The sequence below is a fragment of the Alosa sapidissima genome, chromosome 12 (assembly GCF_018492685.1).
Source record: "Alosa sapidissima isolate fAloSap1 chromosome 12, fAloSap1.pri, whole genome shotgun sequence".
NCBI lineage: Eukaryota > Metazoa > Chordata > Actinopteri > Clupeiformes > Clupeidae > Alosa > Alosa sapidissima.
In genome coordinates, this window is record NC_055968.1 from 16452954 (window position 1) to 16596294 (window position 143341).

General features: G+C 42.4%; 9 protein-coding genes and 1 long non-coding RNA gene across 23 annotated transcripts in view; 2 read left to right on the forward strand and 8 right to left on the reverse strand.

Annotated features, from left to right (window-relative positions):
• Positions 1-11745: 11745 nt before the first annotated feature.
• Positions 11746-14922, reverse strand: LOC121677729 (transmembrane protein 275). The gene is given in 3 exon segments (XM_042056648.1): positions 11746-13077; positions 13079-13517; positions 14429-14922. Coding segments are annotated over 2 exon segments (630 nt in total). The 5' UTR covers positions 13384-13517; positions 14429-14922; the 3' UTR covers positions 11746-12752.
• Positions 14923-15856: 934 nt separating this feature from the next.
• On the reverse strand, positions 15857-24411 carry mknk1 (MAPK interacting serine/threonine kinase 1). The gene is made up of 14 exons (XM_042056649.1): positions 24323-24411; positions 23456-23518; positions 22444-22537; positions 22223-22324; positions 21935-22032; positions 21716-21795; positions 21545-21618; positions 21333-21437; positions 21181-21236; positions 20383-20478; positions 19299-19493; positions 18583-18747; positions 18280-18323; positions 15857-17954 (listed from the first exon to the last, which is right to left on the reverse strand). The coding sequence occupies exons 1-14, from the start codon at positions 24368-24370 to the stop codon at positions 17732-17734; spliced, it is 1443 nt and encodes a 480-aa protein (XP_041912583.1). The 5' UTR covers positions 24371-24411; the 3' UTR covers positions 15857-17731.
• Positions 24412-24806: 395 nt separating this feature from the next.
• Positions 24807-34461, reverse strand: mob3c (MOB kinase activator 3C). 4 transcript variants are annotated; one of them, XM_042056653.1, is made up of 5 exons: positions 34384-34461; positions 32938-33206; positions 26549-27065; positions 25751-25953; positions 24807-25543 (listed from the first exon to the last, which is right to left on the reverse strand). In XM_042056653.1, exons 3-5 carry the CDS (start codon positions 26964-26966, stop codon positions 25508-25510), a joined length of 657 nt encoding a protein of 218 aa, XP_041912587.1. In that variant the 5' UTR covers positions 26967-27065; positions 32938-33206; positions 34384-34461; the 3' UTR covers positions 24807-25507. The 4 variants fall into 4 exon arrangements, with proteins under 4 accessions (XP_041912587.1, XP_041912585.1, XP_041912586.1 ...); XM_042056651.1 differs by lacking the exons at positions 32938-33206; positions 34384-34461 and adding an exon at positions 29199-29593; XM_042056652.1 differs by lacking the exons at positions 32938-33206; positions 34384-34461 and adding an exon at positions 28631-29192.
• Positions 34462-34605: 144 nt separating this feature from the next.
• LOC121677526 lies at positions 34606-35544 on the reverse strand. Its single transcript, XR_006021020.1, has 3 exons — positions 35468-35544; positions 34868-34956; positions 34606-34719 (listed from the first exon to the last, which is right to left on the reverse strand). It is a non-coding gene; the product is annotated as an uncharacterized LOC121677526 (long non-coding RNA).
• elovl1b (ELOVL fatty acid elongase 1b) lies at positions 35054-67705 on the forward strand. 4 transcript variants are annotated; one of them, XM_042056279.1, is made up of 9 exons: positions 35054-35072; positions 55963-56063; positions 61005-61102; positions 61337-61527; positions 62301-62381; positions 62499-62555; positions 62669-62774; positions 63188-63324; positions 66809-67705. In XM_042056279.1, exons 3-9 carry the CDS (start codon positions 61042-61044, stop codon positions 67151-67153), a joined length of 978 nt encoding a protein of 325 aa, XP_041912213.1. In that variant the 5' UTR covers positions 35054-35072; positions 55963-56063; positions 61005-61041; the 3' UTR covers positions 67154-67705. The 4 variants fall into 4 exon arrangements, with proteins under 4 accessions (XP_041912213.1, XP_041912212.1, XP_041912215.1 ...); XM_042056278.1 differs by lacking the exon at positions 35054-35072 and adding an exon at positions 35544-35641; XM_042056281.1 differs by lacking the exons at positions 35054-35072; positions 55963-56063 and adding an exon at positions 59433-59618.
• Positions 67706-68462: 757 nt separating this feature from the next.
• On the reverse strand, positions 68463-79138 carry zfyve9b (zinc finger, FYVE domain containing 9b). Its single transcript, XM_042056277.1, has 16 exons — positions 78800-79138; positions 76717-77557; positions 76156-76255; positions 75809-75963; positions 75489-75612; positions 75126-75248; positions 74684-74839; positions 74129-74353; positions 73230-73312; positions 73005-73109; positions 72456-72606; positions 72050-72130; positions 71632-71794; positions 71367-71472; positions 70663-70839; positions 68463-69359 (listed from the first exon to the last, which is right to left on the reverse strand). The coding sequence occupies exons 2-16, from the start codon at positions 77284-77286 to the stop codon at positions 69198-69200; spliced, it is 2481 nt and encodes an 826-aa protein (XP_041912211.1). The 5' UTR covers positions 77287-77557; positions 78800-79138; the 3' UTR covers positions 68463-69197.
• Positions 79139-79241: 103 nt separating this feature from the next.
• Positions 79242-82279, reverse strand: btf3l4 (basic transcription factor 3-like 4). 2 transcript variants are annotated; one of them, XM_042056283.1, is made up of 6 exons: positions 82148-82279; positions 81496-81557; positions 80961-81074; positions 80343-80544; positions 80054-80113; positions 79242-79814 (listed from the first exon to the last, which is right to left on the reverse strand). In XM_042056283.1, the coding sequence occupies exons 2-6, from the start codon at positions 81547-81549 to the stop codon at positions 79768-79770; spliced, it is 477 nt and encodes a 158-aa protein (XP_041912217.1). In that variant the 5' UTR covers positions 81550-81557; positions 82148-82279; the 3' UTR covers positions 79242-79767. The 2 variants fall into 2 exon arrangements, with proteins under 2 accessions (XP_041912217.1, XP_041912218.1); XM_042056284.1 differs by lacking the exon at positions 82148-82279 and adding an exon at positions 81987-82102.
• A 1135-nt stretch (positions 82280-83414) lies between these two features.
• On the reverse strand, positions 83415-88205 carry ptgfr (prostaglandin F receptor (FP)). Its single transcript, XM_042057245.1, has 2 exons — positions 87393-88205; positions 83415-83927 (listed from the first exon to the last, which is right to left on the reverse strand). Exons 1-2 carry the CDS (start codon positions 88203-88205, stop codon positions 83595-83597), a joined length of 1146 nt encoding a protein of 381 aa, XP_041913179.1. The 3' UTR covers positions 83415-83594.
• Positions 88206-104494: 16289 nt separating this feature from the next.
• st6galnac5b (ST6 (alpha-N-acetyl-neuraminyl-2,3-beta-galactosyl-1,3)-N-acetylgalactosaminide alpha-2,6-sialyltransferase 5b) lies at positions 104495-113128 on the reverse strand. 3 transcript variants are annotated; one of them, XM_042056827.1, is made up of 5 exons: positions 112867-113127; positions 110920-111066; positions 107852-108255; positions 106394-106501; positions 104495-105398 (listed from the first exon to the last, which is right to left on the reverse strand). In XM_042056827.1, exons 1-5 carry the CDS (start codon positions 112873-112875, stop codon positions 105164-105166), a joined length of 903 nt encoding a protein of 300 aa, XP_041912761.1. In that variant the 5' UTR covers positions 112876-113127; the 3' UTR covers positions 104495-105163. The 3 variants fall into 3 exon arrangements, with proteins under 3 accessions (XP_041912761.1, XP_041912762.1, XP_041912763.1); XM_042056828.1 differs by lacking the exon at positions 110920-111066 and having other exon boundaries at positions 112867-113128; XM_042056829.1 differs by lacking the exons at positions 110920-111066; positions 112867-113127 and adding an exon at positions 108928-109029.
• Positions 113129-121671: 8543 nt separating this feature from the next.
• The window catches only part of slc44a5b (solute carrier family 44 member 5b), a 43934-nt gene continuing 22264 nt past the window's right edge, over positions 121672-143341 (forward strand). For 4 of the 5 annotated variants that reach the window (XM_042056824.1, XM_042056822.1, XM_042056826.1 and 1 more), the window contains exons 1-2: positions 121673-121864; positions 139166-139214. In XM_042056824.1, coding sequence (XP_041912758.1) covers positions 121831-121864; positions 139166-139214 — 83 coding nt within the window. In that variant the 5' untranslated portion in view covers positions 121673-121830. Of the gene's footprint in view, positions 121865-139165; positions 139215-143341 lie in introns of all 5 variants that reach the window. The other variant, XM_042056823.1, reaches the window with a different exon arrangement.

A 143341-nucleotide genomic window follows, 5' to 3' on the forward strand; every position in this document is an offset into this window, starting at 1 on the left:
AACACCGCGAGTAAGACAAAGTGCCCCCGAACGCGCTGACAGCGGCCAGGTTGATGGGAGAGGGAGGTGAGCTGGAGCTGCAGGATTGCCGTGCCCGAACCCACGGGACTGCCACCCCTCCTCTCTCACACACACACACACACACTCTCTCTCACACACACACACACACCTCCACCACCACTTCCACCGCCTGTTGAGTTATATTCCTGTGTGTGTGTGTGTGTGTGTGTGTGTGTATGTGTGCCCACCACCAAAGCTGAAAACAAAAAAACAAAACATAGGGTGGTGGTTGTGGTTGGCGTCAGCGGCAAACAGACCTGGGCACCGTCCGTCCTGCCCAGCCTAGCCCGGTGCGGGGGGCATGAATCACGGCGGCTGCGTCTGGCCGACTTGTCACCGTCACTGCAGATCAATGGTAATTACCGCCCTGACACGAGTTCCGTTATTACTTTACAGGATCAGGGGCCAGGGGAGAGAGTGCTGGGGGGCATGGGCTCCAGCAGCAGCAGCAGCAGCAGCAGCACCGGTCGCTCCAGCCGCAGCAGCCGGGGCCAATCGATAGCGCCTGAATTATGGCTCGCCCGCTTCCCAAATTGGCCTCTGCCACTAAACAAGCCATTTACAGCCGGCTGCATGACAGCTTAGCTGAGGATATGCGCTCTAACTCTTCTGGTCCGAGGGCCTGGACTTGGAGGAGAGAAGCAGGAGAGGTGGAGGTAGAGGTGGAGGAAAATAGAGAAGCTTTCCCCCTCTTCGTCAAGGCGAGGTAGTGGCTTTGCTGTTTTTCTGCACTCGGTCTTAGCAGTGCTGTCAATGGGGAGAGGTGACAGGCACCCCTAGGCTCTGAGACAATGGCATGGTGAGAGAGAGATGCATGGATGACTGACTGACTCTAACTCATGCAGAGACTGTCATCTCACACACACGTATGCACACACACGCAAACAGGTAGACATTGATACGTTCTCACATGTGTGTGCAAACACACACTCACACACATCTCCACCACCACTTGTGTGTTTTCTCTCTGATCCATGTATGGCAGGCCTTCGTCTCCCCCAGCCGTGAATCCTTTACATCTCTTAACCTGGATCCATGTTTTTTTTTTTTCTTTTTTAATCCAGACGTACCTGTAATCGCAGCCAGCGACAGCAAACTTCAGAGAATCAATTAGGCCGTGCCTCATCCCACGAGCGAAGACGATTCCCCTCGACTTGAGCCGCAAACACCTTCTATCACGAGTCATTCTGCCTCCCTAACACCCGACTTCCCTCTCCTGAGCCCGGATAGGTTTGACTCTAAGCCTCTAAAACGTTGACAGCCAAAAGCGCCTTTCTCGCAGGGTGCTCCCGTCGCCTGCCTGCCTGCCTGCCTGCTCGCTCGCTCGCCCGCCCGCCTCCCGCACCCGGGGCCCAGCTCCTCTTTCATGCCGCCGCGGAAGAAAGCTGGATTTGTTTCCCAGCCGTCGCCGATAATAGGGCCGCGTTATGGCACTTCATCCGCAATTAAATAAACAGTCCTTTAGAAGCCCTGACACCCCCACCACACACACACACACACACACACACACACACACACACCTCCTTATGCCACCCCCCCCCCCTTCTGTCACCCTCTTCTTCTACTGCCTGCCACCTCCCCTGCAGCTTTCTCAAGACCCCTGTAAATTGGAGGGCTGGTGGGTGGGTGTACGATGGTGTGTGTGTGTGTGTGTGGGGAGGGGGGTTGTTGAGGGATGGAGCCAACGGCTCAAGGTTTTCTTTTGTCCTTTCCAGGAAAATTAGCGAGTGAAGAGGCCTCATTGTGAGCCGTTGTTTTTAAACGGCGCGGCACGGCACAATGGGGAAACGTAAACCTGCGCTCCCTCATCCTGGGCTAAAGCGGGCCCTGGGCTGCAACAAACACCTCATTCAGGGGTCAAATTTAATCTCCTCCGCCCCTACCTTTTGTATTCAGATTAGAGGCTGAGGAGGATTTGCAGGAGCCTGAAGCCTCTTGTTAAGAGCCTGTGTTCTCCACTTAACTTGCAATTTACCTGTCACTTAAGCCCTCTGCAGCAATCAGGCACACCTTCACTGTAGGAGAGAGTGTGTGAGTTTCTCTCTCTCTCTCTCTCTCTCTCTTTCCCTCTCTCTCTCTCTCTCTGTCTATCTCTCTCTTCCTCTATGCTGGGCTTCTCAATGAGGGCTTTGTGTGCACTGTACAAGAGGAGAGGGAAATGGATTAACAAACAAATCCGATCTGCCTCTGAATGCAATCAAAAAAGCATCGTCGCAGAAGCACCCCTAAGACAAATGAAGGAATGCACAGAGAGGGTATTTTACATAAATCTCCTCTCAATGCAAACCGCCGCGACTAACATTTGCAAAATGAAATGCTTATAATTGTTCCATAGTTCTGTGCATTGTCCCCGTTCATATGTGTAACTGTCTCTTGTGTTCAGCATCCTTTCACCAGCATAAGCCCTCACAAATGTGGCCCGCCAGACCACAGTTCTCTTTGTTGCTCCATTTTGCAAGGTATGTTATTTCGTCAGGATCGGCGGCGTTTAGGACGGTGTGCAGTTCTTGGTTCTGCTGTCAGCACATTCTGAAACACCAGAGAGAGAGAGAGAGAGGAACAGGACCAAAAAGTCTAAGCACAAAAATAAACATTCTACTCAATGCATTCATTATACTCAATCGACATGAAATAATATTTGATGACTTTATAACTTGTTAATAATCCACATGGCAGTAGTTTAATAAATGTTTAGCATGTGTTCTGCATTATGTACATAGCATTTAAAAAGCCTTAATAAACACCTTTACAATCAATTACTTAGCATGAGCAATGAATATCATTTGTCTTTTTGACACTCTTGGCAATGAACTTACTGGATATGGTATGGATATGACACAGATATCATTGAGTGTTATGTGTTTACAAGCTTACAAGTGATGCCAAATAATAGGCAATATGGCTGGGATTTGAAGCCAATTATCAACAGTGCAGGGAAAGTTTAGTGATCAATTGAATTAGCCTCATATGAATCATTACATGTAATCATTTACTTTTACCCACTCTTCTGTCAACTACATATATTTGACCATCACTAGTCAATGGGATGACAGTGTGCAATCATTTTTGTGCCAATTTAATAGGTGTCCTTTGTTACACATGTTTGCCCGGAGGTATGGATGTTGCCTTGGCTGTCGACGTTTTATAGGATGATTTGTGTCACTGGCCACCGAATGATCTCACTGGAGCAGAGGAGCTGTAAAGCAGACATGCATGGCCACCGTAAGCGGCTCTGAAAACAGGCCCTATATCATGCGGCCGAGGCCGAAATGGGCTGTTTTCTTCCTCCGGACCACCGTCTTGGCTGCCAGACTACCTTTTCATGTGGGTTTCAGGAGGGCTGTACAGGGAGCCATTGGTTTTAATGGGGAATCAGACGGGTGTTGAGGTGAACTATATCTGTCTCAGAGAAACCGGCAGCAGGATAAGGATGCTGGATGACTGCCAGGCCTGATAAAAGGCAAACGCATAACAATGCCCTGGCTTAAACACTATACTGATCCTCATCGAGCAGACGCCTCGATATTCTGGCTGAACTTGGACTCAAGCTTTTGTTTTATGTCTTTCATTCACTCGTTTTTTTTTAATACTTTTGAAAATTCGCTCACAAACTCTCCAAGTGTGTTTTTATTACCATGCCTTACTACTTAAGATTTTGTAATCTGATTGCCTCTTTTAAAATCCAGTTTTTTGAAAGTTAAAATCATACAATAGGGTGCATCTTGACTTGGGGAACGTGGCGAACAGCTATACCATAATGTAGGGTAAGAGTGGGATTCTCCGTACTGTCAGGTCACTTCAGTTCCTCCTCAAGCCCAATCCTCTTAGCATCTTCCACTTTTTTCCCCCCACAATCATCCACTCGGTTTTTAATGACACAACTGTGCACAGTCTTAAACGTTCAATTTTTTGGCTCTTTGCATTTGGATATTTTGCCAGTTTCAGTAAACAGTCTCATCGCATAGAGACACGTCACATGGTGATGAATTCATTCAGCATAGCATAACAGGCTCTCAAGAAAACGGCTCGACCCAGTCCCAGACAGCACACACAGGGGCAGTGATGTGAAAGGTCAGATAATGAGGTCATTCGTCCATCGGAGAACTTTCCAGGGCCTTAGCTGCTCAGTGTATGTGAGGGGGGGTTATCCGCCGCTGTTTTCTTGGCTTTTTATTTTTAGAGCTATGTCCTCTCCTCTTCTCTTCTCTCACTTTCACCTCCTCTCGCCATCTCCTTGCGGCGCTCTCGTCTGGCGAGCCCAGGAGAGTTGACACCTTTTATTCAGCGTAGCGAGGAGACCTGTCTGCCCACGCATCAAGGCCCGTCCCCGGTGGGCTCCCATGTTAAATTCCAGCATTAAAACCCATTACAGAGCCATCAAAACCCCCTGTAATTCTGTCTAATGACCTCATTTCCTTAAGTGTCAGCCGCGTCAGTCAGTGAAGGGGCCGTGCCCCCACCCCCCCTCACCCTACCTCACACACTGACACACACGCGCGCACACACACACACACACAGCACACACACACACACACACACATGTGAGGTGCTTGTCAGCGAAGCTGGGCTGGCCACTTCAGCGTAGCCACTTGCCCTGTGATATGAGAAAAAAAAAAAGTTGAGAGAAAAAAAAGAGGGAGAGAGAACAGCCCAATAACGGAGAAAATGACAAGGCAAGGTAACTGGGGACCCTGGGAAAAGAGGCTAAAAAAGGCTATTCGATATTCCATTTGCCAGCTACTCCATTAGGCAGGGCGCAGTCAATCAGGGCCCCATTTTGATTTGATGGAAAGCAGAGGAGAGAATTGGGACATGGCAAAATGGCTGCCAGTCACGGAGAGGCTATTCCAGCTCAGCCGAATCAGTCAGACGGGTAGGTGTGTATAAAAATGGATTATTACTGAGAAGTTCAAAACGTTCCTCCTGCCCTGGTTAGCTGTGGAGACAGGAGAAGGCCAGGGTGTGTGTGTGTGTGTGTGTGTGTGTGTGTGTGTGTGTGTGTGTGTGTGTGTGTGTGTGTGTGTGCGGCTGTGCACACACCTCTCCTCCCCCATAGTCCCTGAGTTCCTATGCACGCCTCTCCATGAAATGATTTTGTAAATTCAGGAAGGGCCCCCTAGGCCACCCAAGCCCAGACCTCCTTTTTAGGAGTGGATAATTGACTCCTTTTCCTTGATAATTCATTGCTTGCATATGCCAACTAATACATCAGCGAGAGAACCTATCCAACCCCCAACACATACACACACACACACCCCTCCACACACACACACAACTCACCTACCCCCCCCCCCCCCCCCCCCATCCAGCCCCTCTACACACACCCACACAGCACCACCATTTCCCATCCCACTCCTGAATTCCCACCTCCCGTCTCTGCACAACCCCCCCCCCCCCCTTACCCGGAGGAGTCGGAGACTGTGAAAGGAGAGGACAGGAAAATGGGGGTGACAAATGGGCGCATTTCTGGCTTTATGAATGAATTATGTCTCTGGAATACCTTGAGCAGAGGCAACTGTCACTCTGTATCTATACTAATCGGGGACAACATATTACTAGTTTCACATTAAGAGGAGGCAGGGGACAGGCCGAGGCAAGAAATTAATAGAGCAATCAGCTATTGGAACATAATGTCGGATTCAGGTTTTGGTGACCGCTGGTACATTTATCAAGAGCTGGCAGAATCCACCCCCCGCACAATTTAATATCCCTTCTTTTCGAGAGATAGATTAGGATTATTGTGACAAGACAAAGGTGTCATTTGTTTTTACAACCAGCGTGTCAGTGCTCACTGTACCAAATACCTTCACACACACACACACACACAAAAACATGAAAGTTCAGCTTTGCCTTGCAAAGTCATCCTCATCCTTAAATTAGTCTCAATCACAATTACAATAAAATTACAATGGAGTCACAGTTACAATTAAAAACAATTACACAGTTGCTTGATCCTGACTAAATTAAAGGTGATTTGCCTAAATGTGCTGTAAAATGTCTCTGTTATGTATTAATTATACACTTCATGTGTAAGTACCCCTTTGTATGGGTTCACAATAGTAAGAATCATGCAAAACAAAACATATGAGGAAAGTCTGAAAAGGAAAATGGTCATGCAATTGCTCATTGCAATAATTGAGAATGAACAAAACTGGAATGATTACAGCCAAACTATTTTAGCTACGAATAAATTCAATTCACAGAACAGAATAAAGAAGAATTCCCAAAGCAAATTAATGATTAAATAATAATGTATTCTGTGTCGGAGGTGAAGCGGTATATAATTCATACTTACTAAATTTAGTGAATGAATTTAAACCTTCTCATTGTAAATACATTCCACAAAAGACAAGGCCTGTCTGGAGATCTAGGGATTGTATTTTTACATATGTATATCATGTATACTCTTACTTTAAATTAGAGTATTGCAATATCATCTCTTTACACAGTGCATACACCAGAAATGAACTGGGTTTGCTGTTTAAAATGTTCCTGTGCTTAATTTACTAAGGAATTAATTGGAAGGAAAATGTTCCCCTAATTTTATAACGGATCCCCCTGGCACCACTCTGGAGGCCCCCGAGAGATTGGCCCTTCTAAAGCCTATTAGAGGTAAATAGAAATGCCAGTTCCTCTATGGGTTAAAAGTGAGCCGCACTGAGCTTTCTGTGCCACTGAAACCTGGGCATTTAGGTTATACTTTCAACCATAAAACACATTAAGGGAACTTAATGGACACTGTTTTAGCTCATCTGCGCTACTGATTGTGTCCACGGCGCTTCAGCGATGACACTCCTCACCTTGCCATCGTTCCATTCCAGTGCGTCAGTCCTGAATTTCCCATGGGAAGAGCGTTGCGTGGCGGACGGGAAAAGAAAGATAGACAGAGAGAGCTGGAAGTTTGTAGAACCATCTAGATGTCTGAGAAAATAAAGACCGTGTGTGTGTGTATATATGCGTGGGTTAAATGCCTTTGTCACTCAACCAATTCTTATGAGCAAGAAGCCCTTCAAATGTATAAGTCAAAACAAGGAGGATATATGCCAGGGCTGAATGACAATAGGGACTGAAACAGAACTTGTGTGAATTTGGGTCCCAGAGCTATGCCAGTGTGTTCTGAGTGAAGATAATACAATATGAAAATGTGTGTGCGTGTGTGTGTGTGTGTGTGTGTGTGTGTGTGTGTGTGTGTATGTGCACATGACCCAGAGGGGGTCAGAGACAGGAGCTGAGCCATTCGTATCAATAGGAAGGCCAGAAGGAGGAGGACGTGTCCCAGACATTGAAACAGAGCTGGCCCTCATCAGGCACTGGTTTTACCCAGAGTCCTTATGGTGCACACTGTCCAAACACTGAGTGAGTGAGTGAGGATTGTGCAATAATAAAAATGACCCTCTGTCATTTTTACAAACAGTGACAGTGGATGGATGTCAGTCAGTTATGTTCTGATATTTGTGGACAAAAAGAAGAGTGTCGTTAATTACTTATGAGCACCACTTTTCCTCCCATTCTGTGCATTTAGTTTTGCCATGAATATATGTAATGGCAGACTCCGCTATTTCTAGAAGTTGGGTAATAGACAGAAAGACTGGACTTATGTTTATGCTTGTCTTGAATATTTGGATGGGGATTTTGTCAAGAGATCTATCTCACTGATGGACATCTGATGGAGTTTCTGAGGAATCACAAGGAACATGGAAGTCCTCTGGCATGCATCAGAAAAGATATACTGCTCCCTAGTGGAAGGTTTTAAGTACTACAAGTTGTGCGTAAAGTATTTCAGGCTACATGGTGTCACATGCTGGATTATGATTATTATTATTCAACAGGTGGCATTTACTTACATTTCACTTACATTTGCATTGATTCATTTAGCAGATGCTTTAATCCAAAGCGGCTTCCAGTACAGATATGCATTGTCATCAGAAGACTGTGTATTTCCTTGTAATAATTTGCTTACTTTGCTTACAGAATTTACAACATTAGTTGTACATCCCATTTGTTTTTTGCTATCTGCTCATTACGTTTCTGCTTAGTCTTTGCTATACATATTGAAGAAAGCACACACACACACACACACACACACACACACACACACACACACACACACGTCTATATACTCTGTGTGTGTGTGTGTGTGTGTGTGTGTGTGTGTGTGTGTATGTGTGTGTGTGTGTGTGTGTGTGTGTGTGTGTGTGTGTGTGTATGTGTGTCTATGGCTTAAAACACTCCTGTCATTCAAAATGACTGTTGATTGGACTTCACAGCTGGATCCAGACTCAGACCAAACGGCTGACACAAAGCAAGCTATTACTACCGCTTTATGAGGGCACATTCTCCAGCCGTGCCCAGGCCCTTCCGTGAGACTTCCCAGTGTTATTAAAAACACAAATCACTGCTTTGTAATAAAGCAAATAACATCAGGCGGCAGGGGTCACTGTACAGCCTCATGAATTTATTACAGGCAATCAAGGCCGTCTGGGAGGGTCACATTTCATTGCTGCTGGATATGCAAATACTGGTTCCTTTCCGAGGTAAACACATTTATTTGCCGTCATTACGGAGCGCACAACAGATTCATTACTCCCATCATTTTCTTTTCAGTTCACATCAAAACACGGCTGGCTTTATCAAAACACGGCTGGCTTTATTCACGGGGGCTTCATGCGACTCTGTAGTTTCCGGAGTGTTCCTGCCAGCCAGCAGACTAAAAGCCAAGCGCAGAAAGAGGGCGAGAGGCTGTGTGTGTGTGTGTGTGTGTGTGCGTGTGTGTGTGTGTGTGTGTGTGTGCGTGTGTGTGTGTGTGTTTTTGGAGGTATAGGGGTAGTGCAGGTGTCTCAGTGATCAGGGAGAGAAAGGGCTACCTGCTCCCCAGGGAAATCTGATTCTTCGGTGATCCTATCATTCACCCATGGTTAGGAGGGGAGCATATGAATAATAATAACGCCAAGCTCTTTGTTTTCCCAGAATAGTCCAGCTCCTGCCTCACTTCTGTACAACCACAGTGGAACACTACAGTGTGGCACTTAGGAACAATGTCTCTCATGATTATGTTTTGGAAACATGTGACACAGAGAGTGTGTCTAAAGTTTAGGTTGATATGTTATATGGTATCCTCCATCTTTCGCAGTTTCCTGTCATGCTGTTGCAATTGTATAAGTTTACTATTTGTGTGTTTAGAGTGAGAACATTTGACTCAGGGTAAGATTTACCACCTGCCATCAACGTTATGGCTTTGATTCAACAGCTGAAACTGAGATAGTTTTACCTTTACCTGAAACTGAGATAGTTTTACCTTTACCTGAAACTGAGATAGTTTTACCTTAAAGGAGAATTCCGGTGTGATATTGACCTAAAGTGTGTTGAAACATGATACCGAGTGTGAACGTATGTCTCATAGCCCATCTCGGCTTGTCCCCTGCACTCCAAAATCTGGCGCTAGTTAGCCGATGCTACCAACAGCTTTTTCAATGGTGGTGCTTCGGCATCGGGCTAGCCATGCAAATAAATCACTGTTTTACACCATTTACGAGGCTCAATGTATCTCCACACTTCATTGGTAGACTTCCGAGGGCCCTGACATTTAAAACGAGACATTGAGAACTTTGAAAAAGCACTGGTAGTTTACTTACAAGACGATTTATACAGACAGTATCTTCACAAAGTTTAGCGTTTGCAGCCATCTTGAATTTAGTCACGATAAGTCGAGTGACGAGTAAGAATGAACAGGTATGATAAGGGATCAGATTCCAAAAATAATTCAGTGGAAATGCATGGATTCCAGTTGCTGCTACTGGAAGAAACTGGAATCCATGCATTTCCACTGAATTATTTTTCGAATGGGCTATGAGTAATACGTTCACACTCGGTATCATGTTTCAATACACTTTAGGTCAATATCACACCGGAATTCTCCTTTAACTAACTACTGGTGTTACTATTACAGTTTTTTTCAGTCGCTAACAAGCGTTTGTCTAACCAGTTGTCACCTTTCCAAAACTCTAAACACAATTAGCACATCATCGGTCTTTTGTGGCCATACCATTCACACATTTCATGTCGTTTTCAAACAATATGCAGTCAGTGAACACATTTCCACAATGCTAACATTTTCTTAACAGACAAGCTATACCTCCCAAAAAAACTATGGATTGTTTTTGTAGTATTTACGAATGTTACGTAACACATAACATCCCACAATAGCAAACACAATATTCCAAACCTTAGATAACCACTGCTTCTGCTACCAAATGATTTTATCCCAGGTGCATCGCCTTGGATAATATCAGATGCGATGTTGATGAAAACATGTGGCCTAACTCTAAAGATCGCAGAGATTACAGTATTTTTGTGCTTTTTTTAGTCCCCCCCCCTTTTTATCTGGGCTTTTTGCTGTTGCTTTTTGTTCAGAATGCTATTGTGTGTTTCATGGATATTTTGTTCACTTTAAGCAATACTGAAAAACTTATTTCTACTGTACCTCCTGTAGTAAACAGTAAAGGGAAAAAAATATTTGCTTTTTACTGGAATGCTTTTGAATGTGAACATTACATGTGGACATACAGTTCCCAACCAAGAAATTTAGTGTAAAAACAGTGGATAGCATATTTTGCATGCAGTACATGTAAAGCTGAAACATAAAAGTCTATGCCGTTTTTGTAATGTCAACAATAGCCAGTATTTTGAAACCTGGTGTACTTTGATTGACTACATGCACCTTGTGAAGTGAAAACAAGTGTTATTCTTTGACAGAATAATTTAATTTTGAGTCAGATTTCCAGTGTTTTGGTAAAGTTAGTGTGTGCAGTTTCTGTTTTGAAATGAAGAGTTAGTATATATTTAACAAAATGTGTTTATGAAAAGAAAATGATCAATTTGGCCAATTGTGTTTTGTAGGTGTGAGTCTGTGTTAAGAGTTTAGAAAAAGTATCTGAAGTATGGGTAAGCGCTTGTTAGCGATTGAAAAAAACTGTAACTACTATTATTAACTATTTCTTATATGTGTGTTAATTGATCATCTTTGATAACACATGTGGGGATGTTTTCAAGGTGCAGCTGGCAAGTTTGCGAAGACACAATACTAGTCGAACATTTTTGATGACTAGCAGGCGCTGGTGGATCAGAGGCTCGGTCTGGTCGAGCGCGTGGTTATTTAACAGTGTTTGCAGATGGGGGCTTTGCTGGCGTAATTGAGGGTAAACACAGCGCTGTGTTTGCCGTCCCCGCAGAGGTTTCTCCGTGATAAGATGAGACTAGCATGAAAACGAGCCTCTGCCCATCCCGCACAGACGTAGACAGCTCTCGCTCTAAGGATGCTCTCTATACAACTGTGCCTTTTCATTTGTGACAAATTTGATAAAGCTGCAATCTGACCTTGTGGAAAATCCATTGTGTGGGTGGGTAATGTCACAGCTTTCATTACTCAGCTTCACTCACACTATCATTTATGCCATCATTCAATTAAATGATTGTCCCTAACACAATTTCTGCCTATTAGGTCTTGTCAATATAACTAGAGATGATTTCATCATTATGTCTCTCTCTCTCTCTGTCTCAGCAGACAAGACTTATATCACCAGAGCTCAGTGTGTCAAGAGTGTCTGTCTTAATAATAATTTGAAAGTGTTTTTATTAGCTTTTTTGAAACAAAGAACTTAACATATACATAGACATTGCATGCTTTAAGCAATTATGCTTTGTAGGACATTTTTAGATTAATCAACGCATAATCAATAATAGAACTAGAAGTGCATATGACCATCACACACCATCACATATTTGCCAGCACACTTTCTATAGTAAGTAAACAATATTTATAAATAAATAAATGAAACAAGGCAAACAAATGAAAAGGAGGAAAATGCTTTCACAACAGCAAGGCAGTACTTCACCACAAATGAAAACAGGACACACTTATCTTTTTTTTAAGGTGAATACCTTGAGATTACAGTCACCTCCATTTCAAAATAGAGTTAAATTACAATCTTTGCTTCAATGGGCATCACATATTGTGTTAACACAGAATAGTCTTTTGCCTGCTTCTTCCACAGAAGTGCATTCTCTGTTTCTGCTGCAAGTGACACAGACAGATAATGTCATATCTGCTTAGCAGTGTCACCAATTTCACCACAATGCTTGGCATCCAATGAGGAGGCACAGAGGAACTCTTTTTGTCCCCTTCACATAATGTAGAATGTCCCCTATTTCCAAAGGGCTTGTATCAGATTCAGTTCCTGTGTCCATGAATGATCACTGTTGAAGGACTATTTTCTCCTGAGCCATGCTCTTCCCCTCACCACTGTGGGGTCAGGGTGACATGGTGAGCCAATGACTCCCAAACAAGAAAATATCACTGGTCTCCAGTCACTTGTTTCTCAGCAGCACAACAGAAGAAAGAGGCTTAGTAAGGCAAGTTTGAAAATGTCTGAGGATAATTCAGGCAGCATATCTCTCTGTATCCCTGTAAACAAGAGACTTGAAATCTGCCTAAAACGAGTGTTATAAGTAATTTTATTTTTACAGCAACTATGTGTACTTTTCCCAGGCAAACTACAACTGCTCCTAACCTTTGTGATGTTTAAAGAACCATCACAGTTCTTTTTTCTTTTGCCAAAGACTTTAAGTCAAGCCAGATTGCTTGAGAACAGTGTGATTTTTCCTGGATGTCAGACACCCATGCAACTGTAACCACTTTATGTGTCAGAAGCATCATGTGTGGGGCCAAGTTCAACGGCTATGTGTTCCTGACAGAGAGGCACTGAGGCTGAGACACAGTTGGCTCCGCCAATCAGACCATCGGTGGGCGTCGGTGAGTCGTTGAGCTCTGTGGCGACCAGCTGGTGGGGTGGGTCGCCAGCAGGTGTGTCGTGGCCGGGGCTGGACTTGTTGGAGGAGCTGAGGGAGTTGGTGGGACTGAGCTGCACGGCGGTGGTGTCCTGCAGCGTGTGCTCGCTCGTCTCCATCTCGAAGGCCGCGCCACCCATGCGCATCAGGCCCCAGCTGTCGGCGCCACCGCCCCCCGCCGCCCGCGTTGCCACGGGACGCGTGCGCCGGGGGTCGGCGGCTGCACACACAGCACGCGGCGAAGAATGACAGCGCCACCAGCAGCAGCAGCGGCCCAATGATGATGGGCGGATTCTTGGTGGGCACGAACTTGCCAAACGCGAAGGCCCCCACCAGGGTGATGTTGATGCCCGCCAGCATAATGCAGAGCCCGCAGGCGCAGCACAGGGCCGGGGAGGGCAGGCCCTGGGGACGCAGCTTCCGCTTCCTGGAGCCCTTCTTGGGCACTGAGGTCCGGGCGGTCTTGTCAGGATGGACCATGGTGGTAGCAGTATGTGGCTATCTTCTCAATGGCCTGCAATAGCTGAGCTGGGCATGTGATGCTGGACTAGCTGAGCTGGGCATGTGATGCTGGACTAGCTGAGCTGGGCATGTGATGCAGGCAGTGGGAGTCCCTGACAGAGGCAGAGCACAGCGTGAAGTAACAATGTAGCCAGATCAGCCAACAAATGACTCTCTACCAAATTATCCTTGAGAGACCTTTTAGAGTAGCTGGCATATTTTATGATGCAGCGATATTGAAAGCTGGAAGAAAAAGGAAAGGCATATAACAGTGCAGTTTACTACAAGATAACTGGATAAGGGAACAACCGGAGAGTCAATTAGGTACCATAAAAGTCTTATTTAGTGTGGGACTGGATGGTAATGTCACTTTGGTAACTAGCCTACTTCATATGCAAACAATACAAGAATTGACAGCCTCCTGAGGTCAAAGTCCTAGATTACAAGTGTTCGTGTAGATAGCATCTTACTGATTGCTGTATCCTCACTTTCAGAAATCAATGACACTCAATGAGGGCACAACAGAATAATCATTTTGCATACACAGAGAAAATAGGTTAGTTAAACACTTAAAAAGAGACTTCAGAATAAATGACGAATTTCATTCAAATTAAATGTCAGAAAATAGCTTGTTCAACTGACATCAGATTTATCACGCTCTTCAAAGTTGGAAAATTCGTTCATCGTCAGACTATAGGCTAGTTACCTGACACCTCGTGGACAACAGCCCATCAGTGTTATCACACTTGTAAAATCAATACATTTCCTGAACCTCTTGTCGGGGACGTCTGTCAGTCCATAAGTTAATTGGTAAAATTCGTAACTGACAGTTTTACGCAAAATCGTCACCATTCAATATGCAAATCAAATCATGTTGAAAACACGCTCTAGTTCAAAATAATCATCAAAATCATCCTAACTTCACATCCTATCAATTCACATCAACGTTCAATGAAGCAACAATTATTGATGTAGGCTCTTTTCACACCAGTAGCTCGAGAATCACGGTCAGTTATTGACTTACCGTGGAACAGCAAAAATGATGCCACCAAACCATTAAGCAGCTATAGCCTACTTGCTTCTTGATCGAAAACGAGTGAAGCTACAGCTCAAGGTGTCTCCAGCGATAGCATGTGCATTTCTGAGGATGAAGATGCTGGTCACGGCTCACGGTCTATTCATCTGATCCACTGAAATACTCTCGCCTCTGTCTCACCGCGCGCCGAGTTCCTTATTAATGAAACGTACACCTACCGCTTGAGGCGCCGTCTTACAGCGTTGACAGAGAAGCTTTGGGCAACCGATCAGAATTTTCTGACGTCAGTCTGAACACATTTGTAGAAATATTTTTGACATTTCTGAGATCTGATCATATTATGTCAATATCAAGAGGTCCGTGTCGCATCCATAGTGACCAGTCCAGAAGCACCCATTTTAGACCAGCTTATAGGGTGAGGACTGATGTCGGGTTGTAAGCTGCAAGGCCGCCCTGTCATGGGAACATGCACTGTGAAATGAACAAAGCATCTCCGGTTATATCACCAGCTAGTGTTCTATGTATACCCCTCTCAAGGACAGCGTCAATGTGTCTGTATTTTCACTCTGTTTCTTTCTTAGGAAGATTGCACAGTCCCGCTGCCTCATCCGTGTGTGGGCAGGTGAGTCATTTCGTGTTCTTGGTCCATTCACAACACTCACACCATTCATTCATCGAGTGTGCCTACAAAACCACAGCCGAATGAAAGATTATTTCAAAAATAAACACGTTCAATAAGTTTTTTTTTCTTTAGCAAAACTATTTACTCCCCACCACTGCTGCAGTAGGCCTATTTTATCCCAGGTAGCCTACTCAGACTCGGTCTATGCCCTTTTCAGATAGCTTATGCCTTAGCCAACACTTTGGCACCAAATTCACCTGTAAGCCCTATATTAGTGAGCTTTCTAAAATAATCCGTGGCTGATTTGGTGGTATAGGCATATATGAGAAATGGATAATCTTCATAGTTGGAACTTGAGGCAGGATCACTACATTGCCAGCATGCAGTCTTCTGCATGTGACGCACTGTTTGGGTTCAGAGTGCGCCTTCCAAAACAGCCATGCTTGGTCTCATTCAACGTTGTGTTTAGTGAAAAGCCACATGCACCATAGTGATAACCTACCTGATAATGTAGGGCTGAGACAGCCTTCTCTTGCTGGGTTGAGGCTGGCCATGAATGCTGCTTAGTTGCAATAGGGATTCTGTATCCATGGCAACTGGGAGACATCCGCGTACACAGAGTTCACATTAGTGGGTTATACATAAAATTAATTGGGTGTAGGAAATGAGATTTCCTATCAGTGCCCTCAACAATCGAATGACTTTTCCCCTCAAATACGGATTTGCTCAAACTGTTGCAGTTCAGCCCATTCTCAATTCAATTTGACAATGGGAAAAAACACACATACAGCATCTGTCAAAAAGATGTAATGATTTATTCATAATTCCATGTCAAAAGTGCAATACCAGTTGTCATGCCTCACCTTTCAATGAAAAAACGTCTGGAAGTGTCATGGTTCATCAGACTCCTCTTATGGGCATTTCTCAGGATTTCTACACTCTAAACTCTCCCTTCCTCTCCAGTCTGCAGGGGGCTTTGAAAAAATAAAAATAGGCCTACATACAAATAATAATGTTTAAATATCACTTGTTCTGGCATGACCACTTAACTTCAGGAGAGTGTAAGCCTAATCCCTGTAACCTTGTTTGAGGAACGTCGGAAGAGGACCCAGAGCAGGGGCCACTGTGTTCTTTGTTTGAGCACATTTAGAGCAGGATGAGAACTCGTATGACATTTAAAACATCTGCCTTTGCGTAGGGGTTCCTGTTAGTATCACCAATCTGCCAAAAAAAAACGGAACATATGCACAAGGCAACATATGCACATCAGCTGGTGCATTCATGTTCACCAGCTGATGCCCATGGTTCTTTATTAGTGTAGAGGTAAAACATGGGCCAATAGCATGGTTCATCCCTTCGTTCAATGTAGGTGACAACAGCATTTCACTGGAGCTAGAAGTGGAGTTCATCATTCATAACTCGGATAAAAGAAAGAAAAAAAATATTGAAGCCATGTAGATGAATTATCCTACTTTGGCAAATTTTTGTTGTGTGCAAATAGCACTAAAATTAAAAGACAACATTAATGTGTCACTAATACACATATATACAAAACATAGGAAAGACAAACAGGTTTGTGGTTCAAGAGGAGAAGGGGTGGGGGGTGGGGGGGGGGGTAAGTGCCTTTCTGAGGCTTTCCATGACTGCCATTACCAAAAAATAAAGTAAAAACACATACTATGATCTAATACAACCCAATATTCTGATAAAACTAGTGGTGAGCATAGGTGTGCAAATACAGTTAAGACTATGTGGCACCGTCCTTCCTTAAATATGCAACCCACTTGGAAAATAGTAAGCCGACATTTGTACATTAATTTGAATATCAAAAGTATGTGCAAAAAATTGTGTGCAATTTGATTCTGAGGTAATGATTTTGAAGAGTTGTAGAGTAGGTTGACAATAATGACACCTGTCCCAACTGATGTCATCAACTGTGACTACGGTGGCCTGTTTGCCACCCTCTAGAGGCTCAGCAATAGGAGTATGATATGGACTGGAAACATGGGGTGCTACAGACAGTTTTGAGTAACAGAAACAAACACAATTTAACACAACTATATAAAAATAAACACATTTCCTCGTTTCAACCGTAACATTGCAAGCACCTTTCTTACCTCTTATATAAAATCAATAAATATGAAACAAAAGCAGTCGGATTTTCTGAATTAATAGTCCGACAAATACTGGCCATATCATTAAAACCAAGCTGTTATTGACAATTGCAGCAATGCTTAATAAATATCATTGCTTAACAGATAGCTTAATTTAAAAAAAATCATTCAGTAACTGTAATCAAAATGCTTGTCAAATAACTGTCGACAGGTGTCTCTTAAGTCCTTTTACATGACAGCTGAGAAGAATATTCTAGAACCTGAGGTGAGTAAAGATGGTGTAAAGCAACTGAGCTGCTCAAATAGGGCACCTGTTGTTCTGTTTTGTTTTTGTTTGTTTGTTTTTCATTTTTGTCTCCTGATAAGACTTTTGGGCCCACAAACACAAACCTGAGCTCAGCATCATCCAAATTCAGTTCTGAACAGGGCAAGGTGGGAATGGAAGAGGGGCAGAGGACACCTGGGTGGGGTTCTTTAGTGACTTGGTGAGGCTGAAGTGTGTGTGTGTGTGTGTGTGTGTGTGTGTGTTTGGGGGGGGTTGGGGGGGGTCGCCTCTCACGCTGTGGGCTCTTCGGCCGTGGGCAGGAAGTCTCGGGAGCGGAGGGCGTTGGACTGTGCCCTGCGGCGGGCCAGCCTGGAGTTGGAGGGGGGCGACAGCTTCATGGAGCAGACCACCAAGGCGCTGGCGTCCTCGCACTCCTCCTCGTGCTGGGACAGCTGCCGGTTGAAGGCGATTGCATCCGCAGCGAACTGCGTCAGGTCTTTGGTGCTGCTGTTCCTGTGGGCATTTGACACAAACAGGGACCAAAAGGTCAAGAAACTGCTGCCGTTTTTGTTTTTAACATCTAAGGTTTTGTTCGCAGTCACGATTAGCAACTATCGCAACTCCGTTAGATCCAAATTGCAATACAACTGTTTCAGATCATATTACACATTTGTTTGCTATTGTAGACCCACAAACACCACATTTTGGAACCAATTTTTACACCACAAAAAAAAAAAAAAAAAAACTTAGTTGTAAGATAGCATGAAGAGTCGATTGAAAATGAGCATGCTTTCTGCATGAACTCCAAAATCAAAGAATGTTAAAGTATCAAAATTACCTTTGAAGGATGTGTGGAGTTGGAAGGCCTCTCTCTGGAGCAGTCTAGAACACAATGGGACAGAAACAGTGACAGTTCAAGGATTATGGAATGATTCAATGGAAGGTACATAGATAACATAACAAATTAATATTGTAAGATGCTTTGGGAACAAATTGGACCTGGCATCTGCCAATTATGACTCATTATCATCATAATCATCAACCATTGTTTATTCAGGGAAAATTGACTAAGCATTAAGCTCTTTTACAGCAATGCCCGGTGTTTATGTAAACACAAGCACAAGCCAGGCTCTGTACTCACTCCCTGCACCCAAGGGTGCTGTAGGACCTGGGAAGCGCTGAGGCGCAGTGTTGCATCTCGCACCAGCAGCCTGGAGATGAGGTCTTTGGCCCCATCAGAGATGTGGGCCCAGTCCCTATCTGGAAACTCATACTGCCCCTCCTGGATGCTCTCAAACAGATTGTTCTGGAAAAAGAAACGATAGTCCACATAAAAGGTGCGGTCCGTGATTATAATCATGTACAATTTTTGGCAAATTCAGAAAACTGGCAAATGGCTATTGTCTTTAAAAACAAACAAACAAACACCACGCCTGTTCATACACAGTCATGATTTTGTAAGTGTTCTGGGAAACACAATGTTCCGGGAACAACATAGGGGCTGAAATCGAGCCATTGAGGATTCCAGCCAAACATGACTATTGAGCAAAATGATCAACCTTTCACCAAATTCACGCAGTCTGCCTATACCCCACAGATGTTGCTATGTAGCAAATCCTCACTACCTTGGAAGATAAAGAGTCACCACACAGAGCCAGATGGGACATTTTTAGCCAGAGATTTCCCATCCCTTTTCCGGCTCGGCTTTTTGGCAGGCGTTTATGATTGATGAAGGAATTTTAAATCCCATTAATCTGCACCTAAATCCACATTTATACGTACACTTAAACCCACAATTAAATCCACATTTTCTCCCTCATGATTAAACAACGCAAGGTCAAAAGTAGGACATCATACCTGGCAGGCGCGACAGGCCTCTCCGCGGTCCCATCCGCAGTCCGTCCCACAGTGACCGGTGAAGGGGGGGCTCCCGCTCAGTAAGATGTAGAGGATGACCCCTAGGCTCCAAAGGTCACAGCGTTTATCGTAAAACGAGGCCTCGTCTGTGAACACCTCCACTACCTCAGGGGCCATGTACTCTGCAGACCCACACTGTTGGCAGAAGGAAGTACGAATGGTTGAGGGAGCAAAGGGGCAAGTGTTTATTTCCGGTCATTCATATGAACAGATGATATATTACAAATATCAAATATTTCTGTTGCATGTATCCAGGAGCATGTACATTTTTTGTTGGTTAACTAGCTTCACTGTCCTCACAAAATGACTAAGACTTTAAAATACTGACCAAAAACCTTTGCTTCTCAAACTCGTACAGCAAGTCAAATTCAAGTCCTGCAAGAGGAAACTACTTAACGGAAACATCTGCTAAATTTAAGCATACAGCAGATATGTAGGTCACATACCATATTTTATGTCATTTCCCATAATTAGGCTACAGTAATTTCCTGTGTATCAGCCGCATTGTGTATAAGCCGCAGGACAGTGTTTTATGCAAGTTAAAAGAAACAAAACCATATCAATACCATATTAACCCATTTACTCCTGAAATGCCTGCTAAAAACGCCTATAGAATCCTATGGCATTCTAGACTAAATAACCTTATTTCCTGAGGGTTTTCTGAAAAAATACTAAGAATTGTCAACGTCTACCAAAACCTTACTATCTAAGCCTCTGCACACCTAGAAACATGAAATAAAAAGCATGCTGCGCTACGCAGCAACCAGCGGGAGCATCAGCACGAATGGGTTAACTGCCCCCCGTGTATTATTAACGTCATAGCTGAAGACATTTTGCAAAATCAATGTATAAGCCGCAGCTAATAGTTGAGAAACGACAGTATAACCTCTGCCTTTTCATCGTCACTGCTAGTTTACACAGAATGACTATAATTTTCTGCTACTACTTCACCTGTGCGGCCTTTACTTTAAATTCGACCCATAGCTCCTTTAAACCTCGTTACAGTCAGAAAGCAGGGACTTACAGGTGTGGTGAGCTCAGGGGTGGTGATGGGGGTACAGGCACTGCTCAACTTCACACCGCTCCCCAAGTCAAAGTCACAGATCTTCACTGGAGACACCTGCGCGAGAAGGGAACATCACATGGAGTTACACACTAATATATACATGCTCAACAATTAGAGTGTAGAAAATTAACTATTAAATTAATTGCTGACTATTCTGGTAATGGATTAATCAGACAATGATCTCAGCTTCTTAAATTTGTTAAAATGAATAGTTTCTGATTTCTTTACTCCTCTGTGACAGTAAACTGAATATCTCTGGTTTGTTGGCAAATTAAAACCTTTGGGGCCAATTCTTTGGTTTTTGTAAACACTGATCACTCAAATCATTGAACTTTTGCACCATTTTCTGACAGTTTACAGACCACACAATGAATTGAGTCATCGAGGAAATTGAGAAAAGAAACAGATTAAATCAAGAATGAAAATACTGTCAATTGCCACCCTACTCAACATGCTCAAATTGTGTAAGACAGATTACAGTTGCAAAAGATGAAGCAGCAGTTGTCTCTGATGTGGCGAGTGTGGTTGGAAAGAGTGTAACTGAAACTGAGAATGATGGTAACTGCCAAGCCTTTCAACTAGCCCAAAATTCCTCAGAAGTGCTGTGACCGACTTCGTAGCAAAATGTTGTCGTGTCACATCTTGTCCATAGTATCAATTGAATTTTATTTCACCTGAACTCTGCAACATTTACTACTAGAGAGGACAGTTGGATAGTTTATAGGAGTTAGCAATCTGCAGTTGAAAGCCTTTTACCTGGTCAGGGTATTCACACAGGATGTTTTCAGGCTTGAGGTCACGATGAGCAATACCTGTGTACATGACACACACATATTACAAAACTGAAGATTGCAAATATATGTTGCATATTATGTTCAGCTCACACAGGAAACTTGCACAATTTCTACCTTTGGTGTGAAGGAAGTCGAGCGCTTTAGCTATATCCCTAACCACTCGACTGGCCTCCCGTTCATCAAAGTGCTTACGGTTCTGGATGTGGGTCAGAATAGATCCTTCACATAGAAAAAAATAAGTTAAATGTTATATAAACAGTACAGTACTACAATGTGATATGTAATAAAGTAGTGTCTCTGGTAGCCTGAATAAACGTAGAACATACCTCCTTTTAACTTCTCAAACACCAAGTAGAAGCAATTATCATCTTCAAAAAATTGAATTAGTTCCAGAATGTTCCTAGGACCACAAAAACTCAGCATGAATAAACACATCCCCATGAATGTGACAGCTTTAAGAGTTAGCTTATCTTGGTAAACAGTTAAAGAGCTCTTACTTGTTGCCTTGGCACTGGTAGAGTGTTTCCACCTCCCTGAAAACCCGGCTGCGACTGTGTCCAGCCTTCTTCTCAATGATCTACAACAGGCAATGACACACCACTGGTTAGCACGAGGATCAAGGGTTACAAATAATCATATTTTCCACTCGCCGAAAGAAAGATAGGTGCCATGTTTTATGTAAGGGAACCTACGGCCTTGATCAAACAGACGCTCACCTTCACAGCATACTCATTCCCATTCTGCAGGCTTATGCAACCTTGCACCTTGGCGTAGGCTCCCTGTCCGAGCATCTCTTCAGTCAGCTTGTACAGATCTACAGGAGGGGAGAGAGGAGGAGGCAAAAAAAACATGACCTTTAACCTTTCAAAAGAACTTCAGGATAAGATAACATAATTCCAATGTTAACATTTCTTAAGCACCCAACTGTGAACATGGTGCAAATTGACCAAAAACAAAATTTCCAGTCCAATCTCTGAGATGATAGCCTTTCCTAAAATCCGTACCAGTAAATGCTCCACTGAAGCTGTCTGTGGCTCTGGTCCTCCTCTTCTTCTTCTTCCGCATAGGATGCTCCGCAATGTCCACAGGCTTGCTGGCCTCCATGGCTAGAAACAACAAGACGACGAAGAAAGAAAAGAAAAGAAAACATTCAGAGTCTGCCCTGAGATGTGTCTGGGCAAAGGTAAAAGCTCATTTTCAGAAGCTGGCTGGTGTGAGGGGATACCTGTGGAGGCCTGGGGGAAGCAAGCTGGCTCCTGAGCAGAGGGACCACCGGCCTGTAGGCAATCCCCCACTGAGCCTGACGCCGCAGAGTTGCTCTGAGGAGGCAAGAGGGATGCAGGAGAGAAAGTAAACGCAAGTTACACACATATGTGGGAGCCCTAATATAACAAGTCAAGAAAAGAGAGAGGGAGAGAGTGATGGTGTTAAAAAGTGAGAGGGGGAAAACAAAAAGTGAAAATAAAGAGCAAGAATAACAGCCAGCATTGTGTGAGGTTTCATAGTACGAACAATAAACGACAAAGTTCCAGCTCTGTATTGCAGCAAACTCATAAACTGCGGGGAGCTATATTCTGGATACAAACAGCCAGTGAGCTGTGTAATTACAAAGAGCAGCACAGCCCAGTCTGTGACGTTAAAAGAAGACCATCTATTTACATGGCAGACATCCAAAGGCAGTAAAGTGATGGGAGATGAGGTGAGGAGGAGATTATGAGTCAGTCCTAAATTGACCCGGGGAGATTCCTGGTAATATTTGCACTTTCAGGGCATCAAAGAGAGTGTGTTAACACTTCCGCTCAGATATGCTGATGACCTCTGCTGATGCAATACTTTCCTCAAACTCAGTATGTTAGGCCTGCCACAGTGTTGCGTGAGTTTACAGGAAGTTAGACAGGGCCGCCAGATAAAGTGAACTTACAGAGGCTCTCTGGCCAAGTCAGTTATTTATTTATGATATAACCTTTCCATGGGAAAAATTAGGTGATACCTTCAAAGATTGATTTATACAATCAATATTTGTTTAAAAGGCAACCAAGGCCATAAAAACATTAGATTACAGGTTTGTGTAGTGGATTGAATGGATTGTCAGTGTAAAATACTGTTAGGCAGCCACAATTCAGTTAGCAGTTAGAGTTAGTAGAACTAGCCTACATTACACATTGACCAACAAATACACTTTTGACATGGGCATGGTAAAAACTGGAATGTCACACAGTAGATTTACTGAATGTTACCTGAAGGGAATACTGGAAAGCCTGCAGCTCGGCAATCTGGCTGTGCCTCACCATCCCTGCTAACTGCAACACAAAGAACAGTCCCGAATCAGCCACAGGCAACGGGAGATTTGAAGATAAATTACTACCGTGATGCAGGCACTGGCTTGCAACCTTTGCGATGCAAAGTATTTCACAGATAACTGACTTTTAACCCTTTAACACTTTCCCGCGAGATATGCTAAACTTTTGAATTAAACTCTATAAACCTTCCTACCAAACTAAGAATTGGCAGGGGTCTGAGAATAAACATGTAAATTAGCTCAGTGTAGCAAGTAACGTTAGCTGGCAATGTATTAATAGTAATCCCGTAGCTAGCAAACTTGGTAGGTTACGTTAACCTCTCAAACCACTTGTCGCACTGGCGATCGTTAGGTAGGCAAGTTAACTTAATGTTTGCTGGCTAGCTACATTTTTTCCCCCGTGTGAGGTTTGGACTACCTAAGAATATATGGTTTAGGAGATAACGGACTCTTTAATCTCAGAATGAATAGCCCAGTAAATGGATTTGCTAGAGCGGGGCGCTTCTACTAAAGCCACTTCTACTGACCACTACATGAACTGTTAATAAACTACGCGTATGAAAATCACTACATAGTATATATAGTGTAAATCTGAACCAAAATAAAATAACCAATGAACAAATGATGACCGACTAATTTGAAGTCTGTCCGTCCGTCCTCATAACGGCCGTTAGCATAACATAGCATAATCTCAACGATTTATCAGTCACAACGACAGTTAGATATCGTATTTACAACAATTGCATTTATAATATAAGTCTGCTTTATTATAATATACTTATTTAGTTTAAGTTATAAATCAAACCTGAGATATGGAATGTCCAAATGAATCGATAGTGAGCCCCTCTGCCATTCCCTGTGCATTGCGTCTCTGTTCGTGATTCCTGGCGCGCGCTGCAGATGAACGGCAAAAGCAAAAACATCATTCAGTCCCACCCCTGTGGAGAATTCCTGATTCCTATTGGTCCAACACAGAGAATGATTCTGCGTCATATTTGGGGAAAGTACACGTCGATGTCGCTAGAAGGTTGCAAGTCAGACCTCTACATTACATCATCACAGACAGGTTTCTACAGGTGTTGTTGAGATGGGATTGGAGAATGTTAAGGTGTCACTAGAATACAAAAGGTTCACACGTAGGCCAAACTGATTCAGTGCTAAATAAAGGCAGTGAAACCGCCCTATAACGTAAAATGTTTATCAACATGTCACCACCCCCATTCTTCTTCCTCATAAGAATTCAGTCGTGTGTGTGTGCGTAGACATATTCAGACAATACAATTAACAGGCTAGGCTACTGCATTTATTATTAAAAACAACAATAACAACAACAACATGACAAATTATACATTAGGCCTACACACTGCTTTTTAAGCATGGTACCAAAATCAACAATTGAAGGTTAGCTGAGATTTAATCTGAACAATAAATAAAACCAGCCTACTGGATATCTGGCACTTCTAGAACAAGTACATATTGATGAACACTTAAGTGGAAACAACTGTCTTGGTAGCCTGTTGTCACTGTTCGCTGTGCCTATCCCAAATGGTGTCATACAACACTGGAATGTTAATGATTCAAGTGTAGGCTCTGTAGTTTAAGAATTTCGGCTCATCATTTCTGCTATAAAAGTCATGCAGAAAAAAAAAACATTTTATATGAAAAAAACTAAATCACATTTGCTGTCCAAAAATGTACTGAAACTTAACATGCATAAATAAGCTGGAAAAAAGACACCAAAGTTTAAGAAACAGCAGAGGATACCACAGTTTCAGAAACAGCATCAATAAAGTATTATCACTGTAATAAGAAAGTCAAGAAAAAGGCAAGCCATCATCAGAATGAATTAGCCTAGGTCTCCTGAAGTATAGGCCTATGCTAGACCTACTGTCCGCTTGCTTGGATCTTCGTTTTTTGGTGTGATGCTGGTGGTCCATTGGTCCTTTAAGGTTCCATGAGTTACTTGCTCATTAGTTACAGATTTTTTCTGTCATTTCTTTCTGTTGTTGGAAGATATAGGATAAATCTAGATTAGAAACAACATCAAAATAATCTGAACAGCTACTCACTTCAGAGTAAGGCAAATGTTCAAAAATCATCTTTTATACAATAAACATAGACAATTATCAATAAACATAATTACTTTTGTAATATGTCTGGTCTGCACCTAAACCCAAATGTCTGCCCATGGTACAATAATCTCTAAATATCCCATTGTTCATATCCCACTCACCAGAGGCTCAAGCTCTGAGTGTTCGATGAGGCTGAACTCAGAGATGAAGAAGTAGTAGTGTTTATAGCAGGTGTTTATGTGAGCCTCTGCCCCCATACTGCAAATAACATCAAAGTGGTGGATGTACACATGGACGAAGACTCGGAACAGTCGGCTCAAGATCTTCTTGCACACCTGCTGGAAGTTCTTTGGGAAAGGAACACCTAAACAAAGAGAATCCCATGTTACATTGGGAGGAATGCAATGAAAAACAAACAAGCAAACAAACAAACACATAAAAATAGGCTCTATGTCACATCTGTAACTGACTCCTAGATGACAATTTGTTTCAAATGTCATTTGACCACTGTGTAATTAACCTCTTTGTGACTCCACTTTGACATACATAGTCATTCACACACACACACACACACACACACACACACACACACACACACACACACACACAAACACACACACACACACACACACACACACACACACACACAAACACACACACACACACACACACACACACACACACAGAACATGACTGTCAGTCTCGATTCATTCAGTGCCAAAGCATCACAGCCCACTCATGGAATAATTTACATAACCAATCTGATGTGCTGTTGGCCTTTTGCTGGACTGACGTCAAGTGCCTCAGAGCTAACAGCAGCCTCTTGGGGCTTGACCATCAGTGATTTGCTGTGTCCACTTGTCAACTGCCATGACAAGCCTCCAACCTCCGAGGTTAATTGGAAATTCAAAAACAAAATTGTAAACGTCACACACACACACACACACACACACACACACCTATTCTTGTGGGGAAGATGTCCTCGTTATTGATGAGTGTTTCGATCCAGTCCATGAGCAGGTTCATGTACATCAGCGCGGGTAGCTTGGTGGGCCTTTTGTAGTGGTCACCATCCTGCCAGCGGTACTCGTAGCGCGGGCCGCCGGACATTATAGGGCAGGTGCGCTCGGAGCAGAACTCACTGACCGTGCCATAGATGAGGTTGATGCGATTGAAGAAGTCCACCACATGCACGGCAATCCAGTCGTTGAGGCTCTCGCCCTCAGGCAGCTGAACCACTTTGCGCAGATCCAGGCCCGACTTGAGTGAGGCCTGGGCTTTCTTGTACAGCTCAAACCTCTGCGTGCCAGGCTCGAAGCGCTTCCGCGGCCTGAATGTCTTATCTTTGCTGAACACTTGCCCAAGGCAGAGGTTCATCTTGTTTTTTTTGCCAAAGTAGAACAACAGGAATGTTGTGAAGAGCGCTTTCAGAAATGTTATCTCATGCTGTGGACAATGGAAGCAACAGGACCCTCCCTAAGTGGAAATAAGACACATGTTGATACATTGAAAGAAACACAGTATCACATAAACTTCAAACAATTTTGAAGTTCTATAATTTCCTTCAATGATTAATTTGCAAGTCAAGAATCAAGACAAAAGTCAAAATATGTTTGAATCACTACTGATGCCATCCATTGTTTTTTTTCAACCTAAAAGTACCAAATAAATATAGTTGATATATTTATACCAACAAAATAAAGTTTATGATATAGCTTAATATAAGGTTGTGTCTTGAGAATCAGATGGTATTCACATGTTTTAAAGGATTATAGTAGATTACCCTAAACATCTTTTCTGCGATTGTCACAAGATCTGAAATGAAATTAGGATATAACTCCAAGCACAAAAATAGAGCTGTCCAATCTACACAGGGCTTCATACGTAATTTAGTAAATTAGAGGCATGCTTTTCAGAGCTATGTGTCCATGAATACCCATGGAGTAAGCTGTTTTTATCTGTAAGCACAATATATCTTATTCCCTTCTGTCTTCTCTCTTAACCTCCTTTGTATTAGCTCACACAGAAAGCAGTGATGTGTTTATGTGTACAGAGCACATGTCAGAAACCTTAAACACATTACATTACATTACAGACCTCAGCAGAAAACAGCAAAGCAAAGAAGGCAAGGCTGAATGACAAAACAGCCGTGATGCTCTTGATATGGGCCCTTTCTGAACAGCAATTAGCTTGGAGTCTATCAGGAAGATAATGGCTACACATTAGCCTTCCCAAGGGATCAACAGCAATCAAATCGCCTCAAATGGATCTGACAATTCTGCATGGCACAGCAAATGTTAAAGAGGGAAATCATTAGATTACAATCAGGGAAAGGGATGAGAAATGTCTAATTCTTTTGAGATAGCAAATAAGCTTTAATCTGGAGGGGTGTACGTACCAGTTACCCATTTGGTACCCTTTGGACCTGTAAGATGGATAGGGTGGTATGTATAGAGCAAAGCCCCCAGTATGTGAACAAGTACTGCCTTCTAGGGCCATCAGATGGATATTAAGGAGAAAACAATCCAGATAAGATAAACAATAAACAAACTACTGTGCTGTGTGATAAGGATAAATGGCAGAGACAAAAAGATGCTATCATACAGCATCCTGGAGGAGAACTGTGACCTGACAAATTCCCCAGTTTACAGTTACTAGAGCTACATTCCCATGTGAGACCCATGTCCTGTTTTACATCGCGGCTTTCTGACACTTCCTGTGTTTGTTCTCCCATCGCCCGAGTGTCCGAAAAGCCTTAGCAAGCCTTGTTTCTCTGGGGTCTTTCAAACTCATTCAGATATTGAGAGCTCATGCATTAGGAAGTCATCAGCTGCAGACCTGCCTCAGACCAGTCATCCACAACAGCGCAAGACATGCTTGTGCAACCAAAACAAAAACTATCTGACGCATACCATATGGCAGTTCTGTCACTCATTACTGGTCAAAGGACAATGCTTTATTGCGCAGAATAATGTCTTCTCCACAAATGTATGCTATTTAAGGAATTCTCATCAGTTTCATCTACAGTCTGTCTTCCATACATTTTTGTGATGCCCTCTGTTGCACTCCACTGAAGCCTTATGGAGGAGTGACACTGTGACAGCCTCGTGAAGAGTCTTCGCCGATTCTGCAAACTCCAGATCTTGAAACTGGTCTGGAGCCGGAGGCCTGAGAATGTAGAACCTTTCTAAACAGACAGCTGATCAAACTTACTCTTTCCCCCACAATACAAATGGTTATACTCCTCTGACATACACGTTTACTGACGCTATGAGTGGGGTCAATGTTGCCGTCCTGCACCTTATAAAAACAGAGTCTGTTGGAGCTTAGTTTGACCAACTTCTTCCTCAGTAGCATTTGTTTTAGCCATTATGCCCCTCTTGAGGTGACATCAACTTATCTGGTCACGTTCAAAAGTTGAGCTATATAGATTCTTGAAAGGTCTCATAAATCTCATTGGTTAATGAATGCTTTCATACTATTGCCTTAAAAGTGAGTCTGCAACAGATAAGCTAGTTGAGACAAAGACATCAAAGAAAGCAAGATGGAGAGAGAGAGACAGAGAGAGAGAGAGAGAGAGACAGAATAAAAGAGATTTTCCTACAGTACCTGGCCTGAGTCCCACTTGAATGGTTTGGAATGTTATGGCGAGTCGTGGGAAGGCTCGGGAGAATTCCTGTGTCAGTGGCTCAAATAGAACTCCCCACGAACGGGAGACTGATTTGATTTGTCCCCTCTTGTGCCTCCGGACACTCCCTCCCTTTCAGACAGCACCAGACTAAACCAGACCAGGAGGCTCCGAACTTACTCAGTGGCACACAACACAACACACCACAGCACAGCAAAGGAGGGGGAAAAAGTTAAAGACGAAGAAAAAAAGTTGTTTGGCCTTTCTTCCTGGGAATGATGTCATATCCTGATTTTGTCTGGTTGGCCCCCTTCTACCACTGTCTGTGACTGTGTGCTCTTGCGTGCATGCATGTGCATGTACGTGTGTGTGTGCGCGTGTGTGTGTGTGTGTGTGTGTGTGTGTGTGTCTTGAGAGGAACTATAAAGTTTGAGAGGAGGGGAGGGGGAGGAACTCTGAGTTGCGGGTAGTGAAACCAAGAGGCCGTCCCAGACCCTCCTTCTGCTCCTCCTTACTCATTCCCATTCTAGTGCCCCCCTCTCATCCCTCTCTTCTCTCTATCTCACACACACACACACACACACACACACACGCACATACACACACAGAGCCCAAAGTAGACTCAGTTTTCAGTATTCTTCCCCAGGCAGAGAAAGTTATTTCCACAGGCTTCACAGGAATACTGATTAAAGCAACATGAATGTCTCATCGCTTGCTGCATCTCAGCACCAACACAGTGACTATTCATTATGAAAAAAAAAACACATTTCAATGTAACTGAAGATATGAGCAGTCATCATCTATTTTTCCTGTGAAATGACATCAGATAAACTCTCTAAAATCTGTCAAGAGTACATTTGTTTATCCCTTTTTTGGAACAAATATTCCGAGAACATCGAGCAACACAAACCATACGATAAGAAAAGATAGTATCAACGTTCTGGTCACTATGGTTCAAATGACCTGCCTATTCTTCTGTATTTCTGTATGGGTTTCAGGAAGTCTCCAGCCCTGTGTCTGAGTTGAAAGTGTTTGCTGTATACCACACCTATTCACAACTGGACCAGGTGTGCACTGATAACTGCTGGCCGAACTGCAAGTGAATGGTTGTACAGTGAGATAAGAGAGTGGATGGCTGATTTCTACTGAGTACTGTAGAAATTGAATACTGGCTCCCCCAAAAATGCAGTCTTTGGGGTTACCAGAAGAATGATATCAGCAACTATGAACAAATGATCAAATAATGTTAAAATAACTAATTCCACTGAAATTAGTAACTAATTTCACGGTCATTGTAGAATTACTTCATGTCATACCTAAACATTTCACTAGATGGAGTCATTTCCTCATCACATACTTTGACTATGGCCTGCGACTTCAATGTCTGGTAATCATCAACAGTTGACGAGAGTGTGTGCGTGGTAACTATAAATGGAGGCTGTTTTACGTGCTTAAGTATGTCCACAAGCAATGATGACTCCTTTCTTATGTGTATAAAAAGAGCTATATGTAGGCCTAGTTCTAACACTTTACAACGTCAGCAAGGACATAAACACTATCAAATGACGGCTGATTAGTGGCATTGAAGGCATTATTTGACTTTCCCTCATTTCAAATCATATGTTGGAGATCTGCACAAAAACACAAGCTTCGAATGCCATGATGACCCAAACAGATTAATTGCTCGCTATGCTTGGTGTGTCTTAATTACACACTTTGTTGTCCATTTACACACACACACACACACACACACACACACACACACACACACACACACACACACACACACACACACACACACACACACACACACACACACACACACACACACACACACACACACACACACACACACACACACACACACACACACACACACACACAGGTTAGCGCTTCGGACTTGTAGCCGGAAGGTTGCCGGTTCGAACCCCGACCAGTAGGCCATGGCTGAAGTGCCCTTGAGCAAGGCAGCTCACTGCGCCGGGATTAGTGTGTGCTTCACCTCACTGTGTGTTCACTGTGTGCTGAGTGTGTTTTGCTAATTCACGGATTGGGATAAATGCAGAGACCAAATTTCCCTCACGGGATCAAATGAGTATATATACTTATACTTATACACACACAGAAAGAGAGAAAGAGAAAGAGAGAGAGAAAGAGAGAAGAGAAGAGAAGAGAAAATTGCCTCTTTTATTTTCAATTTCTGAAGGATTAAAGGATACTATTGTCCGCACAGGTGCAGTATAATGCAAAATTAGTTCCTGCATAAAACTGTAGTCTGGTGTGTTTACCAATACAGTTTACAGTATGTTAATGGCAACAATAATACTCATACTTTAGACATGTCAATCAACACAGAGAAAAATAAAAAAAATGTTTTCTGGCTAAAATGAAAACAATACATCTTACAAATTATTGATCAGTATCAATATCAGCATCAATGCTCCTCATAGTCAAACATGGTGCTTCAATGAAAATGTAAACAAAGCTTTGTACACCTATATAAAACAAAGCATCTGGATTAAAGAAAACATTTCCTTAGTTATGTTTACTTAGTATTTATGAATGTGTTGTGTGTTGACCAAGTTTACAGTGTTGTCTGCGGGGTGTGTTACCGCCACACTCACACGCTTGCATAAGCTTTGTCTGTGTGTACACCTGTGTCGTCTTACCTTTGGTCTACTTTTTGTTTGGCTTGCTTTTATTGTGAGAAAGAAGGGCTGGGCGATATATCGATTTATTATACGGCTCATCACAATGCTAGTAGAACGCTCCATTGACTTGAATGGGATTTCCCAAAGTTCTAGCGGTAAATAAATTTATGTAATTACCGCTGCAAATATAATTACCGCTGTCAATGGCAACGGGTTTTGTGCTTCTGATACGTCTTTCATATCACTACGCAAGGACTGGAACTTCATTCAAACGTGAAAGCAGACGGTTGATCAGCTGTGTTCTAAAGAATGTTTGATTCAAGTTCAGGAGCGTGTGTTGTTGCGAACTATTTGTTTCTCAGCAAATGCCACGATGAACGGTAACAAATAGGCTAGGTTATGTAGGCTAAAGTCATATTGTGGGGAGTTTATTATTTCGTTTTGGCAAGTAGCCGTATAATAAGCGGGATAATGTATAGAACGCCGGTCATTACTGTGAAAATAAGTCCCTTCAGGGCGGAACAAGACCCCTCCGCTGCGCGTCGGCGTCCGGTTCGCCCTGTCGGGACTTATTTTCCCAGTAATGACCGGCGTTCTATACATTATCCCTTACATAAAAGATATATCGATATATTTTAAAATGCGATATGGAATTAGACCATATCGCATATATCGATATAGTTCAAATTTGCGCCGTGATCCTTGCTCCACGCAAGCTGCTGACCGGAGCTCTCTGCACTGCTGTGAAACTGCACGCTACTTTTCTCATATAAATATATTTATTTCAGAAAAAGATTGGCCTATTGTATTTTATAGGCTTTTTTTTTTAAAGATATTTTTTTATTTAAATGTGCACCTTAAGGAGCTTTGATTTCAAAAAAGGCACTCCAGTTTTATGTGTACTCCTATTACTACTCCTATTTGACTGAACATTTCATTTTACAGCTCTAACTTTGCGGAAAAAATATCGGGATATATATCGTATATCGATATTCAACCTAAATATATAGGGCTATGACTTTTGGTCCATATCGCCCAGCCCTATGAGAAAGGTTAGTGGCATCCCAACCTGCAGAGCAGTTTTCCTGCTATCAGCATAGAAGGAAGTGAAACCAGTCGGTCAGCTCTGTCCTCCTGACTCAGTCTGGCCCCAGGCCTTCAGCCCAGCCCATTGGGTCTTTGATCGCACCTCCTGGCCACCACGTGTGCCCACCCTGGCCGATGCTTCCCATCACTCACATAGTTGAACATCAGCCACTACTCCACCTCCTACTCCATCTCGAGGGCACATTAGCGATCTTGCTGACAGGGCGATTACACATGGGGCTGGATTCCTACCTGTGCTTAACAGGTGCAAGACACAAGAGGGTTGCAATAATTCATGTTGAGATCCATCAGTTGACACAGTAACTTCTGAGGTATTTGAAACACTAAAAGAAAAGGGGGCATGCCAGGGTTCACAAAATGAGGTCCCTCCTCCTTGGGGGTGTCAGTCACACTTTTAATGCTGCACTACCTGGATACACTGGCAGTTAGGCCTCAAACTGATTCCTGGATTTTAATGCTGCACCTCCTGGATACACTGGCAGTTAGGCCTCGAACTGATTCCTATCATATTAAACCACTCACTCACTCACTCACTCCCTCTCACCCTCGGCCTGGGTTATTATCATTAGTCATCTAAACCAAATGTCACCAAATTACGCACTAATGACCAAATTTAATAGGCTGCTCTAGGAAATGGATTATATTGGCCCTTAATATAAAGCACTGGATAAAGCTTCCACTATGACTACTTACACAAATATCACTTGGGGAATCTTTATTGAATTTGCTTATTGCAGTGCAAATTGCAGCACAGCATAATTGTTTCATACATACAATTATTGTTTCATAATGTGTGAGGTTAAAAGTTCCACATCTGCTTCAGGGTCTGCACTGTCTGCTCTGAGGAACCGGACCGATTAGTGCATTTAGGTCTATAGTTTAAAGCAGAGGAAACAGGCCTCCAAACCTCTTACCTGCTTAGGGCTATTTACAACCAGCCTAATGAGAGAGTATGGTTATGGTTATGGCAGAAACTTTTGTCCAAAAGAGTAATGCTGAGTTTGACATGTCATTGTCTAGTAGCCAGGAGGACTGACGGCCCACAATCAAATTAATTTCAAGGTCAAGTATTAAGGCCTAGTCAGCAATCGATCATACTCGATTTCAAGCATACAACATTCAGCAATGGTCTTCTCACGACCCACTAGCTGCCCATTCCATGAGTTCATAGAACCCCGGTCTCTGAAGGCAGCCAGCTCCGAAAACTGGAAACAAACAAAGTGGGGGCAGCCTGTCCCCCAAACAAAAACAAAACGCTGTGTGGAGTTTCTCTGGGAATACTGAGGGGAGGGGTGAACTACCTCCCTGGTGTATTTTGGTCCTTGGTTAAAATATAACATTGTTTTGGGGGAAAAGCATCTGCTAATACATTTAAATATAAACATAAATTAAGACTTCCTTCACTCACCTCACCTTTAAAGTATCCTTGTCAACCAAACTAATGTTCAGTAGGCCTACCAAAGGATGGAATGCAGGGTGTCATGAGCCACACACTGGCTTCTGAGCGGCTCCAACAATGCAGTCCAACTTCAGATATACACAGGAGAGGTGTTAAATTTCTAGTGTTATAGGTAGGGGATTTCCCACAGCAACCAATCAACAACCGAGCCTACAAGTATTACCATTCAAAACTATCAACAAAGCAACCTTGGAGGGCAACACATCCAAAGATAAACATACATTACCAACTGTATGTTGAACTTGCAAAGCACCACATTCAGTTGACATTCATTTTCAGAATTATCTGTTGAATTTCTTTATATATCAGATACAAGATGTGCACCGTTAAAAAAAAAGATTAAATCTGTACCACTGACTGTTCAAAAGAGTTATAGAATAAATTTGTTATGCATATTTCGTGTAGGCAATCTTTCAATAAATGTTCTGTTTACCTAAATAAACTCTGAATGGCTCCTGGGCTTCCTGTGTTGGCTGCCCTTTCCTGTTTCAAAGGGTTGGGTCTGTCTATGGGTCTGAGAGGCTACAAAATGTGAAGGGAAGTGGAGGCAGGGAATCACTTGTGAGAAGGAAGTGAGCTATTACGTAGGCCACCCTGTCGCGACAGTTTCCACCCCAAGTGCATCGCTTTTACTCAAGGTACGTGGCATCTTTGAAATGTAGGCTAATTATCAATTATTACGCACAGACTTGTGTTGTTGTTTAGTCCGGATTGTGGTTAAAACACCAGCCAACGTAATGTTTACAATGAGTTCGCTGCTAGATGTCACCTAAGTTAACAGGGTCTGATCAAGGTAGGCTACCAATCGTCTTCATATAAAGGATGAATAATCTTGTTCAGGTCATCTCTGAATTTGGGAACATATTTAAAACTCGGCTTTCCATATCTCTAAGAAGGGGGGTGTAGCCTATGCGTTTGTTGATAATGCAAATAAATAACGGTAATAATTCAACATAGCGTTTCGTTCAATGTGGTTTGGCATCTCTGTGCTAGCTGTTTAACTCTAGTTTAGACATAAGCAAGCTTTTCACACCTCTTTCGAATGAGTTCACCTGTCTTCGTTTTCAGGTGCGCCAACTAGTGCAGAATTCATCTGCTGTCATCCATCATAGGCTATCGCTGCTTATGACACCGATCTTTTCTCACAGTAAAAGAGACGACACAGGGTCGAGAAAGAGGAGGGAAGCGACTGCACATTGAATATACTGTAAGCAAACACTACCGGAAAAGCGCTAGCGTCACCTGTTGTAGATGGCTGCAGACCTACTTTCCTGTGTGAAATTACTCGTAACCCGCATGACCTGGATAGTTTAGAGTTTAAGTTATCTTTTAGATCGAAATGAGCTTTCACATTTTTGGTGGTGGGAACAACCACACATCATTCATCTAATTTTAACTGATGGTAAGGCAATGGCAAAGAAGTCTTGGGAACGAGATCATGAAAACAAAAGCACCCGAATGATGAGACCATAGGCTAGGTCCAAATGGTTTTGGTCCAGTAAAGAGCCAAATGCTTATTTTGATCCTAATTCTGTACAAAAGTGCAATAGATGACTATATAGGCTACCCCTCTTATATCCTAGAACTGTCAACTGTCAAAAATGGGTCCATTATATCCAGCACATCTAAGCAAAAGCAAAGGGTGAGTTATTGGTGAATGTATAATTATGACCGCCGCTAGCGAAGCGGTCATATAGTGATTGTCAAAGTTTTTTTTTCTTCCTCATCTACTTCCTGAATTTTTGGTCAACGATACCCGGGACACCGAAACACTGGGCCACATGAAATTTGGTGGGTATGTAGCCCCACTAGACTTTTACGGAAAATGTTCGTTTGGTCCCGGGGGGCCACTTCCCCTCCGCGCTGGGCCCCCCGAAACCCAAAAAATGCAGTTTTTCCTAAATAACTACCTAAACCGTGGCACCGAGGATGAAGAAATTTTTATGGTATGGTATGTTGGTGGGTGGTTGACATGACATGGCCTTTTTTTGGTCCAATGTGTCAAAGATAGGTAAATTATAAAAAAAACTATGGTGATATTGTTCAGAAAATGCTGTTTTATATGAACATACAGAGCACCATTTTTTCACAATTTTCAGCCAAACCAGAAAAAGCTCATAGGGCATGACTGTCCCAAGCACATTTCACAAATTTTGATTTTGAATAAAAACAAGAAAATGAATTCATTTTCTGTTTATTCAATCATATATTGATAACCCAGATGCCTACTTGTGCGTCTGCTTGACTAAAAGTTCAGGCATAATATTGTGAAGCCACCCTTAACTAAAACACTTTGTCCCAGAAATGGATATCATATGGTGTGACGCCATATTACTTTTTTTAAATGGGCAATTGTCTGGAGACCATTGGGGAGTAGGGGTCCTCCTTCTTTCAGGAGGAAGAACAACACCTCAGAAGGACACTGAAAGTTACAAGGTGAGTTTTCTCTCTTCATGTTTTTAAAAAAATTAAGTATATCCGGCACTCCTGCTTCAGTTCCCTTTTGCACTGTCTTTTGGTGTGACGCATTTTACACAAAAATGGCCAAATGAAATGACTTTTCAGTCAATATTACCTTTAAAACTATATTGTCATATTGCAGTTAGCATGGTTTTAGGATGTTAGCATAAAAGCACATTGCTTAATGTCATGCTAAGTGCATTAAACCTCATATGGTGTGACCCCATATCATATAGTGTGACCGGGTTTTCTCGTCACACCATATGATTTATTTGTCATACTATATGATAGAAACTGCATTTTCCTACATAAATGATGTTTTTTCATACATATGTTTAACTCATAATTAAGTGTAATATATATTTTGACATATTTAACATGATTTAACATTTATTATTTAAGATGTGCAACTATTGCATGTATTGTGAATCACACACACATAAAACACAGAAATCACCCCCTCACTCACTCTACAGCCTTGGATACAAAAGATACATATTACATATCAATAGTAGTCTGAGAAAATAAATTCTGGTGTTAAAGAAAACAGTAATATTAATGTTGTCTTTAGCACTATAAGTAATTGCAACAATTTAATCTGATTATAATGCAGGATATGTTTTTAAATTATCTGAATAAATTGTTGAATTTGTCTTTTAACAGATGTAAAGTGAATAAACTCAAAGGGGAACTACAAACATTCAGATTGAAGCCCACCATTGAGCAGAGAAAAACTCAGGGAACCCAAGAGCTATACAATATTTGGTGGCATTCTGTTTTACATAGTTGTGATTTCTGAAAGTGAACCTTTACATGATATAACTGTCTTAAACTGTCTTTTGTTGCTTGTGAAATACATATAATACACATTTGTGTATTAACAGATTGTTATGTGGTGTTATTTATCATATGGCGTGACACCATATCATATGGTGTGACATCAAGAAATTATGAAAATAAAAAGGCTTTTTTGGGGTCTAAATCATACAAATCTCAATGGAACAGATGGAAAATAGGGTCAGCAAAAGTCACAAGCATTTTCTTTCTTTTATATCAAGGTTTGTCAAAATGAATATGATGTTTATTGAAAGATTGAGGACATATGCCTTACTCTGTGTATTGATGAAGAAATATACTGTAAAATGTAATAAATTTGCACAAGGAAATGCTAGATCTTGATGAAGTAATGATAGAAAATTATAATACATTGACACACATTAGAAACAAAATACCCCATTATAATTTTACACACAATAACTTTCATGTCACACCATATGACAATTTTAGTCACTACCACTACTAATTAGTGAATAAATATGAATTTCAACACAAAATCTAAAAGACCATACATATTTTTGGGAATGGAAGGGTCAGTACAACAGGACCAAGTGATTTCCATGCCTAATATCTGAATTTTTTTTCAAAAACGTTTTTTCGGCCTAAAATGACATTCTCTGGAGGTATGCCAAGTTTTGTAGAATTTCATCCATGGGGGGGTCTAAAAACATTAAGTTATGTGTACATTTAGTGACTGTACACTCATTGGCCTGTAGATGGTGGTGCACACATAATACACAAGCACACACACACACACAGGCACGCACATACCATCGGTATCTGCAATTAGAACGGCCGATACATAATTACAAATTCAGTAGGATTAAAGGAAAACCAAATATTCATCATAATAATTTGGCTGCATTTCCAGTATTGGCGTCACGTAGTCGTTTGTCCACCAGATGGTGCATTGTTGCAGTGAGACGTAATTTAGTTGGAAATGAATCTAAAGTGGGTTGGAAAGACACTACGCTTCCTACAAGGACAAGACTATAGTTTACCGCAGAGAACGTCTAATAAGGGTAGGATGATTTCTGCATGACATGTAATTCCCATTTCTTCTTGATGCCGAAATAAATCTGAGAATGTTTATCGGACATGCTTGGTTTTTACTGCAGGTAGGCTACCTTAATCTTAAGTTATATCAATAGCCTAGAGTAGGTAAAATAATGTTATTGTTAGCATTGGTTGAGTGATGGAGGCCAATTTGATTATTGATGTATTTGTAGAAAAGCATAAATGCGGTTATAGGCTACCAAGCAAATTGATAACAGCACTATTTGCATCGTTCGACTGTCATCTCATTTGCTTATGACCATAACCTAGGCTACTAACAGGAGCTAAGTGAGTTAGCCACAACACGTTCGCTACGTGATGGTTTTCTAATGGAAAATATATAGGCTATCTGAAAGATAACCTGTCAATGATGCATCCTAAACACCGGGCTGGGACATTTCTGCTCAAAGTCTCAAAAAGCATCTGAGTCAACGTTCATTCCCAAACACCCATATACACTGTAGGCTACTTCAAACCTCTATTTCCAAAGGTGATTCAAGTAAGGAAGAGCATGGCTCAAAGTAAAGTAACTAGGACTGAATACAAGAATACAGATACAAGGAAGTTTATTGTCACATGCATATAGTTACTGGATGTAAGAAATGCAGTGAAATTATGTCTGGTGTCAGCCTATTTGTGCATTTATGGGGGGGTGAAAAGTGCAGTAGAAGAGGGGTTTAGTAGATTAAGTGGCAAGGGCTGCATAAGAAAGGTGGGGGGGGGGGGGGCACCAACAAGGAGCACCCACAAGGAGCACCCAAGAGCAACAGGGGCAAGGAAAAACTCCCTTACTAAGGAAGAAACCTTGGGCAGATCCACGGCTCAAGGGGCTAACTCAACTGCCAGGGGTCTTGGTGTATGTGGGGAGAGGGCAGTGTGCAATATGTCATGAGACAATGTGCAGTGTATTGGGGGGGGGGCAGTGTGCTGTAACTATGTTGGGGATGTGTGTTGGAGAAGCTTCCTGATGAAATAATGTGCTGTGTATGTTTTGGCAGTGTACTGCAAGTATGGTGAAGGGACTTACTATTGCAAGCGAGTACTGTATGTATGATGTATGTGAGTGATAACGGTGAAGATGTGTGTGTGGGCGGGAGGGGAGTGGAGCAGTGTGTGTGTGTGTGGGGGTAGGTGGGGGCAGTGTGCTGTAAGTATGTAGAGGATGTGTGTTGGAGAAGATCCTGAAGACAATGTGCTGTGTATGTAGGGGGGGGCAGTGTGCAGCAAGTATGTAGAGGAGGCTTACAGTCAAGCAGTGTGCTGTAGGCCTATGTATGTGAGGTGATGACAGTGATGATGTAAGAGTGTGTGTGTTGGGGATGGGGGGGGGGAGGGCAGAAAGGCTAGGCAATCAAGGACATGGGTAGATAGATGGAGAAATAAAAAAACAAAAACAAATAAAAAGTTCTATGGAGATACCAAGTTCTATGGAGAAACTACGTAAATTCGTCAAAGTGAATAATTTGTGTCAACTCGCCGCAATGTAGATTTATTAACGCACCCGTGATCTACATCTCCATTTAAACCAAATGTTTTAGAGCGCACGTTGAGAGATGTATCCAGGGCAGGGCTGTAGGCTACCTACACATTTGTTGCACGTGCTACAAAAATCAATTTTTCCGATGGATGATTTAGTACCAACGTTACACCGGTCCGATACATTTTTGCCTATGGCTATACCGTGAGACTGAGACGCTTTTTGTTTGTTCGAAGTGTGTGTTTAGGGTGTGAGAGGGGAGTCGATGTGCTTTGATTCCAGCTTGGTAGTTGTACCTGTAGTCTATGCGATTAAAAAACACGTGTGTGTGAAGTATCAAAACAATGATAACGCTTTCATTATGTCTGCTTTAGCCACAGACCTTGAGCTACTGTACAGTGGGTTGGGTTCCATTTAGAGGTGTTGCTTTCCGTGATTCACACAGCTGCGTGAAATGTATTACTACTGATATGCAAAACTATTAACTTTTCGCCAAGAGGTGGCAGCTAAGTCCGCTGGATACTGATAAGCCATCGATTCCCAAAGGAGATTTTATTTGGGTCGCCAGCATAGCCTAGTGACAATTTATGTTGTGTAGCCAGATTGACTAACCGAGGTGAAGTTAGTTTGATATTTGATATTCGACAAATATTTTTTTTTTTTAATGCAGCCGGTTTCACCCCGTGTTTGCAGACAATGTACAAATAGATGACCTGTCTACTTGCTCCCAGTCGACCTACTTAGGGACCGTCTATAAAGTACCTTCTGAATTACCTTGATAGTCTTTTTTGTCAATAGCTTTGACATCATGTGACTTAGGGACTCCAAACCAATGCAGAATATTTATCCTATATGGGACTCATCAGACACACCTCTTTTTATAGCGACTGTATGCACGCTGTATTTTATATTCATTTTTTAAAGAAAATACATTATTTCATAGAAAGAAACAGACTCCTTTTTTCAATACCTCCCAAGCCATATGACCTAGTGACTCCAAACCAATGCAGAATAGTTATCCTATATGGGACTCATCAGAGACACCTCTTTTTATAGTCACTGTTTGCACGCTGTATTTTATGTATTTTTGCACGCTGTATTCAAGCTATTTTACAGTATTTGGTTGACAACTGTAACCCTAACCTTGTTCAATGCAATCCTTGTTAGCAGGTTGCTATGCTAGTTGTCAGTTAGATTCTGGCTCACGAAGTTTAGATACTACCCATAGATATATATAGAACACCTATCAGTAGGGAATTTAAAAAAATAAGTTGATATAAATAAAATTAGTTGGGGGGGAAACCCCCCAACCCCCCCTAATACAAACAACCTATTTTACAGTCTTTGGTTGACAACTATCGTTAAAATTGTTCAACGTCCACGAGCAGAATGATGATTTGATTACTACCCATCTCCATAGAAATGGACGAGGTAGTAGCAGAGACGGTTGATAAAGCGAGACGATTCATAAGAGGGTAAATTCTGGCACGTTGTGACGTGGGGTTCGAAGCTGTCACGCCCATTTAGGAGTCTAGCAGGAGGTCCAGTGTCTATGTACTCCTGTGGGAGAAATTAACATTTTCACGGAATATGACCAATCCCTTAGCCCTACATTCAGCGATGTAAGTTTTGAACCCATTTTCTAGAAGCCACATGTCTCCCTAACATTCAGACATTGAAATTGTATTTTCCAACGAAACAAATAAAGACAAAAATAGCTTTGTTCGTGATCTGTCACTGTCTCCTCAAAGTTCTGGTGCACAGCCACCTGTTCTCAGATGCTCTAATCTCAGAGATGGTTGATAAACTAACCTAACATATTTTTTGCTAGAACTAGTAGACTACCACAAAGTTGCTGAACATATGTTACTTCAGGTTTGTTTGCAACAATATATAAGTTTAACCAAAGTTCTTAGCTGCTAGCTAGCTAGCTAGCGAACATTCCCATTCACTTTCCGTTTACTGTGCTAACGTTAGCTAGCTAGCTAGCTAGCTCGATTAACGGGGCAAAATGAAATTATTCATTCCGTGTCCGAAAGAGTGTTTCATTGGCATCACACACAAACAATGACTGTAAAATAGTATACAAAATTATATGTATATGTTATTATTGCGTTCCATTGGTGAATCGTCTTATGATTCATCTTAGTTAACTATACATGGATTTCTATGGAACGTCACGGAAACATGCGTGCGCAACCAAGAGGCAGAAAGCACCATAGAACAGCATAGAGCAATGCAAAAGAGCAAAAGAATAAAATGAGTTTTTGTGCTGAAAACTGCACCAATTCGAAATCACGATGGTTAGAGAATGTTAAATATGTTCAATATCCCTAACGGAATGCATGTCTTTGCCAAAAATGACAAAATACGATGTTATATTAATAATCCAAATGAACGTCAAACTTTGAAATATAGTCTGAAATGAGATGTTATTATCATTGAGACAACAGGGGTATACAAAAAAATCCGATTGTAGCTTACAGCAGCCGACTATTTAGGTTAAGTTTATAACGTTGTGGACGACCACCAAGCGTCTTCTGCCTCAAGGCTGCGCGCGCATCTAGTTATGTTGGTAAACGGGAAACCCGTGTATAGAGCTGGTAAGTCCCGCCCTTTCCGCTATGCCTGCTGGACCTCTAGATTGAAAAATCGTTAATGCAAGTGAATGTGAGAAAATAATTATTTTCTGGTCCCGTTTGAATTTTGCCATGAATGTGAACATATGTTGTCTGTGAATTTTTAATATACATTTTCGTGTAAAGATTGCTACAATTGAGCGAGTAGAAGTTTGATGCGGTTAAACTTTGTGTGAGAGCACTTTGTGGACTACAACTTTCCGCTAGACGACAGCGAACTAGTTTCCCATAACAACCATCAGTTGGTCGAGATGTAGAGGGTTAATTAAGATCGACTTTGAACACAGTGAACCATACAACTTTACAATCACACTGTATCGTAGTGTTAATGTGTTGAGTGAAGCTAGACATGTTTCAAATATTTTTGTTACCATGTGTGTTTATTCCTGCCGTTACAAAAACTAGCATCTCAGTTAATGTTAGCGATTAGAGCTAGCTCACGTCACAGGCGACATGTAGTCTTTCTCGTTATGTCTTTTCCACAACTGATAGCCGAAGAATCATATAATATACTGTCAAACTCATAACATGAAAAATTATATTAAAAATTCACAGACGACATATGTTCACATTCATGGCACAAATCAAACGGGACCAGAAAATAATTATTTTTTCACATTCACTTGCATTGACGATTTTTCAATCTAGAGGTCCAGCGGAAAGGGCGGGACTTACCAGCTCTATAGAGGCTGGACTCTTTTTGATTGACAGCATATGTCGCGATCTGACAGGAAGTGGTTCAAGTTCAAGGGAACGCGTTAACGTTAGTGTTGGCCTTTCTTTTACTGTCTATGGTGTTGGCAGGTGAAGTCGAGAGGCAAGGCAAGTTGCAGCTAAAATTCTCGTAATTTAGGAGCAATACAGTTCGTTTCTATTTGTCTTTGTAAATAGCATAATGTAAATAAACCCGTAATGTGAAGTTACAGAGTTTGTGACTTGCCTTTGTTTCAGTTGTGTATTTAGGCTAAGTTAGGTAGCGCGCTATAACGGTGTAGGCTACATTATGCCATGTCTGCCATGCCAACTCTATAGCCTACTGTTTGGCCTATTCTGGGTTTTGGGGTCATTTTTGCCCTCAAAGAACAATATAGCACCTTAATTATATTAATTTAATAATCGACCATTTTTATCAGAGCTTCCCCTGTTCCAAAGAGCATCAATCGCCACTGTGTGTAGCATAGGGCCTACCTTATATAGCTTATAGTTTGTTAACAGTCACGGTTTTGCCATTTTCGATTTCTTAAAAGATTGAGCTTTCGCCAGACTAACCATGGACCTCATAGTTGCAAAATGCAAGGGAACATGAATCGGCATATAATTTGCACGAGCAATAACGGACAGTAGCTCTTCAACTTGGCCCGTTAAAATGTGTATGAACAGTCTAGCACGCATTTCATGAAGGCCCTTTTGGACATGTCAGTTATTTGGGTAAAACTGCATTTTGTTTTAGACTACTGGTATTTAATTAATGCATTGACAATAAAGCTGAATATCATATAAACTAGATGACTAAGCTTATGCATATGTAGAAGAAGAAACATTCACAAAAATCCATGACATGACCTCTCTTCGTGATGGCTGTTGAAAACTGCATGGAACTGACAGGGATTGTTTTGTTTAATAATAAATAAATAAATAAATACATTATGCTGCTACCTTCTGCTTTTCCCAAATACAATGTAGCCTACAGGTGTACCTTTCATCAGTCCAGTTGCAGTGGATGGACTGTGATGAACTGCCCTACTTGTGATTGTTTAGAGATTTTAAAGGTTTTATAACAATGCTACAAATTTTTCACCTTTGCAGCGCCAGTAGGCTACTTTGTGTGCGGCCTGCAAGCACACATTCCAAACAAGCATACACAAAAGTTTCAAGAGTGGGGGATGGAGTAGAAAATGGAGACAAATTCATTAATACGATTTATTTTCGCATAATGGATGTACAGGACTGAGTGGCGGTCATATTTTGTACTGCTATGCGGTACATCTAGTTTAGGTTATAGGGCTATTAGATATAAATGTTTAGTCGAAATTGCAATTGAAGTAATACAATAGCTAATCACAAAAGCTGCAAATAATTGTGCTGTTTGCAACTCTGTCCCAATGGTGGTTAAAGTGTTTTATTCATGTCATCCTCCTTTTGTGACAGAGTGAAGCTCAACTAAAAGGAGTCCTGTGCTTCTCAAGCACTAGGCATACTACCCAGTCAGAAGTGGCTCAACTTAAAGCGTAATTTGGCATATTGAACCAAAGCTTGACTTTAAAAAATGAAATCATTAATCAAATGACAACCACAATACCTGTCATTATCCCTCAATTAGATATTTTCTCCACCGGGCATCTCTAATTGAAGTAGGCTGATGAGAGTACAATGCAAGTATACAAAACTATTGGTTAAGGTGGTTTATTATATCCATGACACAATGCAACTGAAGTCAGTTTTAATATATAGTTTCTTTTATATTAATCAATGCACAATACTGTTATGATTGAAATTGATGACTGTAGTACTTCCATAATCAAGCAAATTGGGGCAGCCGTGGCCTACTGGTTAGCGCTTCGGACTTGTAACTGGAGGGTTGCCGGTTCGAACCCCGGCCAGTAGGCATGGCTGAAGTGCCCTTAAGCAAGGCACCTAACCCCTCACTGCTCCCCGAGCGCCGCTGTTGTTGCAGGCAGCTCACTGTGCCGGGATTAGTGTGTGCTTCACCTCACTGTGTGCTGAGTGTTTCACTAATTCACGGATTGGGATATATGCAGAGACCAAATTTCCCTCATGGGATCAAACGAGTATATACTTATACTTATATACAAAGGAACTTGGTTAGATTTAGTTGATGTGACTCACTCTGAATTTGTGTGTGTACTCATACCATTGCTGCCATTCAGTCAGCATGTTCCTCAATCATGTGATGGTAAAATTGGATTGGCCCATTTCTCCCAACTCGTGAGTGAGGATTGGAGATTACACAAAAGGGCATGGGCTGTCTGCCTGTCCAAGACACTGAAAATCATCTGTTGAGGGTTGTGTTCTGACTAAATCACCTGACTGAGTGATTTGCCCAATTGTGCATCATTTGAATGCTGCTCACTGCCTTGAGTAGAGTAATGACTGTTTTTACAGTTGTGGCCTGCTGAGTTTCCTCCTAAACCATTCTCATATTTTAAATATTTTAAGCACATTTGTGAAGGTTATTGGTAAAGGAAGTTTTAGTCTGTGTAGTGTGGATTACAATGTACACTCTTCTCATCTGGGGAGGTGTTGTGAATAGGTGAGGTTGAAAAACTTGAGGTTAGTGTGAGCACACTCTCTCTCTCTCTCTCTCTCTCTCTCTCTCTGTTAGTGTGTGTGTGTGTGTTTGCCTCTGTCTTGTTTCATATGTGAAGAAACAAAAGGTAACACAATGTTGGGAAAGCCCAAAATGAGGATGCTGCAATGAGAAACTCTTATGTTGGGTTGTGGAGGTTAGCACACTAGAATAGGGTATTGTTAGAATACTATTAGGTAGTGGAGGTTAGCACACTATAATGTGACAGCACAGGGTAATCCTAATTTTATACATCAAATTTATTCCAATCCAACTCAAAAGTTTTGAACAACACAAAGTGAAGGTTTTATCCAGATCAAAACCAAGAATAGATTATGTGATCTAATCCAATTTCAGGACCCTTGTTTCCCTTTCAACAACCCATTTTCAAGATTTGATCCAATCCGATAGCCGAAATCCGGTAACTGAAATCCGATAACCGAAATCCGATCAATTGGGCCCAAACAATCAAAGCATATGTAAAACTAAAAAGCTATGCTACCTCATGTTCATTTTGCTCGGACCCCGTAAATCACCGCTTGCGGTTATATTTATTATTATTCCGTCATGGAAGTCTATGGCAGCCCATAGAACCGTCTGGTTAAAATTTGGCACACAAATTAGGCACAGTCCCATGATTAATTTCACCAACTTTCAAGTTGGCACCTCGAGCACTCTAGCGGCACCAACAGGCCAAAGTTGGACATGCGTTCATACAAGTAACTTTTGACCTGTTGGCTCGATTGTCAAATATGAGGTATCGTTGGAATCCTTGGACCAAGCCGAGTTCAACGCATATGACTCCTATGACGTCATTTTCCGCCATGATGGATTTTCAGCCATATTGGATTTAATCAAAAACACCTAAAAGTTTTCACAGGTCACAAAGTTTGTCCGATTGACACCAAACTTGACACACATAATCTTCAGTCCAAGCCTCAAAAAAGTTATCCCTTTTTGTCTTCAAACCTAAAACCGTTCGCCCGTAACAGCCAATCAAAATTGGCGGTGAAGCCACCAAACAGGAAGTGAAGGGATATCTCAGCACTGCTTTCACGTATCAAAACCAAACTTGTTACATGGGCTCAGGACCCAATTAGGAGGAGGCTCAAGAAATTTGGTAATTTCGACCACTGTGTGGCGCTATGATCACAGGAAGTAGGCTCATATCTCAGCAATGCTTACACATATTGAAACCAAACTTGGTACACGGACTTGAGACCCCATCCTGAAGATGCACAATAAATTTGGAGTATTTTGACCACTAAGGGGTGCTAGAGATACAGGAAATTAGCTCATATCTCAGCAACGCCTTTATCTATCAAAACCAAACTTGGTACATGGACTCGGGACCTGATCCTGAGGACACACAATACATTTGGTATGCTTTGACCACTAGGGGCGCTATAATTAGGAAGACTTTTATGTATCGACACCAAACTTGATACGTTGATTCGTAAACACATCCTAAGGACCCACAATAAATTTGGTGACATTTGACCACTAGGGGCTCTATGATTAGCAACACTTTCACCTATCGCAACCAAACTTGGTATTTGGACTACATCCTGAGGATGCACAATTAATTCGGTGTGCTTTCACCACTAGGGGTGCTATAATTATCAACACTTTCACCACTTTAAACCAAACTTGGTATGTGGACTTAGGAGTACATCTTGAGGACACACAATAAATTCGGTGACCTTCGAATCCAGTCCAGTCCAATTCAAACAAGTCCAATCCAATCTAACACAACACAGTCAAGTCCAGTCCAATCCAATCCAATCCCAGCTCCTGCTTAACTGCTTGGCCCCATCAATGCTGCTTGCAGCTATATTTGGGGGCCAAGCAGCGAAGCTGCGAGGCAACCCATAGTGATTCTATGTGGTGTTCTTATTATTATAACGAAACACTCATTTGCCATTGAACCATACAGTGAAAAGTTGGGAAATTTGGCACATTGATTCGGTATAGTCATATGATTAATTTCACTAAGTTTCATGTCAAGTGCTCTAGCGCCCCCAATGTGTCAGATTTTGCATTACATCTATGCCCTTAAAGTTTCAGCAACGCTTTGACATAGATAAACCAAAGTCTGTACATGGGGTCAGGACCCAATAAGGATGAGGCTCAATAAATGTAATGACCTTTGACCACTAGGGGGCGCTATAATCACAGGAAGTGATATCTAAGCAAGGCTTTTGCGTATCAACACCAAACTCAGTACATGGTCTCAGGACCCAATTAGGAGAAGGCTCAAGAAATTTGGTGCATTTTGACCACTGTGTGTCGCTATAATCACAGGAAGTATAGTCATATTTCAGCAACGCTTTGACATAGATAAACCAAAGTCTGTACATGGGGTCAGGACCCAATAAGGATGAGGCTCAATAAATGTAATGACCTTTGACCACTAGGGGGCGCTATAATCACAGGAAGTGGGCTCATATTTAAGCAATGCTTTCACGTATCGAAACCAAACTTAGTATATGGACTCAGGACAACATCCTAAGGAGGCACAATAATTTTAGCAACCTTTGACCACTAGGGGTGCTATAATTTGTAACACTTTCTCGTATCGACACCAAACTTGGTAAATGGACTCGGGACCACATCCTGAAGACGCTCAATATATTTAGTGACCTTTGACCACTAGAGGCGCTATAATTATCAACACTTTCTCGTATCAACACCAAACTTGGTATGTGGACTCGTGACTACAACCTGAGGACGCACAATCAATTTGGTGATGTTTGAGGTGTGCTTATGTGTGGGGAGCTATTGGGTTGTGTGGGGGAGGAAGTTTATCTGTGTTTATGTCTGTGTGTGGGACGGGGGGTTAATTGGGTGTGTGTATAATGTAGCAAAATTGGGTTGTCATGACAACTCCTGCTCAACTGCTTGGCCCCCTCATTGCTGCTTGCAGCTATATTTCTCATTGATTTTGTTGAAGACAAAATTTATCTAAAGGAGTATGTCTCTGTTTTATCAGATGGGAAAAGCCTGTTTCTCTTTTGCTAGGGTGAATCCTAGATAAATAGATATATGCTAATTACTGTGACCTCTACATTTAGTTTCATGCCCCACATGTGACTTTGGCATGATCTATTTTGTCATGTCGAGATTTTTGTTTGCTCTCATGTGTTCATTTGGGGGGAAAGTTTAGAAATGAATAGTATATTCATAACCATTATCTTAATGAAAAGACTTGTCCCATTGGTACCCATTCATCCATCTCTAGAAGATAGATGTGATGGCTGATGGAAAGCTCATAGCACAGTATTTTTGTCCATTATATATGTGAGGCCCTTTGTTACCCTCCTCTTGTTTTGTAGGCACCCTTATTTTGTCCCTGACCGGAGCAACAGAAGATGCTTATTATTTATAAGAGTGTGGAAGGAGTCAGTGATTGTCCCCCCCCCCCCCGCTCCCCCCCCCCCCCAGACGTCGCCGTTCACACGACACCGCCGTGGATTTTCTCTTACCGCTTTCACACCTTTAACGACTCCGGCAAGAAAAAAACTTGCGTGTACACACAGAGGTGTAACCGGCTAAATGTGCTGTAGTGCATATGCCAGACCAGTCGATGGCGCCGCTGTGCAGAAGCTTCACGATAATTTCGCGTGAATCGCGTAGAAGAAAACATTGTTGAAACAGTTTGTTAAGCCAGAGAATGTCTAATAAGTGCTCTGGTTAAGCAGTCGCATGAAATGAGGAGACTACAGACAATTCGGTTTTCAATTCAACTGTTAAACTAATAAAGTTCATTTTCAAGGTATGTGACTGCTATGTGAAATTTCAAATGCTTAGCCTACGCATTGCATTAGGTCTGAGCACCACTGGAGAAAACACTAACATGCACTAATGTTTAACTAAGTTAAGCTAACGTGTGCTTCTAACTTAGCCACTAAAGGCTGATAGGCTACATTGTGCACATAAATCACGACAGGGGAAAGAAAAACATTTTAATATGATAAATAAATGGTTTGGTTTGTTTTGACAAGCAACATGTCAGGTCGAGTGCCGTGGCTGAGTTGAGAGGTGGAGCTATGTCGTCATAAAGTTGCCGGCTTCGCACCTACAGGCGTCTACACGGCGAAAGTTAGCCGGCGGTTTCAAAAGTTCCCACTTCGGAAGCCGGTTTCAAAAGCTATCGGTTTCAGTCTCCTAAACTGCCGGCGTCGTGTACATGCAAGGCGTAACCGTTAACAAAACCTCACCGGTTTCACAAAAACCGTCGTCGTGTGCACGGCCCCTCAGTCAGCACCCCCACACGGCCATGAAAGTAGCCATCCAGGTGTTCTTTTGTGCAGGGCTACATTAAAACATGGATATGTTTGCTACCTACCACCCCACCCCCCTGTGTGGGAACGCAGTGGAAAATTTACGACACTGGGAGACTGTTGACTGAAGTAACCAGGAGGGTCATATTGGAGTGTTGAATGTTGACAAGGTGTGTGTGTGTGTGTGTGGGCGGCAGGCTGGCTTGAGGCACCCTCCCACCCCCCACTCCCACTTTGATGTTGATTTATGTGTTTGCTCTGTAAACACAACACAGGGCTTTAAAGGGGAGACTCAAAGCCAATGTTTCCTTGAGGCACTCCTGAAGTTATTGCTCTGGCATGTGTTACGGTTTGTAGAATCAAAGTTACCGATGATGGATAACTGCATGGTTCACCTTAGTAGGCTTCCGTATTCATGGTCTGTTCATGTGTTATGGTTTTTGAGTATATGAAAGAAAAGGATTAATTATATCTTTGACCCTCTACCACCTTCTCTTACTTACTTCTCTTACCTATGTGTTCTCATCCTCTTCCTTCTCCTTTCCTCCTAGTTTTCATCTCTCTTGCTCTCTTCCCAATATCAGGCTCTACAATCTACAATATTTTTGTTTTTGGTTCATATATTTTTCTTTATTGATTTAAGTTTGAATAAGGCAAACATGGCAACAATGCTTTGAAAGTAATTTTTTAATCATTATCACATTATGATAATGGCGTATGATATCACAGCCTCATGTTCCGTAGGGAATTAGGAGAGATAAGAAGAAGAAGAAGACAAATAAAGAATTGACAAAAATAATTAGGGCTGTTGACTATTAAGTGAATCGTCAACTATTTTGATAACTAATTCTGATGGTTTGTGTCATTTTGTAAGGAAAAATACATCAAAATCCTCTGATTGCAGCTTCTTAAGCTTGAATGTTTTCACCTTTACCTACTCTATAACTGAACTAAATATCTTTGGTATGTGGACAACACAAAGCATTTGGAGACATAGCCAGGGTGCAGATAATGTCTCTATTTGTCCTTCGTCTCTCCCTTCCTTCTTTCCTCCTGTCCTAATCCCTCCTTCTAATTAATTTTGTGAAGGAAACGAGGAAGGAACGATAGGGGGATGGAGGAATGAAGGAGAGGAAGATATGAGATGCCCTGATCACACACACATCACTTAGAGACGTCAATTACTAATAATGTGGTGCATCATCTCTATGAACTTATATCAAAGCCTAAAAAATATCACGCACATTATTCCCACTTATTGAGCCTGATAATGAGGTAATATTTGATAATTATCGAGACATGAATGAATACTTTGTAGTTCATGATAATTCTACTCATTTATTGTTGCTAATAAATTGCTACAAACTTGTTTGAAACCGAAAGAAAACTTTTCACCTTGGCAGCTTAGACTGAAAACATGTCCGCATAAGATGCTCTTGTTTCCTCACGCATCAGCCCTTCCACCTCTCTCCTCTCCTCTCCTCCCGTTCTCACTTCCTCTGGTTGCAATTAGACAAATGAGACATCCTCGATGACTATTTCCGGGGCACAAGCTTGGACCGCAGAGAGAGGCCGCACACAAATAGATGTTTTGGATCCACCCATACTCTTGAGCTTTAGGAAACAATGATCAACATTTTTGTTCACTATTTTCTGGCATTTTATCGATCAAACAACTTATCAATTAATCAAGAAAATAATTGGCAGTTTAATCGACTATGAAAATAATCGTTTGCAGCCCTTGAAATAATGTAGCAATGTAGAGACCAGTGTTCAGTTTTGCTAATGTTAAATAGTAATTAAAAAACAGTGGAAAGCAGTTTGCATGTTCACAGTTTTGTAAATGCAAAATGGAAATAACGCATAAAATGTGCATTCAGGTTTGTTACACTAGCTAATGCATTGTCAAGTGTCAATGGTTTCAGAAATGGTGCTTTAAGAGTGTTTATGCATTTAGGAAACCCTTCATGTTACACATAAGTGCTTAGTGATTGACGTGGACATATCTGAAATTTACTTGACTGATTCATCCGTTGCAGTCAAGCAAGTTTTACATTATTGTGGATTGTTTGGAATGAGAGGTTTTTTTTTGGCCAAGCCATTACTCATTTACGTAATGTATTTGGACATGCAGAGGAAATTTGCATGCATTTATTACACAGATTGAGTATATAGATAAGTGTTCTTTTGGTTCAGTTGTATAAACCACTGTCACTTAGACTCTGTATTTAGTTTGGAGAGATTTGCTGTTGTGTATGTACAACACAGACACACATGTCCAACATGCCTGTCTGAAACCATTTCTTCTTTGCTGGAGACACAAACAGGAGCTCAGCTAATCATCATGCCTGTAATTGACTCTGATGGTAACGCTAGCTTGTCCTATGAAACCTGATGTGCCATTGTGCTGTTTCTATGGAGTGGTCACAAGTCAACAGGAGCTCCCCGAGGCAGAGGGGCTGCAGTACTCACACTCTAGTGTCAGGCGCTGACTGCCAGGCCTTCCATTAACCAACTCGCTGTTTGAGCACAGCTTCTACAATGCATAAGCCTTTCTATATTGGTCGAAATTAGCTAGTTTTCACCAAATGAACAGAGAGGGTGAGCGGGAGAGAGAGAGAGCAACTGAATGGGAGGGGGGGAGAGAAAGCGTGTGAGTCCCGTTTATTATTCTCCCCCTCCCCCATCCTGGACTTTCTGCCCCTCTTATCCTTATAGGCCTGAGGAACTCGTCAAACTGGCTCCAGGTGCTGACAGCGTGTGCACCTTGAGACAAGTTCACCTATGCAGAATAAAGTTAATACCATACGTCAGAATTGTTAAAGTGTAAAAGAAGTGTAAAAAAACTATCCATATATATATATATATTTTTTTTTTTTATAAATCATCAAACTATAATCAGTGAATCAGTTTCTTCAGAGTAGTAATTATTTAATAACATCTGTTTTATGATGATTCATGTTGTCATTGCATTTATTGCAAAATTTCAATTCAATTTCAATTTATTTGTAAGGGACAGTGTGCAATTAAAACATAAATGTAAACATTTGATGCATTGCACCAGAGTTAGCCTTGGGCTAATTTACATCTGTAGTCACAGGAGCCACAAATACAATATACAAATACAACATTTTAAAAACAAAACATTGCTCAATAAGTAAAAAAAAACATGTAGCAAATATCAATAAGTTACTTTTGTTCCACAGGTACACATATACGCACCACATGATCAGGGGTGTAGCGACGTGTACCACAGCCCCCGCACCACTCAACAGCCCCCATTCTCACACACACACACACACACACGCATGCACACACACACACGCATACACACACACACACACGCATGCACACACGTGCACACACACACACACGCATGTGCACACACACACACACGCATGCACACACGTGCACACACACACGCACGCACACGTGCACACACACACACGTAAGGCAAGTAAAGTAAAGGCAAGATTGGTCTAGCCACTCAAAGCCATTTGTTTTTGTATGTCACTACGTCAGTGTGCCAGCGGCAAGCTGCCCACAGGGTATGCAGGTATAGGTGGAGGAAACTACCAAAGATGTCAGACATACCTAAACCCCTACTGGAAAATTTTCCAGGTTAGCCCTGGCAGTATAGTGATGGTAGGCTTAAAGGAGAATTCCGGTGTGATATTGACCTAAAGTGTATTGAAACATGATACCGAGTGTGAACGTATGTCTCATAGCCCATCTCGGCTTGTCCCCTGCACTCCAAAATCTGGCGCTAGTTCGCCGATGCTACCAACAGCTTTTTCAATAGTGGTGCTTCGGCATCGGGCTAGCCATGCAAATAAATCACTGTTTTACACCCATTTACGAGGCTCAATGTATCTCCACACTTCATTGGTAGACTTCTGAGGGCCCTGACATTTAAAACGAGACATTGAGAACTTTGAAAAAGCACTGGTAGTTTACTTACAAGACGATTTATACAGACAGTATCTTCACAAAGTTTAGCGTTTGCAGCCATCTTGAATTTAGTCACGATAAGTCGAGCAACGAGTAAGAATGAACAGGTATGATAAGGGATCAGATTTCAAAAATAATTCAGTGGAAATGCATGGATTCCAGTTTCTTCCAGTAGCAGCAACTAAACCGTAACTCCAAAACTCAGGTAACTCCAAAACTCAGGTACTCAAATTTTCAGGTATGGTTACCAGTACCCCCCTCCAATCCTTACCAGATTGACCTAGACTCAAGATGGCTGCAAACGCTAAACTTTGTGAAGATACTGTCTGTATAAATTGTCTTGTAAGTTACCAGTTTCTACTCTCTCTCTCTCTCTCTCTTAACTGCATGTTCATACTGAATGCTCTGCAATGAGGCAATATCTCGGTTACTAGCACAGAATAGGGTGTGGCTCACCAGTGTTGCACTGAACACATACACGTGGTCTGTGTGTGTGTGTGTGTATATATACACAGAGTTACTATGTGAGTGTTTCTTGTCTGCAATGGTAGAGGCTGAATTTAATTGTTAGTTTTAGTGGCCTGCCTTGAGTAAATAATATATGTTTTATGATGCTTATGCCCCCCCCCCCCCCCCCCCCCCCGTTGTGTTTTATATCATGGGGAAGGCATTTGTTTACACACACTGCCCAACTGTACCACATGCCATAAATTACTCTTTTACCTTATTTTTAAGGTGACAAAATGTAATGTTTTCTCTGTGCTATTTTGTTTGGGTCAGTGAGGGCAAACTGGATAGTTTTGTGTCGGTTTGAGGGAATGTTGTGATGTTGCCCAGGGAGAAGGAGGGAGAGAGAGGGTGAAAGAGAGTGAAGTAGAGGGAGAGAGAGGGGGGTATCAGCGGTGGAATAGGGGTGAGGGCGAGAGGGTGGCTTCACAATGGGTCTCTTCATGATAACAGAGTCGCCACTGATTTCTCGCCCTCTGCCTGTGAATAATATAATCAGGCTCAGGAGAAACTGGGGGTTTAGGTGGAAGTGGGTTTTGTAATCCGGGGTTGGATTAACAGCAACAGTGGTCCTGAGAGGTGAGAATGTTTCTGGTCCAGACTCACCTGTCCTTCCCATCTAAAGCCACACTGTGCCATGGTGGTCCAAGGGACACAGTTCTGTCGTTCTCCCACTCGCTCACTCTCTGCCAGTGCTTGCTCCCACTCTCTCTCTCTTTCTCTCTCTCTCTCTCTCTCTCTCCCTCCCCCTCTCTGTATCTGAGCCAGTTATTCATCTCAGTGTGGTGTGAGTCAGGGAGGGTGGGGCCCTGGAGGACAGCAGTACCAGTCACACTCCGTCAACCCGCTCACTCTTTCCCTCCCTCTCCCTCCCTCTCTCTTTCTCTCCCTCCTTGTGTGTGTTTGTGTGTGTGTCTCTCCCTCCTGCTCCCTCTCTCCCTCCCTCATTCCTTACTTTGGCTCCCCCCATCTCTTCGTGCCGGCTTCTGGTCTGGCCTCTACTCTCGTTAGGTTTGAGAGAGACGGGTCGTCTTGGCAAGCAAGAGTTTTTGATTGCACAGCCGTGGACCGTCGCTCCCCGAGGAGGAAGAAAGTTCCTGAAGGAAAAAAAGGTGAGTCGAGCCAACTAACATTTCTCCTTTTCTAACTGGGCAGATATCGGGTGAAACTTGTTCTTAAGTGCCGGGGTTGTTTTTCCACAAAAACTTTTCCATTCTCAAGACCTGAGCCAAGTAGGTGTCAACTGAGATTGCTGTATAACACCGTTATGACCTCCAAAGTTTCTGGTGCTTTTTCATGGACCGTGGTTTCTGTGTTGGGACAGAGGACTCTACCTTACAACTTGGTGTCTCACAGAGTGTGTTTGTGTGTGTATGTTTATACACAAAGGCAAACAATTTTTGTTAACAACTTGTTAAAAATAGTTGTTAGATGCTAGGCTAAGGGTTTACCTAATAGGGTCTGAGGCTGGAATGTCTTTTCTTTTTTCCCCCTCGTCTCCCTTTGCTCTCTGTTCATTATTAACTCCTACCTCGTGAACATGTTCCCGTTTTTCCATGATTCATTTACAGCACAGCCTTAACAAATCCACGCACACCACCCCATTTCCATTCATTCCGGCCCTCCCTCTCCATGTCTCTCTGAACTCTGTTTCCTCTTGTTCAGGTTTTTGGAATGCCAGGGGCAGAGTATACAGGAACACTCTCCCATTAGTCCTATCCAAATACAAGCCATAAAACTCCTCGATCGATGTCGTTGGTCCCAGCCAGGCTTTTATCAGATCCTTCTGATGGCACAAGGCGTGTGTCTGTTTGCATGCATGTGTGTCTGTATCCAGTATAATTGGGCTCTACCCTTATTTTTTTATATGTTGAGACGGATAAGCCAGTGGAACGGATGGCAAGTGGTTGTTCACATGACTCACATGGTCCATGCCTGAGCAGGCAGTCCCTCTTGCTACCGACACGAGGAGTGCTTGCACCCCTCCCTAATACCCACCCCCACCAGCCCTGTCATCTCATCTGTACCAGCCACATCACACACACACTGTGTTTAAGAGATTTGAATATAGCCTGCAGGGAGGTCTGCAGGTTGGGCCGAGGTTTTATATAATTGACTCCCACCCAGAGAAAATGATACCCAAGGAAGAGTGTTGCAAGATGGGGTGTTAGATGTGGTTCAACATACTAGACATGATGTGTAATCCAGACGATTGGGTGTTCTTTATTTACTACTTTTTAACTCCCATGCTCTTTATTATTTTGTTAAGACTTAATGCTCTTGGATTGAGTGTAGTAAGCCCTAATTGAGTGCCTGTTGTTGCAAGAGGTTAGGCACCATAAGGCCATTAAGTGGCAGGCAAATGGCATTTTCTGGTCCACTAAGTAGACAGACTGGGATTTGGAATGTGATTTGGCATAGTTTACCATCGGAGTGATGAATGTAATGACTGTTTTGTTTGGAGTCTGACCAAGTTTATTTAGGTGTTCATTAGTGGCATGAGGGTAGCTTCTCCTTGACTTTTCGACTCCGTGTCAGAGGATACTGATGTTAAGAAGAGTTTATTGTTACATCATCAGAGGTATTGGAAATGTTTCAGGCCAAACACCGCTTGGCTGACAGAGACATAGTGGAGGGACCCCAATGACATATCTTAATTTTAGATATACACAGGAGAGATGTTAAATTCCTAGTGCTACATGTAGGTGATTTTTACACAGCGGCTAATCAACAATCAAGTTTATTTACTATCAAAAATATAACCAACAGAACAGCCTTTGTGAGCATTTCATTGGGGTTATCAAGCAGGCACCTTCTTTCATGGGTGTTTCATTGAATTAGGCCCATATAAAACTGTATTTTCAACAGTAGTGTGTAGGGTGGCCTATAGTGCATTTATAAAAAATACTTTGAACTTTGGGGACCCACCCAAGAGGTTGGGATCCCCTTGTTGGAGATCTCATGTGATGTAAAATGTGATTCATACGTAGGCCATCCCATGCACTTGGTGCCTTCTTCATGTGGTGATTGCCTCGGGGTATGTCCTCACATGACTGCACAGGGCTTTGGTTTTTTTGTGTGGGGGTGGCTTCACTCTCGGGACCCTGGGGCCTGGTTGGGTCAGGAGAAGGTTCACCACGGGCTGTTTCGTGCACTGCGGTGACTTTGACGTGCACTCACACACCTCCCCCCAGGTTGAAGCCGAGGTGGCTCTTGGGAAGATGTAGCCTGAGATGGCGGTTTACCATCAAACATGTGAGTGTGGTGGTCATGTTGTATGTTTAGTTATACTTCTCATTGTTGGTTACCCCTCCCCCTTTCCAACCCATTACTACCAACCACTATTTTCGCATTTTCTCCTTAGGTCTTATACTGTGGTATTGCTTTCTTATTGCTTTGGGACGTGGATTAAAGATAGAAGCCGTCACTTAAGAAGTCCACTTAAGCCCTGTCTGATAAAATTCCATCTCTCACTTGCTCTGCTACACAGGCGTTTTTGTAGTGAAGGCCACACCGCCCTCCTCTGTCCACATGGCCCAGGTGTGGACTCTGTGCTGTAAGTCATCAGCAGGCAGAGTAGAAAATATGATTGGAGTATGATTAGTCCAGCATTGATCTAATGATCCTTCGTACTCATGACGGGGGATGTAAATAGATTATTGTTGGATGCCCTATCATTTTAATAAGATATTGGATTGGGCTCAAGTTGAGGTTTTTTCCCCCTTTTTCATAGGTGCTATTTTTATGTAATACTGTCACTAGGTAGTCTTCACGGGGCTGTTTTCAGATCATTATTGACTAATCCATCACATCCTTCCTAAGTGAAACTACAGAGCCGAGTGCCCGTCGCCAGAGAGGCTGCTGTAGCAGCAGACAGGTTTTCAGGAATTATGCCGTTCTCATGTTATCTAATCTGCCAGTGATGTCTCTTCTCAGAACAAGATTGTTGCCATGGTACATTCGATGTCTGATTGTGTCATGGCCTGCCGGCTTCGGCCGCCAGCCGGCCCCGTGCCCTTGACGGGCTTGGTGCTGGTGTTGGGCTTGATATGGGACGGGCACGCCGCCTCAATGGCCTCATTCTCTAGTGTCCTGCCTGGATGCTGCATGCTGTTTGTGTATGAGCCTTCTGTTTGGTGTCATGTGTGCTGGCGGTGGGTTTTTGTCTAATGTAAGGAATATTCTTGGTTAGTTTGCCACAAGCCTTTCCATTTGGTGAATTTTCACCTATATTCTCCAACGCAGCGGTGACTGAAACAGGTCATGGCCTTTTTGAAGCTGTTATCATTGACGCAACAAGCCTCACCTCGGTGTCTAATCTCACTGACAGCCCCCATACAAACCCCATCGGAGGCGTTTTCACAATCCACGCATCACGTTGCATAAGTTTAGTCTTGTATAGAAATCACAGGTATGCCGCCATCACCATTCAATCTCACGTGCCATCTGGGCATAGTGGAGCAAAGCAGTTTAACCTGATATCGCCTGCCTTAGTTACCATTGTAGAATGTCCCTGCATCAGATTGTTTCAGTTGGGCTCTTCAGGGATTTGTGAAAAGGCTATGATCATCACTTGGCAATAGGTATCCATCTCCTTTTGGCGTAGCCAGTTAATGTGCAAGGAAGACATTGTGTGACCTAAGGCTCTTTTTTGGTTCAGAACCGAGGTATGTAACTTCTAGTCTTTTGCTTCTATTTTGGGAGTTTAGTAAGGTAATCATCCATCATCCTGAAAGTGCTCAATGAGGATTTGTTTAACGTTGTGCATTAGTGTTTAGATTTGGGCTTTGTTAGGTGTGAGATGAGTATAATCTGTATAACAAATAGCTCAAAGGCTTGACATGAGAAATTGACAAGAAATGCTTTGTGGTTTGTATGTCGCATGCATTTAAGATGATATTTACTTGGTGAACTTATTGACCTTCAAGTGATGTTTGATTCTCCTGTCCTTTGACAATTGGTCAGAAGTGACCATTTTACATTACTACCAAAAAAGCATTGTTGTTCCTGCAGATCAATGGTCCCTCTGTTCCCTATAGCACAGACATTGGTGTTGCCCTGTAGCCTGGTATGAGAGCGCCACACCTGTACCCTTCCTCTATTTGCTCATAATTAGCGGCACTGTGACTCACCTGAAGTAAAGCTTGTGGGTGATAAGTGTTGCCGCTTATGTGATCTACATTTATGTTTTGTGTTATCAGTTTTTTTTTTTTCTTCAGCTTAGTGCTATGCTAGGGTGTGTCAAAGGCCAGGCAAAAGGAAGAATGGTTTGATGTCAATGACTAAACTTGACCTGAAACTTGTGACTAACCACAGGATAGACGTCTTGGCCAATTGCGAAAATGGCATCTGACCAATTGCATCTGGCTTCTCATTTCCTTATTTTGGTGAATCTAATTTGGTCAGGGATTTGACATTGAACAACCCTTTACCCTACGACTTTTTTTACGACTTGGGGTTAGAGAAACGGTAGTGTATTTCATGAAATGTCTCTCTGTCAAAAAAGGTTGTGTTTCATCTATGTTAGTATTTCCTACACCCCATGTCCATTGACTCTGCTATACCTTTAGCTGTAGCTTGGTTGGCACATGGTTAAAGTTTTTTTTTTTCTGTTGACTTCGGCTGGGGTGTTAACTGTTGCATCTGGAGGGAAGCTCCTCCCTGTGGCACTATTACATCCCTTCCCTCATCAGGCCATGTCTGTCAAGGGAACAGCTGACTTGGAGTAAAGGCTAAATAGCCGAAAGGAAAACCTCATGGATCACATGCCTCACATGGCAACTGTTTTATTTAATACGGACTCCTTCCAGGTCTTCGGTGATTCATAGAAATAGAGTATGTGTTCCTGATCTCTACATATAACCCTTTTTTCTAGGTCACATATGTTCCATTTGTACTGAGGCCTTTTATTATTCTCAGTCTTTAAGAGTGAGTGTTTTTGTCATTGCGTCTTATGCCAGTAATTTTGTATAAAAAGTGTACAATGGACTTGGTCGCTATAGTTATGAAAGGGGAACTGAGCTGACGGCCTGTTGTCACTGTTTTCTCTGCAGGTGTTTTTGCCGTGATCAGTGTTGAAGGCAGGTCAACATGCTTGAGGCTGCGAGAACGAGGATCATGGAGGTCTACGACTCCCTGTTGGAAGGCGCAGGTAAGGATGTTTCTGATGAATGTCTACTTTGGGAAAGAGTTATGGGCCCTGGACTTGGGACAGTCATAACTTGCTGCCATAGCATATTGTTTACTGTACGTCACGTGTACTGTACTGTCACTCGGATATGACCAGCTGACTAAATTATGACTGCCTGAAGAATTGAAGATTTGAAGATACAGAAGAAAGTGTTTGGGGTAAGCTTCTTCCTCATCATCCTCCTCATGTTTTTAGACCCCAGAGTGGCGGTATACCCTCTGATGGGGAGTCCTGTGAATATGACGGCCATCTTGATCGCCTACCTCGCGTTCGTGCTGTACATCGGGCCACGCTACATGGCTAACCGGAAACCTTACCAGCTCAAGGAGGTCATGATCATATACAACTTCTCCTTGGTGGCCCTGTCCATATACATAGTTTATGAGGTAAGCTATCTCAACATGCCTTGTAACTGAACAAACTTTGTTGGCCTATATTGCCATTGTGCTTGCCCATCATGCCCAAACACGTCTTTTAAATATTTTAGATTGTACAAATATTAGATTTGTAATGATATGTTTTGCAATTATAAGCCAACAGAGTAAGGGGAAACTATTGAGAACCTTAATATAAAGTGCTGAGGCACAGTCGAAAGAGGATCAATGTTAGTATGTGTTACGGAATGTCTTAAGTACTTCCTACTGTATATGAAATTGTAAGTGATTAGTAGCAGCATTGGCACAAGAACATGGCCCAGTGCTTGTTCATGAAGAGTGCCAGTCTGTTTTGTCTGTGTTGGGAGCGCATTGTGACCCACTCAGTGGGGAATGTACCGTCTCTCCCTAAATGGGTCTGTAATGTGGAACAATTACTAGACAAGGCCAAGAGGAGGGCAATGAACCCTTGAAAACACGCGATCGGTCATTCTGGGGGTTGGTACATTTTGTTATCAGACATTTATTTATTCAGCGGACACTTTTATCCAAAGCAACTTACATGTCAATTATATTACAAGGGCCACTGGCCCACTGGGTGAAGTGCCTTGCTCAAGGGCACAATGGTGTAAGCTGGGCATTGAACCCACAACTTTTCAGGCTGCTGTATGCCTCAGCCACTACGCTACCAGCGCCCAAATTATCTTTATACAGTAGTGAGGTTGCTTGAATGAATGGTGCTGGGGTGAATACTCTAAGCAATGGGATGTTTTGTTTACCTGTAGTTCTTGATGTCTGGCTGGGCGACCACATACACCTGGAGATGTGACCCGGTTGACTACTCCAACAGCCCTCAGGGACAGCGCGTAAGTCTGACGATGAGATCAACTGAAAATCTAAAATTCTAAAATCGAAAAAATAGTTTCGAATTTTTCATTTCAGCTCATTTCTTTTTAACATTTTAATTGTTTTTTCATCCCCAGATGGTCCAAGTTGCCTGGTTGTTTCTTTTCTCCAAGTTTATTGAACTGCTGGACACGGTATGAGCTTTCTTCTCTTTGCTTATTTGTCTTTAAGACAAGGGGGGGCACCACCTGACCACTGGCACCTGTTCAGCACCATAACTCTCCGTTCTTCTGTTCTCTGTGGACAGGTGTTCTTCGTGCTGCGCAAGAAACACGGCCAGATCACCTTCCTGCACATCTTCCATCACTCCATCATGCCCTGGAGCTGGTGGTGGGGAGTCAGCCATGCCCCTGGTGAGTCTACGGTCACGATGAGGCCCAGTTGCTTGGCAATACTGACCTGCGATGTAGTAGTCTCTGTATTGACTACTACTACTTCCACAACCAGCCATGAGATTGTTTTAGTTTTTAAAAAACAGTGCTCATATCTTAAATGGAAAAAGTCATTTGGGCAAAACATGTAGGCCCATTTTTATGAAAGATTGTGAAACAAAAAACAATGCAAAGTTTTACATATTTTTTTAATGCCTTGGTTAAAATATTTGTCATTGGATATTTGTACAAACCGGAAATTTCCTTTGGTGTGTTACTAACACGAGCTAAAGAATGACAAATTGACATTCCCATCAGTTTCCTCTCTAAGTGGCTGTTGATGGGTGTTTAAGAAAATATTTGTGTTGACGGACATGCATGACTGGTTTCCCCAGGTGGAATGGGTTCCTTCCATGCCATGGTGAACTCCTTGGTGCACGTCATCATGTACTTCTACTATGGCCTGTCCGCTGCTGGACCGCGCTTCCAGAAGTTCCTCTGGTGGAAGAAGTACATGACTGCCATTCAGCTGGTACGGAAATGTTTAAATAATGATGCACAAGTATGATGACAAAATAAGGATTTATCATAATAATGATTATGATAATGAATATAGCTGCAAGCAGCAATGCGGGGGCCTAGCAGTGCGCTATAGCAGGAATAGCGTTGCCATGGCATGAGCAAGCACTCATAGCAAGAGGCCAAATTACACCAATGTCCTTGTGCGTTCTCACAATCAGCTACCATGTCCCTCTACCAAGTTTGGACTTCATACACCAAAGTGTTGCTGAGATGTGAGCTCACTTTATTTATTACAGCACCCCTAGAGGCCAAATGAGACCACTTTCCTTGCATGTCCTCACAATCAGCTAATATGTCCCTGTAACAAGTTTGGACTTCATACATCAAAGAGTTGCTGAGATACGAGCCCACTTCCTGTATTACAGCGCCCCCTATAGAGGCCAAATGATGCCAATTTCCTACTGTGTCCTCACAATCAGATACGAAGTCCCTGTACCAAGTTTGGACTTCATACATTAAAGTGTCGCCGAGATGTTAGCCCACTTCCTGTTTTGCGGCTTCATCGCCATATTTGATTGGTTGTCATGGGCCAATAAAGTAGAATTTGAAAAATCTGACAAGTATTGTTTGTGCGGCTCGGTCTGAAGATTATCTCCGCCAAGTTCCGTGAAAATCAAATGAAATTTGTGACCGCTGAAACTTTCCGTAGAGTTTGGACCAAATCCAATATGGCGGAGGTCCAATATGGTGGAAAGTGACGGGATAGGGGTCGAACTCGGGATGGTCCAAGGATTCAGACGCTACCTCAATTGTGAAAATCAGACAAAAGAGTCAAGGATCACGCGCATGAACGCATGTCCAGCATTAAACTGGTGGTGGCGCTAGTGTGTTTAATGTATATGCGTGAAAATTGGTGATTGGGACAGTGTCCTGACTAATGGTATCGAGTTTTGTTATGTTAACTCAAAGCGTCACCTAGATGTTTGTCCACTTCCTGTTTGGTGGCTTCGTCACCATATTTGATTGGCTGTCACTGGCAAATAAAAATTAAATTGAAAAATCTGACCATTATCGTTTGTGCGGCTCGGGTAGAAGATCATCTCTACCAAGTTTCGTGAAAATCGGAAGACATTTGTAACCGCTGAAACTTTTCGTAGAGTTTGGACTAAATCCAATATGGCGGAGGTCCAATATGGCGGAAAGTGACGTAGTAGGGGTCATTCAACTCAGGTCAGTCCAGGGATTCCAACAGTGCTTGATTGGTGAAAATCGAACACACCGTTCAATTGTTACATACGTGAATGTGAGTCTAGATTCGACCTATTGGTGGCGCTAGAGTGTTCGGCACTCCTCTCTAAACCTCCTCTCCCACACACCCCAATAGCCCCCCCACACATACGCATGCCTCAAACATCACCAAATGTATTGTGCGTCCTCAGGTTGTAGTCACAAGTCCACATACCAAGTTTGGTGTCGATACGAGAAAGTGTTGATAATTATAGTGCCTCTAGTGGTCAAATGTCACTAAATATATTGAGCGTCTTCAGGATGTGGTCCCGAGTCCTTGAACCAAATTTGGTGTCGATACGAGAAAGTGTCGCAAATTATAGCACCCCTAGTGGTCAAAGGTGGCAAAATTAATTGTGCATCCTCAGGATGTGGTCACAAGTCCATGAACCAAGTTTGGTTTTGATACGTCAAAGCATTGCTGAGATATGACCTAATCTTGTGTTACTCTAGCGCCGCCCTAGTGGTTGAAGGTCACCAAATTTATTTTGTGTCCTCAGGATGAGGTCCCAAGTCCATATACTAAGTTTGGTTTCAATACGTGAAAGCATTGCTGAAATATGAGCCCACTTCCTGTGATAATAGCGCCACATAGTGGTCAAAGGTCATCAAATTTATTGAGCTTCTTCCTAATTGGGTCCTGAGACCATGTACTGAGTTTGGTGTTGATACGCGAAAGCTTTGCTGAGATATCAGTTCACTTCCTGTTTTGCGGCTTCGCCGCCAAACTTGATTGGTCGTGACAGGCGACAGGTTTTGAATATGGCTCCAAAAAGCAATGCGTTTGTGAGTCATGGTCTGACGATCATCTGCGACAAGTTTCGTCAAAATCGGACAAACTTTGACCTTTGATTCCTTTTAAGTGTTTTTGATTAAATCCAATATGGCGGAAGATCCAACATGGCGGAAATTGACGTCATGGGGTGCGTTGAGTTCACTTCCTGTATTGCAGCGATACCAAGTCCCTGTACCAAGTTTGGACTTCATACATCAAAGCGTTGCTGAAATACGAGTTCACTTCCTGTATTGCAGTGCCCCCTATAGAGGCCAAATGATGCCAATTTCCTAGGGCGTCATCATAATCAGGTAACATGTCCTTATACCAAGTTTGGACTTTGTACATCAAAGCGTAGCTGAGAGACAAGCTCACTTCCTGTATTGCAGCGCCCCCTATAGAGGCCAAATGATGCTAATTTCCTAGTGCGTCCTCACAATCAGATACCAAGTCCCTGTACCAAGATTGGACTTCATACATTAAAGCGTAGCAGAGATGTTAGCCCATTTCCTGTTTTGCGGCTTCATCGCCATATTTGATTGGCTGTCATGGGCCAATAAAGTGGAATTTGAAAAATCTGACGAGTATCTTTTGTGCAGCTCGGTCTGAAGATCATCTCCGCCAAGTTCCGTGAAAATCAAATGAAATTTGTGACCGCTGAAACTTTTCGTAGAGTTTGGACTAAATCCAATATGGCGGAAAGTGACGTAATAGGGGTCATTGAACTTAGGTCGATCCAGGGATTCCAACGGTGCTTGATATGTGAAAATCGGATGCACCGTTCAATGGTTACATGCGTGAATGCAATCCAGGTTCGACCCATTGGTGGCGTTAGAGTGTTGGGCATAGAGTTCTGTAAATTGGTGCTGAATCAGTGTGCCGAATTTCATAACTTTAGACCCAGCGGTTCAATTTCCGGCCAGATTTTGACCTGTTGGTGGCGCTAGACGGCTGGGTTTAGAGGTCTGTAAATGAGTGTGAATGGTGTGTGGAGTGTCCCGAAACTTTCTGCCAAAAAATCTGAACTTTTTAGCTAGGCGTTCTATGGGCTGCCATAGACTCCAATGGCAGAATAATAATAGGAAAAGCTAGTAACTCAATGGGTGCCTTCGCAGCTTCGCTGCTTGGCTCCCAATAATAGGAAAAACTAGTAAAACAATGGGTGCCTTCGCAGCTTCGCTGCTAGGCCCCCAATAAATGGTTTCACACGTTTTCCCTCATGTTTCTGATGACTTTGTATTGTCAGGGCCATCGGTGGCTATTGATAGCTAAAGGTTCATGTTTGTAAATTTCGGTCAGTTGGTGGATAGCTGGAAATATTCTGGATATTTGAACCACCCACCAGTTTCAAAAAGCTTGCTATGGCACTGATTGTATATGTTGTTGCTAAAGGATCTCAATCTAATCCGGTTGTCATTTCTCCTTTCCACAGGTCCAGTTTGTGCTGGTGTCTCTGCATGCCACCCAGTATTACTTCATGAAGACCTGTGACTACCAGGTACCCATCATCCTCCACCTCATCTGGGTGTATGGCACCTTCTTCTTCGTGCTCTTCTCCAACTTCTGGTACCAGGCTTACACCAAGGGCAAGAGGCTGCCCAAGAACGTCCAGGAACTGAATGGCAAGGTCAAGGGTGCCAGCTCCAATGGTCACGCAGTCTCCAACGGTAGCCACAAACATCTGGAGAATGGCACCAAAGGCACAATCCATCAGGAGAACGGCCGCGCCCATCAGGAGAATGGCAGTACCCACAGCAGCAAGATGAAGAAGGCCTAGAGCCCCACACAGGAAAGAACACCCCAAAACGCATGAAAATGAGAGCCTGTACAACCAGCCATGGATTCCAAAGAAATGTTTTGGTCGTGTCTCTTTTCTAAACTAGTTTATTTTTTTCCGTTTATTTGTTTTTAATGTGCACAGAAAAAAAACATGGGGAGATGAGTATGAGCCACCTGTTTTTTTGTTGTATATTTTTGTGTTTCTATTGGTAATCTAATTATCATTTAATTTGGCAAGGTTAAATATGGAGCACAACAAATGAAGAGATACTGGGTTTGTATGTTCACTGAAGTTGCCCCATGGCCTACCTGTTAATTTGTCAACAGTCAGTCCTGTTATTTTCACAGCCCCTCCGGAGTCCCGCTCAGTTCTCCCCTTTGACATGTCCCGTTAAGGGACCAACTACACTGTACAGTCAGACAAACTTGAAGACATCCTGTAAATAGTTTTACTTTTCATGACTAATGGAGATTCATATGGTCAAGTCCTGCAGAATTTTGTTACCGTATCTATGCTAAATTAAGTATGAATAAAGTTTGTTTTAAAATATGTGCTCCTGCTTGCTGTAGTTATTGGGTTGAGGTGACAATGTACATGTATTACAAGTTCTCTGCTTGGATTGGAAGTCATTCACTCAGTGTCTTCCAATGGTTTTTTTTTCTAACTTGTTTCAATGAGTAAAGATTTTATGGAATCTTAACAGCCTTGAAGTCTAAGGTGAATGACACGAAGGTGAATGGCACTAAAATACCCTTCCCTGCAAAACTATAAGAAAGCTTATACTCTCTGTTAGCATGGCCTTGGGTATGCATATTGTGCAGTGTTGGTCTTTGCGATTCGAAGAATGTTGAGCATGTCGAACGTAAACAAGGGCCCCATTCTGCCTTTGTCTGAGAGACAGGCTCGGCTAGCGAATAACGAGCCGGAGAACAAGCATCCTGTATATCCGCTCCGCATCCTGCGGCCTACGCCAGAGAGCGTGCGTGTGGGTGACAACCACCAGTGACAGGGTTGCGTAAGGTCGGCAACAAAACCAACTTGTGAGTCGCACTTAGTTTCTTTGCCGCTTTTCTTTTTACGATCTACCGTTGTGTTTGAGAGACAGTGATTGTTCAAGCCATGCGTGAATGTTTGGCTGATTGTTTGACAGCTGATTTTTTTTTTTTTTTGCCCTACTATGCAAGCAAGGGTTTGCAAGTCAAGTCATACCCGTTCCCGTTTCAGGCTCTACTTAATACATACTTGCGTCGGATGCATCCATATAAAACTTCAGTGGCTCACAACTAACATGCACAACTGCTGCCTGTTATTCATGGCCATTTATTTTGTCATTTTTTTCCATCCATGGCCTAAGTGTGCATTTTTATCCTCAGGTTTTCACAGTTGAGAAAGTAGTACATCAGCATGAGATGTTACAATACATGGATCAGAGACAGACACAGACTGTATTGCATCGGAAGTCCATTTTTTTTAAAAGGACCTTGGAGTTACATTGAAGCTGTTTTCTCTACGTGTACTTCTCAAAAGAAAAAAATACCTATTTCAACGCTCATCGTCTTTTTTTTCAACTTGGAGAAAGTGAATGGACGTGTCCCCATTCTCCCCCAACCAAGAATCCATGATTTATTTAAAGGCTGAGTACTGCAGCTGGAGGTTCTATTCAAAATACTGGCATTGTATTTCCAAATAAAAATCAAGATGGCCACTGGTCATGCGGCATCTAACTTCATGGGAATGATTTGTCAGGAGCAGGAAAAATGGCACCATGCTTGCGATGTTCTCTGCCAGCTGGGGCAGGGTGATTGCCGTCGATGGGGCAGTTGGCACTAATATGACTTCTATGGGAGTAGGGGGATGCAGGTATAATCATAAAGTAAAGAGGCAGGCAGGAGGGGTTGGGGGGAGCGGGGCAGACTGGGGAAAATCCATCTCTAGGAGATGTTTTTCTCCTAGATGCAGAAGATGACCTCCATCTCTGGGAGACGTTTCTCCTGCATGTAGGAGACGGGAGTCCTGGGTGTGAGGGGGGTGACCTCCGGCTCTAGGAGATGTTCTCCTGGATGTAGAAGAAAAATTCCATCTGCAGGGGTCCCTCGCCCTGCTGCAGGGTCCCCGCCTGGATCACTGGCGTCAGGGCACTGTCCAGTATCTTCATGTACTGAGTGGGAAGGGGCTGCCCATTGCTGCCCGCAACGTAATCCGTCTGAGGGGCAAACAAGTCCTATTAGATCAACATCACCATCAGTCTGTCTTTACACCCCTCTCTTACTTCTTACTTCTGTATTCCTACAATCTCTTAATTGTTTCATATCAGTCTGGATTATTGTATTATGTGATGACTGTCATTGTGCAGTATAATGAGTCACTAGCATTTATATTTTTATATGTTTACATTTAGTCTTATATATAAAACATCTATGCCTGTATCCTGTAAAGACACACAGGTATAGTGAACATAGAAGACCCAGTAACTGCTGTTGTTACTACAGTACAACCATCTACACAAGTGGAGCAACCACCTGTAGAAAGGTGAGCTTGTTGTCTGATTATTAACTTTAACCAGTAGGGCAGGGGTCGGCAAGTGACTTTGGCAAATGGATGTCAGGCCAGAGGATAGACTAATATTGAAACGCCACTACGGTGGATGACCTGCACGCATCTACATGGAGAATGGATAAAAATAACTCATGAAAAAATGTACCATGGATGGGTACACTGATGGTCTACTTGAGTAATTAAATGCTTCTGATTAGATTTATCTCCCATTTCAATATTGTGAATAGTAAATGTGTAGCCTAGGCTACAATCATTTTGGTAATGATGGACTGTTTAACATGGAGCCTGTCTTATCTTAATTAGGATACTTTGGATAGTCTATTTTACATTTATTCTTAAATACTTGGTTAACCCACCTGCTGACATGACAATGTTACAATGTTTATTGTTTGCCTACAAGAAATATTAGCGTGCAGAGTGAGGAGTGAACTACTGGTATAAGGTAGCTGGGAGAAAATGTCTTGGTCAAACAGTCTAAAGTAAGTTTTACTGAGAAAATGGAGCCTATAAAAAAGGAATGGAAAGAAAATGTTGCGCTCATCTTAGCCGGTTTCACAAATGCAAAGCCTGTGTGTCTGATCTGCAATGACGCCGTCACTGTTTGAAAGGAATATATGATAGACGGCACAACAAGACGAAGCTTCAAGGTTGCCTGGCAGAGGCACGAAAACGCAACATGCGCTGGCAGAGGATCAGGGATCATAGGACCGGATCATAGTGCGTTCTGGTGCTCTTTCTCATATTTGTTTAAGCACCCACGGTCTGATTGGCTATTTGTAAATCGATATTGTAAAATAAAAAGGAATTAAAAAAAATCAGACTACAAGAATAATCTGGCAGGCCAAATCATATTGCTGTCAGGCCAGCTTTGGCCTGCGGGCCGCCTGTTGTCGACCTATGCAGTAGGGTGACCAAATCTCTCTGTGATCCAGACCGCAAGGGGTTCTTACACGCTGAGTATCCAGTGTGACCCGCAGGCCGAGCTTGGCCATGCCATCCTCCTTCAGCAACTTCAGATAAGGGCACAGGGCCAGGCAGAAGGCTCGGGCCAGCCTCTCCGTCAGGCGGCTGTAGCTGGTGGGGTTTGCTGGCCCGTTGGCCTGCTTGTCCCTCTGCAGAAAGAACACCTGCAGCACAACACATAGCACTTCTAGATGAAAGTTCATCTCAAAGCTTATGCTTACGGAAAAATAAATGGTGCAAAAAGTGCATACAGGCATGAAGGCATTGGCACAAGTAGAGCATGGCATTGTACACTGCTGTAACATGACTCTTGTGGCAAGGTTACACCTCCATTCATACATAAAGGGGATGGCACAAACATGCTAATAGTTTTAATAGCCCTGTAATGACAGATGCTATGCCTTCAGCCTACCATTGTTTGTTCTTTTGACATGCAGAATGGGGGAAGGTCAACATCTGATAACATCACCAGCTACGACAAACAATAACACTGAACAGCCTGAGTGTTTTGCCAGCATAGTGGAGTAATGGTTTCCCATTCTTATGGTGCTATTCTGTTATTTTCCATTTAGATAAAGAATGTTGTCATTATTATTATTTTTTGAATCACATAATGAAGAATGACTTGATTTCTGTTTTATTTCAATGAATAATGGATTCATTTAATAGTAAGGTTTCAGAGTTTGCTCACCTCTGTCCAGCGGATGACCTTGCCGTTGGCCCTGTACTCAGAGCGCTGGAACATCTTAATGCTGGTGATGGACTCCATGGATTTACCATCAATGGGACTGGAGATTCTGCCGGACAGGGAGGAAGGGACAGGAGAATTATGAAAAGCAGTGTTTGTGTTTGTGTGTGTGTGTGTGTGTGTGTGTGTGTGTGTGTGTGTGTGTGTATAGGGTCACAGGAAGTGAGACTTCAGTGTTTAGTTCATCATGTGAATAGTGTGAGATCACCCTTTGTTGAAACGTGGCTCTTGGTCCAGCCACTGGATGTACACACACTCCTGGTTGTCAGACTGGTCAAGCTTCCCACAGCTGATGGTGAAGTCCTTCATCTCACGCAAGGAGCGTCGCAGCTCTACCATGCTCTCCATGGTGATTTGGACCATCAGACCATCTGTGTGGAGCAGACCACAAGTCAAAAAAGAGGTTATATAATTTATATTATAAAACAGAGCTTATATTCTGAAGCCACAATATATATATATATATATATATATATATATTAGTACATAGTCATATATTAGTAGATAAAAAACAGTGACATGTCAAAAGCATTTAATTCACATTATGCTGAGAGGTGTAAAAGATGAAAGTTCTGCTTCATCAGGTGCAAAACGAACAGAATCACAGATTCAGATTGTAATGTTACCTTCCACAATGCTTGACTTAGCGAGGTATCCAGAGGATATTTTAAGTGCTCCACTAAACACAAAAAAGCAGGCACCGGTAACTGAAAGAAGTAATAAAACACACAGTTTACAATAGCTCCTAACACAGGCTGTCTTTAGAATAGATTATGCCTACAAGCACATACTACCCTCTAGTGGCAACAGCTTGTCATTGAAATCTTGAAAACATTCCCCCTTCCCCCTTGCTACATTAAAAGATTTATAACATATTAAATGCAAAAATATAACGTAAAAGCATTAAGTTCTTCATTCATTCTTCAATATATATTTTAATTATTTGAGTCAATTTATCCATTCGTGAATAGATCATGGGATTTGTTCAGCACAGTTCATTCTCACTGTCAGATGAAGTGCATGGTAGTTTACCTCTCCGGGGCTTGTTATGGATGCTAATGGCTTGGGTCTGGTACTGTCCGTTCTCACTCTGTACACAGATCAGGTGTGAGTCTGCATTCTCATTAAAACATGCGCCCATGGCCAACACATGCTCATTCGACTTGTTCAGGGCCTTCAACAACTGTGGGGGAAAAAAAAGGAAAACTTATTTTATATTCACAGATTATCCTATGCCTTTCATTTCAAGCATTTTACATGAAGCACAATAAATAGTACACCTACAATTCAAAGTATGTTCTTCCAGTACAGCATGAGACAAACATCTCATTCTGGCTGTATTATAGACCCTTTCAACTGTAGAAACAAACGTGCGCATTTCCAGTGGCACAGAAAACAACATTGAGCTAATGGTAACTTGAGGACAAACAAAATAATAATAAAACGTTGTAGAGCATTACGCTGAAGTCTGATTCATTTTCATTTCAAAGTATCTGCTTTGGTTTTCAACATTTAATTTGGAAATCCTGTAGTAACAGATTGAAAGGGTCTATACAGAGAACTGTGAGTGCTACTTGTTACCTCACTGTGACGGGCTTTGGGTATTTTTATACAGGTGCTACGAGCCTCCATGTCCACCATCAATCCCGTCACCACTGGCAACGTGTAGCGGTAGAAACGGAAGTCCTTTCGATGACAAAGGCATGGACACAAGACAAGATGTGGAGACATTTGATTTACAAATAGACTTTTAAAAAACACACATCTAATTACGGCTCAAAGTCAGTGAAGATCAGTGTGTCTCACCACAAGCAATCTCATGATAGTGTGGCTGGTCTCTCCAAACAGAGCCTTCCGAAAGCGGACACTGAATAGGGGACAAGGGTAAACTACAGACAGGAGACAAGCAATAATGAGATCAGGACACAGATATTATTCTGCTCTTTTTTGTCTCTATCTCTGAGGATGAAGTTCATTTTGTAATTTCAATTGTACAAAACATCACTGTGAACTTGGAACTGAATAGAAAAAATGATGGCATGACTCATTGGGCCTTCTGTAGCTGCGGTTGATTGGTTTATAATGGTTTGTGACAACATTTGAGGATTATCTGACAACATAATTCAAGTGATGACTCAGGCTCTCAGTGAGCACCAGACTCATGGATTCACATTACATCCATTTTATTCAAAGCAACTTACAGTAATAATAAATCCTGTCATTAGTAGCCTGTGTGTACTCGCTGCTCTGTGGGACTCAAAACCATGATTTTAATCATCTGTCTTTACCACAGGGTTCCCACTCTAAGTCAAATGTACAATTCCATGACTTTTCCCTGACTTTCCCTGACAAAAAAAGGAATTTCCACGACTTACTATACACTACCGGTATTGTAGTTGTATAGCGTTCAAGAATATTTTACTTTTATGAGTGAGAGATGAATAAATGGGCATTGAATAAACAAAGGGGATCCTCAAGGAAGCAGTAAAGCAAATTACCAGTTCTGCGTGGAAATATTTGTATTTATGTATTTTGGCAAGTAAATTTTAAACTGCTACAACGAAATTCCCTGATATTCCATGACTTTGCCCCAAAATGATAAAATTCCCTGACTTTCCATGTCTGGAATAGACTTTCCAAAATTCCATGATATTCCAGAAATTCCATGACCCGTGGGAACCCAGCGAAGCGGCGGGAACACTTACAGCGGTACTCGGCCCCCAGGCGGAGCATGAGACGCAGGGGGAAGGCCCGGGCCCAGGGGGTCTCCGCCCGCAGGATCAGGAGCCCGAAGAGGAAGGGCTGGCTGGGCAGCGGGAGACCGTCCAGAGACTGGAAGGTGGGGCGGATGTACAGGAACCCAGCGTGCTCTTTGCTGCCCAGCAGGCCTCTGCTCGCGGTGGAGTGACTAAGGTGATTTAAAACTTTTCCTGGACACAGGAAAAATCGAGGTGGAGGGAGAGTTGATGAAGATCCATTCTTTCAAGATCAAGTGTAAAATGAAAAGAACACTAAAATTGCAAACAATAAGAAGTTGAAAATCTAACATTCAGAGTTAAGGTAAAGGTTTAAGTTTTTGGCAGACACTTTTGTCAGAGACAAGAGTATGAGAAAATGAGAACTGAACCAAACAACGCAGCCAAAAATAAAGCATAAGGCAAAATCCATGTAACAGTATGGAAATGCATGTAAAGCAATCATTAGTCAGTTAAAGGACAATTCCATCTTCACAACAAGAGTCCTATCCATTTAGTGTTTACCTGTGAGGGCGTCTCGATAAAGCTGGATGAAGTGGCTGAAAATGTCCCGGGGAAAGGTCTTCTCATCAGGGAGGCACTGCAGCAGCACCACCACCTCCGCCTGGCCCACCGCGTGCATCCCCTTCGTCATGACACACCAGCACCTCCTGTTTACATCTGCACACAGCAAAGCCTGGGTCACTACTTCATAGGGAAACAGCCTACGAAACAGCCTACGAAGACTTCACAATGTAAATAAGCCGATAGTATATGGGCCAGCAAACGTATTGGTTGTGGTTTAGCCGACAAAAACATTATAGTATAAAGTCTTTGAAATGTCATGTCATTTGAAGCATCTCTTATATTCTGCATACTTTCCCATCATATCATACATCTTATTTGATAATATAGTAGGCCTAAATCAGTCAATCAGTGAGATAAAGTCATGCACCAGCAGACGTACAGTTAATGAGCTTGACCATGGCCAGCAGGTTGGCGTTGAGGACGAAGACGAGTGGCTCTGCTCTGCCCCCTTCTAACTCCACCATGAGAGATGTCTCAGAGGGCCTCTCCTCCACCGTGTAGTCTGGAGCGGGGAGGACAAGAAGAGGCTAAGTACCAGCTGGAGATTACAGTGAGCTAAGCAAATATACACACAGCTGTAGCATCAGCTTGGCTTGGCTTCCCTCTACAAACCCTGAGAACAACACAGACCATAAGAGAAAGTCTAACGTAATTTATAGAACTGAAGTTCTGTGAATTCCGGAAGGGACCCCCCTGGGCTTGTCTAGCCTGCCTGCCTGCCTGGCCTGTGACGTATTCATACCTCCCTTGACTCCAGTTGATGTAAGAATAGGAGGAAGGCCTTCAGATGGAATCAGGTTAGAGGAACTACCAATGGGGCTTCCCACCAGAGCCCCCATACCCCAGCCAGAGGGAGCATCCACCTCCTGTTACACGGAAGAAAAAAACAAAATGGCTGGTAATTAAGCTCTCTGTTTTGTATGTGATTAATTTATAACTTGCTTCTTGCTCATCTATTGCTTTAGACAATACACTGTGAGAGAAAAGGTGTGTACTCTGGCATATGAGTACACCATACGGTCAGCTATAGGATATTAGACACACATTAAAAAGATGGTTTACCACAGCATCTCCTCCGGTCCCCAGCACCAAGGGTCTGCTTGGCTGGGAGGAGTTGGGGGGTCTGTGATCCGGCGTTCCAGCAGAGTCCCTTGCATCCGAGTCAGGCAAGAGACTATCTGCAAACCACACCCTTCGCTGGTCTTTGGGAGCCGACCCTGTACGAGCGGGACACAGAGGAGACGGACAGACACACAGATGTTTTAATTTTATGAAATTAAAACCCACAAAAGAGGCCATTTAACTCTTTAAGCAATTGCAAGCTACATTTTTTCTGTGTGCGTTTGAAACGGGTGACAGCTCCTCCTCCTCCTCCTCCTCCACCACCACCACTGCCCGGTAATACCCACGGTTCATGAGAGTGAAGTGACAGCTGACACAGACACGCCCCTCCTTCCCATCCAGGTGTGTTAATCTGCACCTCTGATCGCAGCACACTACACAGAACACCTGCATGCCACAGACAGAAGCACCGTCAGAGGGGACAGACACACAATACAAAACCGTGCACACACACTCACTTTCTCTCACAAACACACACACTGCACGCAAGCATCACTCCACACATCACTACCACATGCACACATAATATGTGTGTACACACATATGCACACACACTTACTCTCTCACACACACACACACACACACACACACACACACACACACACACAACTGCACGGACCCACACACACATGAAAATATGTGTGTACACACATACACGCACACACACGCACTCCGAAAAACACACACACAAACACACATACAAAAAAAAAAATAAGTATGCTAATCCACAGGATTTTATTATACAAAAGCAGCAGCTAGCCCCAAGAGTCATTAGACTCCATTGTTCTGTGTAATTGACTGGGCAAAGTGGGTTTGTTATCTCACTGCGGCTTCTCTCTCACACTGACCTTTCCACAGGCCCTGCAGTGGTGCCTCCTCTTGGTGAAAGTGAACTTGGCGCCGCATTTCATGCAGGCCGGGGCCTGTGAGTCGGGGACCCACACAGGGGCCACCTCTCCGAGAGCGCCGGGAGGCGGCGTGGTGGCTTCACCGAGGCTCCCAGCCGGGTGGTCGTTATCAGGGCTGGGAGTAGCCAGAGAGTTTGCCCCTCCTCCTCCACCCCTTCCATCTCCACCTGGCTCCTTCTCAGACTTGGCAACAAACGGAAGCTTGCAGACTTTAGGCTGCTGCGCCTCCAGACGCTGCCGGAGGTCCTGGTCTTGTTCCCCTCCTCCGTTGGTCGCCTCCACGGGCAACACGGAGGCCAGCCCCACTATGGCGTCCTGCTCCTCGGAGGTGGGCGTCTGTTCAATGCCACTGTCCTCCTCCACCTCCTTCTCCTCGATGACGGAGTCCTCCTTCAGACGGGGTATCTGGGGCCACCTCTCGTCGCCCAGCGTTTCAGTGGAGTCCCTCAGGGTGGTGTAGCCAAAGTGCCTCTCTCCCCACATCGACAGCGTGGTCACCGCTTGTCTCATAATGCTCGGCGGGGCAAGTCACATCCTCTTCCCAAACTGGTCGTTATTCACCATTGCTTGCGATGCTAAAGTGGCCGGGATGCTTCGAGCAAATCATTGTACTTTTTGGATGGTTTTCAGTTGAAGGTACAAGCTAAAGGTTTTCCTATTTATAAGTCTTGTATCAGTGGGATCCATGTTGATGCAGTGCATAAGTGGAATTAAACTCACTTTTCCTCCAGGAAAATGTTCGACGTTGTAAATCACTTTCCACAATTAAATTCACTGGAATCTGTTGAGAGAGAGAGAGAGCGAGAAAGAGATCATCCACGATGAGATCTTTTATTGTTCTGCATACCTGGTGGACTTTGTTTCATTCCCTTCCTCTTCCTCCAGCATCAATCATCTCCGCCCCAGGAAGGCATAGCTCTTCACTCTTTTTGCCCACTCATCTAACAGCCAACCCTACGAGGCGTTGCAAGCACTCACTCCTCACATGCATGCCACACACTATTAGTACTACAACTGTCTGCGTGGGTGTTTCTGCTGAGTTTGCGAGTGTTCTTCCTGCAGCTGCAGTAAGCTGGATGCTCAGCCCCACAAGACCAATCACTGAAGCTGCTGTAGCCTAGACGCTCTGTGATCCCACTGCAGTAGGCTAACACCGAGGGTGCAAAGCTCCATCATATGCCACAATGTTTAATTGCAATGTTGATCCAACAAATGCTAAACTGTTTCTGTACTTCTATATTTAAACGACTAATTAAGGAAAACATTCTCCATATGGTATTCTATGACTCATTATGTCAAAATTCATTTCTGGTTTATGATGACGAAAACACTGAGTTAGGCTAAGCTCACGCCACTCAAACAGCTTAGCTATAGTGACAGAACTGGTCGTCAAACTACTCGATCAATCGGCGCAAATATACAGGATAAAGCACCACCGTCTTTCAAAAAGTGTCGTCACATTGGTCAATCCTTCACTTTGGACAATTTCCACTGATCAAATTAGGCTACCCCTTGCATTGTGTTAAATTATCTGACAGAACTGCATTGCAGACTCGTTTCCTCTCATCGAAACCCCCTCCCCTAGTTACCTTGTCATGCTATTCATTTCATCGATCAATGCATAGTACATCGCAACGTTGCTTTTATTAAAGATTATACGGAAAGGCAACGCAATGTAACGCGCATGTAAATAACTAGCGCACGTGTGGAACCCCCCTATATTGCTGCGATGGCAATTAATTGCTATATCGACCACTGAATACGGCAATGCGACAATTTGTCAGTCCTACGATTTTCATCTGGAAGCTTTTCAATCGTTGTAGTCCAGATCAAGACATATAATTCAACATGAATTAGAATAGGCCTACTGACTTCCAGTGATTTATATGAAATATGAGCGGCATGATTTACGGCATGCTGATTCATGCGATTAATATCTCCATAGGCGATGGCTACATAATCGTGAGTCAACCTACACAATCTCTAACAAAGTCATATTTTTTAAACAAATCGCGCATCTTACCCTCTTCTCCTTCGTACATTTCCAGCACCCGGGCGCTTCTGAGCAGCAGACGAATGAATTGTGAATTTTCAGTGGCGACAAACCAAAACACCTGACGGAAAGCGTTCACATCACAATCCCTCCCACCAGATTTCGCAGGATCCGCTGGACTGAGTCGTGCTCAGTCGTCTCTGAATCATTATCGTACCAAACACTTTCTCCTGTGGCGCTGAAGTAGGCTACGCTAGCCGCAGATTCTGTGCGTACAAATTAACTGCAATGCATAAGACATCTGTACTGACCTGAAGCGGGTTTTCAACCCTAGGTGCTCTTACGGGCCGACGCTTATCAAAGCCCCTGGGAATAAGTCTTCACTCTACTTCCTACAATTCAATATACATTGGAAGTTGTTTTATTATTATTATTTCCCTTTAGATTATAATGACGACAGCACCATGTAAAAAAAGGTTAATTCGTTTTTATTTTGTTTCATAAATCAAAAAAAAAAAAATATTTTAAGACTAGATTTCATAACCACTGCAATCAAGACCGGCAACGTGGTAAAAGGTACTGAACCGTTAAATGGGCCAAGGAAGGGCAACCTATTCCGGACAACTGCAGCGCGCGCTGGTTTTCTGGGTAACCTTCAAGTCGCCAAGCAATTAAGGCCTGAATAAGCAATGGCCTTCTCTTTCACCAAACTATTTCTACCATCAAATGACAAGAGGGGTGCACTAAACCCCACACACTCCAGATCTTTGGGAATAGCACAACCCCCCCGCCCCCCTCGGCTATAGCTTGGTCTTTATTTTAAGTGCATAAGACCATTTTAAAGAGGATAATGTGGGTCAGGACTCCTGGTTCACAATACAAAAGTCTCTGGTTTGCTGGATAGTGTTGAAATGACGTCACGTTCATCTAAATTAAAAACACTGAATGACGAGCAACGACTTGATGCGCAGTCCCATTCAAAACGTTGGGGTAGGGAGTCAGTTGGCCTCATTTTTCGATGCTTCGTCAAAGTTCTCCACGAGATCTGAGTGAAAGAAAAACAAAACCCATGTTTGAAACCTCTAAAACACCTAGAATTAAACTAGTTACTGACATGCCAAAGCTGTTGAAGTCATGATTTTGCAGAGTACAGAGTTTTCTCAGAGTAAACAAACTAATAAAATGTACAGCTAGACTATAAAGCAAGTCCCAGAAAACCATTCCTGCTAAGAGAATAGAAGTAAACAGTTGTTACACCAAGGCTAAATTGGATTCAGTCATTACCTGGTACGTCATCGTCTTCTTCCTCAATATCTTCTGCCTTTGGTGCTTTGTTGTCAAGACCTAAAAATTAGAGCAAGAACAAGTTTGAGCTACTTTCACCCAACGAACGCGCACACACACACACACTGACTAAAACCTAAAAGTATAATTGTCATCAGTGTATAAAAATAAATTCAGTCTTGTGTCTATAGCAATGCCCCCCCCCCCCCCCCCCCCCCAGACCCCCCACCGCCCCATGCTGCAGTCCATTTATAGCATTAGTGTGCCAACGTGCCCTCCAAAAACACACCTTGCCGCGGGTACTGTTCGGCCAGTTTGCGCAGGCTTGTGAGGCTGTCCGCTCCCAGCTGACTGAGGATGCCCGGGAGCATCTCTGTGAGCTGCTTGGTTTCAGCATGGCCCGTGATGGCAAAAGTGTTGGCCGACAAAGATGCCTGCACTTTGGGGTTGTTGAAGTGAATCACGGTCCCGTCGTCTTTGATCATGTTCACCTAAAAGGGAAAGGATTTGGATGCAATGAATCTCAGGGAATAATGCTTTGATTATGAACCCATAAGTCAAACAAATGCAAAAATTGTTCATCCCATGTTGAATGACTGAAACAGTCATGAAAAGTATATTGTGGTGAAATGGATAAATATCACAAAACATCTTTACAATCATAATGCCAGTTTTTACTTTTCTTGCATTGTACTAAACCATATAAAACCCATCATATGTTCACTAGTGGTTGAAGTTGCTGTGAATTACACAAATATGTTATTGATTTTCAGGGTGCCCAAGGTCTTTGTGTGGACTTCACTAAACAGGTTGGTATTTAAATGTAACGTCTTTATTACTCTAATTTACTAATTCACACCAAGAACACTTTTTTGTCAGTCATAGTTAACAAACTTAAAGTCCTTACCTCCTCGATACCAGCAATGTTGTTGACAGCCAGTTTCTTGAGAGAACTCTGCAGTTTCTTGTCATCAGCAGTTGCTGTTCTGTGTACAACCTTCTTCTTCCTACGTGCTGTGCCCTAAACGCAATAAACTTGTTAGCCAAAATAATAAAATTCACATTATTCATTTTCATATATTATTTCATATTAAGTTCACTATTCCTGATTTACTTAAAGTAACTCACTATGGTCCATTAATTTATAATAAATGGAAGCACGGAAGCGTCGGAAACCATATGCTGCTCAAACAATGCCAGATCCTTTTGAAAAGATTTATGCTAACTCGCTCGTTCAGCCGTAGTATTCAAACGACTGTCTGCTGCATCTTTAAACTAATTACCGTTGGTTTGGATGTTTAATAATTGTTATTATATTAGCATTAAAGTATAAGTTTATAAATATGTAAAATAAGACAGTGTTCGGCTGAATAATTCAGCATATTAAAAAAAATCGCTCATCACTCGACAGCTAATAAACAGTCGAGCTCGAGTTGCCTCACCTTGCCTCCTATCCGGACTTGAGCTTGAAGTTTGGCTAATTTTTCTTGATTCATGATGTTACCTGCAATGAAGAGCACTGTCCAGTTAACGGGTTGTCCACAATAAAATCAGCTGACAAGCATGTAAGCAGAGGATTATCCAGCAAACACGTTAGCTCGGAACTTCGCTGAGCTAGCAAGCTAACGTTACCATTACATCAGACAATCTCTAATGTTAACAAGTTAGCAAAAGATCGCTAGTACATCAGGATATTTAACTTAAGATGTCTCGATTCCGAAAACGTTGCCAATGAATATTTTAAGTATGCTGGGTGCTGAATATTTAAGTAACCAAACCACGAATTGAGCAGCTGGCCAAAATACAGCATCAATAAGACAAAACGTCAGCTCACAAGTGGCAACATTATATTAGCTAACCTCCCAGCACTGCTTAACATTACCAGCTGTAGGGATCCCTTGCTAGATAGCTGCGTTGCTAGCTAGTGAAGTACCTGCTAATACACACAAATCCAGTGATATTATTCGATTGACTGGTCAAATATTTTAGACACTGCCGCGAGGAAACCAGAAATTGCAAAATAAATTGCTATTGTCATTAAATTACTTCGAACATAACATGACAGCGCATCAACAGCATTTTGTTTTCACAGACCTGTATCAGAGTCAGTCCAGAAAGCATGCGGCGGAGGAAGATGGCGGATATGAGGAAATGTTGACGTTAGTTATCACGTGACTGCTTCTTTTAGACGCCGAGATGCGGGGATTTGTGCATGGCATAGGCCTGCCCATGTTGCAGTGAAGTTATGATGTAATAAAATATCTCTTATGTTGGCCTATATAAAATAACAGTGATAAGGAATGTGTTTTTAAATCGCATATTTATTTTGACTTTGTTTTATGATCTTTCACATGTGCATAACAAGACACTTAGCCTATTGGAAATAATTAAGCAGGCAATATATATTTTTTTTTTAAAAACAATGCACCGAAATCACATTTCCACGGGAAATGCAAAGCACATAGAAAACAAAAATGTATAAATCATATCATACACAGCATGATAAAATATGAGTTCAGCACATCTAATATGATGCTTTAAAACAGGCCTAAGCCAAAACAATCAAGAATAAAACTAAATGTACATATTCGTTGAACACACACAAAAAAACAGTAGGCCTAGTCCAACAGTAGTCCAACAGTTTGTTCCTCAAGACATTTAGCTGATTATGCAAAGCAAAATCTTTCAAACACAATTTTAGGAATGCCACATGACATTGACCTATGAGTTAGGCTACAAGTAGCCTGTTGGCGGTATACAGATGCGTCAATTACATTGTGATGTATGCATGCACTTATGAACTTCAACATGAGAAGCCTTTTAAGAAGATAAAACCCGAGGTTAAGATCAGTTTGGTTGTGCCTTGTATGCTAAACACAACAATGCTTAAGCCTAGCATTGTTCTTACATAGGCTCTGAATTCATGTATTTATGTTCATTTATTCCCACAGTCAACACAATAAAAAAAATAAGTTGTTGACATACTTAACATGAAATGAGGTCTACATTACTTGCTGAATTTTAACAGTCTTTACTTTTTATACATTAGTGGAAGTCAAGAAGCATTTCTGGAGCCACAGGTATTTCCTGTAATAAACATTGACAGGTCATTATTTCACTAAATTATGATACAAGAGTAATACAGACTAGCAAACGTCCAGCAGTTTGCTTTCCAACTGTAACAAACAGAAAAAAACAAAACAAAAAACAACTCTGTGAAATGTTCGTGTAACTTACAACAATATCAACAAACATTACATTATCATTAAAATTAATAGTTAAAAGTAGTCAAATAGCAAATAACATAATATATTCATAATATCAATAACCTACAAATCTTGAGTCTGTTAAGATAATTAAATAATATTTAATATATTACTAAATAGCAGAATGGTAATTCTGTGCAATTCATGTCTTTATGTCAGTGTCGCAAGGTACACAATGCCCTTCAGCCTCTCAGAGGGAGAGTGATATGGGTTCTACACTAGCCCACTGCTGTGACCTTACTGACGCAGTTAATCTCTGCAGCGGCCATATCTTCTCATGTCCTGTTTCCTGGCTGGACAACAAACTGTGCGTTGCTCTCAGGTATAGCGCCCCCATCTGGACTACGACATTCCGGTCTGCTGATGACAGATGTGCTGACCTCGACTGACCTCGTCAGGGTTCCACACCTCCAGGTATACAGCCGCTGAGAACGTGAGCCGCAGCATCGGTGGGTGACCAGGAACAGCTTCCTCAGGACGGCCTTGCGCAAGAGAATGTAAACCCAAGGGTCCAGGATTTGGTTCCATGTAGCCATGCGCACTGTAAGAAGCATGCGGGTGTAGGCGCGCTGGTCCTCATCATTGATGTTCAAGACAATGACATTGACCTGGAGGGATGGAACGCACGCAGCATATCAGGATGTAGATCATACCAACATCATCCTGCAGCAGTGACAGGTAAAGAGGGCTTCCATTTCCATAGGGCTGTTGTGGAGAGTGGTCTTACTTTATTGGTCAATGAATGAGACAAAACTCATCTATTTCAGTAGTGGTAACAGAGATCATATTATACACAGCATGATACACTATAATGCAGCACATAGTGCCTATAAAAAGTATTCACCCACCTTAGATATTTACACTTTTATTGCTAAGTTGGCTTTTTTTACAATGATTTACAAAAATCTCCTTTTTAATGTCAAAGTGATAGCAAATTTCTACAAATTAATGTTAATTAATTAAAAATATAGGGTCATTCCACGTCAGTTCATCCAGGGCCCACGCACTTAGGTCTCAAAAAATTCTGAAAAAATTACCAGGTGTACCTATGTTATCCAGGAGACACACTGTAAAATTACTCTTCTGGGCTCTGTTTAAGCCTTCAGAAGACATATTTGTACTCAACATAGGCTCTTGATTTATTTTCCTTACTGAGATAAGTAGAAACACTCTCACAAAAAGCAATGAACAGAAAACAAATCCCTTCAGGGTCTGAACAGCAGACCTCACAAGTCTGAAAAATCATTTTGGTTATCATTTTCAGAGCACCCAAACACCTTGTGGGAATATACACAGATTTTTTAAATATGTTTTTCTTTATTCTCCATGATCCCTTCTTTTTGAAAACACCAATTTGACTTGTCTTATGCAAATCTTTCTTTTTTATTTTCCACCCTGAACATGGGCAAAATGCCCCATTGACATCAATATGTTTTATAGTCACCACACTGCCACCTGTGGTTGTATAGAGTAACCTAGGGTAGCTCTATACAAACATATTGATGTCAATGGTGCATTTTGCCCATGTTCAGGGTGGAAAGTGAAAAAGAAAGATTGGCATAAGACAAGTCAAATTGGTGTTTTTGAAAAGAAAAGATCATGGAGAATAAAGAAAAAAATATAAAAAAAATCTTTGTATATTCCCACAAGGTGTTTGGGTGCTCTGAAAATGAGAACCAAAATGATTTTTTAGACTTGTAAAGTCTGCTGTTCAGACCCTGAAGGAATTTATTTTCTGTTCATTGTTTTTTGTGAGAGTGTTTCTACTTATCTCAGTAAGGAAAATAAATCAAGAGCCTATGTTGAGTACAAATATGTCTTCTAAAGGCTTAAACAGAGCCCAGCCAAAAACTCCAATAAAATTTGTATCAACTTTGAGGGACAGCTATGACCATGCAGGATTATCCAGACCAAACGTGACAATTTTGCTACATACTATTCCTATTTATGTACCAGCATGCAAAATTTGAGCCTCCTACATGGTTTAGTTCTTGCGCTGTGGGCTTGCGAACTTTGACAAAAAAAAGAGGCCTGGCTGTATCTTGGAAAGTATTGATCTTACATAAGAGTAATTTTACAGTGTGTCTCCTGGGTAACATAGGTACACCTGGTAATTGTATCAGAATTTTTTGAGACCTAAGTGCGTGGGCCCTGGTTGAATTGACGTGGAATGACCCTATATAATGCAAAATAAGCAGTTACATAAATATTCACCCCCCTTAAAGTAACTGACCTAAATCAACATAGGTCCAGCCAGTTGGTGCTAATAGTCTCACAATTAGTGAAATGGAGATTGCCTGAGTGCACGAATGTGTATATAATATAAAGGTACCTGCGTCTGAAAGGTCCAATCACTAGTCAATCAGTATTCCTGGCTATAATTCCACCATGAAGACAATAGCCGTGGCCTACCGGTTAAGGGCATTGGGCTTGTAACCAAAGGGTTGCCGGTTCAATCCCCGACCAGTGGGAAAAATGTGGGTCGGGGAAGTGGTTGAGCACTGCTCTCCCATGCCCACATCCACGGCTGAAGTGCCCTTGAGCAAGGCACCTAACCCCTCACTGCTCCCCGAGCGCCGCTGTAGCAGGCAGCTCACTGCTCCGGGTTAGTGTGTGTGCTTCACTTCACCTCACTGTGTGTTCACTGTCTACTGTGTGTTTCACTAATTCACGGATTGGGATAAATGCAGAGACCAAATTTCCCTCACAGAATCAAAAGAGTATAGTTATAATTACAGAATACTTATACAATGAGCTGAAGCCTACAGCGAAAACTACACAGAAAATGTTTAAAGACAACAAGGTGAATGTTCTTGAGTGGGCGAGTCAAAGCTCGGACTTCAATTCTATAGAAAATTTGTGGCTGGACTTGAAAAGGGCTGTTCATACCCGATCCCCTTCCAACCTGCAGAGCTTGAACAATTTTGCAGAGTAAAATTGCAGTATCCAGATGTGCAAGTGAGACCTATCTATGCAGACTCCATGCTTTAATTGTGGCCACAGGTGCATCTACTCAATGCTGACTTGAAGGGGGTGAATATTTAAGCAATCACTTATTTTGTATTATATATTTGTAAATTAATTAACATTACTTTGTAGAAATCGGCTTTCCCTTTTACATTAAAGAGAGGATTTTTGTTAATTATTTTAAAAAAGGCCACATTAAATTGATCAAGATTCCATTTCTAAAAGCAGTAAAAGTGGAAATATCCAAGGGGGTGAATACCTTAGGCAGTGTTTAATATAGCCATATGTACAGTATAGGCCAAACAATCAAACAAAATGACAATTTTTGAGATGACATAATACAGATCAGGCATTTCAAGTAGAGGGAACAGAGTTTTCTAACAGCTCCTAAGATCATTGGCAGCTCCTCCTACATACAGATGAAGTGCAAGAAGTGCAAAGGGCTTGTGCTTCTCTCTCTGCCAGTTGTCTTTTTACAGTAAATCTTTCCCCTCAGGAGAAAAACATCCACTGTTTGGCTTGTACACTCCGTACCACCTCTACATATCTTAAGGTTATTTGGCTTTAAAACCCTAACACAAGAGAACTGAAGAGGCAGATCAGGTGACCACCTGTTTCTATAAGCTGTTTTGACAAGGCAATAATGTATACTGAATAATTTATTACAAAAATCTTTATATCAGTCAATAGAGTCTGTGTATTCCATGCAGTAAAGTTGGATATACACTGGAGTTTCTTTGCTTTTATTTTATTACAGGGATTACCAAACTTAGTATCTCGTTATGGCCAGTTGTGGATCAGTTCAGGTACACAATTACCTGATTGTCAACATCAATGTCATGTACTCCATGTATATATAGATAATCTAAATCTAATAAGGACGTGAATTGTATTCGCCATAATACTTTTCATGAGAATAATCAAATATTAAGTGTAAAAAAAATTGTCAAAAAAGTCTTATCTTGTTTGTTTTAATCTCTCATACCATCACAGTAAGATAAATGACTTGCCTCATACATTTAATTTTGTTGTTTGTGTCTTGGTATTGTGCCCATGCATGCCAGAGATAAGGCTTCCCAGAATCTCAGAAAGTAGCCCGCTCTTACCAGAAAGGGGCCCCAGCACACGCAGGACACAATCATGATGGCCAACAGCTGGCAGATCATTTCCAAGTGGTGGGCTGAGCTCTTTCGGTGGTGACAATGGTGGCGGTCACGATGGCTGCGTTGCTTTGACTGCAAGAGGGCGAACCCGCTCATGGCGTTGCATACGATGGACACAAGCAGTGACAGCAGCCCCAGGAGGGAGAAGAGCACTGGGGAGACGGTGTCCAGCCAGTCACGTGCACCTACCATCCGGAAGAAGCACCAGCTGCGCGAGCACTGCACCTCGTAGGGCCGGCAGAGCAGGATGGGCAGCAGGGCCACAAAGAGAGCCAGGAGCCAGATGGCGCCCATGAGCGTCTTCATGTGGCATGAGGCGATGACTGACGAGTGGAAGAAAGGGTGGGTCACCCCAAGGTAGCGCTCGACAGCCATCACGCCCCCCAGGAGCAAGGGGCTCAGGCCAAAGAAGACCATGGAGGTGCCAAAGATGCCACACAGGATGCGCTTGGGGTCGAAGGCCTCCCAGTCTTTGCGGTAGCTGTAGACATAAAACACCAAGGAGCCGTTGATAAGGTGACCCAGACAGTCCGTGACAACCAGGCCACTGGCGAAGAGGAGGAAGCAAGCCTTGGACTTGAGGCGGAAGCGCTGGTAGGCCTTCACCAGGATGAAGAGGGCGAGAGTGTTTGAGAGGATGCCCACAGACATGGATATGACAGAGGAAATGACAGAGACCTCGGCTTGGCTTCTGGTGCCATTTGACGGGCCACCACCTGAGAGGCACCCGGCCTCTGAGCTCCTGTTCTGGGTCATTCTTAGTCAAGAGGTCTACCTGCAGAGGACATATTGGAAGTATGGACAAGATTGGTAAGATTGTTTTTTTTCTATTTCAGTTACAAGGGTATGAAGTAAGTATATACTTTTTTGATCCCGTGAGGGAAATTTGGTCTCTGCATTTATCCCAATCCGTGAATTAGTGAAACACACACAGCACACAGTGTACACACAGTGAGGTGAAGCACACAGTAATCACGGCGCAGTGAGCTGCCTGCATCAACAGCGGCGCTCGGGGACAGTCTTATTTTGTTTTATCTTATCTTATCTCGGGGAGCAGGTTGGGTGCCTTGCTCAAGGGCACTTCAGTCGTGCCTATTGGTCGGGGTTCTAACCGGCAACCCTCCGGTAACAGGTCCGAAGTGCTAACCAGTAGGCCACGGCTGCCCCTGTATGATATATAAACAGTATAGAAATGTAAACCAGCCCTTTTGAATTGTCATTGGTAGGTATATATTTATATAGTGCATTTTTTCATGCACAAAGTTCCACACAAAGCACTTCACACATTGAAAATAAAGACACTGAGAATTAAGACAACAAACAATTCAAAAGAAAAACAAATCCATAAGAGAAATTAGTCTAATTGGTTAAATTTAAATGCCCATGCAATGATTACCGGAAACAGTGCACATTCACAACTTGTTATACAACCTGACAGTGCCTGAAATCAGATTCCATCAATCCATAATAATTCCATAATATAATAAAAAATTGCCATGATAAATGTTTAAATCATTATGTCAGGTATGTATGCAGTGATAAGGCATATCTATAACACAGTGATGAGACAACAATAACAACACAATGATGAAACAACAACAACAACGACAAAACACTGAAAACACATTATCAGGCTAGAACATGTAGCCTGTGAGGAGATCTTCAAGAAAGGTAATGAGTTAACTGCACATTTTCATCCTCAGACACCACAACACACACATTAATAAGTTTTAGCCAGGTAGATGAAAGGTCGTGACAGTCAGCAGTTATCAGTCTTACCTTTGAATAATGACTGGGTCTCTTCAGAAGATTTTCTTTTGAAATGTCAGTATTAGCCTAGTACAACATTATGACATTCCAAATCTGCAGTTTACCATCGGTACGATAGCCTATTCCAAATAAGGTCCACAAGAATTGGCTTGTTGGCGAGGCGATAATCACCGCATCCTTCAAAAGTCTGATAAATGTTTCATTTCCGTGTGAAACCCGAATATAAGTGGGGTTATTTTTTCTTGAAGTGCGATATCCATCTGCCTGTGTGAATTAATTAATGTATATTAGTCATAGGTCAATCATTTCTCCTACTTACACAGATATCCGTCTGCCACACCTGATGCTCTCCGGCTGGTGCCAGTTACAGACAGTAGCCTATAACTTCTGTATCCCTTATCTGAAGATAACACGTTGTGGAGCGCAATGCTCGGCTGACACAGCACATCACACAGAGCGACTGGACGTGCTGTTGCCCGTCACGGTAAAGTATTCCCCGGTTACAAATACCTGGTATCTGAGTGAGCGAATAAGACTGCTGCCAAAAGATAATTATTATCCCTCAAGTAGCCTAATGTTCTCGCTATGACCCTCAATTATGCATCACCACATTCATTGCTTTCAGCGTTTTTTTAGTGCTGCAATCTGGCTTCAGCGGCTGATTTGTTTTGTCGTTATGGTTGCACATGGAGGAAAAAGTATCTGAAGTATGCATGGGTTATATGCACAATAACATTTGGCAACATTTAGGCCTAATAATAAATGGCATTGTAATCCAATGCAAAGTCATGATTTAAAATGAAAAACTGAATCAAAACTGATACAAGCAGTACAGCAGTAGGCTAGGCTACAGTGAACAGAAAGGTAGGCTAATTTAAAATGCAGAGCTGTCAAGGCCATTGAATACTTTGAATTAACTTCCAGTGTTTCAACCACAGTCACCTATGTTAAAGGCACAGCCAGCTGACCTGGTATATATGGTGTTACTAATGCCCCACCTATACTTTTGAATGAATACTCATATACATAGCCTACAATTGTGGATATGATGGAAAGACAATAGGCTAAGTGGGCCATAGCACCACAACCTAAGACTTAATATCACATTTGGTCTTAATTTGATATGCTTGTCTTCGAACACAGTTTGATTACGTATGTATAAAATCAATTCTGGGTGGAGTTTCACCCTCACAGATTATGGGAAGAAGAAAGCAGTTAATCGACCCACAAGGCTCAGTCACAACCAGCAAAATATCACAGCTGCATATTTCCCGTGTTGTTTTGCACAGACATTAATTACCATACAAATGTTGTTATTATCAGTGTCCCCTCAGTAGGTATTCTGTTCTGCCAAAGGGCACCTTTCAAAAATGTACCTCCTCCAGACCAGAAGCCCAACATGAACCCAATTATATATGATGACAATTCACAAAGCAATAGTCCATATCCTGTTATGTTCCCATGGTAATTAACATTAACCTAATGTAGCCAACAATAAACAGTTCAGTTTTGTTTCCATTGAAATCATGTTGTTTCTTCCTACATTTTAATTTGTCTTGAAAATTAATGGTGTTAATAGATTAGAGACTTTCTTGGGCTGGAATTCAGGATGGATTCTCTTGTTGCTATTCATCTTTGTGTGTGTTATAAGGAGTAATTGTCTGAGATTAAGCTAATTTAGTTTAATTACGCTGTCTGGCAAGCTGCACAGAGAATGTCGATTTGTAACTGACAGGGAACACTTAGCTAGAAGAACTCTGCCAGTGCTTTTCAAAAGGTTTTTGCGGTTTGTGGCTTCTAAAAGTATTCTTAAATATGTGTTTGTATTCCATCTTGTGGCTGAAGTAAAAGTCAATTAGTCATTACAGATTTCCAGCTGTGTCAAAACTGTTGAAAACATCTATATAATTAATCTGCCTAAGTACTGTCCTTCTAATGTCACAACCTCAAGTTGCATAGATAGATAGATAGATAGATACTTTATTGATCCCCCGGGGAAATTTAAGAAATTGTATTGCATTGTAACTATGGAGATTGCATGAACTTGAGAGGTTCTAATGTGTCCATGGAGATGGACAAATTGTGTTTGTGTAGTGTCTGCTGAACCAAGACAGATAATTCTCGGTTGTAAGAAGTTTAGGGCTAGGCTTAAATGCTCAATCAGTTCTTCATAAGGTTTAAAAGCATGTAAAAATGGTTCCCAAAATATCAAATTTAAGGTAGGCTGCTTAATTAAGAACTTTAACGTTAGTAAAATGTAAACTTCATAATGGCAAGATTTTTTTTTCACTTAGCATGTTTATACAAAATTATTAATAAAGGTGAAAAACATCCCATTTTGCATGATGACCCCGTCAGGTTTGGAGCACAGCAGTTTCAGGATGACCTACCCAATCTGAGAACCTGTCACTCATACACAACGGTCATCATTACCTGGTTCTTAGGAGAGGGGGGGGGGGGGGGGGTGTTGGATGTCACAGATGGCAGTAAATTGGAGGAGAGAAATGATCTGTCAGAAACATAAGGCTCCTTTCTAGATAGGGTGGAAAAAAACAGAAATGTCCTCTCTGAGAGCGCCTCTAATTTTCCCTCCCTCTGAAGAGGCTGATGGGAGCCATGTCTTTGGCACAGAAGCGGGAGATGATAGCTTACCATCTCTCTCTCTCTCTTTCTCTCTCTCTCTCTCTCTCCTCTTGGTGTGAAACCTGGGATGTGGAGCCCTGCTGAAAGCCACGGGCCTCTTTCGTTGGGTAATGTGACACTTCCTCCGGCACGAGAGCCTGTGGGTGTGAGGTCACAGCAACCGGCGGCAGCGGCTGCGAACGAGGTGGCAATCAACAGCACTTCTCCGTCGTGCCAAATGGGGTCCCCGTAATGCTCTTAGACACACTGGGATTGGAGACTGTGGGAGAAATGGCCCCGTAATTTGAGCTCGCTGCTGTTCATTACGGAACCAGTGGCATCAGGTCTGCTCACCAAGCTCAATTTCTCTGTTCCTGCCAACTGTGTCATCTTCTTCCCTGCACCGTAGGGAGAAGCCTGGAGAGCAGCTGCCATAAGAGCACATGTTGTGGGTCTTTTCTGGGCAACGGTCAAAATATGTTCAGTGACATGGAAACTAAATCACCAGTCAGCTTCATTCTGTCACCAAATTTCTGAGATAAGGCAGCCTTACCTTTTTTTCTGTATCTTTGATAATAAAATAGATGTCACTTTGCCTAGCATGTCCAGATGGCTGTGAATTAGGTCTGCTTGGAAAATGTCTCCTCAACCTCAATGGTTTTATATCCCAGCACTACATAACGTACAAGCACAGAAGGTAGTGTGCGCGTGCTCATGTCATCAGCCTGTTATTAAACTGCCATGAGATGCTGAGATTTTCCATTGTGTAGCCTATGTGCGGATGGTCCTCTAAGAATAGTGAATAAGAGATTCAAGATTTTACAACCTGTAATTAAGCGCTGTATAATTTTATATTAAACAAGTTCTCTGACTGTCTGTCAAGGCATTTTCTATTAAAAAAACTTTAGAAACTGAATAGTACATTTTATTCAAACTCATTGTTGGCTCTTGTGTTATTGATATATCTCTTGATGCCATTTATGACAAGATATATACAACCAAGACATATAGTAACATCATGCAACCATAAACAGTGTGAAGCCATGATTGACCACTAGATGGGGAAATTAGTTCAGCGTTCAGTGTCTGCTAGTTTCACTTTCAAGTGCGAAGTTCCACTGCAGGCATGATTGTAAATGTAAATCAGGTTTCTCGGCCGAGTATAGGCTACTTGCGTAATGCGCATACAAGGAATTTGGTTTCTGTATTTATCCCATCCGTGAATTAGTGAACACACAGAGCACAGTGAACACACAGTGAGGTGAAGCAAACACTAACCCGGAGCAGTGAGCTACCTTGCTACAGCGGCGCTCGGGGAGCAGCCACTTCAGCTGTTCCTACTGGTCGGGGATCGAACCGGCAACCCTCCGGTTACAAGCCCGAAGCCCTAACCAGTAGGCCACCACTGCCCCATTTTTTTTATTTTTTTTATTTATTTATTTATTTATTTATTTATTTTTATGTAAATCACTGCACCGACTGTTTAACAGAGGGCTACTTCTTCCAGGCCACTATTAAGAACCATTATTAGCAGTGACACAAATGTTGTTTTTTGCAAACTTTGCATGCTTCAGTTTCTGTGATCTAGATTATTGTGATCAGATGCCTTTCAATCAACTGCAAAGAGCTTCATTGCCATGAGAATGAACGTTCCAGTGGAATCGGAGTCGGAGTCATGTTATCACCAGTGCATCTGTATACAGTACACAAAGAGGGGAAGACTTGGACAACGGCTGGGAGTCCATAAGGGCAGCAAAGAAGCCACACCACTTTAAGGAAAACACCAAGAACAGACTGTAATTCTGCAGGAAGTATGAGGATCGGACTGCAGAGGACCCCCTTCACATTGTTTGAACCATCTGGAAAAATGACTGTCTGGAAACAAGAAGGTGAACTTTACCATGAGTCCTGTGTCATGTGTAACAGGTTAGACTTTACACTTGTCTCATAATAATATAATTGCACAATAGATCTAGTGTATTGCATAGTTTTTCTTTGATTTTGACTGATGGTAAACTGCTACTGAGGGTCCCTGGTATCCCTTTCTCTCCCCTCTTCTCTTAGCCCCATCTATACCTTCCTCTTTCCTGTTTTAATATCTGTATGGAGATCTCATCACGGTTGTTTTGATGTGCTTGTGTGCAGAATAAAGCTTTCTTGCCGTATTCTGTGTTCGTTGTGGTCATGTTTATTATAACAACACAAGACAGAAGTCTACCCGGTGACAAATGCCAACTGTGAAGCATCCTGAGACCAAAGAAGTGGGCTCATTCATAGTTTTGCCCAAAAATACTGCCATGAATAATGGCAGTCCAAATATCCTCCAAGATCATCTTCTCCCAATGATCCAGGAGCAATTTGGATATCATGATACATGAGTTTTCCAGCATGATGAGGCACCATGTCAAGGCAAAAGTGATGTAATGACATTTTAAATCTGTAGCAAGGAAACTACCCAGATCTTAAGCCCACTGAGAGTCTCTGGTCAATCCTCAAAACGCAGGTGGACAGACTGAAGCATGTATAAGGCAAGCTGCTATCCAGCATGCCAGAGTGAATTGCAGAAGTTATAAAAAAGAAGGGTCAACACTGTAAATATTGTCTCTTTGCATAAATGTGATGTATTTGTCAATAAAATCCTTTGAAACTGATGAAATTATAATAACTGCTTTTCACCATATCTTAAAACTATCAAAAAACACTGAAGCAGCAAAGTTTGTGAAAAACTAAATTTGTGTCACTACTACCAAAACTTTTGGCCACGATAGACAGATAACAGTGAGAGAGTTGGAGATAGATGGATAGAATGTTTGATATGATTGTAAATATCATATTGCTTCCTAGACCACACAATCTGTCTGTGTGTCCTCTTAGCAAACTCATATCTCTGAGGAGTTCTTCATGCTCCTGTGCATTGTGCTACCTGATCCCCTTCTCCCTCCTTGGGAATCTGTCATCCATTACAGGCTCACAAGACATAGAAAATATTCATCTCAACAAACTGAAATATACTCACTGCCATCACTAGCTGTTCATTATGTATATGTTAAGGTAGACAGATATGACATGAGTGTACTGACGTAGGAAATATGCATATGAACTGTATGCACTATATCAATACATAGTGCATGATAGATAGATAGATAGATAGATAGATAGATAGATACTTTATTGATCCCCAAGGGGAAATTCAAGGTGAACCTAGACGAATGAAACCTAGATTAACCTAGACTTGAAAATTGCACAGCCTCAGAGGCTTACATGTATGAGAAAGAGCTCCTGCAACAAATGTTCTGAATCTAGAGACTTTTCACCAGTTCAAACAAGCTGAAAGATTGTGGGTGTTTCCATAACCACATCATCTTCATTGTTGGAACCTTTCAGAGTGTTTGGATTAAAAGCACGATTGGATTGGCAGAGCGATTGGATTTCATGCAACGCTTTTGATCTAAAATAAAGTATTCAGTGACGTACGGCAACTGTAACATCACCAAAGGCTACTGTGGTATCATCTACTGAATATAAAATTGTACAATCAAACTTTTTAGCATGATGTGAGAAGACATGCTGCAGTTATGACATATGGGCTTTAGTTTAATATAGGCTATGGTCTATTTAGTTTAACAAGATTATTAAGATTTGTTTAATAAAAAACAATAACCTTACCCTTCCTACTTTCCCTGAGGTCAGACCCAATGATAAACACATCAACTGTAACTGAACAGCATAATTCTCAATTACATGTTTGGATTCAGTTAAACCATCATGAAGTTAACCCAACCAATAAAGACTTGTAGGAATTACTAGCATTTCCTTGTATTGCATATAAGTGTACACTATGTACCGGTATACGCCATCAACTTTTTAGGTCAGTTTTGGGATGAGCCTTAAGTGTTGAATCCACCCCTGGTGCCAACTGTGTGTCACACATGATTAGAAAGTCAGAATCTGATTCATGCATGGTTCCAGAGCCAGATATCTATTTCAACTGCAGATCACAGAGGGTGTGGACTGAGGCACACTAGCAGACGGGTGTGGTCCCCTATTGGTTCAGCTGTGTTTCTGGTAGAAGACAAAAAGGCCAGAACTTAAAGGAGAAATCTGGCGATTTTTCACATAGATCTCCATTTCTCGAGGTCACTGAGTACTGTCGGTACAGAAAAAACCCCAGAAAACAATCAATTTCACCTAGCTCGAGTTTCTGCAGCCAGGCAGCTACAGCACTACACTCTAGGGGCATGAACATGGGGGCTCACAAACATGCCCCCAGATTGTAGCGCTGTAGCCAAGGCCGTAGCCAGGACTTTTTCAAATACCAAGGTGGCCTAACCCAGAAGATCATTTTGACGCCACCCCAATTTCCAGCCTTCTAACTCTTTCTCCTCAACTGCCTGATTTCGCTCCCCTGTCTCCTCTGTTGAAGTTTTAAAACAACAACTCTAAATAACTGACCAACAATTGACATCATTTCACAATATGTTTGGGCCATGTTTATAAAAGATATTATCCATCACAACATGAATTATCCATCCTATATTACATATATAACCTATAGTTTAGTTAATTGTCAGTGCAGGTTAGCTAACTGCATCTCCAAAACATCTCCACTGAATTTCAGCAAACCATTTTCAGTAGGCCTACAGGTTAGCATCTCATGGTAGCCCTATTGTATCTTTATTGTATTTAAACATTAACTTTCTCACCTTCCCTTCTCTTTGTCTGCTCAACTTCTGCTCAGCTTTTGTTCAGGTCAGGTGAATGAAGAAGTCAGAAGGCAGAAATAAACAAGGCGGCCATTTGTTATTATTATTTCGGACAATAGATTTGGGGGGTAGGCCTATTGAAGTTCATGTGAGCTGCGTGAGACACTGTGTTGCATTCCTTAAGTTGGCCTAGTTAAAGGTGCTCTAAGTGATGTTGGGTAACATCACTTCTGTTGATGTTCAAACAAAACAGAGAGCTATAGCTCGCTACTACTTCCCCCTTCCTCCCATTCAATTGAAACTCTCCTAAACGCACATCTCAACGGTGATTGGCTGGAACAGACAATGTTTTTTGTTTTTATGGTCCAGGCTGGACTAAGTTGTTTTTGTTGCCGTTTTTGGAGCCAGGGCTGTCCACAGAGACTGCGTTTTTTTACAGTGTATTCAGGGCACAGGCAGCTAGTGGATGGTGAAGTGATGTTTGCAGTAAGTGAAAAAAAAATAGCTTAGAAACTGCGTACCATCGCTTAGAGCACCTTTAAGGACACTCTGCGATAGCTGACTACTTTCGTTTTGACATGTCAGAGGTATTTGCAACTGCTAGTCCCGTGACTGTGGGTTGATGCAAGGATAATTGTCTCGTCAGTTATTTTCGACTTAATAAGCAATGGCTATAGCTGCCTGGCTATTTATTTTTGTTTTGTACTCAACTTACTCTGAAACATAATGAAAAGATGTTATTTCTATCCGTTTTTATATTTAATTTACTATTGTACATACAGTATGCTGGTAATCAATCTAAGTCCAATTTACAATCAATCAAATATGCTGTTATAGGCTTGCCTGGGAATACCCATACGAACTTGGGAAATTTGGGATTTGCTCAGGTGTCAACGAGGCTAATAGCCTCACGTAGCCATACTCAATTCTAGTCAGAATATGAGTCTGATACTGCTCCATTGGGATGCAATTATGGGGCGTGTTTCAACCGATACAGGGGGGGAAGGCCTCTACACTCAATTGGATAGACCTAACCAATCAGAGCAATGAAATAACATACCGTGAGGTGTAGGAAAACACACGAACCATCCTTCTTATGCCTTAACATTGTTTTCTGGTCTTTTGTAAAAGTTATTGTGCCGTCAATATCTCCTACAACACTCATTAGCGAAATCTAAGAGGTACAGTACGTAGTAGGGTAGGCTATTAGGAAAAGACTGATAGCCTATATCCCCTCCGTTTTTAAAAATAATTCTGTTGAACACTGATGTGCCACAAACATGTTATAAACAGCTGGGAAAGGCTGTCGCTAATCCCTCAAACAGGTGGTTAATCAGAGATTTCTAGCGAACGAGGGAACAACATGTCACAATGCAACACGCTGTTTTCCCTTGATGAAAGTGAAACCATGAATTTCCCCACATCTCAACTTTGGCCAAAGTTTTCAGAAATAATAGTTTTCAGTGATAAAACCTCATTGAAATAATATGCATTTTCCATATGGGGTCTTAGAAGCCATCTGTCTCATGCTAGCCACAGCGCTTTTGTTGCAAACATAATCAACCTAAGCATGCTCAGATGATGTGATAGACGACGCGTTGTTGCTCACCTGTCCATCATCGTAAAGCCCGATTTGATTGGTCCGCCAGATTTGGGGCGAGCATAGTTGCTCCACAACGGAGTAATGCCAGACCGAACTTCCCGACCTCAAATGTTGTGGGTGGAACTAAGTTCGGCTGGCACCCAGGCTACGAGGCTAATGCTGTTGCCTACGGATCCTGCTAAATGTGTTAGGACAGTTGTCAAACGGAAGGCCATCTGTTCACTCAGCAACACAGAACTACACTACACTACAGTACTTTTTAAGTGTGTCCAGTGCACAGCACAGGCAGTACGTGCTCCTGCATTATGTTCTGTGGTCAAGCAACAGTTTCCTGCCAGGACTATCGATTCTAGGGTCTGTTTCCAGCATGGATATCTGAGGGATAATGATTGCTGACTTCTTTTCTGAATAATGTATTTCAGTAAACCGTCTGGGTTCTACCCGCTGAGCCTTCCTACTGACCCCACTCCTGAATTTGGAGCAAAACGAAAACACAGAGGTTGATGCAGCTGGTGTTTCAATGAAATGTTCCACTCCCACTCCCAACGCGGGCAGTCAAGGAGAAGTCTCCGACCTGGAAATAAGTCCAGTAGGCTCTCATCCTTTCTCTCACTTTAATGTAGGAAGGTCAGAATTAATCACAGTCTGTTAGCAGGGGAGCTGTGGAAAAGGACTCAGACACCAGTCCCCAAACCTCTCTGACCTTTGAAGCCTTAAAATCGAAAATGTCCCACTGGTAACTGCGCATTTATAAAAGCACTGTTGAGTAGAACCAATTGTGCTCAGGAGAGAATGAATGCACTCAGCATGGCATTTGCGGAAAGGCAAGAGGTGAGAAGTGAATGACAGCACATTAGAATTCTACTAAGAGGCTCTTAGCATGAATCAAAACCAGTCTTGTTCGGATGGGAACTCATTTGCCAAGCAAGATTTCCTTACATTTCATTTATGTGTTATGATTCTTATATGCATGATTGTTCTTCTCCATTTAATCCCTGTGCCAAAAAGGTAAGAGAAGAATATAAAGAGGTCTTTGACACTTCTGAAGTGGGACATTCTCTGTTTCTGTGTGTTCGAGGCCTGCCCCCCCACCCTCTCTCTCTCTCTCTCTCTCTCTCACCGGCCTCTCTGAAGTTCTCTCTCTGATGATCTCATACATACTTAAGTATAAGTATAGTATATATACTTTTTTGATCCCGTGAGGGAAATTTGGTCTCTGCATTTAACCCAATCGGTGAATTAGTGAAACACACTGAACACACAGTGAGGTGAAGCACACACTAATCCCGGCGCAGTGAGCTGCCTGCTTCAACGGTGGCGCTCGGGGAGCAGTGAGGGGTTAGGTGCCTTGCTCAAGGGCACTTCAGCCGCGGCCCACTGGTCGGGGCTCAAACCGGCAACCCTCCGGTTACAAGTCCAGAGTGCTAACCAGTGGGCCACGGCATATACTTACTATATGACTTACTATATAATGAATGGTATAATACTGACCAATGATTTCAGAGCAGATGAGTAATGTTCAAGAATATTTTACTTTTTTAAAACAGGAGATGAACAAAGTTGGGCTACTCAATCAATCAGTAAAGCTAATAACTAGATACGTTTTAAACTGCTACAACAAAATTCCCTGACATTCTATGACTTTGCTCCAAAAATGATAAAATTCTTTCCATTCTTTCCATGTCTGGAATAGACTTTTCAAAATTCCAAGATATTCCAGAAATTCCATGACCTGTGAGAACCCTGTATTATCTTTGTATTTGATCAAGATATGCTCAGCCATTTATTGGCCTGACTTTGCACTATTATATAGACTGTCTATGCACAATTGCACAATTTCAACCCAATTTTTTGCTGTTCTTATTTCTTCATTGTATGTGCCTTCTTATTTACTTTTAATGTTTACTTGAATGTTATGTTTGTCTGTGGACTTAATTGGTAAAATATGTCTTGTCTCCACCGTGGGATAGTGAGAAACGTAATTTCGATCTCTTTGTATGTCTTGGCATGTGAAGAAATTGACAATAAAGCAGACTTTGACTTTGACTTTTGACTTTGAGATTTCCTTAAAAAATGTGTTACAATGATTCGCATGACTGTTTTCTTCATCAGATGTTCTTCTCCATTTAAACAAAGATTCATGCTTTGCTTTGGTCACTGGGCACTCAACAAGTAGCAGCTGAGTGTGGAACAGATCTGTGTCGGCATACAGACCAGCAAGGGCCATGATCCCAGACTCCCAGAGCCAGATCCACATCAGATTCCGTATCTTTTTCAGGACCAACCCAGGGCCATGCCAGATCGGAGCTAGATCAGAATCTGATACATGCCAGATTGGAGCAAAATCTGTGTCAGATTTGAGTCAATATCAGGGCTGGGGGGTTGTGAGATCTGTGCCAGGTTCGCACCAGATCAAAGCCAAGTCTGTAGCAGGTTGGCACCATGTCAGGGCCAAGACGAGGGACAGAGCCGCATCTGATCCATATTGGAAACATATTCGTGCCGGATTGGAGCCAGATTTATAGCAAAGTCAGCTGCTTTGAATGGCAAATTTTGGTCAGGAGAGATCATGATGCTGCAACTCAGAGGAACTAATACCTGAGTGTGAAGTTAGATAAAGGAAGGGTTACATTATTTCTACTAAGTGATACCATAGGACATATAGGAACAGTAATGGGTAGAATTGTGTTGTGGTGCTGTATAACAGAACTCACCAGTCATTTCCATCTATACCCATTTCATTTTAACCATCTATGGTACGCATTATGATCTGAATGGGTATATATTTTATTTTTTATAAAACCGTTGCCTGTAGGCAACATTGTACCATAATGGAAAACATTAAACTATGTATGTTTTCTTATACAAAATAATAAGGCATATTTGTTTAACATATTTTTATTTAACCAAAGACATAGAAAACAGAATTATGTAGTTTTTACCCCATAGTGTTATTCATTTTTTGTATCGTATAATATTCACCCATTGCCCACAGGCAACATTGTACCATTGTGGAACACTATCATAACCAAATCATAATATCTTCAAATCATCATATAGGCTATTTTAAATGACTGTTGATTAAAATTAGCAGTAGTAAAAAGCATTACAATAAGTAAAAAAAAACCTCCATTCCCTCAATTATATCAAGTATGGCCTATTGTGATTCCATTACGGTACAATGTTGCCTGTGGGCAACGTGCAGATTTTTGCTATTTTTTTAAAATATACATTATTGTATATACATAAAAATGATTGAAAATACATCTTTACTTATCAATAAAGGTTGACAATTCTTTTGCAGAATGTAAACTTCAGGGAAGTGTAAATTCACACTTTTCTAGGGAGAAAATATGATACCCAGCCAAACATGTGCATGTGCTGAAAGAAGGGTCAAAATAGCCGCCTGTGAGACATGTGACCACTATTTTGCATTTTCATTGGTTAGTATTGAGTTGTCCAGTTCTTCAAGAGGCATATACTTCTTTAAGGGATGTCTCATTTTATTTCAACAAGGAAGAGTTGGCAGAATCAGGTCTCGCTGTTTCTCAATATTATATTCAAAATGACAACTCTAGGTATAAAACTAATTTAATTACATTTTCATATGAAGAACAATGTGACCTAAATATCTCTAAATATCTAAAAGCACAAATAATTTAACAGAAACAGAGTTAGAGAAATGTGATATGGATTAAAATCATGAGCAATGGTGTGTTACTTAGTACACAATTTTATCCTGGATACTGTTGTCCACCAACTAGTCCACTTCTTTGTAAACTTGGTAACAATAGACAACATACAGGCACATGTTACATGAACATTGTTTTCAGGAAGCAATGCTCCTGACCATAAATAATTGTTTATTGAATTAAGAAATATATGTACAAATTTTGTTTTTAACATTCCACAACATATCCTCAAGGCCTTGATGAATGAGTGCTCTCTGCTCGTCTCTGTGTCATCCCTTTACCACTTTAGTTTCAGTAGTGGCACAAGGACATTCATAGTTTATTTTTGGGTCTCTCTATTCTATGCAGGTTTGTTAAATCATGCAGCAAAGCACTACAGCAATGCAGTATGCATCAGTTAGAGTATGCAGCATAAAGTCTAAGAGGATATCCTCTAGCTTAAGACAGCTAGATTTCTCCTTTAGTGATCCCATGTGGCTCCAGCATTTTTTTAATGTGTAATGTGCTCTATCTCTTTTGGCAAGTTTTATTGGGTGATTATTATAGGATTAGTTGAAGTTTTCATGATTATTGGTAATCTGTCACCAGTGTTTTGTGTAATGTGTTACAAAGTAACATGTTACAGTAACGTAACTACTTTCTACTTTTCGGGTAAAAAGTAGTGTAAGGCGCTACTACTGAAAATTTGGTAACGAAACATAGTTCCTTTTTCAATTCAGCGCAACGTTACTTTTCCCAGGGACAGATTTGACAGCGACATTGCTTTCTCAGTTGCGCGCTTGCGCAATAGTCACAAGCTCCACACGTCTGTCTATGTACATGACAGAGGCTGGTAGCATGAAGAGCAATCATGGCAAGCGAGAAGCAGACAACGCTAACTTTTGAGGGATGGAGGTATTCCCATTACTTCAAACTTGTTGACACTAAGGGGAGGAATGTGAGTGTAAGGTGTACACTGTGCCTGGTGAGAAACTTTTGTCCACTGCGTTAACTCAACTGCCTGCCAATTGATATGATTTGCACTAGCTTTGCACCAATTTCAGGGGAGCCTGTTTAATGAAAGAGTATAAGGCTATAAAATAAAATAAGCCCTTAAGTATTTTGCTTTCACCTATATGCGCATAAGATGTATCGAGGCTATGTTATTTGATATTGTTTAATAGGGCTTTAGTGGTGGTGTTGAAGCCTATAATAGCCCAATGTTTTCTTGTCAAGTGTTATGTTTGTGGCATTTTTTCTAATAAAGAGTACTAAAGAAATATCTGTCATGTCCTCCTTAGTAGAACTTTATGTAGGCCTACACATTTAGGAACAGATATTGGGTTCTGCCCAAAGTCGAGCAACATAAAAGTAACGTAAAAGTAACGAGTAACGTAAAATGTTACTTTCCATAGAGGGTAACTAAGTAAAGTAACGGGTTACTTTTTAAAGAAGTAACATGTAACGAGCAAACACTACTTTTTAAAAGTAACTTCCCCAACACTGTCTGCTACTGACAAATCTTTTTCTACATTCTCTAGATACCATGTTCTCATATCACTAATTTAAACGAGATGTACTGCATAGCAGTAACCTACAAAATATGACTGCTGCTCAGTCCTGCACATTCTCTCCGCAAAAATAAATCACGCTTGTCAGTTTGTCTTCTACTCCATCCCCTACAGTTGCAACTTTTGTGTGTGTGTGTGTGTGTGTGTTTGCTTGGGAGTGTGTGTGGAGGTAAGGGTGTGACTGTGTGTTTATGTGTGTGTGTGTGCATGTGTGTGCTAGTGTGTGTATGCATGCCTGTGTGTGTGTCTGTGTATATGTGTGCACCTGCGTGTGCATGCCCCTTGTGCATGCGTGTGTGTGTGTTTATGTGTGTGTGCGCGTTCATGCGTACTTGACTGTGTGTCTGTGTGTGCGTGTGTGTGTGTTTATGTGTGTATGTGTGCATTATTACATTATTACGTTTGGTGAGTTTAAAATGTGCAGATTTTTATCAGCTGCATGTGTTGAACTCAGCAGGTGCCAGTAATTAAATAAACAAAAAATATATGTATGAAAGTGTAACTGGGTGTATGTATATTTTTATTGTCCCGTTTTGCTCCCATAGTAACGAATTACATTGCTCTATCTTGCTAGTAATCAAGGATCTTTGTTAATATCATGTCATTATGTTGTTTAGAACACACCGTGAAATAAAGTTTTCACCTTACAACTTTGCTGATAACATTTAAAATGTCAGTTAGCGCATTAGCAAGGATATTGTGTAACGTAAAGGCTACTGTTGATGTTGTTTCATAGCCTTTTGCTTGTGTGTAGTTAGGCCCACTGCTAGATTTTGACAGGAGCTCGCGATATCGCTTTAAAGTAAGCTACTTTGGCTCACGCAAGCTGTCAAACACTGTCTACTCGCCTATGTGTGCACCCCTCTGGTTTATACATCCAGTGTTTATGTTAGCTAACTGTATCTAGATGTGTTGCTATCAGAGCAAGACGTTAGAGATGGCGCATGACATGCAGTGATGCCTCGTAAAAAAAAAAAGAAAAAAAAAAACACTATTTAAGCACCGAAATGAGGCACCGAAATCCACGTTGTTATTCGATGCAGTTACTACCGTGTGCATCGGCACCGGTGCCATATTAGAACCATGTTTCGGTGCCCAACCCTAGTTGAGATGGCGCCTTAAGACCAACATACAAAAAAACTTTGGACATCCTAGGGCCTACGGTTCTCGAGATATTCACAAAAAACTGTATCTGCCCTACCTCCTTTTTGGGGGTCCGGTGCGGCAGGTAGGCTATGGATCAAAACGAAAATCAATGGTTCCGTGTGATCCACCACCAAGTTTCATGCAGCCCAGTCTTTAGCTTCGCTAGTGCGGTGGTCATAATTATGTATAGTAAAAATGTGACGGCATTTGATGTTTTTTGACCACTAATCATTCTATTCTTTGCTGCTGCCCAAAAATACAGATCTGAGCCAGAAACTTCCTCATTAACAATCCTTTCATTCCTGTTGATTACATAAAGCAGCATCACTATGATCCTGAAGTAAAAAGTGAAAACAATACAAACTTTCACTTCTCTTTCACTGTGATAGCCTTAGCAAAAATGTAGCTTGTTACAGCTAACAGTGCCTTGGCTTTGGCTGCTCCAACACTGCTGATCTCTCAGACCTCACACAGCAGAGTCCTCTGCAGCAGTAATTGGATTCAGATGGTCTGTAGGCTTCATCCTGCTACTTTGACAGCAAGAACAGTACAGGAGAAACTCAATCTTTTGTCCAGGTGTCTTCACAGTGTACTAGTGTTCACAGACTACCAGACACTCCACACAGTCTCACGACGCTTGGACGACCGGGGAACTCATGCCGTTCTGTGTGGACAGCATGGGAGTCCAGTCAGGCTGGTGGAAGTGGATGTCAAAAGTTTGAGCCCAGTCGGCAAACACCCGTTTCTCGGTGATGAAGCGATGGTGGCCTCCGCGCTGACCACGCTCATGAGACAGATACATGATGCACTCTGAGACATTTGATGGCCCGTAGTAGTGATAGGAGACAGGCTGGTTGGGATTCCTGTGCCAAAAAAGTAAGAGAAGAATATAAAGAGGTCTTTGACATGTCTGAAGTGGGAGATTCTCTGTTTCTGTGTGTTCGAGGCCTAGCCCCTCTCTTTCTCTCTCTCTCTCTCTCTCTCTCTCTCTCTCTCTCTCTCTCTCTCTTTCTCTCTCACTGGGCCTCTCTGAAGTTCTCTCTCTCTAATGATCTGATATGCTGCTGATGCACAAACTATTATCTGTGTATTTGATCTGATCTTTATATTTAGTGTGTGGGGTAGAACATTTTGTGCAACTGAGAACAAGTGCTGTCCGGATGGGAACTCATTCGCTGTTGTGTGTTTGTGTTGTTCTGTGTGTGCATGTGGAATCATTTGCACATAGACATTAGAAAGCAACAAAACGGGGGTCATGAGGTTTAGATGGTGACGGTAGTAAAGGTGAATAATAAATAAAGGTAGAAAGTAAAAAAGGGGGGATGGGGGGTTCAAAGCTTTTTAGTCATGAGATTGGTTTAGATGGTGACAACTATACCCTTACAACTAATAAAACAGATACAGTATAATTTCACTAAATTAGTGATTTCATTTTATAACTTGGTGGGAAGTTAATGTAATGACGTTTTTGACCTTCCCACCAATGTAATAACTTCCTGCAAACGTAATAATTATTGGTTTATTACGTTGGTGGGAAATTATTACATTGGTGGGAAGTTATTATGTTGGTGGGTTTAAAACATGCAGATTTTTATCAGCTGCACGTGTTGAACCCAGCAGGTGCCAGTAATTAAATAAACAAAGAAAAATAAACAAAATATAAATGTATGAAAGTGTAGCTAGGTGTATGTATATTTACGGACATTGGTAAAATACTGAATCACTGAAAGCTATGCAGCACTGCTAAAATGGTACTGAACTAATGTATCTAATTCAGCATTATCAGAGTTGGCTTGGAGGTATGACACCTGGGATGCTGAGGTAACGAAAAGCAGTACTTAATTCAAGAGAGACTTACTGACAAAAGTCAGGTGACACCATTCCATAAACGTCAATCCTGTTACAAAGCTCAATGGCCAGAATCATGGTGAACCATCCTGTACTCAGCCAGGATTGAGATATTCGTCTGCAGGGTGGGAAAAAAAACAGAACAAGTGAACTTAAGAGGACCTCTATTCTAGGTTACAGTATTGGATTACAGTGTCAGTGTAGGCACGAGGTGTACATCTGTCAATGTGGTGTTTGGCTCGACAAGGGGGAATCATCTGCACTGTAGAAACACATCTGGATGCAATAGGTTTTTTTTTTGATTGGGAACATTTTTTTTTGATTTACAAAAGTTCTGCCAACTTGAATCATGTTTTAAGGCACCTGGCTGGTATTCCCATGCAGGTAGTCTCCCATCAAAGTATCAAGTAGGCCCAACTTTGCTTAACTCTCAGTTGGAACCACACTGAGCACACCCGGAAGTTAAAGCTGCAGCCGGCAAGTCTGGCAGATTGAGGGGATTTAGCCAAAATTTTGAATGTGTACAACTCACGCCCCTCCCCCACTACCACCAAGCACCCTATCATCGAGTTTGTGCTCGTCAGTGCGTTTGCACCAGACTGTGATTGACAGTCAGATCTCACACATCCCTGCGCTGATTGGACCAGAAGAACTGGGAGCGGTGGATTTTTGAAAAACAAATAACAGGCTCAAGGTGGAGGTAAAAGCACAGGTTTTTTTTTTCTAAAACAGACAGAATTATGTTATTCTGTTGGAGCATAGTGTCGGTTTCAGTGAATATGATTAAAAAAATCTTGCAGCTTTAGGAAATATCAGGCTTGGTTGTTATTTGGATGGGAGTTCGCCTGGTAATACATGTTATTGTTTTTTTCTATATAACTAGATGAAGAAGGACATCCACATTGGCAGAACTGTTTTCTAAACTTTTAGTTTCCTGTTTGTACAATGTAGAGACCTGTTCTGTGGCGGTAGCTGACCTTTAACCAGCCAGCTCACGTTTGAAATTCCATACTAATACATGTCTTAAAATACACGCTGTAACCCTATCCTCTGATGCAGTTGGCGTGGCAGTGGGGTGCCAGAATAAAATCCACAATACCAAAGTACTAAAGACTGGGTTTGTGTGGCCAGTTCTTTTTATTTTCTATTAAGCCTGTAATATCTTCAGGAATGTATAACTCAACAACTAACTGCTACTGATCACAGATCGCTGATCATGTGTGTCAAAAATATGAAATGCAAACTTTGCACACTACATTTTTACAAATCCTCCTTTTTTCTAATTACCGATATTTGTTCAGATACTGCCATTAACTGCTGCCATTAGCTGGACCTTTGTTGGAGTTGTACAGACCTCAGGGCGTAAACTACCAGCAGACAATTGTGTGCAGTAGCAGGAATAGTGGAGGGGGGTGGTGTTTTCTGTTTTTGGGATTTGTGTGTGTGTGTGTGTGTGTGTGTGTGTCACCTGTCCATCCCAGTCTCGTCTTTAAAGAGTGTGTCCAGCTGCTGCATCTTCTGCTGGGAGACGGTGTATATCTTGAGCTGAGGCAATGCTCTCTTCATATTCCGCAGTCTCCTGTAGCCTGATCCCGGCAGGCTCATTAAAGAGCTAGGGCCCCAGAACACGTAGACCGAGTCCTGACCAGGCTGGAGCAGGTGGTGGCGGTTCCGTAGCAGCTGGTCCATGCTGGAGTGGGCCACCACCCGCAGGCTGGTGCGCCGGCCCACGTCTGGCTCGTAGCCCTGGGTCGGGGCGTCGTTCATACGGATCACGCATTCCGCATGGTCGATCTCCTCTGCCCGCTTGCCGCCCGTCAAGTGCCCAGAGCTTGTCACCAGGGAGCAGGAGTTGCAGTGCATCCTCAGGGGCTGAACAAGGAAGTGTGGGGAGGACAGAGAACACATCACATTCTGCTAGGAGATGTCCTACTGCCTTTCACACAACAGAATGCTTCAGTGTGTAAACATACACAACCTGGTTTCTGCCCATCAGTCAATAAATGGAATTGAAAACAATGGAGATAGCGATTCAGGGGCTACTCAAAAAATCGGACCAAATCTCACCAAATCGGACTTCATTACAATCCATACCGACACAAGGCTCTGAATGGGAAAAACTTTTAGCTTTTAGAACAATTACATGTGGCAAGTTCTCACATTATCCTTTACCTCTAGACACCATTGACATTTCCAGTAATATGATGTGTGCTCATGAATGACTCAGCAAAAATAAATGAAATGTCAGGTTAAACTCCATGGTTTATGGGATTGCTGGAATGATGCATTTAAATAGTACTGTATTTTAGTGATAAATGAAATAACATATCAATTCTCAAAATGTATTTAAAAATAAAAAGAGGGGGAAATCTAATTAAATAATCATAATTTAGGCAAAACATAATGAACATTGACAAAAGTCAATGAGCTTTTGCTATTTTTCAGCTTGGAGAAGGTGTAATCAAAAGGTCAAAAAACACACTTGAGGCAAATTGTGCAGGGGGAAAGTGCTTTGACAGGAAGAAAGAGCCATCATGAACTTACCACATTATTGGCAGGAAGATTGACTCATCAAAGGAATGTCGCTCAAGGAATGGTTCAGTGTTCCCTGATCATAAGTAGCTTGGGTTTTCCCATGCTGCCTTACGCGCACGATTTTATTCACGCTGCTAGGCAGCCTGGATTCTATGGACTTTGTTTTCACCTCAACGAAGGAACCAATCACAAAACGGAGGAGGGCAGCAAGACGATGACGACAGACCGAAGCCGTTATGAGCTAGACGCATTTGATAGACATTTGTAGCACCCAATAAACGGCTCTGGGCATTAGTAAACCAGGTTTCAAATACGAGAAAATGAATGTCTAGTTCCCAGACCCCATCTCAATGAGATGAGGACTGACGTTAGCCAGGCTAGATCATCACACCATGGCCACAACAAAAAACTCCCCCAATTTCCAAACCCCTTTCAAACATAAAGCCGACTTCTGCCAATAAAAAGCTCTGTATCTACAGGTTCCACAGGGCAAAATGCATGTGTTCCTCCTCCTTGCTCAATTAATTGCTGTTATGCCCCAAGAAAGTCATAAAATCGGACGTTTGGAAACGACAAATTCAAATTTGCTATCAGGCTCGTCTATGTTCACACAGGCAGGGTTCCTGTTGAGAGGGACATGCAGCTGCAGCACCACTTATCTGGTGAAAAGAAGGCCTACTTCTTGTGACCATTCACATTGTCAAAATATAGACTGGAGCTATTCATGCAGCCCAAGAGACACACTTCCAGCCTGCATGGATGTTAAGGACATGCTGTATTAGATAATAAGTACAGCGTTCACAACTTACAAGGGGAGAAGAACATCCAGTGTGATGTTCAAATTTGAGGGCCTTTGGGGAAAAAACAACCCAATGCTTGTGCCTTCCTCTACTTTGGCTCAGTTAAAAGAATGAGTTGCTTTCACTTGCCATCATCAATCTGTTCTGCCCTTTACCCAAGCCAATAATTAATGATTATTGTCTATGAGCATGTGTCTGTCAATTAATCTGCTTTTCTCATCAGATGTACTCACACCTCTGCCTGAGAGTTTGCATTATAGTCCTTGTTACTCTATCAGGCAGAGTAGGCAAACCATGAAAGCATACTGTTGATTCATTAAGACAGCTGTTTTAAGAACTACGTGTTGCTATTAGTAGCAGCTATTCCGCTACCATAATGCTTTTTACTTGAACTGGTATTTCTGTACCACAATGTTTATTAGATTCACTGTTGTCTGGAATATCTCAAGATGCATGTCTCTGGCTTAAAGGCATAGAAAGGAAAACAACCCTTAACTTGGACCATTATCAACAACAGGATCTTCACACACATTTGACATAGCTAACTACAGTCAACATCCAAATATGGCCCACATATCTCATGCCAAGAAAAATAGTGTATTGAAAAAAACAAACACACAGGGTAGGGGGGACAGAGGCGAAGAACATACAATATACCGACTTTGATACATCATTGAAAATTATGTAGTACTACTTTTAGTACAATAGAAAACACAGTCAAGCACAGATTTACCAGAATCTTTGCTTTTAGAACAGGCTCAATAAGTGAAGAAGTGAGGAGTGGGGTTCTTATATTGATCCTTCCCATCGTGTATTGAATGACTCCTGGGTGTGAGTTAATGGCTAATAAACTGTCCGCCCTCCACCCCATACCACTAAAAGCATCCTCAGCCCCTCGAGGGCATTTTCTTGACAGGGGAATCTGGAGACTGAAGCTGCTTTCACCAGCATCTGGAGATTAATCCCAGTCGGAAAGGTCTCCAGATCAATTTAGCAATTCTCTGTGCTTCAGCCGAAGCAGAGAGTAATGAACGGAGGGCCAGCAGGCGGCTGTGCTTGTTAAGAGGATGTCTGGTGAAGGCTAATAGGCCTGGTATATGGTTAAACTTTTAAAATTTTATAAAATTACATTGCCAAATGTTACCATTGCTGCTTTACTGGATACATTGGTATACAAATACACTAAGTTGTTTTACACTACCTGATTATCAACGATGTTGTTGTAACCATCCAAGGTTAATGGTGAAGATCTCCATGATGAGGCTCGAGGATTGGTTAGTCTGGCTCTATGTTGACTCACCAACAAGTATGTACCCAGCAAGATCCCAGCAAGGAGCAATCCATAACACTGGAATCAAAAAGGCAAGCAAAGGAAAAAAACAGCAATAGGTCTACAATGAAAACAAAACCTATATGGTGTGATCTGTAGGCCTATTAGTTCATAGGTTTTTAATCTTGATGGGCATTATATAGATGGGCATTGGATAGAGAGCATCCTCACCAACTGTGTCACAGTTTGGTATGGCAACTGCTCTGCCCATGACCGGAAAGCACTGCAGAGGGTGGTGAAAACTGCCCAACGCATCACCGGTTCCTCATTCCCCTCCATCGAGGCCATCAAGGGCAAGCGATGCTTGCGTAAGGCGCGCATAATCATCAAAGACTGTTCTCACCCCAACCACAGACTGTTCACCCCACTTCCCTCACGGAGGCGTTACAGGTCTCTCCACACCCGAACCAGCAGGTTCAGAGGAAGCTTATTTCCAGCTGCTGTCACCCTACTAAACTCTAGCTCTGCATCCCGGTGACATCCAACGAACTAAGCCCCCATCACCCCCCGCCCCGCCCCCGCCTGATGCCTCCTTGCCTGTGCCTGTTGAGGTGTCCATGACCATGGCAGCCTTGAAAGGGACAACAAGGAGGCGGACATCACACATACACTTATTCTTAATACTATTATAATGTTACTGTTTCTGCACTACAATGGTACTGTTACCACGCTGCACATAGCTGTCCATATCTTCATACTAAATGTCCATGGTTCATACTAAATATCCATATTTATTCAGTTTTTCTGTAATATATTCTGTTAATACACTGCACATATCTATATTGTTCTTACTACTATTATAATGGTAATCTACTGCCACTAGATTGCACATATCTGTACATGTTGTTCATACATTGTTCATATTACATAGCCATATTTATTCTGTTCTTCTTCTTAAGTTGCTGCTAATACACTGCACATACTTATATTTAATGTATATTACCCTAAACCACCTTCTGAAAACAACTGTATACTACTGTCTACACTGCACTATATCTTTTGTCCTGTATATGCACCAACTACTTTTTATGTCACATTGCATTTTTCTGCTTTTTGCACTTCTGGTTAGACGCAAACTGCATTTCGTTGTCTCTGTACTTGTACTCTGCACAATGACAATAAAGATGAATCTAATCTAATCTAATTTAATCTAATTGCGCATAAATGGGATACCCCAGTAGCCTTTATGTACTCGCTCGCAAATAGGCCACTGCTGGCATATCCCTCAACCAGTCACCAATGCAGACATACTTCCAACATCTGCAAAAACACACCGAGGTTCAATAAGAAAATTAAAAATTATAAAATGCAATTATTATGATAAATTATTGCCATTTTCCTTTTTGTTTTCAGCAGTTGCTTATACGTTCATGTTTTTTGACAACTGTTCTACCGCAATACACAGTCTTTAAAGGTTAACAGAATACGAATTCTAAACACAATCCTTCCTATAGCCTGTATTGTAAGTGTAGGCTATTTAATTGTTATGTAGCCTACTTATTCAAGTAGCCTTTTATGACACATGCCTACCAGTCCATAAAAAAAAAAAAAACTTCGAGGAAGTCCCACTGACAGCTCGCTCAGGCAGCGTGACAAGAACACTTAACTTTTAATACACACTAAGATTTCCTATAGGCCTACCAACTTGATAAAAAAATCACGAGGAAATGAAAGTCACATGTGAATTTTTGACCATCTGACTGTGAGCTTCAAAGATAGCATTCAGTAGTTCACTAGTTGTCAAACTACATCAACAACGCCACAACAAAACGTCACACATAAACATTTGCGTTTATGTAGCATACATTATTAGGCTACCTTTTTCATTATTGAGGAAATGCTGGATCCGTTTGTTCAACAACCGTTGTCTTACTTGCTTAGCATCCCTCTTCAACTGGAATCTCTTCGCAAAACAAGATCAGAGAGTGGGGCGTGCAGCGACAGCGAGTGGTCGGTACTTGCAAGCGTGGTCCTAAAATGCGCCGTGTTCTATACAGTAGGCTACACTGCCGCTCCCAATATCTGCACTATACACTTGAACTAAGTATTTGAAGCGTGCAAGTAGGCGGTTAGGGATCACAGTCTCTGAGATAGGCTGCCCTAGCTTCTGTCATCTCACCACAGACACCCAATGGGCAACGCCTGTTCTAAATCTGTATCCTCTGCCTGCCTTTGTTTCATTTATTCATGTCCTGTCCTGTTTGAAGCATGCCGAGGATGCTTTTGGTAATCGTCAGGAGTACCATTAAGCAGGGGTGGACTGGCAATCTGGACATTCTGGTAATGTCCAGAACGGCCGTCCATCCAACGGCTGTCGGCCTGGCTCAATATACAGTAGGCCTAGCCTACTTTATCAGCCAGCCCAGTGTAGCTCTCCAAATAAATAATATTATGCTTCACTTATGCCTGTGTAGGCTAGTAACCTATCTACGCTATCAGTCATCACTGCTTTAAAAAAACAAACAAACAAAAAAACTAGCAAAATTTGTCTTATCGCCTTTTCAATAGCAGGATAGGCACAAGGGACAAATCACGTCACATGACTTTTTTCATGTCAACTTTATTTTCGCTTCCTTCGATGTAGCCTTTTCTTAAGCTGACAACGAGATGCATATAAGCATGTAAACAGGCCAGCTATGGGGTCACCAAGGTCCGGATCTCTGTCATTTTCTCTCTGTCAAAATGAATTTTGAAGCTAAATATTAACCTGAATAAAAATAAAGAGCAAGAGCATTCTTAATTCAGTTTTTACTGTGTAAAGGCATGTTTGGAGGGGGGAAACACACACACACACACACACACACACACACACACACACACATTTGGCATGCCCTTGATGTTAGTCTACGATTAATGTGGATAATGGGCTATCTAAAGTGAAATGCACCTCCTTTCAGTGTGACCAACAGTGTTTTCTGTTCTTGCGCAAAACAGACAGGTTGTTGCCTCAATGCCTCATTATTGAATGATGAAGAATGAGTTGCATTGTTTACTTGTCTAGATGTTTGCTACCACAACTACCACATATCTGCAATAGTTCTAACCCTAGGTCCATAATCCATACACATATTGGTGATACTGTGCACCAACCTGACCAAGTTGTAGGCTTTATACAGTATGTGCAATGCCTGTTAGTCTTAAAAAGATGAACATACACTCAAGGCCATTTAGACACCTAATGTGTGTGCGAGTACGATGGTAGTGGCCATTTTTGAAAGAGAGTCCAGGGCCTTTTTTTAGTCCCAGTTCGTCCCTGCCATTACGGAATTGAGGTACTCTGATGTGACACACTATGATATTGTTGATTTTAGGACGTTTTGCTGCGTTTGAAAATCAAATTATTTTGCCTCATATCTCACGCCTACATCCCTGCATGTGCTACATATTGTGTATGTGAGTTGTGAAGGGTTTTCTATAAAAGTCACAAAGTCCATGTGTAACATACCTCAGTACTTTTCTCATTCTGTTTAATTTCTCCCTATAAGGAAATTCCAGGCAGGCCCACCTACTGAGTTGTGGTTTGATATTGTTTGATAAGTTATTGAAATAGGCCTACACAAAAAAATACATCAGATTTCACAACCAGATGCAAACATCTTTTTCTTCTAATTCTTAGCAATGGTCAGAGTAGGAAAAACTTCCTCACCGAAATCTCAGCCAATTCGACCAAGCCAACAAATACAATATTTTACCGAATGCACCAAATAATTAATTATCTGGACTTTCATCAGTGTGTGTCATCTTCTGAGATAACAGCAGGAGAGCCACAGTGCCATGAGGCCTTGTTTGTGAACATCATGAGACAGACAGAAATAATGCTTTTGACCTCATACAGACGAATGCTTTTGACCTCAGAGGCCTAGCCTATTTACAGCATTACTTAATGGGGTACTCGGGTCAATGGGGATTACTCTAAACCAGGCAAATGATTTGATTTCTGAATGACAAAACTGCTAATAACATTCTGCACTGCCTGTTTGTTTAATGGCATGACTCTAAAGTAAGCATTTAATCCTCAGCATGACATTCTTCAGGACACACTCAGAACATTTAAAGCATTAGCTCATTCTGATAGCACCAAATTATTCATTAAGTGAAATCACAGAGGGAGTGCTGATACCCATGTACTCATTTGTAAAATTCAGCCCATTTACCATGATTATTCTGTTTCTGAATTAGATTGTGTTGTCACAACAAGCACTGCCACAGTACAGAAAAGTTGGCCAAATCCCAGATCTATTATCAAGGGCTTGACACAGAAAGAAAGAGGTTAATTGGAACACACTATATTTAATAACTTTGCACACACAAGTAACACATCATATGGCTAGAATTTGGGGTTACAGTATTCAGAAATAAGTGTTGAAGGGATGTAAGGCAATTCAAAACAAATACTAGATATACCGCATAGCTGTACAACATATGACCACCGCTTAGTCCTGTATCCTCTCCGCAGAAATAAATCACGCTTGTCAATTTGTCTCCATCTCCTCCTCCATTTGTACATGCTTGTATGTGCGTACCTGTGTGTGTGTGCAAGATCGATCCCAATGCCCCATATCCGTGATGGGGACACTGCACTGTAGGAGATGCCGTCCTTCGGATGAGACGTTAAACCGAGGTCCTGACTCACTGTGGTCATTAAAGATCCCATGGCACTTATCGCAAAGAGTAGGGGGTTCCCCGGTGTCCTGGCTAAATTCCCAACCTGGCTCATTCAATCTGGCCCCCTAATCATCCTCCACTGTAATTGGCTCATTCACTCCCTCACTCTCCACCTCAAGCTGGTGTGTGGTGAGCGTTCTGGCGCATAATGGCTGCCGTGCATCACCCAGGTGGGTGCTACACATTGGTGGTGGTTACTAGTGAGGTCCCCCCATCCATGTGATGCGCTTTGAGTATCGAGAAAAGCGCTATATAAATGTAATGTGTTGTTGTTGTGTTGTGAGTGCGTGAGTGTGTGATAAAAAGGTAGAATATCATACTTTGATAGATGATGCATCCAGCTGTATGCCCTTGAGTTAAAAAAATACCCTTTTATATTTTGTGTGTGTGTGTGTGTGTGAGTGTGTGTGTGTGTGTGTAAGCTGTATGGAGACTCAACTCTTCAATGTCTATTACTGTAAATCTCAGATAACAGTTTAACAGTGGAGGGGAATAAGCTCTGATCAGAATGCACCAGATGGGTTAGCTGCCACCAAAGACTGGAAATGCAGTCAGGGCAGTATTAAGGACATGTTCCTCAGCAAGGCACTGCCTACAGCTAATCAAAGAATCAAAGTCAGGGATTGGGCCCTTTTGATTTCAGTCAAATCATAAGTACAGGAGAAGGGAGGGAGGAACCGAGTTCGGTTTCAAATCTCTGTCTGGAGTTTATTGTGTGGTGCACATTAAAACTGTAAGTGAAGATTTCCGGGAATTCTCTGAAAAATTCTCTTATCTACATTCAACTGTTTTCACAAAGGTTTAGATATGATCCATTTCTTTTTCTGTGAGGGTGAGAATAACTATTTGAAGAGTTTACTGCATTCTTCTGCAGTCATCATCTGCCAGGCTCCACTAATAAAAACGTTGGTGCAAACATATAGCTGTCCTCATACACTAAATCTGGACCATCTGGTCAGTTCTGAAAGTAATCTTCCAGTGGCTCACACGTTGTCATTGCATTAATGACGCTCCAGATGTTGTACAGAGTTGCATCTCCGACACATTATCAATGAGATGAAGGGGGTAGGGGGGTTGAGGGTACTGATGGACTGACAGGGAGGACTGAGAGCCATGGCAGAGAAAGCACACATAATGTGCATTAGGGATGGACTCTCCTCACTCCTCCTCAGAGCCTCTGATATACTGGTATGCAGGGGGACACATAAAGTTTCAGCAATTCAGGGACACCATAAACAAGTGAACCTGAAAATTAACAAAATCAGGGTTTTTAACTGAATAAAATTCTGTGTAATTATAGTCTTTCATCAAGATATGCATCAAGATATGCATCAAGATATGCATCTTGATGAAAACAAGAGCTAATGTACAAGACTGTCAGGAGCAGAGAGAGCAAATGTTGTAAAAGATACTTTCTCCCCATCCGTCCTTCCTCTAAAAATGGCAAATGGTTCAGTAGGCTTCCTCATGGGATTGCAGATTTGCTGGAAGCTATATGCTATCACAGCCTGGAAATGCTGGGGAATGGAAATGATTGGCCTTTTCTTTCCATCGAGTTCTAGCAGTGTAATTGTATTGGTACATTTAAAAGGAAATACTTTACCACTACTGTAGCTTGCATTATAGAGTTGAAGTGTTTCCTAAATGTGAATATATATTTTCTTTATAATATATAATATTATTATATAATAATGTATTTATTGTAAAAATATTATATCATTATGTAATATTATCCTGTAGTTACTGTTACTCACAATGTCCATTCTTCATATATATTTATATTTGTGACACTGCACTTAGACAGTCAATGTTAACAGAATTCTCCCTTCTAATTAAAATGAGCACACAAAACTGCATGCATGCCACTGCTGAACAACGTTCACTTTGTTCGTTTCCAAAATGCAATCATTGTTCAAGCGGCCTATTACCCCAAGTTTCCACCCACAGTTTCTGAAATCAGGCTGTGAAATCAAAATTCTTGTTAACTGCGGGTTGTAAGTTGCTTTGGATAATAGGTCAGCCAAGTGAATAAGTAAATTAATAGATGAGATTAACTGTGTGTACAGACAGTGTGATGTCTGTACAGTTATAAAGAAACACTGAGAAGAACTGAAGGGTTAATTTAATCAAGCAGGAACTTCATTGACATTAATACTAATAAACACAACAGTTTATTTGAAATGTACTGTAGTTCAGGCTGGCAAAGAAACAACAACAAAAAAAAAACATACAGAGAACATGTTAAGCATGAAATTGGAAGGACTGAATGTTATTATTTTTCATCTGTGGAATTCTTTTATGACTTCTTTTAGTTTTATGCTATTTATGATCAATATGTGTGTAATTAACCGGCTCCCACAGGCTTCAGACTCTATCTCGCAGCCATGTTGGGAAACGCTGTCTCTGGAACAAGCACTGTTTTAATTAAGCTGGTCCTCCTCTGCAATAACACAACACACTGCATATCCACTCAAGCAGTGCCACACAATTCATGTGGGGTGCCATGGCAAACCAGGTTTTTAATTTAATAAATATGCATTTGAATGCCCTCTAAAACATTATGCATGAACAACTGCTTTGGTAGCATCAATATTCAAGTTCAGAGAAGTAATTGTACATAATGGTACGGCACATACCTACTTATAAATATCTTGTAAAAACCAACAAAAAAAGCTATGGTTTTCTTTGCATGCACATATGTTTTGGTGGAGTTTGCTTTGAACAATTTCTGATCATCACTGCAATTCTCCTTTGTCTTGAATTCTGCTTGGGGTCAAAAATAGGCTTACAATCTGCTTCTATCCCGCTCCAACGAGTGTGCTTTCCTCAGATGCCCTGGCATCACCTCCAAGACAGAGAACCAAGGGAACCGGGACAGCCACTTGGAGAGCTGCTGAATGTTAATGTATTCACAGCAGATGTCTGGCAGAGCCTAGCCAGTGCTCTCCCCGCACTCCCCTCCTTGCTCTTTGCCCCCTGAAAGCAGAAATGTGTTCAGCTCCCTTGGGAGCACTGCACCCTGGGAAAAAGAGATTATAAGCCCCAAGACTGTGGCAGCCATCTCGTGGAGCCAACCGGGGTCGGGTCTTCTGGGCGGTCCACACAGCGCACGCCTATCTCTGTACTTTCTTCTCCTGTGCTGGAGAGTCGTGATTAGCACTTCAATAGCTATACATTGTCATGCCACTCAGCACACATTGCTATTAACCATAGCAGCTGTCTGCTGAGTCATGCCCTAGAAGACATGCTGCAGCAATGTGATGTTATGCAGGGATAGTTTATATTCCAATAGGGATCCTTAGAATCTCTAACATTTTGCTTATTAATTTAAACAGGGGATTGCATTAAGCATCAGTCTAAGCAGAGTTTAAAATAAATAGGCCCAACTCCTGCCATGGTAAAATACTTACTAAAAAACACTAATTTAAACCTACAATTTTGACTGAATATGTATAGCTTCATTAGAGTATTGTCATAAGACCCAAATCTCTAATAATTCATTCTCATCACTTTTTACAAACCACACACACACACACACACACACACACACACACACACGCACGCACGCGCACACACACACACACACACACATGCACGCACGCACGCGCACGCGCACGCGCACGCAAACACACACACACACACACACACACAGTGTAACTGAAAGAACATGGGCTTAATTCTGTCTTTGAAGATCCTCTTGGTCTTTAAACGGCCTCTGTTTAGGGTGTTGGCTATTTGGCTTATTGCCTGTAGAAAAGGACACATTGTTTGTGACAAAGCTTTCACACCCAATCCCTCTGTGTTTTCACATCCAGCCCACACAATTGCTGGATTTGTGGCTTTCAAGATTGATCTATTTCAGAGAAGGTCTTCCTTAAAGGAGTAACTAATAATATTTTAGAATTTATGACCTCCTAAAGCATTTTATGTCTTTGGTCAAAGATGAGAGTTCCTTCTCTGAGCAGAGAGTTATCTTACTGTGGCCATTCTGGAGTCTTTTTCACCATTTGTGGTAGTGTCTTTCAGACAGGCAGACTTTCTGCATTTTGTTGTCACTGTACTTGTACTCTACACAATGAAAATACAGTTGAATCGAATCTAATCTAATCTATAATTCACCTAAAATAACCCCAAACTCACTTCTCATTTGTAAATCACTGGAAGAGAACGATAATAAAAGAAACATGTGGTGACATGTATCCCTTAGCATTTGACAATGTCTTAAACAGGACTCAGGAGCATGTACTTATTCCTGCTTTCCATCCTATAAATACTGTCACTTATATATTGTCTTTTGAATGGAAGTTTCAATTTAAAACAAATTATGGTGTTACCCTGCCCTCTTGTGGTGGTAAATGGCTCTGTGTTTATTAGTTTTAATTTGTACAGAATAGCCAAGTACTGAAAAGTAATGAGTGATTACATATTTGCTAAGAGCTATTTTCAGCTTCTCATTTTCAGGAGCTCAGATTGTCTCTCTTGAGATAAACACACAAACAAACAAACAAAAAATCTGACAGGTAGCACCTGAAGTTAAATGATTACATTAACCATGTTTCATGATTTAAATATCCAATGCACAATGTCCATGCAGGCCAATCCTGTGTTACCAAGCCATGAAGCATGCAATACATGTCTTTGAAGTAAGCTAAACTGAAAACAACCATCAATAATTCCACATGCTATCTGGACCTGGATGCACTGAAGTAGTCAGCACTAATTGAAATATAGGTCAGTGAGTTCACGTCCTGAAGCCTTTTGCTGATAATTTCGACAGCACATGATCAAAGTGTTATTATTTCCTGATGACAGTTACCTCAGGCCACTCTAGGCTGTAGTCCATTTAAATGTTGTAACACACTCTACACTCATGGCTGGCTCTACTAGACAGTATCTCTACCCACAGATAAGGAACTTTGGCATAAGTCAGTATCACCAGCTGCAAATACAACAGTTTAGAACTTACAGTGTAACACATAAATCCATGTCTGGCTCAGCCCGCACAATTATAGGCTACTTTTAAAGGTTTAGATAATGAATTTGTGCTGTCATTGTCTTATCTTCTTTTACACACTTGCCCAGCTGCATTGATTTGACAATGCAGCCTATTCATGAGAACTTTCAGAGAGTTGTTGCAGTTTACCCCTTAAATAGTCTGTGTTAAATAAAATTGGATATTACAATTTCAACTCGGCAATAGACATAGCCTAATTATAACTTGTCAAATTAAAATTAAATGTGCTTTAGCCTATGTCTTGATAAAGGTTGCACAGCTGCAAATTAAATGGAGGACATTGGTTTCTTGCTGCAATTTAGCTGCTAAGTAAATGGAAGAATTAAGAGGCCCATTTCATATTAACCTGATATTGATGGGCTGCCATTTGAAAAAGTAGGCTGAGTGACTATTTTCACCAAATGTCAACCAAATTGTGTTACATTCTAACACCACTTAGGGGCTGTGTTGCCTAAACTGTCTAGTGTTTTCACCAAAATCAGTGACGGATTTTATGTTTATTTCACAAGCTTCAGTCATGTAATGCTTTATTTGGACGGTTCTCTGTGTGTGTAACCCATGGTTAATGATACAAGCATTATTATACCATAGGCAACTGTAGCCAATGCCTTTTTGGATTTCTTAAATAGCCGATACACAACATACTGTAGTAGGCCTACACATAAACAGTGTAATTGATACATTCCAGTATTGCAGAATAAAATATGATTAGCCCTACATCAGATTGAAACCTGTTGATGTCTGGCTGTAGCCTATTATGCGTATCTGACCGTGTAGATCCGTCTGGCCACAGCGCACCATTCGTGTGTTCTGTCCTCGAACAAAGACATTTTGGATGCATTGGACGCATTCCTTGAATGACGGCGTCTCCTTTAAGCACGCTTCCGGTGTTTTGTCAAGCCGTGCTCGCTTTGGCTCGCACTGTAGATGACGCTGTCCCGTGCTGTAAACACGGCTGACGTTGAGCTGCGTGGCCCAGACTTCTCTAATCAAGGGCTCGCATTATATTCGTGGACGGGGCCAGCGAGTCGCTATTCACATCCGAAACCTCATATGCAATCACAAAAACAAAGACACGCGAGAAATCTGTCGTCTGCCGTGCAATGGCCAGGAAAACGGAGATCCCTTCATATTATGGTGAGCGCTCTTCTTTTGGGAATCTTGTTGTATGAGCAAGTTTTTCTTCACCGTATGCTCTCGTTAAGACAGCTGACAAAGAGGCTGGAATAACGGTTTTCCCCGAATTCCACAGCACCCCCCACTAATTGTTCTGTTTATTGGCTCAATATCCTCGTTAAAACTGTGAGCTTTCGCCACACTACGGGTGCATAATAGCTGCATTGTGTCAGTTTTTCCTTTGCGTCTATGCTACTTTCTTACCAAACTGGTAAGTGGGTCGTCAATGGGGGGGAAACAAAGAGGCAGCGCTTGTTATTTTCATACGAATTCCATGTCATTCACTTTTTGTCTTGTCTTGAAAATAATTTCATAGGCTAACAAATTTTTATACAACACAAGGTCCTCAATTGTCAGATTTTGATGCGATGCTTTTTTCAAACATTGTCTCATCTTTGTACAGTAGGTAGTGGGGGAGGCATTTTGTGTTAACAGTAACGTTATCTCATCATATAATTCTGTAATTGTCAGATTCGAAGTGTAGCCTATCATGAGAATCCTGTTTTCAAATTCAAATTCAATTTCAAATCCTGAATCCAAAATTACAAACGTTGGCACAAAATGTCTCATTCTTATCCATTACTGGACTGTTATGATGCTACTGTTTGAAGATGCATTTTTACGGTGGTGAATAATAAATTATTAATATTACTGCTCCAAAACAGTAGCCACAGTCCTCTCCTGTAGCTCAAAGTATCTCATCTCCCAATGCTTTCATATCAGGCTTTTCATATTGTTGTATTTGTGTTACTCAGGTAGTCTGAATATACAGTATAATAACCCATCACAGTACAGCCTATCACACCATGAGCCAGCCAACCTCTCAATATCCTGTTAGAAAAAATACATTCTAAGTTTACAATCTGGCAGGCTGACTGAAAGGCTATTAATACGCCAGGCTATTATTGCTGCGGTCTAATGGCTAATTTTAAGACTGTACTCGTACTCGCGCAGAAGCCAGGGCAGGAGGCATACAGTAGCTCGTTTTGTCAACCTTTACAGTTGGCAGAGCAAGGTCTCTGCCCTTGCATTGCGACCCCTTTTAGGATTCTGTCCCCAGTACTCCAGTGGTCTGCCAATGATGTACTTTACCCTGTCAGCTTGAGCAGGGGATTTACTGCAGCTGACTGGCACATTTAAATTCCAACTGTGCCTTCAGATACTGCCTGTACCCAATAACCATGTTTGTTGTGTGAATCTACTCTACAGCAATACCCTTCAGTATTCTCTACCTTAAAGGAGTAACTAATAATATTTTTGACTTTATGACCTCCCAAAGCATTTTATGACTTTGGGCAAAGACGAGAGATCCTTCTCTGAGCAGAGAATGCTCTTCCTGTGGCCAGTCTTTTTCACCATTTGTGGTGGTGCCTTTCGGACAGCCATGTCTCTGTGGCTTTAAATTCATGGGCTGTGTGGGAACGCACTGGGGCATGGAGAGGACTTGTGCTGACTCCCTTTGCTCAGGTCAGCTGTTCTGCCCAAATGACGGCCCATCCTTTTCAGCCGCTTGGAGCTGTCAGGCCCATGAAAGAAACGTCCCCCCATCCATCTATTCGCCATTCTCGCCCTGCTGACACCCAGCGGAGATGGTACTGCGCTGTGGAATCGGCTGCTGTTTTGATTACAGTAAAACAGGGGATGACCCGTTCACATGGTCTGCTCTGTATGAATGTAACATGTTGAGAGAGAGAGAGAGAGAGCTGTGGCACACTCCTTCAGTGTTCTACCTTGCTAGTGTGAAGTATCCTTAAAGATTGTACAAACAACAGCATAATCTCTCTAAACTTCAGAGTGGTAACTTGAAAAGCCCCCCCACCACAAACACACACACACACACATACACACACACACCACACACACACACACAAAAGCTGTGAGCTCAGCACCTTGTTGATTAACAAATTTCCCGCATGATCAGCCTGTCTGAGCGGGCTGTTTCTAAACCACAGGCCAGCGGAAGAACGAAGAGGGTAGAGAGAGGGGAAAAAAATTATTAATTAAAGGGAGCAAATGAAATTCTTGATTCTGAGGTGGAGACAATGCGCTTGGAGCGGCCCAGTCTTTGGGGACTCACTTCAAAACTGTCCCTTTCCCCGGGAACAGGAATAGATGTAGCAGTGTAGGCCTCTCTCTCAAGTGCACAAACAAAAGCACAGACAATGGAGCATTCCCAGCAGAGCCCATGCCAATTAGACGCCAGTTTCTCCAAAGCATCTTTATTATAAGGCTGTTTTTTAGATGGATGAGAAGCCTCACACTACAGCTATGCAAGTAGACAAACAGTCTGTACATGCTTAATTTGGAAACAAACCGATATAGCAGTGGTTCACTGATCAGAGTCAGGACGTTCATAACCAAGAAAGAGAATTTAGACCTCAACACTGTGTGTATCAAATGGCTTTGATATTCCTTTTAGTGTTGAACATTAATGAATAGCAGGAGGCAGAATGACTTTCTCATTATTATGAATGTAAGGTACATCAGAGTGAAGCGAGATGACTGTTCAGATTAACATTTGCAATGCGGTGTGTGTGTGTGTGTGTGTGTGTGTGTTCCTGTATGGTTCGGAAGATGTGGCCAAATGGAGACTTTGTTGATGTGTTGAGTGGAGGAGGGTGAATTGTGCCGTGAGGCTTTTTTTTTTTTTGCTAGATACTGATCTGGAATGCGAAAAGTATTGGGAGAGACAGGGCTTAGAGGAATCCCCAGCCTTAGGATGTGGAGAGTGAGATCTCATTAATGCTCCCTTCTACTCCACATCAATGTGCTGGTCCTCCCTGAAGGACTAAAACAAATTATAGACTTTTTTTTTCGCTTACTGAGAAAGGAGTCCATGGCGAGGAGTGTTACGGTGCAATTTGCAGTTAATTGGATGTGTTGCAAATCTTTTAGGAGAGGCCGATAATTCAACACCGTTTGAAAACGTTCGGAAGAGAATTCCAATGAATGCCCCTGCCCCTGAAAAGTTACAGAACGTGCCGCATACGGTTGATAATCATGATGAGAAACCAAAACCAATGGTGAGGCTGAGAACTTAATATGTGCTACAGGGGAGTATGTTATCTGTGATGGGACCAGAGTGGACTCCAGTACTGGGGGCAGCCGTGGCCCACTGGTTAGCACTCTGGACTTGTAACCGGAGGGTTGCCGGTTCGAGCCCCGACCAGTGTGCCGCGGCTGAAGTGCCCTTGAGCAAGGCAGCTAACCCCTCACTGCTCCCCGAGCGCCGCCATTGAAGCAGGCAGCTCACTGCGCCGGGATTAGCGTGTGCTTCACCTCACTGTGTGTTCACTGTGTGCTGTTTGTGTTTCACTAATTCACTGATTGGGTTAAATGCAAAGACCAAATTTCCCTCACGGGATCAAAAAAGTATATATACTTATACTATACTTAGTCTAAAGGCCAACCCCCACTGGCGGTGTCTGACGTGAGTCAAGAAACGGCAAAGTTTAGAACTCATTATTTTTAAAGAAGCAAAACCCACTGGCAGCGTCTGACGCACGTCAACGGCAAAGTTTAGAAAAATGATCGATCTCTTGAGTGTCAAATCCATAGATGCGATTGTCGCTGCCAGTGGACTTGGGCCTTAACGCGGTTTCTTACACTAGCAAGACGCGACAGTATAATCCAGACCAAGGCAGATGAGGAGGGGATGAAGAGGACAGGTGTGTGAAGAGCGAGGATAAAGAGGAGGCTTAGCTGGTGTCAAACAAACTGAGTCACCGCCTCACCTGGTCATGGCATAATGACACTAATGATGCATCGCTAATCGTCATGCAGTTAAGTCATGCACTAAGCACTGATGTAGGCCAGGGTGCTCCTGGAAGTCATGGAGATTAGCAGTCACCAGTCACCAGAAGTCATATGCCCTAGTCCTGACAAAAAGTATGAAAATGCCCAACAACATGATCCTACTACTGTCATAACATCTATCTATGCATAGTTTATCTTTCATAATAGTGTTAAACACCTAGGCTATCTATTAGTCAGTAGTAAAGGTAAAACTTCAGATATGATGGCAATGGTGTTTATAACAGCAAAAAGGGTTCCACATTCTCTGATTCTCATTGTTATTCAAGCAGTGCCCTACTCAGGGTTGATTAAGCTTCTGTTTCAAATCAGGTGTTTTTAAACAACAGATTAATTACTGCCATCATCTTAATTAATTATTCTATTACCAGCAATGGACCACGTTCCTTCCATGGATCAGTTTCATTAAGTAGTGTCTGGAGTTCTGGGTGAGCCACTTTACACAAATGGTTCCATTAAGTCATAAATCAAATTATACCGCTGTCTCTCGGACAGTGAGTATAAAGTGTTACTCTTACGCTCCTGAACATATGTAGTTATAACTTGGCAGCATGGTGATGTTATGACCTTGCACAGTGAAATGTAATGATTTCAGAGCATAGTACAATTTGGTTCTATGCTGTATAAGATCTATGGTGATAGGGGTGACGGTGATAGTTCTGCATGGTATGATCCAAGGGTATATCATGATATACTTTATATGCATTTGTTGTATGCAGATGTGTGTTGTTTTTTTGTGGGGTTAGGGTGGGGGGGGGGGGGGGGGTGTATGACATTTGTGGGACTTTCTCTGATCTGTTAATCTGAATCAAATGGCATACGGATTATGCAAAAATTCCATCTGTGGAGATATTTAAGTGTATAATGGTGGCATTTCTCTACAATGACTTTCTGTACGAGCTACACTAAAACTTTTCAGGATTAAGAAAATGGATGTCTCCCCCTGCATCTCTTCCCATTATCCATAACAAAGCCTGTTAAGCTTGCCGCTGATCCTCCATGAAAGAATCATTTCACACCAGAGGAGGCTACTTGTGCGTCTAAGAAGACTGGTTTGTGTCGACACACATTCATGGTATTTCATATCAAAAGACACATTCATGGTCACACTCCGCAAACATGTCTGTCCCTATAATGCCTGGTACAGACTGCCACGCGAGCTGGTAAGACAACTCTCAAATGCCAACCACAGAAAGAAACCCAAAGCAGCCTTGCAGAGAGATTGACTGCAGTGAACGCAAAGCCTTTTAAGAAGGCATAGTGTATCTCAGCTCAATCAAAAAGCTCTATTTCAAGCCATGTCTCAGGCTTCAGTAATTACACCAGATTTGTTAAAGTAGACACTTGTGTTTGTGAGATGAAATAACATTCCTGACATATAGAACAATCGATAACTTTGTTGTGGTTGAGGCTTGATTAGTTTTCTTTGTTATCTCTCCACAACTCGGGTCACCAGGGATAAAAGCATTAGAATGACCCCAAACTTAAACGGGGCCTCAACTAACAAAGCTGTGCCCAAAGGAGGATCTGTAGTCCTTCAACAGAGTTGCAGACTAAGGTTTTTTAATGGGAGCCCGCATAGCTACAGAGGGGTCCCACAGAGGCACTGTAGTTTTGCAGTGTGGTTGGCCTCTGGAGCAGCTGACTAGTCTACTGCAGCACTCGGGCAGAGTGGCTCACTCTTTGTTGTTATGCTTTGCGGTTACGCATGCTTCCCCGTGCGGACTCGATTTGGGAAAAGAGGCTGTAAGTTGTTGTTCTTCCCTTCAGTTGACGCATCGGAAGCTACCTGAACAGAGCTGGAGGAGGAAGCTGCAGGTTTATTAATAGAACATCAGGTTGTAGCCTTCACTTCTGACTGACTCAGCAGTTAGTCAGCCTCTGGGGGAGGGCTTCGACCTGTAAACATTCCCATTGTCCTCTCTAATCATTGGCTCCCCTGCCTGCCTGTCTCCTGTCTGCCACTGTTTCTATGGAGACGATATAAGGCGCTTCACTTGACTTGTGCTGATAAGAAAATAGTTTGGGTGGATCAGGAGACAAGGTCTTTCCTCACCTGCATACAAAAAAGGAAGTCATATCAGCTCTAAAGGCCACACTGCAGTTGTTTTTAGAGGCCATGGTTCAACAAATACAAATAAGTCCAAGTGCAAGACAGATGATCTGTGCCCTTTCCATTTTACTATATTGCAGTGGTTAAATAATCACTGCTCTGGAATTCATTGATTTTTCAGTGGCTGGCCCTGTGGCGAGGGTGAAAGAATACATGAATGCAGGAAGAGATTGATTGTTAGATAGGTATATGACTACATGTGATGTGATGTGTGGATGGGATGGGTAGAGAAATGGTTTCTGTTTGCAGCTGGTTAATATGAATGTTTGATTTAAATATCACAGTCTCTCAGTGTATTGCAAACTCTTTTTGTCGTACATTACATAAATGGGTTACTGAACCATGTCAAGTCTACATTATCCTATTTATAATTCGCTCAACATCAATGACACGCACTTGAGGGACCATGAAGATTGTAAGAACCTATAGCCTGTCCTGCCATAGAACATGAGAAACATGAGAAATCCGTTGCAGTGACCACCAAAAATGATCACCATAAATGGTCACCATAATCTCCCAAATCTAATGTTAGGTCCCTCTGACCTGTGATGTGCATTACAAGCCTAGTTCATGTACATTAAGAGCCTAAGAGATATATCATAAACAGAGTGTATGGCTAGGGTTTGAGATGCTTGTGGGTTAGACCTAAACCATTGAATCCAGAGTATGCTCCACGTCTTTCGTTACAGTTCTTCACTGGCATAAAGACAGGTTGCAACATCAGCCACAAGAAACATCCTTTATTTTTTCATGAGATGTCTTTTTCATGAGATGTCTGTGTAACCAAGTTGTGTATTTGAGATCAGCTAATCAATAACAAACAGTAGCAGTGTGTAGCAGTGCTGCCTCTTAAAAACGGCATTATTGCATCACCTACATTGTATGAACATTCACAGCAACATGTCTATATTTCTCACTATAGAAATAGGGGTGCAAAAAATCTCTTAGCCTCTGTCTGCATGGGTTTTATCTGAACCAAAATACGAGGACCTGAAAGACTTGGGAAATGTGTTGGTCAAAATGCATCAGAGTTTGTGAATAAATGGACCAAGTATGAGGGAAGTTACTGAAAACTTAGGTAATACCGGTACTGGCCAGATGAATAGTGGTGATAAATAGTGTGGACTAGGAGACAAATTCACTTGAGGGAAATATAATCTGATTGTAGAGAAAGATGAGTTGTTAGGTGAGGAGATGGAACTCTGGTGAGAAAGGAAGGTGGGAGAGCTAGTTTTTAGGAGGCCCACGTAGTCCTCAGGGAATTAGTTGCTGTTAAAAAAGGTTGGGTTTTGTGAAGGTATCCATGGCAACTGTAGATGAACGACAGTACAAATGAAAATGCAGGGTGGAGTGGTACTAGATGTAGCAGGAGTAGCTTCAAAAAAAGTTTAAATAATTAATGAAGTTGAGATAACAGTTCTAATCTCATGTCAGAAAGGAGTACGCAGCAGGCGCTGAGGCTAACAAACGACACATTCACCATGCCGAGCAGAATTAATGGATGATATTATTACCGAAAAAGAACAGGCAAAGAAAAAAGGGCACATGTTTATTGTTCAAAATAACACAAGCAATAGCACACGGTGACAGTGAGATTCACTACTAATGTACTGGTAACTATAGCTACAGCAGGCAAAAGAAGGTTAAGATGTGCAATACTGAAAAGCAGTGAAAGGATAGAGAGACAAAGGGATACCTTTATTAGAGGTGGTGGAGGATTAACATAAGAGATCACCTGACAGAAGCTGTAGTTTTTACGTCTTGCATTTTAATTTTTTCTTAGCAGGGAAAAAAATGGAAAGAGCACTTCTGAAACTGAAGAAGGTTAGTGTATTGAGGTCATATCAAAAGCATGCTGCACTTAAGTGTGCTTAAGTATGACTAATGAGGTTGAGTAGGATGGAAGATATGAAATAGACAGTAGATTCATTTTATCTAACATGCACTCATCCATGTATTCATAATTCAACAGTCCCACAGGACAGAGTATACCACAGTACCTCAGCAAAAAAGGAATTTCCTAATTTAAATTGGCCTGATGCTTCCAGAATGCTCTTTGCCCTCTTATTATTAACCCTTTGATGTCTGGTGAGTGGTGATTAGGGTTGCAAAATTCCAGGGTTGCAATTTCAGTCGAATTTCTACCCTGCACATATGTCAATCACATGCACACAGCAATCGGCATAGGCTGCTAGACATAAAGGAAACCTATGGTGCGTTTATATGCATGGGGGAAAAATGTTCCAACCAATCAGATTTTGTTGTTGAGTGGTGTGGTGTATCTTGGGCAGTTCAGTGTTGCTAGTTTAGCACTCTAGTAAACCATAGGCAGAGAATGGGATTCCCGCTAGCATGCTAGCTAGCTTTGTATGTTAGGCTAAGCAAAAATACGAACATACAAATCATATTGCTTATTACGAAACAAAATGTTAATGTTTGTATATGAAACAGTTTGTATGAATTACCCAAAATTCCCAGTTAATTCCCGTAAATTCCCATAATTTCCTTTAATTCCATGATGGTTTCCAATTTGGAATATTTCCAAAATTCCGAAATTTTCCGCCCCTTTGCAACCCTAGTGGTGATTGTTATATAATTATATACTACATAGTTTCCATGCCACGGAATTAGTTTGTATGTGTTGTTTTTTTTTTTTAAATGATCAATTGTTTCAATGTATTGAAAACATTTAAGCACTTTTACTTGAAGGGCACCATGACAGATTAACCCGAAGTGAGAGTAGGCTAGTTTATTTTCAGCACATCCAGGATACACTAAAGGTGGTTTATTTTCCTTGCTTTTCACTGCATATAGTATGTAGGCTAGTTTTTCAGACTGCAGCCTTTGAGTGCAATGAAAGGAGTACTGTATGTGCTGGCCAGAGGCGGACACTAGGAGCCTGTGTTTCAGCTTATGTGTGTGTGTGTGTTTATGGAAACATGTTCAGGGTGGGGTCTAACGCAGTGCTGAAAGGTAGCCGAAATTATGCGTTGGAAGATTATTACATAAAATCAATTAAAAGAGACTATTTTCAGAGTGGGTGGAAGCTGTGTCAGTCGAATGTAGAATGGAAAACAACACCACTCTCTTTTTAAAGGTTAGCCACATGTTATGGACACCCCGCAGTGGTGTCAAGGGATGTCCTAAAGCTTTTTTGAAGCTTTTTTCAGGTGCATTTAGGATGGCAAGGCAATAAACAGACAAACCTTTGAGATGTAATCGACCAGCAGCTCAGGAGATGACAGGTAAATGGCTGTGAAAATGGCTCCAACTGTGGCAGGTTGATTTCGCTGACGTTATTTTGGATGTGTGTGTGTTTGTGTGATTTGTGTGTGTGTGGGAGCCAGGAGATAAGGTGTCAGCGCACTAACGGCCCATGGTCTTCTGGAGCTGTCAGGGGTGGTGGACGAGGGAGGGAGAGAGAGAGGGCGGAAGAGGGGGAAAAAAAACAACCTCCCGAGATAAAAAATAAAACAAACACAGGGAAATGTGCCACTCGACTGTAGGGAACATGCTGCCGCTGCAGCTCTTTGTCTGTAGCTCAGCCCGCCCGGGTTGGGAGGCCTCATCCATAAAACATGAGCTAGTGTGACTTCTGTGTGAAAGTACCTGTCAAGACAGACCCCCCTACTCCCCCACCCTTAACCAACCCCCCCCCCCCCCCCCCCCAACCACCGCACACATCTCTAGCCTCCCGGACCACAAAGGAGTGGGTCTTGGGCTTGGGCTGAGTCAGAGGTGCCTGGGAGGAGGGCAGAGTTGCATCCGAGTGCTGACATTTAGTACAGCCCTCTACTCCTTTCTTTCATCGTAAACTGTAACATGGTGTTATGCACCAGAGTGGAATAGATCCGTAACATTGGCCCTGACATTTAGAGTCCAGTTTGAGCCACTGGGATACGCTGTGGAAGCCGCGGGGCAGCAAAGAGTTTTAATTCAGGTGGGTGGAGGAAGGGCAAGGACAGATTTTTAGCGGTAGTTCAAGTGTGAAACGCACTGCAGGTTTCATAGCCTCATGCTGCCAGTCTACATTCACATCATTTTTTGCGGTCTGGTAACATTACAATGGATGCCAGGGCTAGAGGTGTCACTGATGAGTGTTGATCCAAATTGAAAGTGACTGGATCGGTGTATAGCTCACTGTACAAGCAGTCTGCTCACAGTAGGAGGGCAGTAAAGTGAAGGATTAAGTTATTCAAACTTATGTAACCCAGATGGAAGGAGAGCCATCAAATCCTTTCCAGTCAGAAAGATCTGTGGGACTTTCTTCTCACTTTTTCCAAGACTTCATCATCCACACAACTTCTGATGAAATGGATCCAACCTCAACGACCGGAGCAATATTGTTGTCAGACTTCACGTGATAGCGACTCAGCGTCATCAATGGATGATTTAATTTCAACTTCTTAAATATAACAACACTGAAGTTGTTATATTGTTCATCTGTGCCAGCAGCATGTCTGGCGTAGTTGCTAGGATCTCTTGTTTAGAGTTGGTTCTGTTAGCCAACAGCAGAGAGCCAGAGAGACGACAGAAAGCCTTAAATGGAGAAAGAGCAGCCTTGGAGCAGGTGTGTTATTTTCCCCTCTTAGTTGAAAGTTCACAGCTGGCTGACAGCAAGGGAGATAAGAGTTTGTCACACACTCACACACACTCCTCCTCTGCTCCCACGGACAACGTCAGCAAATATCTGCAAGCTGACATCACACACGATTAGGGTCCCCCCACCTATCCAACCCGACCGGCTGCTGTAAGGCAGAGCTAGATTAAGAGGGTTGTTTACTGTATATTTAGCGAAAGCACATATACCTCTGCTACGACGCATCCAGGATTTAGGATTAGGGTTCTGGGGGTTGATTTGGTGGGGCCAATACCGTTCAGCCGCTCAGCTCAACTCAACTCATCTCAGCTTATCTTGCTCGCTGCCTCGATAGGAGGGGAGAGCGAGAGAGAGAGAGGGATGAGATGGGAGGGAGGTTGCATCATGCCACACATACTGGGGCTCCTTTGTGTCCAAAGCCTCTCACAGCTGGTCTGTATCTCAGGCACGTCATATCAGGGGAAGACAGCGCCCACGGAAGACGCTGGAGTGGATAATGAAGTAATTGACGACGGACACTTTCTTATTTTTCGGGATGATGACTTCATAGCTGTCAAGTGCAGCATTCCAAAAGTGTTTATTTGCCATAAATCATCAAACAAGCTACTACATGAGCACTAATAAAATATGAGATCTGTTTAGGGTGAGAAGGCTTCTTTATCGCAGAAGTTCTTTGTTGGTTAGAGTGCGAGTTGTGGTTTCATGTGGGAAAGGACTCATGGGGACTGGCTAGCGTTTTGAAGTCTGAGAGGTCTCAGACAAGTCCATCAGAGACCATCTGTCCTGCTCGTCACAGGCGGTCTGCCTCCCTCAGCACTGACAACAGAAAGAGAGAGGAAGACAGCTACTGTAGGCAGAGAGAGACAGAGGGTGAGACAGAAAGAGAGAGGGTGAGACGGGGAGATGGAGAGAGGGAGAGAGGGAGGAAAAGAGGGGTAGTGAGAGTTGAAGAATCAAAGGGGAGGAGGGAGTAGAGAAATAGACCAATACAGATAGAGAGGAAGAAATGGAGGAGTAGAGAGAGAGAGAGAGAGAGAGAGAGAGAGAGAGAGAGAGAGAGAGAGAGAGAGAGAGAGAGAGAGAGAGAGAGAGACAGAGAAGGGAAAAACACTTTCAAGGGGGTTAAATATGACAGTCTTCAGTAATTAGGATGTGAAGACGTGAAACATCATTACTAGGAGCTTTGAATTTCATATTGTGAATCGCACCATTTTTAATGTCATCTCTAGAGAACTCTCCAGTACAGAGCTGTCTTCTGGAGAAAAGAAATATATTCTTTCTCTTCTGGTTTCCAGCAGGGCCAGAGGGTGATCCCTCAACTATTGTAGTGATGAAAGGCACCGTCAACATATTCTTCCGTCTGATTCCTTTACACTGACTGCACTGCAGTTCTGTAAAGGTTGGCTCTCAAGCAACAAATTATTTAAAATGGCCTGCAATACAGCATATGACTCAAAGCCACCCATCAGTGCAAGTATTGACATGCATAAGGCTCGATCTTTCCGCTTTTGGCAATACATTCTTTTTGGGAATAAATTCTCCTCGAAATGAGAACACCATCAGATAACACCATGATGATATCCATCAGTAATAACTAATACAACAACTTCAGTGTTTCTACCCTAATTATACTCCCTGTGGAAGTATAACTTGATGTACCTGGTAATATGTACACAGTAAGATATGTAAGCTATGGGTCCAATTCTATGTTTTGGTACTGAAGGGTTTTGTCTTAGTAAAGCAGAGGAACAGAGAAACCATGATGACTTGAGACCAGGCCCAGGCTTCTCTCTTTATTGTCAGTAAGCCTGAGTTCACAACCAGAAGTGCTGATGTGTTCTTTATCACAAGGCCTTTCTCATGACTCTGGTTTTATTCCTGTAGTCTGATGACACATAGGATGAATGAATCCGTATCATTTTGCGAAAGCATTTAGTATAATGGCTTGAAAATGTGCATACGTTATGTAGCTTACACTTAAGATAAACTTGTGAGCTACTAGTATTACATACAGTGTGATAGATCTGCTGCCGAGGTTTGCACTACAGCTGAATTTAAGAAGCTTTTAAGAAAGAATATTCATTAAAAACCCTTCAGCATGTGAGAATCATTGGATCCTCCTGGACCCCTGTTAGTAGAATTCTGTGTACGCAGTATTGAAACTGAGTAGGGGAGCCTTTAAAAACGGCGAAGCATCTCTCAGTAAATCAGCGTAAAAGTCTCTAGGCAGGCATACTCTCGCTGTTCTGCACGTCACCAGTGATTAACTGACTTTCCGTTCAGGGCAATTGGGCAACAGCACAGCAAAGAGTATACCCACAGGCTTGATCCTCGAGGAGAGGGAATTCAGTGTTGGGATACACACACTCTGGTCAGTCCTTTCCCCGAAAAGCCTGAAATGTATTCATGTGCAATAATGTGTCCTCTGAGTCTGCCTAGCCTTCGTAGAAGGAAGAGCACCACACTTGTCGACAAAAGGGATAATCCCTGTTTAGAACTGAAATATATGCATTTAAAGCCGAATGTGAAGGCTTTGACTCGGCAAGCTAGCTTTCGGCAGATCTACTGTGAATACAATTGATTATTCGTCGTAGTTGAAGAGGTGGCAAAGGTAGTGTGGGGCCCGCAGTGGAGCCCACTCAGTAGAGACATCAGACTAATCTGCAGCCCCATTACGTTTCTTAGATCTAATGCTATTAAGTTGTGCCGCGCGGCGGAGTCAATGTGTTGCCATGCAGGTTGGCAGATTTTAAAGAAGGATTGAGCAGAGGGGATTATTTGGCCAAGTCATTTTCTGCTGTTCGCACAGCACATAATTACACCCCACCCCCACCCCCTCACTACCCGCTCGGTTGTTTTTGTGCAAATAAGAATAAGCTGTTGTTTGTCCCTGTCACAGATACAAACATTGTACATCGGGCATTATATTGCCAAGCTTATTACAATAATTGATTGACATTCTATGTGGGAGGGCAACACCCAGTGCAATTCTGTGGCGTATGTTGTACAGAAATAAGCTGTCTATTGCAGATACACTGCTATGGTAATGGATGAAATTATGTGAGCTATCGCAGAGTATTTATACAAATGACTGCAAGGGAACAGCGCTCTAATGAAAGGGGTCAGTGCACGACGTGCAGATAGCATCTGATAATTCACTCTCTCTGTCGTAATGGTAATGTGTGTCGACGCCACACGCCTCGTCCAGAAACCGGCGCTCTGAGTGCCACCTGAACAGTTGGCCTGCACAGCCTGCGCCGAAGCGTGCCGCAGAGCAGATTACCCGGCAAACGGGCCAGAAGCACTGGTGTGTTGTCTCTCGCCGTGCCTCTGAGCCGTTCGCCAAATGTCCTCCTGATGGCCGACTCAGCACGGGGCCGCGGGATGAGAGCCGGGTGCGCACCGGAGGCAGGCCAGCACACTTATTCCTCCACGCCTCTGTGGCCGTTTTCTCAAGAGGCTTTCAGGCTTTTAAGCATTCGGCCGTAGGAGAGTAGAGGCAGTAACTCTGGCTCTATCACCTCTGCTCTGATTTCTGTAACTATCAACCACCCTCCCCTGCCTTCCCTCCTCCACCCAACCCTCACAGAGTGGGAACCACTCAAACACTGCAGTTTTCTGTGAGAAATAAAATGAGTCATGAGGTTCAGCTTATAGTTCCTCTGCAGTTTCTCACGTCGTCAGTAAGAGTTTCACTATTAGGGGAATTTCCACTGTCGAGAACCTACTGTAGTTTGGGATACACAAACACAGACTTTACACATAACTAGCGCTGATCTTCACTAGAAGTACAGGAAGTAAACCCTTACCATCGCTTCATGATGTAGAGTACATGCACTAGAGGGGCTTGTGTGGGGCGCCGGTTTCCTGCTTTCCTCTGCGGGAAGAGGGGATCCGGTGGCCTTCATTGCCCATGGTCCACTGTGCACAAAGCCCTCAGCCAGAAGCGGACATCCCGGTTCCAGAAAGTAAAAGTCCTGCCATATATTCTTTCTACCTGTGCACTTAACCCAGGTGATATCACTAATTATCTGATCTACCTGGCTGCTAATTAGGATGAGCTGGTTTACTAAATGGTTGGATCAAATATTTGGCAGGACTTTCACTTTCTGAACCCTGGACGTCCGCCTCTGCCCCCAGCCCACATACAGAACATGAGAGTGGGTGAGCTCTGTGGCCTAATTGGCTGAGACAGCTCCCCCCCATGGGGCACCCAGTTAGGGCATGAAGTCAGCCGTTTGCTGCCATGTAGTCGCCCGCCAAACAGTGCCCCGCCAGCAGTTGACTGGCAGCAGAAGCCTGGTCAGATTAACCCGCCCACGCACCCACGCACCTACGCACACACACACGCACACACTCACCCTCTTCCATCCATTAATAAAGTCTTTCCTCCCACCGTGGCACAGTGCATTTTCCTCCATATTCCCCTCCACCTCAGGACTGGTTTTGACTTTCACTTCCACACACTGAGGGCACCGTGGTTTTTAAGTGAGACGTTTGGCTATTACAGTGTCCATGGTGGGTTTTAAAAAAAAATTTAAAAAAATAAAGTCCTCTTAGCCAAAATGAATATCAATTACAACCCTCTTCCTCAGCCTCTTCATTTGCATTCAACTCATTTCAGCTCATTGCCCTCCAAAATCCTGCAGTTGCCGCTGCAGCTGTAGACCTAATTAGCTTTGATTTGAGCTAATGTGCTGCAGCCTCGTGGCTGAGGGGTGGTGGGCCCTGCACCTCTAGGGGCTTTAAGGAGCCCAGGACAATTAATGGGACATCACAGAGAAAGGGCAATAGTCTATTAGTGCTGCATGGCCAATCAAGAACAGAGCAAATAGATCTTGTAGACCCTTTTTTTTTGTCAAAGAGTTGAAACTGCACTGCCTGTGCTACAATAGTACAGGGCTTAAAGCGCCTGCTTGTCACCTGAAAGTATTGTAATCTAACTAGGGAAATGTATTGTAATCTAACTAGGGAAATTGTAGTCTAACTAGGGAAATGTCCACCGTCTGCTGTATTATTTGGGCAGGATATTAAGAACAAAATTTCCTGCAAGAGCAAAACCACAGCCATAGATGATTTCTGTGAAATGATCATAAATTATTTCTGTGGGACTTTGTCCCCAACAAGGTAGATATTTCCCAGCTTATGATTTAGATGTAGATTAGTGGGCACTGGACATGTTGTAGACATGCCGTCATCTCAGACCGTCATAATTCTCCTGGTAGGCCGAACGATTCATGTTCGATTCAACTCCCCATGGATAACGCGACTGAGAGTGTGCTCAAACCGACAAAATTACCAGCCTTACGAGCCGTCCAGCAGACCAAGGCAAATTGCATGAGGCAGATGGATTTTATCTCCCAGATATTTTAGCTGTTAGCGTGTCACTTTTGCTGTCGTCAAAGTGGCAGCTCCCTTCTTATGTTTCCTCTCAAAGTCTCCCGTTTCTTTCAGGAGAAAAAAAATCTGAGCTAATTCAGCTCATCGTTTCATCATGACCTGTCGTTTCAAATCTTGACAGGCCCGCAGTTCAGAGGGTACAGAGAATGGGGTATATGGCATCTCATCGCATGTCTGAATTCTAATGTATTTCAACAAGGATGCCATTGCCAAAGCCAGCCTGAAAATATTCTCATCGAAATAAATGTTCTCCTTTCATAGCATGAATGACCTAATGGCAGATATAGGAATTTAGATCTTTTTGAAGTGAGCTATCAGAATATCAGTCTTGAATAATGGTAAATATTTGTTTCCTCAGTGGTTGAGCATTGATCAATTCAGCTTGATATGTTGATAAAAATCAGGATGGTACAGTACATACCAATGTCAACATACTAATCCAGTAGCATACTGATCAGGAGCAATGGAGTCGTGCTGATTCTGATTACCCGTAACTCCTCCTCTGGGAAAACATGGACTTAATTATTTTTTGGAGAGTTCTTGAAGCTTAGTGTGGTATCTCTCAGGTTGGCCAGAGAGAGAGAGAGAGAGGCGAGGTGAGGTGAGACATGAGAGGAGGGCAGATGGTAGTGAGGCAACCTCCTAAGACTGGCGCAGTGTGTCTGACCCGTGCTTTTCCTATCAAAGACAATACAATGAGTAGTGATTGCCAAGCTTCACCCTCTCAGAGCAAGGTCATCTGGGAGTGCCTTCGTAATTTGGATGGGTCAAGGTGGCCCACGTCCAGCCAGGAATGCACTGTCTGCGACTTAGATAGAAGTGCACTGAAACAGTAGGCTACGGCGTGGGGTGCCAGGAAGGATTTAAGACAGGAATAGGTGGGAATGTGAATTATTCACAACTAAAGTAGTGACTTCTTCCTGCTGACCCAGATATGCCTACGAACACACTCACACACTAACATGCACACACACTGAACTAGCCTGGATATCTTTTTTTTTTACTAAGTATTGTAGTACTGAAGCTGTACTCCACTGTACAACACTGTTATGTCTGCAGTGGCTGTGAAATGACCTGGTTTGTGGAGTTGTTTTGAGAACAGTGTTGTTCTGCAATGTTATTCTGTGACACGGTTTATCACGTTGAACAATGTTATGTCATACAGTGCTAATCATTGTTTTGAACTGATTAGCCACAAGCTATTGAGGTCATGTCTGTTTGTGTTGTTCTGGTTACACTACTGTATGTAGTGTCATTAAGCTTTATCCATGTTTACAGTTGTAGAGTCTGTTGATTAATCCAATTGAAATTAATTTGAATGTTTTTCCTTTCGCAGGTGAACCACAGAAGTTTGACCCAACATTCAGAGGACCTATTCACAATAGGTACGCCTCTTGTCCACATGTCAAATGCATCCACTTGACCTTGCATGTCCATTTGCATCTCGAAGTAGTCAGTTTGCAGTCTGTCTGTTTTTTTCCACTGCTTCCATTACCATAACCTCAAGAGCACACCATCACCTTGAAACAGCCACAATATAAGACTAGCTTGTCACGCTCTCATCCATCCACCTCCACCTCTCTCGTGCCTTTGATTTTTCCACTAGCAGGCCGCTCATTGACTCGGTTTATTATCTCGTCCACGCGAAGCGCTTAAGTGCGACCGCTGTCCCTCCCACCCCTGTTGACCGCCTACGCCACTCTGCACCAGCCAAATCAATGGCCATTAGTCTCACGGCTGGTTAGATTTGCCTTAGTGACACACATTATTAACAGGCCAGCCCTGAGTGTGTGAGCGCTAGTTAGAGCTCAGGACTAGCACTAATAAAAAGGCAAGCGGGGGCATCCATGGTGAACAGTAATAACCGGGCTCGGGTGATTTCCCTCGATACGAAGCTCCATCTGATTGCATGTGTATTAAAACAATATTTTTACAGTGCGGTGTGTGTGTGTGTGTGTGTGTGTGTACTCACTCATATTGAGTTTTTACAGTTTTCATTAGATTTTTGTTAGACTCATACCACATAGATTAGTCTCGTATTTCAGCGCTTTGAAGTCTCTAAAGCAAATAATTTAATAAAGGCTGTTATTCGGGGAATACGTATTTAAAGGCTTTAAAGGGCTCAGAAATAAACCAGTGAAGCAGATAGTCAGTCCATCAAATATGCAAGTCATATCAGCAAGCAGTTGTCCTGGTAATGTATTAAAAAACAACATGAAACGAACAGTTTTGACTGCGTTCCACTCGCAAATTCAAGATAGTCTAGTAGTCCAAGCCGCCAGTGGGTCATCATTTGTCTGGACTCTCGGGTCTTTAGGAGCCCTGGCCATGCGTGCTGGGTTTGTCCACATTTGACATCATTTCCCAGAGATTATGGGAGCCCATTGTATCGCTGTCCCAGAACCTCTGGTCCTGCTAATACTCATTACTGGAGACAGACAGCTCCACTGTGTGTGTGTGTGTGTGTGTGCGTGTGTGATGAATCAGAATGGCACCCGTTTAAGCTTGTGACGGTGTCACAGATTAACACACCACCTCCCCCCCACCCCACCACTTCCAGAACCCTCCACCTCTCCCCCACCCACCACCCACCACCGTGTCAGTGGCATCACAGTTACTGGGTCTGTGTCACAGTGTAACAGATGACTCCACCACCAGGAACTGTTCCTGCTCCGAGTCCCATGAATCCCCAGTCACCCCAGAGTGAACTGCCCGCACCAGACACCTCCATCCCCACACTCTCTCTCTCTCTCTCTCACACACACACACACACACACTCTCTGCACTTCTGACCACCCCAGCACACGTCTGGAGTTCAGCCCCAGCATGCGTCTGCGTTTGTGGGAGTGTGACTTGCCGACATACACGCGCGTGCAGCGCCTCCATGGCGGCTCCACATGTTGACCCAGTCGTCCGGTGGGAGAGTGCCATTGTGAGAGCATCCGTGAGTCTTTTAGGAGAGCAGAGCGGGATCACAGCACAGTTGCTCTGATGAATAGTTTAGCACTGTGCCCGGGATGAAAACAGGGCTGTGTACAGTATTTATGGACTTTGATGAAGAATAACCTCCTTTGTGGAGGCTGATTTTCTACTACTCATTTTGACTCTTTCTCTCTCTCTTTTTCTGTCTCTCATCCTTTTGTCTCATCTTCTCTTGCCTTCTATCTTTCGCTCTCGCCCTCCCTCCCTCTCTTCCCTTACCCTCACCCTACCTCCTGTCTTTCTCTATTCATTTTACCCCCCCCCCCCCTCTCTTGCTGGAGTCAAACACAGCATTAACTAAAAGGCAATGGGCTTATACTTGCTCCAAAGCAATTATCCTCAATTTAAAAACACTCTCACCTTCCTCTTTTCCCCCTATACTGACCTATAATATTGTGTGTGTGTGTGTGTGTATGTTGGGGGGTGGGTGGAGGGGTGTGATTGGCTCTTTGACGGAAGGCCCCTCACTTGAACAGATGGTGTAACATACAATGATCCTGACCTCAATGAGCTGGAAGAGGATAACGTGGTTAATGCAATCAAAGGGGACGTCTGATAGTGGCGCCCTGAATGAAATTATTATTCGCCCAGCCTTGGGGGCTACATGGAGGAAGTAAGACAGCTACGGGAAAGTTTGTCTGCCGCAAGGGCGTGTACGAGTCATTAGCTGCACACATTTCTCTCTTCTCTGGAAGTTGCAGATTAGCCTGGAGCCTTTCTCTCACTCTCTCTCTCTCTGTCTGTCTCGGTTTCTCTCTCTATCTTTCTCTCTCTCTGTCTGTCTCTGTTTCTCTCTCTCTTTCTCTGATACACGATGGAAGCAGACATATTGTTGAAATATTTACAGTTAAAATAAAAGTGCAGCTGCTGCTACTTGCAGTATTTATACAGGCACATAAACCTGCCGCCTAATGGCAGATGTGCTCCCAAGCATTTTATAATGTGTCACACATATCTGCCATCATAGTCCTATATCCTCCTGCTTGTGCAGGAAATACAGTAATCTGTGTGTGTGTGTGTGCATGTGTGTGTGTGTGTGTGTGTGGATGTGTGTGTGTGTGTGTTTGTGTGTGTGTGTGGATGTGTAAGTGTTTGCACATGTCTGTCTCTTTTGAGTCTCCCAAATGTGTGTGTGTGTGTGTATGACCCTGTGTGTGTGTGTGTGTGTGTGTGTGTGTGTGTGTGTGTGTGTAGGTGTGTGTAGGTGTGAAGTGTTTAGGCATATGTATGTGTTGGTATGTATGCATGTATGTATGTATGTATGTATGTATGTATGTATGTATAAGAATAAGAAATACTTTATTCATCCCGAAGGAAATTTGACTCTCACAACAGCACTGTCCTGTTCATGAAACAAACACAAACATAAAAGTAAAATAAGTTGAAGAGAAAATAAAATAATATTAATAATAAAGTCACATCACATCAGTCATCAGTCACATTACTGTGGCAAAGAGGTATGTATGTATGTATGTATGTATGTATGTATGTATGTATGTATGCATACAGTACATGCACACATGTTGCCATCAATCTCAAGGCACAAAGTCTGTGTCTGAGGCACCTACCTCTTAAAACATCCATTGTGCTGAAATTAATATTCAGCGAGCGCATCGTTGGCACAGGCCCCAGGGGACCATCTGATATTTAATTATGAAATGGCCATCAGGAACCCCCATAAGCAGCCTATTGCCAGCGTAACTGCCAACCAGAGAGCCATCTCAGCAAAGACAGTTAAAGGTGAGGTCTTCTATCCTGGCACAGTATTGGGCCGCCCTTTTGTTTTTGCATTTGCAGAGTTTTATCTGGGCACGTGCACAAACACACACACACAAACACACACAGTTATGCATGCACACACACACACACACACACACACACACACACACACACTCACACACACTCACACACACACTCACATACACAGCTAGATAACTAGAAGACCATGAGGAGAAATAAGCTGAACTTGACAATAGCTGAACTTGACAAAAACAAGCGCATTGGATTTTAATGAATGACTCATCTTTAAGAGACCAGCAAAGCAGAGTGCCCCACTGCACCCTCCAGCAGCAGCAGCAGCACTACTCCAGCCTCTGAGATCATCACAGTGCCCTCTCTCTGTGTGGGGCTCACGTTTAATGTATGAGGATGAAGGGGGGGGGGGTGATGTCATGCCTGACAGAAACAGAGGTCTTGCAGTACACAGTGTGAGCGCACTCCAAAGACAAGGACAGAGAGGAATGCTAGGGGGGGGTTGTTAGTGGGGTGGTGGTGGGTGTGGGGAAGCTGCAGAGAGATTTGAGTGACAGTTCCCAAGGGCTTTTCTCCTCTGTGACACTGCCAAACTCATATGTATTATATGCAAGATGGAGAGGAGGGGAGAGACAGAGGGAGAGAGAGAGAGAGAGGCAGAGGAGGGGAGGATGAAAGTGAAAGAGAGAGGGAGAGGATAGAGAGAGTGTGGGAGTGCGAGCGAGAGGGATAGAGAGAGAGAGAGAGAGAGAGAAAGATGCACAGCATGCCAAAGGGA

Coding starts and splice junctions, on each gene's coding strand:
- ptgfr (XM_042057245.1), bottom strand. CDS start 88,205: ATGACCCAGAACAGGAGCTCAGAGGCCGGGTGCCTCTCAGGTGGTGGC. Junction 83,928..87,392: donor TGTGCTGGGGCCCCTTTCTG/GTAAGAGCGGGC, acceptor CCATCCCTCCAG/GTCAATGTCATTGTCTTGAA.
- st6galnac5b (XM_042056827.1), bottom strand. Junction 106,502..107,851: donor GACGAGACTGGGATGGACAG/GTGACACACACA, acceptor CCCACCCTGCAG/ACGAATATCTCAATCCTGGC. Junction 105,399..106,393: donor GTGTCACCTGACTTTTGTCA/GTAAGTCTCTCT, acceptor TTTTTGGCACAG/GAATCCCAACCAGCCTGTCT.
- mknk1 (XM_042056649.1), bottom strand. CDS start 24,370: ATGGCAGAGGGGCTCACTATCGATTCATTTGGACATTCCATATCTCAG. Junction 22,325..22,443: donor CTTCCCCCAGGCCTCCACAG/GTATCCCCTCAC, acceptor TGTTGTTTCTAG/CCATGGAGGCCAGCAAGCCT. Junction 19,494..20,382: donor CCCCTGAGCTCACCACACCT/GTAAGTCCCTGC, acceptor TTCTGCCAACAG/TGTGGGTCTGCAGAGTACAT.
- mob3c (XM_042056650.1), bottom strand. CDS start 27,812: ATGTGTAGCCATTATCTTCCTGATAGACTCCAAGCTAATTGCTGTTCA. Junction 27,066..27,686: donor CTTTGCTGTTTTCTGCTGAG/GTCTGTAATGTA, acceptor ATTTCCACTTAG/GGAGGGTCCTGTTGCTTCCA. Junction 25,518..25,750: donor ACTCAGAGCTTGAGCCTCTG/GTGAGTGGGATA, acceptor TTCCAACAACAG/AAAGAAATGACAGAAAAAAT.
- btf3l4 (XM_042056283.1), bottom strand. CDS start 81,549: ATGAATCAAGAAAAATTAGCCAAACTTCAAGCTCAAGTCCGGATAGGA. Junction 81,075..81,495: donor AAGTCCGGATAGGAGGCAAG/GTGAGGCAACTC, acceptor TATTGCGTTTAG/GGCACAGCACGTAGGAAGAA. Junction 79,815..80,053: donor AGAAGACGATGACGTACCAG/GTAATGACTGAA, acceptor TCTTTCACTCAG/ATCTCGTGGAGAACTTTGAC.
- zfyve9b (XM_042056277.1), bottom strand. CDS start 77,286: ATGAGACAAGCGGTGACCACGCTGTCGATGTGGGGAGAGAGGCACTTT. Junction 76,256..76,716: donor ACTGCAGGGCCTGTGGAAAG/GTCAGTGTGAGA, acceptor TGTGGCATGCAG/GTGTTCTGTGTAGTGTGCTG. Junction 75,613..75,808: donor GGACCGGAGGAGATGCTGTG/GTAAACCATCTT, acceptor TCCGTGTAACAG/GAGGTGGATGCTCCCTCTGG.
- elovl1b (XM_042056279.1), top strand. CDS start 61,042: ATGCTTGAGGCTGCGAGAACGAGGATCATGGAGGTCTACGACTCCCTG. Junction 61,103..61,336: donor CTCCCTGTTGGAAGGCGCAG/GTAAGGATGTTT, acceptor TCATGTTTTTAG/ACCCCAGAGTGGCGGTATAC. Junction 61,528..62,300: donor CCATATACATAGTTTATGAG/GTAAGCTATCTC, acceptor GTTTACCTGTAG/TTCTTGATGTCTGGCTGGGC.